Source organism: Lygodium microphyllum, chromosome 28 (genome assembly GCF_053477565.2).
Source record: "Lygodium microphyllum isolate KBCC chromosome 28, Lygodium_microphyllum_v1.1.10, whole genome shotgun sequence".
In the NCBI taxonomy this organism is placed as follows: domain Eukaryota; kingdom Viridiplantae; phylum Streptophyta; class Polypodiopsida; order Schizaeales; family Lygodiaceae; genus Lygodium; species Lygodium microphyllum.
The window spans coordinates 110,862,997-111,007,175 of record NC_141162.1 but is presented as its reverse complement, the minus strand read 5'-3'; the positions used below and the strand labels follow the sequence as shown (position 1 = coordinate 111,007,175).

Genomic DNA, 144,179 nt, shown 5'->3' with positions numbered 1-144,179 from the left:
CCTTACGTCTCGCATGATGATGAGGGCAACACTATCCTCATGGATTATCGCCCCGTACCGGTGATGGCATTAGGAAGAGGACGAGGTAAAGGCCTAGGAGGGCAAACGCATGATACAATCACCTATTGGACTTGTGGTCACCCAGGTCATGTCTCATCACGCTGCCCTGAAAGGGAGCAGCAAAATAGAGATAAGGCTGACCAAAGGTGTGCTGAGTGTGGAATTATCCATCTCTTCATCGATTGCCCAAAGCGAAAGCCGTCTTCTAGCTTAGCCAACGTGCTATCTGTCCCATTGGGGCTGTTTGGTGTCGAGAACCTCGATAGGGAGGCAACGCCTATCCCATTGTGGGTCATGACCCATGCTCAAACAAAGCAGGCCGGCATCTCTCTACTAGGACCTAGCAATCTCGATGCAGCCTTGATAGGGAAAAGGAGCCGTAGACGGAGGAGGAAGAGGTCGGAAGCTAAAATCGCACTTAAAACGGAGAGTGCTACAACTCTGCATATTGGAAAGGTCTCTGACACAGAGGCAGAGACGTCAGCCCCTAAGACGGCCGCAAAGGGAAATGCTAAGGTAGGGGAATACCCGCATCCGAAGCAACAGTTAGAGGCCATAGAAAGGGTGAAGGAATGGGTGAAGGAAGCCCAAGAGCATCTAAAAGACGCCGAGCCCATCATAGAGGACGAGATCGATGATCTCTCCAACATAAGTACGCCAATCTCACCTCCACAACCAAAGTCGAGAGAAGCAATTGCACCACAAGCAGTGCCGTTGAGGCCAAGCCTCGGTGCTACAGGGCCCATGGTTCAGTCACAGCCACTGGTCAGGATGATCTAGGTTAGGAGAGAGACGAACACCCAATGATCTCCTAACCACGCTGGTGACTACCCCTATAACACTTAGCCTGGGAGATCTGCTTAGGCAGCACCCCACCCTATGGCAAGATCTTAAGCAGTGGGTCGAAGGGTCACAAGAGCAGGTCATGGCAGACTCTCATGACCATGATACAGAGACGCAAATACCGAGTTTGACGCTGCACTCTATGCCTAAATCCTTGCACGTCAATGCCTTTTGGGAAGGTTCCAAGATGCATGCAATCTTACCGGTTTTAGCCCTAGGTGACACAACAAGAAAGGGAATAGTGGACACGAGGACTGGGGTTAGTGTGCTTAGCCACGCAGTGCTTTAGACTTGGGGAAACCCACCCGTTGAGACTGCTAGGTTTAATGTCACACTAGCAAATGGTATGAGAGTCAAGCCATTCGGGGTGCTTAAGAATTGGCCAGTGAAGATCGCAGGTGTCTAGTTCTCCTCACATACATCACCCAAGTAGGGATTAAACCCTCTGACCTAGACCGCGAAGCTCATTTGGAATACAATCCCAACTTCTATACTTGGCTCCTTTACAAGTAACCCCTACACCCCCATGCCGAAAGCCCTTAATCTTCTGACCCTAAATCCTAGGAAGGATTCTTCTCAAGCTGAAGGGGAGGAGGTAAGGTGAATCAAATCAGAATCAGTAAATCAAATCAAAGTCAGTGAAGCACATAGACATATATTATGGAAAATGGATGGGGTAGGAAAAGGGCAGGAAAATTTTAAAGTAATGGGCAAAAAGTCAAAGTCTAAAAAGGAGAATCTGCATTGGATCTTAAGGAATTCATTCAAAAGCATAGTGTTTTTCTTTTATCAGCAAATTATTATGCAGCAAGCACTAATGAAATTTATTGTTTATGACAGGAACAAAAGATGTCACAGCAAGACCGCGCCCACCGACTCCCGTTCACAGACAAGAAAAGAGAGCAATATTGCATCTACCTAGAAAACCGCGCCTTCGGCCAGCTTAAGTTTTGAACTATCCGCAACATAGAAGTTGTGGTGGCTAGGGAGAAAGCAACTAGGAGAGTGATCGAGCAATGTAACCTCAGCAAGTACCTTGAAAAATTCTCACAAGAGCCAGACCACCTAAAGTGTATAGAGTTCCTCAGATCATATGACCTAGACCAAGAATGCAGCACAGCGATGGTGGGTAGAGGAGAAAGTGCCAAGCAAGTGCAGGTCGGTCTAGACCCAACCTTGGTGGAGAAGGCATTGGGATTGGAGCCAAAGACGGAGAGAAAATAGAAGAGGAATGTCTATGCGATTCTGAAAATGAAAAACGAGGAGGTTCTCACCAATGACGGCATCAACATCCTAGACATCCCCGACACAGAAGCTAGGCTGCAAGCAAAGCTAGTACATGTCCTCTTCTCCAGCCAGCGCTACAACTCCCTGATGCATCGAATAAGCATGCATGTGCTGGAGAACATAGCGGCCCACACTCTAGACGAAGTTGATTGGAACATGTATGTACAAAAAACTATCGACCAGGTAGCCAAAGCATTGGCTTTAGGAAGTGTGCCAGCAAGTGGAGGGTCTCCAGCCTCCAAGGCTACATAGAGCAAGAAAGCTTCATCCAAGGCCTCTTACATCGGGTATGGAGGTGTCTTAATGGCACTTATCCGGGAGGCCATGAAGAAGACACAAGAGGCAGAAGAGGGGGAGGGGGAAACATCCGACAGATCACCTCCTCATCAACACCAGGAGAGGTCCAATGATAGGACTGAGACCAAGGAAGAAGGGGAGGAACAGAAAAGCAAAAAGCAGGTCAAGGAGATCGAGAAGAAGGCAGAGCAAAAGAAAAAGAGAAATGATGACGAGGGCCGCAGGAAAGAGAAAGAGGACTTAGAGAAGGCCAAGAGAGAGTCCCTTAGGAAGGCCAAGGAGAGGGAGAAGAAGAAAAAATAGGAAGAAGAAAAGGAAAAGGAGCAATTACAGAAGGCTAAGAAGGCATCAAAGTAGGAGGCAGAGGAGAGAAAAAGAAAGGAAAAGGAAGAAAAAGAGAAAAAGAAGGAAGAGCAAAGAAAAACAGAAGAGGAAAGGCGAAGAAAGGCTGATGAAGAAGAGGAAGAACTAAGAAGGAAGGAGGAAGAGGACCTGGCTAAAGCTACGCGCCGGTTCATTGAACAACAATGCAGAGCTGATGAACTAGGGAGTTTGAGCCCACATAGAGAGGAAAGGCCTAGGTCAAGCACATAGGTGCCAGAGATTGTGCCGCCTGCCATCATTGAGGGCAAGGGAAAGGGCCCAATCCACCCAATTCCTACCCTATTGGTGCCTCCCACCGAGCTGACCACCATCACTCCTAGCACCCCCACCAATACAGACGTGTCAAATCTTGTGGCGTGGATACAGTACTTCATTGACAAGGAGATAGCCCAAGGGATGAGCACTGAAACTACAGCTACAGGGCAAAAGCGACCGGCCACCCACAGACACAGAGTCTAGGCAAGATCCTAAACGACAAAAGGTGGAGGCCTCAACAACACCCATCCAAACAATGATGACACCGCAAGCTAATTACGATGAATACATCACCGAGCTACTCTCATAGTTAGAGAGAGCTAAGGAGGAATGAAAGGTAGTGGTGGCTGAGTTGGCAGCTGAGAAGGAATCAATAGCCACCTTCCATCTTGACAAAACGAGGATGATAGCCATGCAACAAAGGAAGATCGCAGATCTCAAGTAGGAGATAAAGGCTAAGGATGACAGAGAAGAGCACTGGAGGTAGCAGCTCGAGAATGAAACAGAGGAGCTAGTGAAGATGCAAAGAGAACATAAGCTCTTGATAATGCAATACCAGGAGCTCATTACAAAAACTGTTAAGGTTGAAGAACTCATGGCTGAGCTCAACACTAGGGATGAGAAAAGAAAGCAGGACATGGAAGAACAGCAAGAAGAGATTGAGTGCCTAACCGATCAGTTAAACTCTAAAAGAGAAGAACAGGAGAGGTTGATCAGGGAATTGGAGGACCAAGAGCAAAGGCTCATGATACTGACCCTGAAGCAAGGGTAGAGCATGGAGGAAATGAACAAGAAAGTAGAGGAGTGGGTGATGCATAATGAAAAGAGGGTGAAGACACTGGCACGGCGCCTTGCTCTGGGAGAAAAGGAAAAGATCATTGCAGAGAGCACGGTTGCCCAACAAAAAGCCTTCCTCAACACCATCATGGACACTACCCGCCTAGAGGAGGGAGAGTCATTGGAGGTGGCACAAAGGAAGCTCAGCATTGCACGCAGAGCCTTACATGCAGGACTGCAAATGCCACCCCAACCTACAGAGGTTAGGCTGAGCCTGGATGAGCAACGGAAATACCTATAGATGGCCGGCCTAACCCCCCAGGAAGTGGATGCCCTAGGATTTGAAGAAAGAGCACCATAGGAAAACCGACAAGGGGAGGAAGCCAAACTCGAAGTCGACATGAACAGATTCAGCGAAGATGTGATCCCACAACCCCCCTCGCCGCACTTTCAGGAACAACAACCACTTGAACCGCCCCTGGACAGACAAGCCACGCTCAAGGAACGGCGGAAAAAGTTGGTGGAAGAAGCCAGAAGGCGGCTGCAGGCCAAGCCAGACATGCGGCCATCCGCATCCCTCCCACCATGCCCCGATGACCTCCCAACACAATTCCACGCAGAGCTAGTGGTCTAGAACAGCAGGAAATCAAAAAGGACCCTTTCTCTTTCAGCTTCCTTATGCCTGACAGCCTGAGAAGGGTATTGCCAATCAAAGTAATGGAGGAGGCGATCGCACATGGCTGGACGACAAGGTAAAGATCCCCATTCTATGGGGCACGGAGGAAGCAAAATTTTGGCAAGACAAAGTGTACGAAGTGCCACACACTGTAAGGGGCTACAACTGCCAACCCCTCTGGAGAAGACGAATATGCAATATTAACATGCTCGCCTGGATGGCATTTTGCAACACCCTACCCTACAAGAGGAACGACCCCACATTCATGGTGTATCCCCGTAGGGTAGGCGTGGATTTTGTCGCCACCCTCCATGGGAGGCATGACTTCCCCATCATCTACAATTCCAATGCCACCTCCTTCGAGGATGCCCTACTTTTTGATTTAGGAAGCCTAACCGACTCCATGATGCGCTTTCTCATGGAATTCTCCTCCTGTCTCGATCCCGCTTTCATAACTACGTGTAATTACCTTAAGCTTCTTAGGCTCCTACTCAAGCAAGATCCGGCACCGCATGAAAATGACTTGCCTCCCCTCTTTTTTGATCCCAATGCTATTGATAGCTGCACTATGGCCCGCTTAATGATGAGAGTTAGCCTACTACCTTCCTTTTGCCTAGCTCTCCTAGAGGATATGAGTGACAGCCAATTCACTGGGTGTAATCACCCCTTCCTTTCCACCACCTCTCTCCATGTCTGCATGAACCTGAAAGGGTACATGCAAAGCCACCAATTTTTGCGCAAATCCATCCGCCCTCCTTCCCCCCCTCGTTCAGACGAAGAGGATTAGGCCTAGCTGTCATTTATTCCAAAAAAAAAAAAACTGATTGGTCAACATCACCCACTTGTAGAAGCACTTATCACCTCAAAAAGCACAATCATTGCACCTAGGGGTTCTTAAGTTAGGCGTGTCCAATGGCTTCGGTCGGCCGACTCCACTCCCAACCCCCTAGCCCTTTTTGCTCCCCCACTTCACGCTTAGGGCCCAACAAGGGTAGGACACACCCAGGGAGGTAACACTCACCTTGGGTTAGACCTATCACCCTAAGCCATTGGCACCGCATCCCCCTTGGCACAAATGGGGTCCTCAAGTGTGGGACATTACCCAGGCTAGACCCACCTCCCCATTCCACTAGCACGAGCACAACGCACCAACACGCTGAGGAAAGTACCCCCCTTAGGTCGAGCACCGCACCTTCTTCTTCAAGCACTCCAAAAGCGCCAAACCACCAACTTCGGAGGCCCTCGTCAACCCATGGCATCCAGTTAGCTACTCTGACAAACATCATTCTTAAGCTTCCACAAGCTCCTCAGTTTACATGTGGCCCTCACCCTTACACCAACCCAGCGCCGAAGTGCCATGGGACTGGCACCCGTCTAGGAGGGGGGTAATGTTAACCCCAAGTCGAGATGGCGAAAAAATGAAGGAAAAAGGAAAAGGAAGATAGAAAAAGAGCAAAGACATGCAGGCGGCCTCTAAAGATGAACCGAGGCAAAAAGCGCAACTTTAAATGAAAAGGCGCCTCAAAAAACTCGGAAAACTCTTGTAAAAGAGCACCAGGCTCCCTCCTGTGCCAATTGTAAAATATTAGATGGGAGTAGACTAGAGGCATAAGGCTAGAAGAGAGATATGGAAAAAGGACCTTGCCACAATGGCCGGTCATGTAAAAAAAGGGATGGGTGCCGATGGGATTTTAGGGTTTGTATATATAAAGTTCAAAAAGTGAATAAGAGCTCATTCTTTAGTGTGTGGCAACAAGAGTCTTCTTCTTCTTCTCTCCTTCTCATCTTCTTGCTTGTGTGTGCACTTGAGAGAGGGAGTGTGAGGGTGTGAGGGAGTGAGTGTGTGAGAGTGAGGGATCAAGAGGGTGAAGCTCTTCACCATCTCCTCTTCTCTTCTTCTCTTCTCTTCTCTCTTCTTGCACGCACGACTATGGAGGATGGAGCTTGGAGGTGGAGAAGGCTTGAGGATGCTTGAGCTTGCATCTAGGATCGTGGAGCTACTGGCGTGTGTGAGAGAGGAGGCAACTCATATCGGCACTAAGATAAGCTCACTACACTCGTAGGATCGATGGCACATCGGCTAGGTGAGAGATAGCCATTAGAGCTTGCTTGGAACGCTTGAAACAATGAGCGATCCGTGGGTCTTGGCGGTTGAGTGAAAGCTCCCACAATAGATCTCCCATTTTGTGGTGAAGGTTGTTTTAGATTGGTCGTCTTCTGCAATTTGGACTTGGTTATATCCACTGAATCCATCCAAGAGGGAATACAACTCATGGCCTGCCATTGTGTCCAACAGCTAGTCTGTAAAAGGGATAGGAAAATGATCCTCCTTCGTCTTTGAATTGAGCTTCCGGAAGTCGACACATATTCGACGTTTCTCGTTCTTCTTGGGTACAACCACAATGGGCGAAACCCATTCACTGTTAGCCACGAGATAAATGAACTCTACTTCAAGAAGTTTCAATAATTCAGCCTTCACCAGAGCAGAATAATTAGGATTCATACTCCTTTGTCTTTGCCTTACAGGTTTGGCATCGAGCTCTAGGTCAATGTGATGCTGGCATACTGTGGGATCAATCTCCTTTTAGTCTTTATATGACCAAGCAAACACGTCTAAATTCTCTTTGAGTAGGTCTCGCAGGACCACTAGTCCTTCTTCTGGAAGATTAAGACCCACTCTCAGGTGACGTTCAGTACCATCAGTATCCAAGAACGTTACTTGCCTTTCACCTTCCACTTCATGGATAAACGTCCCACGGATTGCTTCTGGATAAAGGTCTGACTCTTTCAAGAGAGTAGTGTCCTCGTTTGATGTTCCGCTAGAACCAGTGTCCTCCTTCTAAACAAATGACTCATTCGTTTGTTGAGGTTGTTGAAAGGGTATCAGAGCTTTGTTTGCTTCTGTGTGAGTGGTAATTTCTTCTAGACTTAGGTATTCATCTTCAAAAGATGAGTCCAAGAATGTCACATAACATGGACCTTCTAGAGGCCGAGGCTTTGATAGCTCGGGCTTCTATTGGCAAGGGGCATCATCATCGTCTTTTCTCTAGACTGAACAGTTTGGGTGACAGGAGCCACTGGTGAACTTAATTTTTATTCTTTTAATCCATTGCTTATATAGATTCTGTATACTTTGTGGTGCATTGGCCAATCCAAATGAAACCATGGTTATTCCATCCAGCCCTGAGATCTTCGGCCTCTGAGGTCTCTGTAGGGATATCAACATGATCATCCACTATCAGAGAAAATTCTTCATCTTAACTTTCATAACCCGTTTCATTTTCTTCCTCATCATTTTCATTATCTTCCTCTGGAGGCTCTGTCTTTGCTTCTGTAGAGGCTCTATAGGAGAAGAACAGATCTTCTGCCTCTGCATCTGCTTCTGCTTTTGTCACAGGATCTGACTCTGCTTCTACCTCTGGCTCTGGCTCTGGCTCTATGTCTGTTACTGTCTCTATGACTATCTCTGTATCTGCTCTGTCTCTGTTCTGTCTCTGCTCTGTATCTGTTCTGCCTCTGTACTGTCTATGCTCAGTCTCTATGACTATCATGTAATAGGGAGAACAGTACATCCATGCTTCTATTTCACTGTCAGAGGTGATTTCAGAAGTTAATTCTAGTTGAGGCAGGAGGTATTCTCCCATGGACAAGGATTTTGCTTTCCTTAGCAGTTGGCTTACAGTGCCCACTGTTAAGGACTGTGCCTCTGCTTTCTTAGGAAAGATCTGCTTAACAGCCTCTTCATCTCCTGATGTACCATCTGTTACCTCATTGGAGGAGTCAGTTATGACTTCGATGGATGTGGATCCATTTCCTTTTTGCGATCCATATAGCTTCAATACCACTTTGTTGGGTCCTCTACCTAGGGTCAGGGTTCCTTTGAACTAGTCCGTCCTAGCTCTTACTTCAAAAAGCCAAGGTCTTCCCAACAACAGAGGGTTTGAGGTCCCATAAGAATTTGGTTTGACCACCAAATATGTCAACCAATAGTCTCTTCTTACAAGGGTAGTTTTTACGTATGGGAGAATGCCCAAAGGTTTGATTCTGCTTTGGTCTGTCAATCTGATAAGCCACTGTGTAGGTTGAATTCCTTGCAACCCTACATCCTTCATTGTCACATCTATCATTATATTTACTGATGAGCCTCCATCAATCAATGCATCTAAAATAAAGCATCCTTCAATCCATACACTAATCTTTGGGGTTCCAGGATCTAGGAAGGCGTTAGCTACATCTACTTCCTTTACAGGCTCTGGGGCCTTATTGGTCTTGGTTGCTATTGAAGGAGCGATCCTTAGTCCACGTCTTCTTGTCAAGATGCTTTTGAATTTCTTTCGGCAGTTGGGAGATAGCATCAGTAACTGCCGAAATGTTAAGTTTGTTTTAAAAGTGTCTAGGTCTTTTACCAAGTCATAATCTTTGATAGGGTCCACAGGCTTCTCCAGCTAGCTGGGAAAAGGGGCTACACCTATTTTCATCTTTCCTTTTTCTTCTAATAATTGCAACATTGGCGCTTCTTCTGTTTCTGGAGGTGCTTTTGTATCATCTATCTCCTAGACCCTGGTCCTGTCTCTGGGACTGTCTATGTGACTCTCTGTGGCACTACAGTGCTCTGTACTGCACTGTTCTATTCTATACTGCTCTATCCCTCTGTTGGCAGGTTGAACTTCACAATCTTGATAGGAGAGTTATTTTCATTCTGAACAACTAGTTCCTTCTTCTTGGTGCACGTGACAGCGGCAACTTCCAACTCCACCAAATTGGAGGTAGGCTCTTGTACCTTCTGTTGGCTATCAATGCCATTGGCCTTTATAGGGGCTGGACTCAGATAGTCCTTTGCAGTGTGGCCTTCTCCTTTGTATCGGCTACATAAGGGCTTGTAATCCACAAATCGTCTAGGGTTTGGACAATTTGGGGAGATATGACCCTTTTCTCCAGACCTATAACATTCCACCTCTGATCTCTACCATCGCCAGGCTGTCGGCCTCTGTAACTTTGAGAGGGAAACCTCCTTGGACCAAAATTAGGACCAAATTCTCTAGGCTTTGGTCCAATATCATGTGTTATCATTTTGGATTCCAACAAGTTAAATCTTGCATATTCATCCTTCTGTCTTCGTTCATGCATCTCTTTCAGAGAGCTAATATCCTTTGTATGGTTCTTCCGCAAACAGCAGGAACAGAAGGCTCTAGGAATGGTTGGTTTTCGAGTACATTCAGTGGGCCAAATGTCCTGCTTGATGACACTTTCCGCACCATGTATTAGATCACATCACATCTCTTCCAGCTCTCACAAGAGTGGATATATTGGCGATATTCACCTTCAGCGTCTGTAGCTGCTTTGTAATCACATCCAGAAGCTCTTTCTTGATACTTGCAACTGAGTTGGATAAGTAATCCTTCAGATTTTCACCTCCTAAAGTGCTTGTAGTAGGGTTTTGGGAAGCTTCTGTAATTATTGCATACACTGGTTGGATCGATCCAAAAGGTCCTATGTTCTAGCTCTGATTCAGAGCTCATGTTGAGACTTGGGGTTGTTAATTCCAATTGGTAGGGTTCCACTGTTGTTGAGTCGCCATTGGAGGAACTGTTTGAGGCCACTGTTGTTGTGGTTGAACCATCATTTGAGGCACTGTCGTCTGTGTGACCACATTGGATTAGGTGCATTATATTGTGGCACTGTTTGCATCTGGGGATAGGGGTAGAGAACTGTCCTTGGGACTGCATTTGGTGGGTATACCATTCCTGGCATGGGAGGAGGTAAAGCTCCTCTTCCTGGAGTCATTAACAGCCTTGCTTCAACTTCGTCATACAATCTTGCACCTTCCACTGTAGCTTGCAGATTGATTGGTCTTCTCGATTCCACGAACTTGCAAACTTCTGGTTGTAGGCCTCTGAGAAACACTCATGTCTGGATACCTTCGTCCAAATGATGGTTAGTCCATCTCTTCAGGATGGATTCCATTCGCAAGACATAAGCTTCTACTCTTTCTCCACAAAACTGACTTAGGTTCATGAACTCCTCTCGCATCCGCTCTTCAAAACCTTCACGCATGAATTTAGTGAGAAAGGCCAACTTCAGGTCGTCCCATGTGCCAAAAGTTCCTGTTGCTTGTCTCTCATACCATTGAAACGCCGCGCCTTTGAAGGTGGCGGGGAATATTGCTAGCCAATGCTCAGGGGTTCTGGCATTGTTAGCCACACATGCTACCATAAATTCTGCTACATGAAGATCAGGGTCTTCATTGTACTCTCCTTTAAAAACTGGCAATGGAACTACATTTGTTGGCATGTTACATCAATATTTCCATGACGAATCTGACTAGGAAGGGGACCTTGTGTCACCATGGGGACTTCTGTAAAGAGTGCTTTTAGGGCGTCAAAGGAGGCTTTTGTTGCAAGCTCGTTCTCAGCTTTGAATTTTGCCTTCTCTCTTCTTACGTACCTCTGGACTCGTTCTAATGCTTGCCTCTTGATTGTGTCATTCATCAAGGGGTTGGCTCCAACCATTTGGTATGTACTCCAACAGGATAGTATCATAGAGGGCTTCAGTCTCTGGGGGATTCTCTGGCCAACATCTCCTCTACTTCCTTCTTTTCAACATCTCTGAATTCGGCTTTCAAACCACTATAGAGGGGGAGATATTCCGTTCTGAAAGTATCAAAACTCATTCTTCTTAGGATCATTGTTGTGCCATTATAATAGTGCCAGCTTCTGAGGGTTTCAACAGTGTATGTTGTCAAAAACACTCTGTCTACCAACTTCCAGTGGGTTGCTAATTGGACAAACAAAAGATTGTCAGTGCACCAAGCATCCCATGTATCTTGATATTGAGCATCCACGAACAAATTCCAACTCTTTTCCTTCTTATCTTCGTGAACCTCTACAGACCACAACTTCTGAAGCTTCTTTACAATCTCCCACTTGATGATGTCTGGAAACTTCTCAATGAATGCCAAATCTTCCATGGGTGGTCATTCTCTCTGTTTCTACTCTTCAGTTTGTTTCTAAACAATTTGCCACCAAGATGCAAGTTTCTGTTGCTTTAACAAGGAGAGGAAACAGTCCACCACATAGAGCATACGTCATGATGGTGATATGTTTCTGCCATTGTGGGATGAACTTCTTGTGGAAAGTGTATTTGATAATGAGAATCTCCAACTCTTCAGTGGAAGAAGGAACTTTGCAAACATCCATTGAATTCTCCTCTTCTTGACAATGCCATTTCCTTCATTTTCAGCCTCTTCTGATACTTGTTGATGGCAAGTTTCCCCAACTGTGCACCAAAAACATGGAGCCCCAAGAGGAACACCAAAAGGAAAAGGGGATTCTACTGCAAGAAAATCTATCTTGTAACATCAATAAGCTTTTATTTCATTATTTTGATCATCAAAACAAAGAAAACAACAAATCTTCACGCAGCATCATAGTAGATATCTCCCACGGATTTGATAGAATTAATCATAATGAACCCATCAATATAACAAAGGACATAGAATAATACACCATCTTTGAATGAAAATCAATCACATATTATTCATCTTCAATGTCTTCATAGTTCTCTCTCTCAATCTCTCATATACAGTTACACTGTTTTGATAGAATTGACTATCTCTGGCTCTCTCTCTCTCTATCTCTCAATAGTACATCATATCCTCACTACAATACTCTCATAATAACTCTCAATAATCCTTCTTAGTTCGTGGATGCACCTCCCAAGAGGTATGTTTGATATAAAGAGTCATCAGAACCACTACAGTGTCTCTTCATAGCTCACTACTGTCACTGTCACTTCGTTCTTCTCTTCAGTCTTCAGCAGCTGCTTCTTCCATTTGTTTTAGCTCTTTTGAACTTAGATCCATCATTTCCAAAAGTTAGAAAACTTTTCCAAAGTCACACATACTTTCTACAAAACACTTACAGAAGATCTACGGAACAATACAGTACATTACCAGAGCAGATACAAAACAGTTACAGAGCAGAGACAGAAGCTCTACAGAAGATTTATAGAAGGTTACAGAAGGTCATCAAAACCTCATAACTCATACTAAAACCATTCCAAAATATCAAAAATTATTCAATAAGCTTCCAAAAGATCTCAATCTTCATCAATCATCAATCCATACTTCATACAGAAGAAAATCAGAACAAAACAGAAGCTATACAAAAGGTATACAGAACCAATCAGAACCTATCAGAACATCACAGAGCTCCATATCTCTACTGAGAATCATCATGATCTTCCAAAACATAATCAATATCATCCAAAATACTCTCAAACACTTACATTATCAATCATACATCACTCTAAATCCATAAAAAATCAATCATTCAGTCCTCAAAAACAACAAAAATAGTTCAAAAATTCAGTCTTTTTCCACTCTCAACAATCCCACATGTATCTCTCTGGCATACTCATCTTGGGCATATGTCACTTAAGGAAATGAAAATGCTTAGTGCTTTGTAGTATCTTTCACCTTTTGACTACTTGCATTTTGAGTCGTGTGATCACTATTTATATGGCACAAGCACATTAGGAATTTGCATAAAAAGTCTAGCATTCCACGCATGGGTGAGCATTTGTCTCTTGTGTATTCAAATGTATGTGGATCCATGCTATGTTAGTCATTAGGGGGTGCGAAGTACTTTTGTTAAAATATTGAAGATGCATGCTAAGAAGGATCACTGATGAGCAAACATATAATCATAATAAGGCATAAGCAATGACAAAGAAGAACAATTAATATTATCCAAGCATAATGCAAGTACAATTGAATGATAATGATAGATCAGATGAGTATGGGGATGAGTGCCTTTCATAAGCTTACAATAGGTGGTATTGGTAGGTGAAAAAAGGTGGAAAGTGACCACGGTATTCACCAACTGTGGTTTTAATAAACTATGCATACATGACCTAGTCTTAGGCTTTATTTGCAATGTGTTTCTTTGCCTTATCGTTCCTTACAAAGAGGCTATGGTGGATGTGATTGCACATTTCTCAACAACTTTGTCACATTTATTGACGATTATTCACATAAGGTTTGGGCTTATCCCATAAAGCAGAAATCTAATGTCTTGGCTATCTTTCAGTGTTGGCTTGATCTCACATAGAATCAATCTGGTCATAGGCTAAAATGCGTAAGGATAGATAATGGGGGTGAGTACATCTCATGTGCCTTTGAGAAATTTTTTGGACAAGCGGGGTATTAAGCGTCAGTTGACCACCCATTACACCCCTCCTCAGAATGATATGGTTGAGTGCATGAATAGGACTATTTAGGAGAGAGTTTGCAATATGCTTAGCCAAGTAGGCTTACCACAACATTTTTGGACCGAGGTAGTCTCTATTGTTGTACACCTCATTAACAAGTCACCTTGCAATGGTATTGACTTCCAAGTTACAAAGGAGGTATGGACAGGAAAGCCTCCCCCATATACTCATTTGCATGTCTTTGGATGTGAGGCCTTTTGCCATGTGCCCAAGGACCAACGCAATATAAGATGGCTCTGAAAAGTGTGAAATGCAATGGGTAGTCTTATGTATGCCATGATAGCCACCTGTCCAATATTGCCTTTGTAGTTGGTGTTGTGGCATGTTATATTGCTACACTTGGCAAGAGGCATTGGGATGCCATTAAAGATATCACGAGGTACCTGAAAGGCACTGCCGATATATGCATTTGTCATGGTAGCCAGGATACATGAGTCATAGGGTACACTAACTCTAACTATGCAGGACATGCAGACAGTAGGAAGTCCACTTCTGGTTATGTGTTCACTTTTACTAGAGATGTTGTTTCATGGATGCCTAGGGTGCAGAAATGCATGGCCCTCTTCACTACATAGAGGCCAAGTACGTTGCAACCACTAAGGCTTGGAAGAAGGCCATTTGGTTAGGTCGTTTGGTTGCTAACCTTGGTATGACACATGCTATCCCTACACTGCATTCAAATTCTCTGAGTGCTATCCAATTAGCCAAGAATCCGGTCTTCCATGCAAAGATGAAACACATTGAGGTGAGGTATGACTTCGTTCGTGAGGCCATTGAGGATATGACTCTTAATCTTGTCAAGATCTTGACTGACTAGAAACATGGAGACTTGCTCATGAAAACTCTCTGAGTGGAACGTTTTGCCTTCCTTAGGAAGATGATGGGTGTAGGATGAGATGACGTCTTTCCTCATCCTATTATATCTATGTACACTTGTACTTTTTTCTTTTTTCCCTCCTCAATGAGGCAAATTCACCTTGAAGCGGGAGGTTGTTGGGGATAGAGACGCCTCTACCTAGCCACCCATGTATTACTACATTGAGAGTACTCACACCTGCACACTACAAACGGCGAGCACCTATCATTGTCACTTCATTCTTTATTCTTTTAGTGAGATTTGAATAAAGGGAAGGCCGGTCACACATTGTGCCAGTTGTTGGAGTTCCCACATTTGGAGACTCTCTCTCTCTCTCTCTCTCTCTCTCTCTCTCTCTCTCTCTCTCTCTCTCTCCTTCCACCATGGCTCTTGCTCTCACTCATGCTTCCACTTCAAGGCTCACCTCCCTTCAAGTCCAAATATCCAATTTTTTACATGGCGATGGAAATGCTTCTAGAGATAGAGGATGTATATGTATGGCAAAGGTGATTCTTATTATTGTAGATGTAGATCTATTGGTCAAGGTGACTCTATGCCTAAAGACAAAGGGAGGTTTTGTGGCTATGGACATGCTCCCATTCATAAAGAGATGGTGTTGGTGACTATTGTGAGTAGTTTGAACAACTTGAGGGAGAGTGATAAGTAGGGTAATGCATTTTGAGAGAGAGTGCTTTCATAAGTAGGGCAATGCATTTTGAGAGAGAGTGCTTTCATGAGTAGGGTAATGCATTTAGAGGTAGATGAAAAACCCAATATGGTCATTATACATGTAGATATAGCAGTGGTGGTTATGGATATAGAAGTAGATCATCCTCTAATGGATGTCTTTTCACTATGGAGCATGTACTTGACAACATGGCACATCCATCACATGATGATGATCAAGTTTTTGGAACTCAAGTGCTATGGAACCGTATGACAAATCAAGCAAATTGTTTTGATTCAAAGGTAAATATGAAAACTGATAAGTATGCAAATATAGAAGATGATACCATGCTCAATATTATGCATGATGGGAGTGTGCCATTGGTTACAAAAGATGGGATTGAGAATAAGGTTGGTGGTGCACTTCATATGCTCACTATTACAAAAACCTTGCATCAATTGGTTGAATGGTTGACCAAGCCCTATAAGCTTGTTTTAACAAGCTTGGATACTTCATAGAGGAGTTTCACGATGAAAGCCTTGGCAAGTTAATTGCTAGATATCATAAGAAAGGAATGCTCTTTGCATTGGATGTTGTAACCCCTATGGTCCAAATAAATATGTATATAGAGCAAGGACATGGTCAAGATAATGATATAGAGCTATGACATAGAACTAGTTGAATGGTTGACCAAGCCCTATAAGCTTGTTTTAACAAGTTTGGATACTTCATAGAGGAGTTTCATGATGGAAGCCTTGGCAAGTTGATTGCTAGAGGTCATAAGAAAGGAATGCTTTTTGCATTGGATGTTTTAACCACTATGTTCCAAATAAATATGTATATGGGGCAAGGACATGGTCAAGATAATGATATAGAGCCATGACATAGAACTGGTTGAATGGTTGACCAAGCCCTATAAGCTTGTATTAACAAGTTTGGATACTTCATAGAGGAGTTTCATGATGGAAGCCTTGGCAAGTTGATTGCTAGAGGTCATAAGAAAGGAATGCTTTTTGAATTGGATGTTGTAACCCCTATGGTCCAAAGAAATATGTATATGGAGCAAGGACATGGTCAAGATAATGATATAGAGCTATGACATAGAAAGATTGGATATGTCAATCGTAAACAGTGTCAAAAGCATTTTCATTGGCTATCCAAATGAGAAGAAGGGATGCAAATGTTATGATCTAGTGACAAGGGAATTTTACATGAGTAAATATGTAAAGTTTGGTGAATATGAGGTTTGATAGAGAACAAATCGTGATGATTATGTAGGTACATATGAAGACAATGAGGATTGCAATAATGGTGGAAAATATTCAGCAAAGAAGACTCATAAAGTAACATCTTGAAGGTGTGCTAAGTACTCATTGTCAAGTAAAAGCAATGGAAGTTTAAACCCATGGACAACAAGGTTGAGAGATGAGCAAAAAAGGGCTGAAATTGCAAATGCAAAGAAGACTATGGTGGATAGTTTAGAGGACAATTCATTAGATGATGAAGATGGTATACCACAAGTAACAAATCATGGAGTTAAGAATGTAGGGAAGTATACATTACCATAGGTAAGGTGGCAAAAACACCAAATAGTGCACCACAATTGAGGAGATTGGAAAGGATAAGACATCAAGTGAACATAATGACATATAGTGGAAATATATGTATGCATTATGTATATACAATATTTCGTGTGTAGCATATGGAACAATCTTGTTTTGAAGAGGAACTTATTAAGAATAAGGATTGGAGAGAATATGTAAATGTTGAAATGGCTACACTAGAGAAGGATCATAATTCAAATCCTATTAAGTTATCATCTAGAAAGAAAGCAATTGGATATATGTGGGTACTTAAAAGTCGTGTAAGGTTGATGGTTGACTTCACAAAGAGAGCTCGCTAAATCGAATTCATGATAGTTTGATAGAGCTCGCTTTTCACGCCAAACCATCCACTCTTTAGGTCGCTGAACCGGCTTCATTGCCTCTTTCTTAACTTTCACCTTCTTCTTTGGTGGTTCCTTATTGGCTTTACTTTCCATGGGCTTCAAAGGTCCCCCTTCCATGGCAGGATCCAAAACTTGCGTTCCTTTGTCGCCTTGTTTAGGGTTTCCGTCGACAGGCTTATCCTTGTCGGCCTCTCTACCCTTTTGACCTCTTGTAAGGACAGCTCGCAGATTAGAGGTTTCAGCATCATTAACGCGTACAGCCTCAATCAAACTAACCCCACTACCACTTGGTAGCTCCTCTACTGTAGTTTTTGGTCGTTGAAGTATTTGTTTAGGCCCGTCCTCTCGCTGGGAGTCATTTCCTTGGGCACGATGATTAACAGGCCCTGGTTGCCGACTTCCTCGCTGAAGGGAACTGATATTACTCCAGCAAGTAGCTGCTAAATGGCCGGATTTTCCACAGATGTCGCACTTAACATTTGGGCAATTCCTGGGATAGTGTTGCCCACCACACCATTTGCAACTAAACCTCGAAGGGGCACCCTCCTCTGGGTATCTACTTCCTATCAAATTTTGTTTTTTTTTAAGGAAGTTGACATCAACGGCTATTTGTCGATACTGCTCCGTAATCATGTCGGTATAATGCTTCATCATGTCCTTAACCTCGCCAAGAACATTGGAAGAACTCGACTCATAGCCTTGGTCATTACCATGTCGTTCCATCGGCCTAACAATTCGATTAGGCACTGGTTGTTGAGCCACTGGCATGGTATTAGAATTGACCGCCTGGCCTCCACCACTTGGAGCCATTTGACTGCCCGTAGACATCGACATGCTAGGGGGAGCTGGTAATAAAGGGACATTCTGCATCATGTTCCCTCTCCCATTAGGGGTAGCCATTGCTATCCCTTGGCCACTACTGCCATTGGGCATTGCCATATTATTTCCCAATACTAAACCCATATTCGAATTGCCTCGAGAGGCATAGGCTGCTTGTAGTCGGGATTCCACCTCTTGTGCTCGTGTAATGGCAGTATCTATATCCCCCAAGGGGACACTACTCAACTGTAATTGGATATTAAAGTCCAAACCATGTAGGAAATATTGCAATTGGGCAGCTGCGGGGATAGGAATAGAGGTGTCCAACTTACGGAAAACCTCTTTTATCTTCTTCGCATAAGCACGAATATCCTCGTGTGGTTCTTGGCGGGTCACGTTGAGTACACGCAATCAATATTGCCCACCCCTTTCAGGGGCAAACTCCCTTCGAAAAGCTCCATAAAATGCATCAACGTTCAATATGGTTCCGGCTTCTAAACCATGATACCATATAGCGGCTCTTCCTTTGAGAGTCATGTTGAAGAACATCATTAAATGTCCTTCTTCTTGGATGCGACAGTTAAACATCAGCTTTTGAAACTCCCTAATGTGGAGTTTCGCATCTTCCTCAACTAGCCCATTAAAAATGGGTAGCGGGTAATCTAGAGCCGGCAAATCCGTCGTTCCTACTGGAATTGCAATAGGCTGTGCCATGACGCGGATTGGATTTGTACTAAGAATAGGGGACGGTGGGGTTACACCTCCCGCAATTGATGTGGACTGGCTTATGGCAGGAAGGGGAGCACTAGAGCTTCCACCTTCTCCTAACTTGCTGCTTGTGGTCCTAAGACAACTAGATCCACTCCCTCGTAAGGGTTCAGCACCGCTACGCTTAGGGGAATATCTCCTAAAAATTTCAGCACGTCGCCTAGCTCTTTCGTCTCTCTCTTGCTTTTGGATTTCTGCTAGACGATGCTTATCAATAAATAACGGATCAATCTCACTATCCTTTGGCATAAACTGCTAGTTGGTCCCTAAACAACCAAGATTCGAGAACCGCCACTTTTAAGCGGCTCCCGGCAGACGCACCACTGATGGACCTAAAAACGGGCCGACACTGGCTCATGCACTAGCCGCGCCTCGTCACTACGCACAAGACAACCCCTCGGCCTCGCAGCCAGGAGCGTCTATCAAAATCTCTGCCTTCCTAAACATTGCGTTTGTAATACGTTGTAGTCTAACTGATCCTAACCCAATACTCCTCAGAGGGAGTCCCTTTCACATAGCCAAAAGGCTCGAATCACATACACATGGGGTTCCTCCTACGGCTGAATGCCATCAACCCTCTGCGACTCTCCTACACCTTGGGGATTGGCCCCTCAGTGCGTCGCTCAACATTTAGACATTTCGCACAAAAGTCGCTCAAGGTACCAAATAAGCGTGTCCAGGAATGTACCATTGTCCTTACTTCTCTTTCCCCTAGACCCCACGACTAGCCTACAACATGGGTACCTCACTGCCTCTCATCGTAGGTCATGTCCTCATAAACCAATTCCAATGCATGTCCAGGAGTTGATCACTGATACTTTTAAATCTTTTTCATGCTCCATGCATTTGGTGGATGCCTAGTGCTCCACCATTTAGCACAACAGTCTCATGCACAAGTGCAAAAACATTCTTTTAATGGTTTCCAACTACCGTTCGTGCTTCGTTGCATGGGCCTAGCACCGAGGTGATCCTCGTGCTACTAAGCTCTTAATTTTAATTATCATCCGTCCTAAATGCTATGCATAGAAATCAGCAACTTTCCCATCATTTCACACGGCATTTAGACATATTTCAACTCCTCTACCCTTTCCCCTTTAAAATAGTGCATCGTTGGATAGGTTTATAGGGTATTTTGACATCATTTTATGTGAAAAAACCGGAAAGAAACCACATTAGAACAAGAAAGTGGGGTTGAACTGAGGCAAATCCTCGTGCTTCAGTCCCCACAAACACTCACAAACATTGCTCTTATTTATCCTTATTTTTCGAAACCCAAAATGTATTTTTTCCCTATTTTTTAGGGTTTTTACACCATTTTCTTGCATTTTCCCTTATTTTCCTGCATTATTTAATTACTAAAAATTCAAAACAGGTTATGGGATGTGGCCCTTAGTTCCTTCTTGCAGAAAAATGAAAGTTTAGTTGATGTTCCTATTTACTTCCCCATTTTTATGCCAAAAACCCTCATTTTCCCTTGTTTTTTCATGTTTTACGTGTTTTAGCATATTATTTTGAACCATAAAATGCATATTTTTCTGATTTTTTTATTATGACTAGCAAGAACTCATAGAAAACAGTAACATGCACAGTTTTTATCCCACATGAACAACTTTTCATCCATCAAAAGCCATAAAAGCTCAAATTTCCTTTGAAAATTTTAAATTACCGCTTATTTGCGTGTTTCGAGTTTCATGTCCATGGCTGTAGATTTGGAAATCAGCAGCACTTCATGTCCAGCACAATCACCAATCACCATTTCCAGCCCGTGGAGCAATCCGATCCATGCCGGACAAGCCTCCACCATTCTTCCTTCTTCCCACATGAATCCCCCCTTAGAAGAGAGAGAGGGAGGAGAGAGAAAGACTGATTTTCTCTCTCCCTCTACCGGCCACCATTCTCTGCGCGGATTGAAGCGACGCGGAGCGTAGATCGATTGTTGAAGCCCTCTGCCTTTCGGATTCATGCCTTACTTGTCAACCAACATCATGATTGGGGGGGGGGGGGGGGGGGGGAGCGTTTTTTCCGCGCAGCTGTCGTCACGGCACTTCCTTCCCCCCCCACGAAAAATTTAGGGGGGTGGAGGGCCCAAAGGGCACCCTCCACTACTCACACCCTTTCAAATTTCAAATTTGGCCCCCTTTTTGGGCACCCCGGCCGGTTTCGGGCCAACTTCCGCGTACGAGCTCCAATTGACGTGCTGTAAATTTTTGGGCGTCCGTCTCGGCATTGCGGACAGGCCTGCAGCTCCCACATCCTATCCTGACTGACAGAAAAATTACTAAAAATCCGGAGGTGTCACTTGGGCGCCCGTCGACTGCTTATGCTTAAAATCATCCTAGATCGAGCCGCCGCCTTTGACATTGAATATTTTTCCCTTGATATCCATGATTTTTAGCTATTTTTAAGCACTTCCCATCACCTAAATTCCGCTCTCATTGAGTATTGCCTACATTCTTAAAGGGGCCACTAGAGTGAAGAAGTGGTACATGTTGTCCCCCATTGCATACGTGCAGGTAGATCTTGTAAAGTAGATGAGCATGAGTGTTCAAGTAGAACTTGCAAAGTAAACTAACACGAAAGGCATTATATACACAAATGCTTTCTAGCAAGTCCAGTTTTGTAGGTGGCCTCATTGAGTAAATTGGTTATACGATACGGCCCATAGTATTCGTGATTGAGCTTAGGTGGCATTTTCATAGGGAGAGAGATGTGTTTAAAGCTAACGAGGACTATCTCTCCCTTAGTGAAAAGGACATGTTTATGCTTCTTGTTGGCTTGCAAGGTCTTATTAATCAATCTCTTTTGATGGCTATGCATCTTGTATGTAAATGGTTCCTCAATCTAAGGCGAATAAGGTGACTTCTTTCATGTAGGAAGTTTGAAGTGCATGTAATTAGTGGCTTTTGGGATTGAAATTCATCAAAATGTCAACACATTTAAGTACAATGTGTTGTCCTTTTGAGCTACTCACACAGTTATGAAGGTTGTCATTGGTTTCTTCATTCACTCTCATTTGGGATAAAAGGAGGGAGAGAAGCACAATTTGATATTCTAAGGTCTTTATGAGTTATTTCAATGTATCATTTATGAATCCACTACCTCCATCTAATACGATGACCAAGGGCAGCCCATATAACTCAAAGGTATGAGGAAAGGAGAGCCATGCTAACTCGTTGGCAGTGAGTGGTGGTATGGTGTGGATGAAGTGTGCTTATTTTGAGAAATTATCCATCACCACAAAGATGATTGTGTATTGATGAGACTCAAATAGCTCAACTATGGAGTCCACGTTGATCATGTGCTGCGGGTGATATGGGATTGGAATTGGTTGAAGCAATCATGTTAGCTTAGTCCTTAGTGCTTGATTTTTGTAGTTGGCATATCGCGCATGTTTTGACATAGTCAATCACCTCCTTTTTCATTTTAGGTCAAAATCATTTCTCTCTTAAGTGCTTAGAGTCCTATTTTGTTCATTCTAGTCCCCCCAGTTTACCATGGTGAACTTCATGCAATATGATCTCTTCAATTTTGCATAATTGGAAATGTAGAGTTGTTTTAGCACATAAAGGATCCATGTTTCAACATTGTACATTCCATCTAGGCCTTGTATGATCCTACATTTTAATGAACATTGGCATCCCTTTGTTAGTTTCTTAAGGTTTCCTTTACAATTTCATGATAGTTATTGCTAGGTACATGACTTCGATCATATGTTATCTTGTTTATGGAACCTGGCTTATGTTTGATCTCAATATTAAATTCCACAAGAAAGTCTACACATCAAGTTTTCTTAACAAATATTTTGGGCTAGGAAGTATTTGAGTGATATAGATCCACAAAAACATGAATCCAAGGAATTCTCTAATTTTCATTGTAGTCTCAAGGGTTGGCCAACTCTTCATTGTCTCTACCTTCTTTGGGTATATCTTAACCCCTTCTTCTCCTGCTTTGTATCCAAAGAACTCCCACATCTTTATTGGAAATTCACATTTCTTGAAGTTTACATACATTTTGTGTTATCACGACTTCTCAAGGATAGGCGCTCTTTATGTTCTAATAGGGCCTTTATGTAAATTAATGAATAAATTGAAAGAAGCGACCATAAAGGAATGAAGGATGAGATGGAGAGATCAATAGCATTCTTCTTCTTTTTCTTCATTCTTCGTTCTTCATTTTTGGCTATCTATTTATTGTGACTATCTATCATTTTGATGATTTGGCTAGTGGGATAATAAGCAAACATGAGAAGATCTATCTCAATCTCCAAATCATAAAGTAGTAGTCTTAGCCATGTTTGCTCACAAGCTATTATGGCTATTCCATGATGTTATGCCTCTATACTTGATAATGCTATGGTAGGCTGCTTTTGCTACTTGAACTAATCATGGCTATCCCCAATGGGACAAGCATAACCATCATAGACCTTCTATCCAACCCAATCTACATCAATGTGTCCAAACAATGTAGGTGTAGGATCCTTTCCATGTTGAAGAACATATCCAGTGGTGGCCTTTACATACCTCATGGTCCTCTTAATTGCATCCAAGTGTATCTTGCATGGCTTCTAGATGGATCGACTTATCATCCCATCCACATAACTCATGGTCAAGTATATTTGACTTCCAATCACCTTTTGATACATTGTCACATCCTCAATGCAATTTCCATCATCCAAGAACTTTGTATTTTGATCCAATGGAGTATCCACTAGTTTGCAATCCATTATCCCATACTTTTCAAGCATCTCTAATTCACATTGCCTTTGCAAAAGCCATATACGTGGAGTTTTTTCCTCTTCAATGCCTAAGAAATACCTTAGCAATCCCAAATCTTTAATTTAAACTCATTTCATACTCCATCCTTCATAACAACAATCTCCTTGTCAATACTTATTGTAACGATAAGATCAATCACATAGATAACCATCATGAGCATTCCATCCTTTGTGCACTTGACATAAAGATAATAATCGATATTATTCTTGTCAAAACCCTATTGATTCTTTCACACCAAGCTCTTAGTGCTTGTTTCATCCTATACAAAGCCTTCTTCAATCTACACACATAATGTGGGTATTTCAAAATTATATAATGCGTCCGGTTTTATTGCACATGAATTTCCTCATCCAAGAAAGCATTGTTGACATCCATTTGTCACAATTTCCATCCCTATATGGCAACCAATGCTATCACTATTCTAATAATGGTCATGTTGCAACTAGACTAAAATGTTTCATTGTAGTCTAAACTATACATTTGTGCATAACTCTTAGCAACTAGTCTTGCTTTACATCATTCAAGTGAACCTCTTACAGCTTATTAAGCTTTCCCTAGGAGTACATAAGGAATTTAGAAAGATTCTACATACCGGTTATATCGTGGAACCTTTGGGAATTGCGCGAGTTGGTGATGACTGGTTTGAGCATGCTGAGAAGCATTGCCCAAGGGTTGCAGCCTATGTCGATGGGATATTAGTAGATTATGCCATTGTCGACACGGGATCATCTGTTAACATTATGAGTTCTGAACTGATGGAAAGGTTGGGCCTTGCGATTCAGAAAGATACCTCCACAATTCTCAGAATGGCAGATGATAGTTTGAGACAGCCGGAAGGCTGCATTACTAAGGTCCATGTCACTGTTGCAAATGTAGAATGCCTGTTGGACTTTAGGGTGATTCGTTTTGCAGGGCGGCCAAGTTACCAAGTATTACTCGGACGACCTTGGATCTTGCAAGCGGACTGCCAAGTAGATATACCCGCTGGTCGACTAATATTCGGCAGAGGTGCCCAGCGTGTGGTGGTTGATGCTTATCCTGAGTCCCCGCAGAGTGAGAGAGCTCCTCTATCTTCTACAGAATTGTAGACATTATTTTCTGGCAGTGAGACATCATCGAGTGATGAGTCCAAAGAGGGATCCACCACGGAGGACATCTATCAGATCACTTTGAATGAGCCGATAGAGGGTCAAGATCGTATAAGAGATGCAGATGTTATCGAGCTAGACCTTGGTACGCATGATGATTCGCGGCCAATTAAATTAGGTTCTATGCTCAGCTCAGCAGAAAGGGAGGACTATGTGGCCTTGATCCAGGAATTCCGTGATATCTTTGCCTGGAGTTATGATGAGTTGAGAGGCATTCCTCCTAGTCTTGCTGTTCATACAATTCCGTTGAAAGAGGGCAGTCGTCCTGTACGGCATAAAGTAAGGCGTATGCCTTTTGAACTGAGGGACGGGCTGTTTGAAGAGTTACAGAAGCTTCGAAAAGCGGGTTTGATTTTTCCTGTGCAACACACGGAATGGTGTTCACCGGTTGTGATTAGAAAGAAGAAGAATAATCAAATCCGATTATGTGTAGACTTTAGGGAGCTAAATAAGTAGACAGTTAAGGACTACTACCCGTTGCCATTTATTGACCAGATTTTGGATCAATTAGCGGGTAGGGAGATATATTCGTTTATGGATTGCTTTGCAGGATATAACCAAATGGCAATTGCAGAAGAGGATAAGTTGAAAACAACTTTCATCACTGTATTTGGTACTTTTGCGTACCATGTGATGGCCTTTGGTTTATGCAATGCGCCTGGTTCGTGGCAACGAACAGCAGATAAGACATTCGGTGACATATCCCCTGAGGAGTTGAAGGTGTTTATTGATGACTTAGGGGCTGCCACCGTGAGAGGAAGACAGTTGATCATTTTAAGAAAATGCTTTGAGCGCTGCAGACAATTTTGCATCGCCCTAAACCCACGGAAGTGTGTTTTTGGAGTACCTTATGGGCTATTGCTGGGTCATGTGGTCAGTTCGGTAGGAATTGCAACAGACCCCGAGAAGGTCAAAGTTATAGTTGCCATGGGTCCACCACGCACTCCGAAAGAAGTTCATAGCTTTCTGTCTTTGGTTGGTTACTACCGTAGATTCATCAACGCCTTAGCAGAAAGAACGTTGCCGCTTACAAATTTATTGTCCTTTAGCTGTTCGTTTGTATGGGGTGACCCTTGTAAGGTAGCATTCGAGGATGTGAAACAAGAGCTAGCAAGAGCGCCCGTTTTAAAAGCACCCAAAAGAGGTGAGGTGTTTTATATATTCTCAGCAGCCACTATGTATAGTATCAGCTGCTGTTTAGCCCAAATTTGGGAAGAGAAGTGGTACCACCCGATTGCTTTTGCTAGTCGGAAGCTAGGGGTATCCGAAATCAACTATACTTACATGGAGAAATTGTGTCTAGTGATGGTCTTTGGGACCAAGAAATTCAGGCATTACATTCTCTATGAGAAAGTCGTGCTTTATACGAAGGCAGAGGGACTTCGACTATTGATGAATAAGCTACAGCCGCCTGATCGTCTAGCAAAGTGGTTGATCACTTTGCAAGAATTTGATTATGAAATCAAGAGTAAGCCACCAAGGTTGCAAGGCATCGTGGAATGTCTTGTGGACTTTGGGGAGCCGAAAGAATCTGTGGCTGAAGGTAGTGACATGGAGTTGTTATTTAAGATAGATACGGCCTCTATTTCCTCCTGGTATGCTGCAATAACGCATTATTTATCAACGGGAGAGGCGGGATCCGAACTATCTAAAACTGAGAGAATGAAAATTAAGCAACAAGCGTTAAAGTTTGCTTTGATCGCAGGTACATTATATCGGCAAGGGGTTGATGACATCTATCGCCGGTGTGTGATGCCTGACGAGGTCCCATTTATTTTGGAAGAATGCCATGATTCTGCTTGCGGTGGCCATTTTGCTGGACGGCTTACAGCACAAAAGGCTTTAAGAGCAGGTTATTGGTGGCCTGCCATCTTCCAGGATGCGTTTGCGTATGTTAAGCGATGCGATATTTGCCAACGACATGATAGTCAAGAGAATAGGAAACGACCACTCACCCTATTATGGCGATACTTCCATTTGAGAAGTGGGGAATAGACTTTGTGGGTCCTATTACTCCGTCGTCGACTACGCAAAAAAGGTACATCATTGTCGCAACTGACTACTTCACGAAGTGGTCAGAAGCGCGTGCAACAAGGAAATATGATGCTAAAGAAACTGCTAGTTTCCTTTTAGAGCAGATAATATGCCGGTTTGGTCCGCTGAAAGAATTAGTGTCGGACCGCGGAACCCATTTCCTGAATAAGGTGATTAAAGGTTTGACAGAGATGTGGCAAATCAAGCATAACAAGACAACCCCATATAATCCGCAAGCTAATGGGCAAGTTGAGAGCACCAACAAGCAGCTTGTGGGCATCCTGTCCAAAATTGTGTCGGAAAAGAAACGGGATTGGGATAAAAAGTTATACGTGGCAGTGTGGGCTTATAATACGACTTTTAAACGAGCCACTGGCCATACCCCGTTCAAGTTAGTATATGGGGAGGAGTGTGTCTTGCCTTTAGAGATTGAGCTACCGACTATTCAGTTTGCCATCAATCATTCTTTGAGTGATGAAGATGCACTTTTTGAGCGCTTGACGACACTGGCACATTTAGATGAGCTTAAGTTGCAGAGCTTATTGCACCAAGAAGTGGCGAAGCGCCGAATGAAGCAGCTACACGACCTCAAAGCCAAGAAATACACCTTCACGAAAGGACAGCTTGTTCTATATTATGACGCACGACGAGAATTATTTCCAGGCAAGTTAGAGCCTAAATGGGATGGGCCCTATAGGATCGTTAGAATAGGAAAAAATAAATCCACAGTCTTGTTAGCTGACCTTGAGGGGATAGAATTTAAAAATAAGGTTAATCTTAATAAGATTAAACCTTATTACTTCTGATTGCACTAATGCTATGACTGCCTTGCAGGTCTAGGAGAGATCGATCAAACATCTGCAAGGAAATCGTGATAAAGGTTGATGGGTCGTCTGATCCCTTATTTAGAACACCCCTATTTAGAACATAGGTATCATCAGGGGAAGCTCATTTGGTGGAGCAAAGGATATAAGGTGACTGAGCAAGAAGGCGGGACATTTATTTGGGAGATCAAGGTCTTCTGCCATCATTGCCTACAAATTTTGACGAGCATCCCTGTTGAATTCAATGACGATGGAGGGATGGAACCTACAGTCCACCCGTTGAATATGCTGAATTTCGATTACCATAATTACGAGTAGAGTTCCGGATGGCGGGATATGTAAACCCTTTATGGACGTACACCTTGTACTTTGATGGGGCGTCTAGGGGTCCATGCAAAAAAGGAAGTGTAGGAGTTGTCATCCGAGACCCCCGACGACGCATTGTTATGACGTTAGCTGCTTATCTCGGGGCGAATTTTACCAATAATATGGCAGAATACAAAGCCCTGATTATGGGTTTGAATATTGCGAAGAAGGGTGGTATCTGCCAGTTGTTGGTGAAAGGGGACTCTCTGTTGGTTTTAAATCAACTCAATGGGACATACATGGTACGGAATCCCATCCTTTGTATGTACCATCATACTGCCATAGCCCTGCTAGACGAATTCGATAGAGTGTCTTTTCAGCTGATTCCATGGAATTGGAATCAGTTTGCCGATTCTTTGGCTAATCTTGCGTATGAAGAGGACCTCTTCTTTAATTGTGGCCCTTGTCCCGATATATCTATTGATGGTGAGACAAGACCTGGTCGTTTGTGGGGTATGCTTTCTGAACATGTCCTCTTTGGCAGACGATGGTTGATTTGGGTGATGCAGAGGGTAAGCGAGACTCATCTGCCTTTATTATCTGGGATGCATAGACTGATTAGACGACATGTGATGCGAACATCTCTTGCGATATACGCAGGAGGGATAGGTCATAATTTAATGCACCTAGTTTAGGGCTACGTGCCTTTGTTCCCCTGGGAATAGTATGCTTTGATGTCTATCATGGTTGTTTCCAGGTGGATGTTCTGCATAGTATTGTTTGATTTCATTAGGCCAAGAGGGCCGATTCAGATTTGTAACAAAGTCATGTCTGATTTCATTAGGCCAAGAAGGCCATTTCCCTGTCTAGTGCGGGTGCGTTTAATTGGGTTTTTGTTTTAAGTGTTGTGCTGGACAGGTTTCGTGTTCGTGAATGTTGGTGGAGCCTGGAGGAGCCTTTGCTACGATGGAAGCTTCATGTGGCCAATCCAGGTGATATTTCTCCTTTACGAGTACTTTTCTTTCCTGTTATATGTGTCTTTGTACTTGTCAAGGGGATACATTTTTGTTGGGGACCGGCAACCAAGGCATGACATCCCAGGTTGAGGCTAAGTATGTTTGAGGGAGGTCGGAGTAGTCATTGCCTCCTGCAAAGACATTGTTAGACATCGAAAGACCTGTGTTAGCAGGAAGTCCTAGTGGCACTGTTTTGCTAGCCTGCTAGAGGCAGCCGTTCTAGGAGTTCTTGTTAGTAGTGAGGCAGTTAGAGAAGCCTGCTAGAAGATCATAATGATGATGCCCAGAAACTCTGTACATCCTAAAAGTTGAATATAAATACGAAGGTGTGTAAAAAGGGGTTCTAACCCCTATCCCAAGAAAAAGAAAAGAAATGAAAACATCTAAGCAGTTGATCATTGCCTTGCGGAGGCCTGGTAGGTTCCTGGGGACGAATCAGACCTAGGGCCGATACCTTGTCTTCCTAGGGGTGGCTTCTTGCTGGAAAAAATAATATCAAAGCAAGGAAGGTTGGAGCGAAAATAAAAGTGAGCGTTAAAAAAGGATTAAGTGTCGCCTTGCGAGGGCTTGGTAGGTTCTTGGGTGCCGAGACAGGTCCTGAGGCCGATGCCCTGTTCTCCTTGGGTCACTACGCTTAGCTCCCTCCTTTTTACATGCCCAAGTATGTTCATCCAATAAAAACCCTAGAAGAAGAAATGTACTGAAAGAAAATATTTCTTGATCGGGCTATAGGAGTCCTCGCCTTGCAGGAGCTCCTAGTGGTGTTGTTTTTAGTTGGTAAGTAGTGCAGATTACCACTTAGGGCAACCTCTTTGATAGGTTTTTTTAGTTTGGCTGTGTTGGAGCAGCTGGTTCGTGATTCACTTCGGATCTTCTCTTAGATGATGCTAGGCCTATTCCTTGTGGATGTCATGCCTTGGTTCTGTCCTGGGATGGGGGAAGCATTGTGTTGAGTTTGATTATATATTTGCTTTGTATCAGTTTGATGCTTCTTTGGTTGTTTATGTGCAGATATGTTTGTGGATTCGACGGGCTGAGTCGCCCTATCCCGTGGTCGCCAATGAGAGCTGAATTTAGGTGATGGGAAGTGCTTAAAAATAGCTAAAAATCATGGATATCAAGGGAAAAATATTCAATGTCAAAGGCGGCGGCTCGATCTAGGACGATTTTAAGCATAACCAGTCGACGGGTGCCCAAGTGACACCTCCGGATTTTTAGTAATTTTTCTGTCAGTCAGGATAGAATGTGGGAGCTGCAGGCCTATCCGGGATGCCGAGGCGGACGCCCAGAAATTTACAGCACGTCACTCAGAGCTCGTACGCGGAAGTTGGCCCGAAACCGGCCGGGGTGCCCAAAAAGGGGGCCAAATTTGAAATTTGAAAGGGTGTGATTAGTGGAGGGTGCCCTTTGGGCCCTCCACCCCCCTAAATTTTTCGTGGGGGGGAAGGAAGTGCCGTGAAGACAGCCGCGCGGAAAAAACGCGCCCCCCCCCCCCAATCATGATGTTGGCTGACAAGTAAGGCATGAATCCGAAGGCAGAGGGCTTCAACAATCGATCTACGCTCCGCATCGCTTCAATCCGCGCAGAGAATGGTGGCCGGTAGAGGGAGAGAGAAAATCAGTCTTTCTCTCTCCTCCCTCTCTCTCTTCTAAGGGGGGATTCATGTGGGAAGAAGGAAGAATGGTGGAGGCTTGTCCGGCATGGATCGGATTGCTCCACGGACTGGAAATGGTGATTGGTGATTGTGCTGGACATGAAGTGCTGCTGATTTCCAAATCTACAGCCATGGACATGAAACCCGAAACACGCAAATAAGCGGTAATTTAAAATTTTCAAAGGAAATTTGAGCTTTTATGGCTTTTGATGGATGAAAAGTTGTTCATGTGGGATAAACTGTGCATGTTACTGTTTTCTATGAGTTCTTGCTGGTCATAATCAAAAAATCAGAAAAATATGCATTTTATGGTTCAAAATAATATGCTAAAACACATAAAACATGAAAAAGAAAGGGAAAATGAGGGTTTTTGGCATAAAAATGGGGAAGTAAATAGGAACATCAACTAAACTTTCATTTTTCTGCAAGAAGGAACTAAGGGCCACAGCCCATAACCTGTTTTGAATTTTCAGTAATTAAATAATACAGGAAAATAAGGGAAAATGCAAGAAAATGGTGGAAAAACCCTAAAAAATAGGGAAAAAATACATTTTGGGTTTCGAAAAATAAGGATAAATAAGAGCAATGTTTGTGAGTGTTTGTGGGGACTGAAGCATGAGGATTTGCCTCAGTTCAACCCCACTTTCTTGTTCTAGTGTGGTTTTTTTCCGGTTTTTTCACATAAAATGATGTCAAAATACCCTATAAACCTATCCAACGATGCACTATTTAAACGGGGAAGGGTAGAGGAGTTGAAATATGTCTAAATGCCGTGTGAAATGATGGGAAAGTTGCTGATTTCTATGCATAGCATTTAGGACAGATGATAATTAAAATTAAGAGCTTAGTAGCACGAGGATCACCTCGGTGCTAGGCCCATGCAACGAAGCACGAACGGTAGTTGGAAACCATTAAAAGAATGTTTTTGCACTTGTGCACGAGACTGTTGTGCTAAATGGTTGAGCACTAGGCATCCACCAAATGCATGGAGCATGAAAAAGATTTAAAAGTATCAGTGATCAACTCCTAGACATGCATTGCAATTGGTTTATGAGGACATGACCTACGATGAGAGGCAGTGAGGTACCCATGCTGTAGGCTAGTCGTGGGGTCTAGGGGAAAGAGAAGTAAGGACAATGGGACATTCCTGGACACGCTTATTTGGTACCTTGAGCGACTTTTGTGCGAAATGTCTAAATGTTGAGCGACGCACTGAGGGGCCAATCCCCAAGGTGTAGGAGAGTCGCAGAGGGTTGACGGCATTCAGCCGTAGGAGGAACCCCATGTGTATGTGATTCGAGCCTTTTGGCTATGTGAAAGGGACTCCCTCTGAGGAGTATTGGGTTAGGATCAGTTAGACTACAACGTATTACAAACGCAATGTTTAGGAAGGCAGAGATTTTGATAGATGCTCCTGGCCGCGAGGCCGAGGGGTTGTCTTGTGCGCAGTGACGAGGCCCGGCTAGTGCATGAGCCAGTGCCGGCCCGTTTTTAGGTCCATCACTCAAGCATTACAACTAGAAAGGGACAACTCAAATATTGATTAGAATGGAAAGGCTACCACTCAAATAAGAAACTTGGATAATTGAAAGCAAAAGTTTACAAATGTGGGAAAGCTCAAAGACAACTCCCAGTACATTAATTGTGGAACAAGGCAACACTTAGATTGTACGAAGATTATGAAGCACTATATCTATTTCCTTAGCTAGACTGTACTAGGTTAGAAAAGCTATGCAATAATTGACAAAATTGCCCATTAGCTTAAAAGGGGTTTCCAAGCTCTTTCAAGAATGGCTGAGTATGAGAAGTGTATATGTATCTCTCTTTTGTTCAATAAATCTTAGAGAATATCTCTTCATTTCTCATATTTTTTATTCTATTCCCTTTACGTGTAGAGTGCAAGTTGAGTTTAATCACACTCACATTGAGAGAGAGAGAGAGAGAGAGAGAGAGAGAGAGAGAGAGAGAGAGAGAGAGAGAGAGAGAGAGAGAGAGAGAGAGAGAGAGAGAGAGAGAGTGTGTGTGTGTGTGTGTGTGTGAGTGAGTGAGTGAGAGAGAGAGAGAGAGAGTGTGTGTGTGTGAGTGAGTGAGTGAGTGAGTGAGTGAGCGAGTGAGTGAGTTCAAAGGACGAGATGACCTTAGGACCATCTTGTGAGTTAAATCACTATGCAAAGGGGAGAGAGAAAATAACTCATTGAGAGCTACAAAGTCAAAGTCATGATCTCTTCTAAGAGTTGAAATACAAAAGCCATGACCTTTTGAAATAACACCCATGTGCACATTGCAACATGCACATTCAAAAGGAGAAGATAAGAAAAATGAATCATGGCACTCTATGCAAAAAAGTGAGGTGTACTGTTAAGAAATTTGCAAAAAATAGAAGAAAAAACCTCTAAATTCTTGAGAGGAGATGCCAAACTTAATAAATATTGAATATAAGTCCACATTAGTTTTCTTAGTGAAATGCAATTAGAGGCCTTGGCAACAAGTTCATGATGTCATGAATATGCTCCAACTCTTATGTAGATGCAAAGATATTTGAGTAATATAAACATAACTATACAAAATAGATGGTATCTATTAACAATGACATGATACAAAAGATGGGATTATTTCAAATAAAGGCTAATGTAGTTCAAGTACACTTATAAGTCATCTGAAATATAATACAAATATTGACAATGTTGCATTGATTAATCCACTAGTATGCTCAACTAGTATGATAATGACATACATAAGATCTAATTTCTCACTAAACTATAAGATATTATACATACTTATACCGTAATTGTCTCCAAAAATGGATTTGATCACAAGAAAAGTTCTCTTACTCTCAACTCATCAATAGTTTGAAGCTTAAAAAAGCATTATAAACAATAACATAGTCAACATATATCAAACAATATAGTTTGAAATGCACATTGCTATGCTTTACAATCCATTAACTTAAAAAGCCCACCACATAAGCACTTATAATGAATTATAATATGGTATCTTCAAAATGTTTCCTATTACATTAGAATGCATAATGGAAATTCAACTCATATGTTAAAAAATACATATTCATGTAAATAAATATATAAAAATTTAATATTAATTTAATTTTCAAAAACTAAATTTGATATTGAAATATTAGAATATAGTGAACAAGATTGTGTTTTATAGTTTTAATATCATACATATATTATTTTTTATTTATTTAAAATGAAATTTGATTTTTAAAATTAAATTGTAATTTGATTGAAAATACATACTTAAACCATAATTTAACACATTGCTTTGGATCTATATTCGATCACAATAGTGAAGTTTGATGTTCTATATGCTTGTAATTGATATAGCTAAAATGTACACATTAATAATTGCATGTATAATTTAAAGCATAATATAAAAATACATGCCAACATAAAAAGAAGAGCATAGAATTGCGTGTGAGCATTGTCCTTTGGGATCTTTTTTTCATCTCTAAAGTGGAGAGAGATCCTTGGAACACAAAAGGCAAAATATTACTAGAAGAGAAGATGCTACAATTTATTAATAAATGTTGAGAGTGGTAAACAAATGGTACCTTTAGTGCCCTAGGGGAAAAATTATGAAGGTTGTAGTGTCATTTGGACTAGAATTGCCATATTCCATATATATGAGAAGAGTTAAAAGTGGATAGACATGCCATCTTATTTTACATTTTTCAAAATCTCTCTCCATTCTCTTACAAAATGACAATTCTATTTGGGTTTATTTTTACTTTCAAGAATTTACAAATAAAGTCGTACTGACTTGTAGGGTTGTGACCTTAACAAATCTCCTTATCCTATGGTCCTAATAGTAGAGCCAATAAACCTATACATATTAAAGTTGAAGGTTTTTGTTATGGTCTCCTTGTTGGTTATGTGAAAGGGAATGTGTGGTTGACAATCTCTAATATTGCACCGATAGATGATCAATCATCCAAGTTCACTTCCAACAATAGACAATATATGAGCTATGGGAACAAGATTGGTTATAAATCATTGAGAAAGGTTTGTAGCAACCTTGCTTATTGGGACTTATTCCCGATGGCATCGATTAGATGCGTGTGTAAATATTTTCTAGTATTAATCTCAGTATGATTCACATTATTAATGTAAAAAAATATTTCATCGATAGTTCAGTGGAACCCGTAGTCATAATTCCAATAGTAGAGTGGAATTTGCATAAGCATGATCTAACATCTTGAAAATGTCATGGTTGTACCCATTGGGTGAACTGGGCCAAGGTTTCGATTCCTCCAAAAGTTCCATCATGAATTGTTACCATTGTCTATTAATTCAAAAAAAATATTACGTCGAGAATTCTATGAAATGTGTGGTCATAGTTCTTATAGTAGAGTGGAATTTGTGTAAGAACTATCTAATGTCTTGAGAGTGTCATGGTTGTAGCCATTGGGTCAACCAGGCCAAGGGTTCAATTCCGAGAAAAGTTCCATCATGAATTGTTACCATCATGTATGGTTAAGGTCCACCCAAGTCTAAAGCGACAAATACCCATAATCTCAATGATCTGAGCTTAGAGCAAAGGGAGGACAATTATGATTATGATTGAGTGAAGCCTCTCACACACACACACACACACACACACACACACACACACACATATATAATTATTAAAAAAAAGATACCTAAACATGAAATAAATAAATAAAATAAAAAAATTTAATGCCCCCAACTCCGCAGAGCATGGTTTTGCGCTCAAATCGCCACAGAGCGTGAACGACGATCTTTATTTATTGATTTATTTTCCCTCTTGTTTTTGTGGGTTGCCCACAGAGATAGTTTCTGTCAGGATTGCGCTGATGGGTTGTCCACGGCGGCTTCCGTGCAGCTTGGGAGACCGAATTGGCGCCCTCTCTTCTGCTCCCTGAGGCGAATTGGGATTCGGCATTGCACACGATTTCTTCCCCTGTAATCGCAAAAATGTCCGCCCCCGCCCATCATCCGGCAGACTCGAATCGGTTATTTTGTGAGGATTTGCACATACCTTGAGGTAACCCATTTTTGCTAACAACATTGCCAATTGCAATTTCAAGTATAAGGCTGGCTCTCAATCTGTATACTGTTGTAAAAAAATAAAACGCTCAATAGCAGAGCAACACACTGCCCATAATAACATTGATAATTACAACTTCAAGGAAACATCTCATTCTATCTGACAGAGTTGCAAGTACGGAAAGGTTAGCATAGGCTCCCAGTCTCACAAACATGACCGTCCTTATACAGTTACAAGCTCCACAGGGGAGCAACATATTGTCACAAGTTGACGCCTCTCTGCCGATGCCATTGACTCTCTCTGTTCGGTCTCTTCATCTCGTTGGCTGGAAGTCCTCTGCACAAGTTCCATCTGAAAATTTGAAAGGCCGTAATTGTGCTCAGTTACATTGCGCCAGCATCCATGACTGTTTACACACAGACACAACGCAGATCAGTTGCACTCTTACCCACCTGCACATAACCTTGAAGATGAATGCTGTGATTGGATTTCTTCTGTGGGAGTGAATTCTGTCCACCCAAAAATGGGCATTATCAAGGCACAAAGTCTTGTTGACTGTTAGGTCTGAAACTGCGAAAAACAACCGAATTTTCTTCATCCGGGGTATGCTGCTTGAACTTGGGCTCGCTGATTGAATGTCTCACATACATGTGGGCCATGTGAACGGATCAGGGTGTAGACTGGAGCAAGTGTTTCTGTTGAACACTGACTACAAGTTACTAATGCATCACTAGTTGATGGATCTAAACTTTGGCTTTGATGTCATCATGGAGCAAGCACGAACTGAAGAGAAAAGGAAGGCACCCAGTCTGGGCTGGCATGGTAGTCTTCTTGCTTCTCTTGCCAATGAATACATAGGTGCATAAGTGCATGATGATGTGATAAAGTGTGGATCAAGAGATGTTGGGGCATCCCATCTAATGCAATGGGTATAGGTGGGAAAAAGAATGTAGTGGCTGATGCATTGTCTCGTAAACCCCAGATTTCAGCTGCTAATCTTGTGTATCACATTGAGTTCCCCATGAAGAATTAGTGTGTTGTTGATTGGGATTTGGGTAATGTATATGGTCAGCTTTGTAATGGCAAGAGGCATGAGCATTGTTTGTTTAGAGATGGTTATAATGCATAGATGGCTATGTGTGACAAAGGGGTTGAGGCCAAAAGATGATGACTGAGAGTCATACTCCTCCCTTTGTAGGGCATCGAGGTACAGATGCTACAGCCTATAGTTAAGGCAATGGAGCACTTTTTCTATTGGCCTGCTTTGAGGCATGATGTTGTGGTTTGTTAGGACATGCATAATATGTCAAAAGGTTAAGTATAATAGACTGAAGATATTGGGTTTATTGCAGTTACCTTTCTAGAATATCTATAGGGAATGATGGGATATGGACTATGATTTGCAGGTTTAATAAGTAGGCCCATTTCATTTTGGTGAGGAAGAAAATAAAGGTTGATCATATATCATGGTTAATTATGCAACACTTATTTTCATGGCATGCTAAAGTTAATCATTAATGATCGAAATCTTCGGATGACTAATTTGTTTTGAAAGGGACTATTTGAGAACATGGATACCATGCTGAAATTTTCTTTATGTTTTTTCTTCCGCAAACAGATGTTTAGTCTAAAGAAGCTAGTTTCACAGTGTCAGATATTTTGAGGTGCTATACATCAAATCACAAGACACAATGGGAGCAATACTTGCCTTTGGTTGAGTTTGCATATAATAATATAGTGTATAGTTCCATAGGTAAGGCGTCATTTAAAGTTGTGGAAGGTGACAAGAAAGTTCCTTTTATTTTCCACAATATGGATAAGATCTTTGAGGCCGATCACTATGTGGAGAATATGGATGTAGTCAATGAAATGTTAAGTATGTACTTCAAAGATCATAGAAAAAACAAAAGAGGGCAGCTGACTACCATAGATGTGCTTCATAGTTTGCAGAAGGTGACTATGTATTGTTGCGTTTTGAAAAGGCAAGGCTGAAAAAGATGAAAGGTAGAGAGAGATTATATCCCAACTTGAGTACTTCCAGGTGTTAGAGAAGATTAGTGATGTTGCTTACAGGCTGAAATCGCCTCCACATTGGTGGATTAATAATGCCTTTGATATGAGCTTGTTGAGATATTTTCATGGTGATGTGCCACAGGATGTATCTGCTAAATTCAGCTTGAGGTTGGGGAGTCGTGTAGATGTTGACATATAAGAAGAGAGAGATTAGAGATAAAGTTTCTAGGAGATACTTGGTGAAATTTTAGAATTATCTACCAATAGATGCCAAATGGATGGAAGATGATGACTTGGTAGACCATCCTCAATTGTTGCAGGCTGCAGCTTTACCTTGACGATTTATTTATTTGTTTATTATTTTTTTGGTTGTTGGTTGATGGATTGCTTGTTTAGAAAATATGGATTGTGGTCGATTAAGTATCTGACCCGACTAACAAAAAAGATGGTCAGCAAGACCTTCATAAAACAAATAAGATATCACTACCATTATTGGGTGTTGATGACAAAGGAAGGGGCTAAGGGTGGGTGAAGCAAATATGGTGCGTATGTGGAGAGGCAAAAAAGATGGGCGGAAGTAAGCTAGACAAGCCAAGCAAGCAAAGGGAGAGAGCCTTAAAGAATTGCCATAGAATGTCCATGAATATGGTGGATCTAGAGTCGACCACTCAGAAGACCAGAAAGGGGTAAATGTGCACATATGCTTGTTTATAAGAATAGAATGCTATGTACGGGGTAACGTAAGGGAAATGCAATGATGACATGCTTAAGCAAAGTGCAATGAAAATGTTGCCATTGAACAATGCCTCACAGAGGAATCATTCACTTGTTGAATGTCCTTTTGCAATCACATCATCCTGATGGTGCGGATGAGAATACAAGAGTACAAAATATTGAATGTTTGAATCAAAGACTGGAAAACCATATGCTCATAGTACCGAAGGAAGAAAGCTGTCCCCTCTCAAATTGGAAGGGAAAGTTGGAGGCTTGCACCCTCTCCGTGTCAAGCTAAAGAAGTAGGGGGCGGTGTACCCAAGTTGATGTCAGGTAGAATATAGTGCAACATCGATTGATTGACCACTTTGGTCAATATGTCTGTATAGTTGTTGGATGATGGTACAAACTCTAGGCGTATACCCCTAGCTCAACTTGCTCTCTGGTGAAGTGGAAGTGGAGTTCCATATGTTGTGTCCATGGCGTGATGATTGGATTGCCCGCAAGGGCAATGGCACTCTGGTTGTCATAGTAGACAACGGTAGGAGAGTTGCATGGGAAATAAAGTGCTCCCAATAGACTCCTTAGGGAGATGGCCTTAGTGATACCATCAAACAATGCCCAATACTTAGTCTCGGCTGTGGAAGTTGCTACCATCTCTTGTATATGGCTTGAGTAAGAAATGGGAGTTGTGCCAAAGGTAAAGAGGTAGTTGCCATGGGAATGCTGTGTGTTGGAGTCTCTTGCCCCATCTGAATGAGTGTAGCCATGCCAACATAGACCAAAATCATATGTGAAATCATAAGCATACATACACCGAACACATCTCAAAATACAGATAAGTAATTTAATGTGACATGCAAGATGTAGTGAAATACTGAGTGATCAGACTGACTGGCTAGCTAGATCTGGCCTAGTATGAATCAACTAGAGAAGTTTCCCTACTACAGATCTATAGGCGCGCTCATTAAAAGGTCATTCTATGGTATCTTTAGACAAGTGGACTGTGGGATCAAGTGGTATGGCTATAAGCCATGTCTGATCGGAGCAATACTATTCCTCTAGCTTAAGAGCATACTTCTACTGAGACAAAAATACAACCCTCAAAACAAATTACCTCCATTTTCAATTGAGCTAGCTAGATCTGGCCTAGTATGAATCAACTAGAGAATCAACTAGAGAAATTTTCCTACTATAGATCTATAGATTTGCTCATCAAAAGGTTGTTCTATGGTATCTTTAGAGAAGTGGATTGTGGGATCAAGTGGTATGGCTATAAGCCATGTCTGGTCGGAGCAATACTATTCCTTTAGCTTAAGAGCATACTTCTATTGAGACACAAAAATACAACCCTCAAAACAAATTACCTCCATTCCCAACAAACCAATGTCTGTCATTTCAAAAATAGCACAAAGCTTGGCCTTAGTTTCTACAATGGCAGCAAAATTTGGAGCCAGTAATAAACAAAACATCTACATAAAGCAGGATATAGTTGACCCCCTCTGAAGTGGTACGTACATACAAGTTTGGGTCATAAGGGATAAAATGGTGCCCTTGAGTTCGAAGGAACTCATCCATTCTCTGGAACCAAGACTGCAGTGCTTGTTTCACTCCATAAAGAGATTTTTGCAAAAGGCGAAAGACCTTATCTTTTTGGTTAGTAGAAGAAAACCTAGGTGGCTGCTCCACATAGACTTCCTTCTCCAAAAGATAACCGTTCAGAAAGGCACTTTTGATATCCATCTGATAGATCAACCAACCACGGAGAGTGGCTAGTGCAATCAACAAACGGAATGATATCAATTGCATAGTAGGAGCAAATGCCTCTTCATAGTCAATACCTTACTTCTATCAAAACCCTTACACTACAAGGCGAGCCTTGTATTTATCTAAAGTTCCATCAGCTTTTGGCTTAGTTTGAAAAATCCACTTCGTCCCGATTACTTTCTTGTGGCTAGGATGGTCCACCAAGGTCCAAGTTTCATTTCGGTCAATACTCTCTAGCTACTTTTTCATAGCCTCTTGCCATTGGGGGTGCCAAAGAGCCTCTTGCTAACTATCTGGTTTAGAATACACGATATAATCACCTTTAAATAATGATGCAAATGAAGCCTAAGGTGCAAGCGGAGCAGATCTTCTAGGGCCCTCCAAAGTGGAATCTGGTGGAAGGATCCTTGAATTCTGCATGGTTTGCTAGTACTAGTGAGGTAATAAGTCCTGGGAGTTGAAGAATCTGTAGGTGGATTAGGAGCGGGAAGAAGTCCTAGTTCAATAGGCACTTTTGCTGATGGTATAGGATGAGGAATCGGTTTGAGTCTAGTGCAGAAGACTGCACTATATCCCCTTGTCAAATACTATCTCTCTCCTAATGATCACCATGTTTGTTTGAGGATCGAACAAATGGTTGACTTTCGCTTTGAGGGAGTGATCTACGAAGATCAAGAGATTAGCTTGGGGAGTGAGCATTCCTATGTGGTCATTAGGAGTGTATGTGTAGGCATGATACTCTAAGACTCTAAAGTGGGAGTCTGGACACTAGAAGCCAATTGCTTAAAAAGGCCTCGTAATGGGTCCGCTTAGGGATAACCATAGTCGGATATCGGTTGAGGATGTATACTAAGGTGTTAATAGCCTTGACCCATAGACGATCAAGGAGCTCTGTTGCTAGTAGCATAGAGCAGGCCATGTTCATGATTGTCTCGTTCCTATTCTCTATGACTCCATTTTGTGAGGGGGAGTTAGTAGAGGTGAGTTGGTGGGAGATGCCATGTTCCTGCAGAAACTTGGAGAACTCATGGGAGGTAAACTTGCCACCCCTATCACATCTCATCCAACCAACACGATGTCTAAGTTGCTTATGAACTATCAACACCCAAGCAGAAAAATACATGAAAGCATCTGACTTATACTTGAGAAAGTACACCCACATGTATCTAGAGAAATTGTCCGCAATAATAAAGAAATAAAGTGTGCCATTCAAGGCGGTAGTGGACATTGGTCCACAAAGGTTAACGTGAATCAGTCTCATAGGAGTCTCAGCTCTATGAGTGGACTATTGTGGAAATGGGTTATTGAAACCAGCCTTCCTCCTCGGATAGGGTGGTAGATAACCTGATTAAGCATTGACTACAACAATTAACAAAATCACAAAACTGAAATGCACACTTTACCATATAATCTTGGACATTGGACACCCTGTTGGCCCTACGCACATTTCGGTATTTATTTAACTTGAAGAAGAAGTTGATGTACAATGGGATTCTCCCAATTCCTTTCGGTATTCCAACTTCTCTTGTTGTCCAAAATGACCAGCAAGTCTTCAATCTGATTTGTCCCTTGATTTTAGCACTCAATTGGCCTTCACTTGCTTTGATGGAGATGGAAAATGCCCCAAATTCATTGATTTGCTGGTTTCTCCACTTGAATTTGACTAAAAATAGCTTCAGCCCTGCTGAATCCAAGTCTTGGAGCTTTCAATTTTTGGCATGCTTCTCGAGGTTGTTGCTAAACCCTAATTTTTACTGTAGATTAGGGTTTACAGTAGAGAAATCTGAAATTTCTTAACCTCTGGTGATCTCAATGCTGTAATCTTTAGAGCAAGGTTATAGAAAGGATGGGAGATGAGAGAGAATGCTGAGGAGAGAGAAAATTCAAACCTTCTTCGCAAAGAACTGAAGAAAATGTCATTTATTGTTGTTGCACTGGCTCAATAGCTTGTAGATGCAAAGAGCTGAAGAAAATCAGTCATTTACTGTTGCTGCCCTGTCTCAATAGCTAGTGGATGCTGTCACCTATTGTTGATTGATCTTCTCTTGCCCCTGGCTATCTCAGAAGGTCCTTCAATGGCTGCAAATGAGACCAGCAACATCTCCTCTCTCTCTCTCTCTCTCTCTCTTGTAGACTGAGTCCACTCAAATGCCTCTCTCCAGTCTCTAAAGAGGTTTTTCAATCTTGCATCGGCATTTTTGACAAGTGGCAGCCTTTCTAAATGGTTTGTCCAGTATTACTATAATTTAATATTAAATTTCAGTCTTTAAATCTTGAAATTAATCTAATAATTATTTCGGTGCCTTGAAAAATAATCTGGCTGGCCAATGATTAAATTGGCTAGGTAACTTCCATTCTCGAGTATCTCTGTGCCATCTTTGACTATCAGATTAGTGTAAAGTACCATTAAATGTCACTTTTCTAGTGTTACCAATTGACACTTATGAACCAAATGAATGACCTAGGCCAACTAGCACTAGATACCACAAGTACATGCGTGGCATAACTTACAACAACTTTTGCCTTTGATATCCCGTGATTTCCTCAGGTCCTGGACTTGTAAATTTACTTTAATCCTAGTTATACCTCATATGTGCAACATTTACTTAACCATGTGATTAAACATTAATCCACATGTTAAGTTTGGTTTCCAAAATACATGTCCTCATGACAATCCTTCCCCTTATTAAAATCCTTGCAATTGTTGTCGATTGCACCGCCAAATGCATCTAAAGCAAAATAGTGGATTGGAATTTCCGCAAGGCATCATAGTTAACACAACATTGTGCACTGTCGCTCAACCATTCCATATACCCAACACACGTTGAAAATTACCAGCCAATCATAGTATATCATAAGACTCACAAAGAATCTTATTAAAAAAAAACATTGCAAGATTGTCATGTGACATGTCTATTTCTCATGAGCTCAACTCATTTGGCAAAAGCAATTCCCGAGCATACATTTGAGTTCTCATCTGTATTTGTGTTCATTCATTCATTCTTTCTCTTGTCTTGTGTTTCAACAGTTTATTTCAGCATGTTGTTTATGCTTCCATTGTTGCCCCACTTTTGACACTGCCCTGTCTCAATAGCTTGTAGATGCTGTCACTGCCGTTGATTGGTCTTCTCTTGCCCCTAGCTACCTTAGAAGGTCCTCCAATGGCTGCAAATTAGAGGAGTAGCATCTCCTTCCTCTCTCTTGCAGGCTGAATACACAAAAAATGCCTCTCCAGAGCCTCTAAAGATGTGCATTTTTGACAAGTGATAACCTTTCCAAATGGTTTTTCTAGCATTATCTATAAATAAATATTAATTTTCAGTCTTTAAATGCTGAAAATTAATCTAAGAATTATTTCGGTGTCCTAAAAAATAATTCGACTGGCCAATAATTAAATTAGCTAGGCAACTTTCATTCTCAAGTGTCTCTGCACTATCTTTGTCCATCAGATTGGCGTTGTGTACCATTAAACGCCACTTCTCTAGTGTCACCAACTGACACTTATGGCCAAATGAATGACCTAGGCCAACAACTGGCACTAGATACCACCAAGTACTTGTGTGGCATAACTTATGCCTTTGACATCCCGTGATTTCCTTGGGTTCTAGGCTCATAAATTTACTCTAACCCTGGTTACACCTCGCATGTGCAACATTTACTTAACCATGTGATTGTCTACTACCCCCAATTTTGCGTTTTCATTAGCAAAACCTACGTTTATGAATTTAATGCTGCGGGAGCTTGCGTTTTGACATTTTGCATGTGCCTTTTCAGTTTTCTCATTTCTTGCAGGCTAGCAATAGTGCTTTCAGGCTGCCCTTGCTGATTTTAATTGATTTTTCCATGTCTAATCTGATTTTTCCTTATGCATCAATCATTTTTGTGATTAGCTTCTTTCTTCACTACGTGAACTCCATTTAGTGTAGTCTTTGCTATGCTTTGGTTGCACACAGACACACCCTCTCTCTCTCTCTCTTCTCTTTCTAGATGGCCCCTCTATGTTCTATTGATGACAAACTTCACGGCCGTGATTACTTAACATGGAGTGCTGTTATGAAAGCTTGGTTTGTCTAGAAGTGCTTGTGGTACGTTATTTTTGGAGCTATTGAGGATCCTTAGCACCCCACTCCTCTTCTAGTTGATTTTGACAAGGACAACTATGAGAAAGTTGCGCTTACAACGGATTTCGATGATGCTCGTTCATATTCTACTCTTCTCTATTGTATCTCTAAAGAAGTTCTATTGGCGTCACCTCTTGCAAGATAGCTTTAGCAATCTAGGCAAAGTTTTAGATGTTGTATGAGACTCCCTTGACTATGCATGTAGCTACCCTCTATGGACAGCTTTAGCAGATGAAGTTTGAGCCAAAGGATACTGCCTAGTCATTCTTGCTCCGTCTTACACAAGTACATGATCAACTTTGTCACATGCAGTTGGCTCTTCTAGAGGCTCATCTTGTGGGGATTGTGCTCTACAAGCTCCCCCTAGAGTTTGATGGCGTAGCCAATGCTTTGCGGGCCCAAATGTCATTGATGCCAATAAGCTTTACACTTATGTTCTCGATGCTACTTGAGCATGAGACATCTTTGTGTGGTTTTATAGGGGAGGCTTCCATCTCTGTATGGTGGCTCTAACAAGGCATTTGTCGATTTAGAGAGGGGCGACAATAAGAAAAATTCAAAGGCCCAGTGCTATTACAATGGTAAGAAGGAACACTTGTGCAAGGATTGCAAAGAGTTAGCGGCTTCGAGAAAGGAGGAGGAGAAGAAGCAATAGTACGTGGATTCCTCTGCTACTGAGTCATCCTCCTTTGACTCTATCTCAAATCCAGTGGCCAAGGCCAAGGCACGGAAGGGATCATCTTCTTTAGATCAAGGGAAGAGCTTGGGTGGCCCTCCTTCTACTACTTACTAGTGCAGTTGATGCGGTCATCACTTATGACTGTCCCATGCCACAAAGGTAGTGTGAGAGGGTGGTGAGGTGGGGTTGGTGAGCCTCATTTATACAAGTATATAGATGCATAGGTTCTAGAGAGGGACTTCCTTGAAGCATCGCCCAAAGTCTGGTAGGTTTTGACATCTTGGGGCTAGGATTGACTTCCAGGTTTATGATGGGCTATTACTTGATAGAGAGCGGGATTGGCTCCTAGTTCGAGCTCACAGTAGGGGACACTTTGACGGTCTTGGCCAAAGGTGAGGAATCCATGTTCGTGTATGCTCAAAGGCATTTTTGACAAGGTGGTCATGTATGGTACTATGAGGCATTGTTGAGAGACACAGATAGGTACTGTGCTTATTTTCTATTTTTAGGTTTTGGTCGTTAGAGATTGTCACCTCTTGGACATGCATTTCTTGTCATTTGTGTGTGCTAGTATGTCAGTACAGTTTGCAGGTGTACCATGTCAGTAGGCACTCCTGCCACATGGCAACGTAGAGCTGATCACCACGTTAGTTGTCTAGTCGGACGATTTTATGGAGTCGGACTGTATAGTTGGCTGCATTAAATGCAGCCGACAGCATATTTTTCCTATTTTTTGGTAGGCTATCTATTGCCTGTCTTCAGCACACACTTTCATAGTTTCTGATCTTAGGTTTCCAGATTGCTGATTGTGGAGATCTTTGAGGTGGAGACATACGCAGACATACACTCTGCGCCCATGTACATATCTACTTCCTTATACAACATTCTTTGTTGGAATTTTCTGTGTTTCATTGTCTCTCTCTCTCGCTCTCTTCTCTCTTTGTTCACTCTTTGTCTTGGTCATATACTTCCGCATTGTTGCACTTTGACATGGTATCAGAGCATTGAAGGACTGATGTGGACCTACCTGAAGAGGAGATTTCAGCGTGACACAAGGCTGTGTTTTTAGTATTCAAGGGCGAGCAAGAGGGCTGTGCATTAGAATAAGGCTGAGGCGAGCATGGGCGTGCGAGAAAGGAGCAGAGTTGCTGAAGCTGCTGCTGATTTTTGCTGTTTGAGAAGGAAGAAGGCTGTGTTTTGGGCCTTAAGTGTAGATTTTACCTTTTCATCGCCCTCGGTGGGTGAAGGAGCGGGATAAGCAGCGAAAAGCCCTAGCAAGTTGCATACATGCAGTCAGAGGGGGCTGTTTCTTGTGTTTTGTGCAGACATTGCAGGTGAAGATGTCTTTTGAGGTCGAGATAGAGTTTCAGGCGATCATGGACCGGAAGGTGCCCGTGTTATCAGCTCTTCCATCATATCAAAAGCTTGATGGTGAGAACTACCGCATATGGTGGGTTATGATGCTTGCCATTTTGGAGTCTTCTGATTTGGCAGAGCTTGTTATGGAGGCTATCGATCATCCTTCTTCTCAAGACGAGTCCTGACTTTCTTCAAGTGATAAGTTGGGTTTGGCAAAGGCTCAGGCACATTGGGACAAACTAAATGCTTGCATTCGCTCCTTTTTATTTCTCTCATGCACTACAACTGTGATCTCTTATATAGAGCATTTGATAGTGGCCTGGGTGATATGGTTGCAGCTTGATCAGGTGTATAATCGCATGATCGTCATGAAATGAGTTTCTTTGGAAGTATAGATGAGGACCACGATTGTCAATAAGTCATTTTCTATGTAGGAGCATATTAACAAGTTGAGGCAGCTTCAGATGCAGGTATACAATATAGGGATGGTGATCACTTTTAAAAACATGGTGATAACTCTTCTTTCACAGTTACTGCCTTGCTTTAGTTGTTTTTATTCTACCTTGATTGCCTCAATGTGGTCAGAGACTCTTTGTTGGGAGGAGTTGGTTTCTATGGTCTTGGACCATGAGGAGTAGTTGTTAAGGGACCAATGCTTCTAAATCGGAGGCATTGGTTGGTCAGTCCTCTCAGAAGAAGGGGAAGGATCAAAAGAAAAGGAGGAGGGGTCTAAGGGACAGCGTGCTGGATATTGTGGTGAGCCAGCAGCCTTGTGTATCTTGCATCCGTGGGAAGCAAACTCGTGATGCTATTTCCAGTAAGACTTTGAAGCAGCCTTCATCACCCTTGGAGCTTGTTTCTACTGATCTTTGTGGACTAATGAGAACAGAGTCCCTTAGAGGGAGCTTGTATTTCATGCTAATTGTGGATGATTACAGTAGGATGACATGGGCTTATTTTTTGAAGCTGAAGTTGGAGGCTCTCTCCAACTTTACGGATTGGTTGCTATTTGAGGAGAACCGATCGGGGCGGAAACTAAAGACCTTACGATCGGATAAGAGCGGAGAATTTGTTTCTAATGACTTGCTTGTTTTTGTGCACATTGTAGTATCCACCAAGAGTTTGCCCAGTGCAAACACCTTAGGAGAATGGCATATTGGAGCAGAAGAATCGCAATGTGATTGAGATAGCCCATACTATGATCGATAGACACCTCATTGCCTATGGGCTGAGGCTATGGCCACTATAGTCCACATTCTTAATCGATCCCCTACTTCCGTTGTTGTTGGTGTGACCCCTTATGAGGCGTAATTTGGGTCTAAGCTAGATGTTTCTTATTTTAGTGTTTTTGGATGTGACGCGTGTGTTCACATTTCGAAAACACAGCATGACAAATTTGAAACAATTTCCAAAAGACAAGTGTTTGTGGGCTATAGCTCGTAGTCTCAAGGCTACCAATTTTATGATCCCGTTAAGCAAGATGTCTATACAAGCTGTGATGTTCGGTTCGTGGAAGTTCCAGCCTCAGAAGGGGGTGAGGAACACCCCGTTCTTGGAGATCTTGGTGATAGCTGGGCGCTAGCAAGACTGTCTCTTTGGAGCCTGTGCCTCTTGAGGATTCTTCTTCGGATGAGGAGCTTAGCTCTCAGCCACTGGACTCATTGATTGAGCTTCAATAGTTGGTGGACCTTCTAGAGACTTCAAGAGATGGAGAGCATCGAGGAGTGATTTGGCCTCCTCCTCATTGAGCTCGTGATACTCTTCATGATGTAGGGATTGAGGGAGTCCCTGAGGAGCGGCAGTTGTAGGATGGCCTGCGGCGTTCTTGGAGTAACCAAACACACCACACCAAGCTTGTGTACACTAATTATTGTTTGTTGACTCGTGCCATGCAGGATTGGGAGCCCACCTCAGTGAAGGAGGCTTTACAGCATGATCATTGGCGGCAAGCGATGGAGCAGGAGCTAGAGTCAATTGAGAGGAAGGGCATTTGGCACCTTGTGCCTAAGCCTTCTCATAAGAAGATCATTGGAGTTAAATGGGTCTTCAAGACCAAGTACCGCAGTGATGACACATTGGAGAAGTACAAGGTCCGTCTTGTTGCTAAAGGTTTTGCACAATGCCTAGGTATTGGTTTTCATGATACCTTTGCCCCTACAACTCGGATGGCTACTATTCGTGTAGTTCTTGCCTTGGCTAGCCAGAGGAGATGGCCGGTCTTTCAGTTGGATGTGAAGTGTGCCTTCTTGAATGGGGAGTTGGAGGAGGAGATCTATTTTGAGCAGCCTCTAGGCTTTGGTTCTTCTGATGGTAAGGTGTATAGGTTGAGGAAGGCTCTCTATGGCCTTAAGCAGGCTCCCTGTACTTGGAATGAGAAGGTTGACTCGTTCATCCAAGAGAGATTGGGGTATTGGCATTCCAAGGCCGACCCCTAGCTTGATGTTACACCTTAGGTGGAGGTCGTGTGTTGTCCTTTATGTGGACGACTTGACTGTGACAAGTGACCATGCCTAGATGATCGAGCAGATGAAGGTAGCACTTTATGAGAAGTTTGAGATGATGGATATAGGTCTTCTTCATTTCTTTCTAGGTCATGAGATCTATCAGACTCCAAGGGGGATCTTTATTTCCCAGCAACGGTATGTGCAGGAGCTCTTGACTACGCGCGAGACGGAGGGATGCAAGTCTATTATGACTCTTATGGATCCGAACTGGAAGGCTACAACTCATTCCTATTCTCCTTTGGCGGATGCTACCCATTATAGGCAGTTGGTTGGCTCCTTGATCTGGCTTCTCAATACTTGTGTTGACTTATGTTATGCTATAGGTGTGCTGGCTGAGTTCATGAGTGAACCCAAGATGGTGCATTGGTAGGCTGCTCAAAGGATTTTGAAGTTCCTTCAGGGGATCCTTGATCTTGGGATCTATTATCTAGCAGGTACAGGTGATGCAGACTTGGTACTTCTAGGATGGAGTGATTCAGATTGGGCTGGTGATGTGGATCATTAGAGGTCCACGATTGGTTATTTCTTTTCCTTGGGTGTCGATGTTGTTTCTTGGAGCAGCAAAAAGCAACCCACAGTTGCCCTATCTTCGACTGAGGTGGAGCATCGGGCGGCGTCTTCTACCATGTGTGAGACAGTGTGGCTTTGTAGGCTCTTGGAGGAGCTTTGCTACCCATCGCAGACAGATCCTATTGTTCTTTAGTGCGACAATGAGCGTTGCATTGCCTTGGCCCGAAACCTTGTATTCCATGCTCGGACGAAGCACATTGAGATCCAATACCATTTCATTTGGGAGAAGATTCTGGATAAGACTAGTGCCTTGGTCTATTGCAAGCTAGAGGACAATCTTGTAGACTTGTTTATGAAGGCGCTTCCTCAAGCTTTACTTCAACAACACTCCAGATCCCTTAGCCTTCTGCCTTGTCCAAGATCTGAGAGGGGGTGTTGGAGATTGTCACCTTTTGGACAAGCATTTCCTGTCATTTGTGTGTGCTGGTATGTTAGTACGGTTTGCAGATGTGCCACATCAGTAGGCAGGAGTGCCATGTGGGAGCGCAGAGCTGATCGCCACGTCAGCTGGTCCAATCAGACAGTACAGTCAGCTGCATTAAATGCAGCTAACAGCATATTTTTCCTATTTGTTGGCAGGCTATTTATTGCTTGTCTTCAGCACACACTATTACAGTTTCTGATCTCAGGTTTCCAGATTGCTAATCGTGGAGACTGCCATGGGGGTTCACATAGTGTGAGATCTTTGAGGTGGAGACATGCAAACATACACTCTGCACCTGTGTACATATCTGCTTCCTTATACAGCTTTCTTCATTGCAGATTTTGTGTGTTCCACTCTCTCTCTCTCGTTCTCTTCTATCTTTGTTCACTCTCTGTCTAGGTCATACGCTTCCGCACTGCTTCACTCTGACATTGGTATGATTGACATGGACATCAGGTTCTCCTTGAGGCACCTTGGTGGTGGCTTGATCACCCACTGCTCGAATATCCATGCTCCCATTTTGGTGGTCTTTGTTGTATGGGCTATGATGAGTCATTATCATTGTATCATTGTATTGTATTAGTTCACCCATGATCGGAGAGAGGGTGTTAGCAATCTAGTTAGCTCATGTGTGAGTTTGGGCATGAGGTTCAGTGGGTGAGGCATTCTAGATATTTTGGGTATTTTTTATATGCCATTTTGATGCTGATGATTTATGCATTTATTTTTAGCCAACTAGCAGAAAATGCTTGCCAACTTGATGCATTTATTGCATTATTTTTGTCCTATTTATTTGGCTCCCTCCTCCACAGTCTAGTCATTCATCACTTGCAGATTCCAGGGCAGGCCTTGTTGGAGAGAGGGAGCCAGTGCCATTGCCCATGTAGCTAGTGGCTCATTGTTGTATGCGATTGTCTCGTGTTTGGTATATGGATTCCATTTCTTGAGCATGTTTTTGAGTTCTCTTTTGCTATGTTCTTGTGCTTTCTCTTTTCTCTCTCATCTGTCTTGTGTTCAGTTGTCCATGTCAGCATTTTTCTATGCTTCCATTGCTGCATCCATGACGCAATCTTATAGGATGAATTGGTTTAGATTGGTTTCGATTGGACTCTTATAGGATGAAGTAATCCTATGCCGTCTCTTGATGTTCTACTACCAAATATGTTCTCTCATGGATTTAATGTAGTTTCTTGGAGCAGTAAGAAGCAGTCTACCATTGCTCTTTTATTGACAGGGGTAGACTCATGAGGTGGTATGGCTTTGGTGCATGGTTGTGGAGATTGGATCCCCTCTGGCGTCACAAAGCCTCTATCACATTGTTCCATGCTTCATCACATGCATCTCCTTGGCCTTCAGCCTCTCCTAGGATATGAAAGGGGGTGTTAGCATTCCATATATTCAATACTTGAGACATGGCAAGAATCTAGGAAAAACTCCTAAATATCATGTTTCCCAATATGGTGTGAGACAACAAATGAAGACGTAATTGGCCCTTGCTGGGACTGGAATGACTCTACAGGAGGCGAGATGACTCCACCTGGAGTGGAAAGAGCTCCCTTTGCATTCTGAATGTTCTGGAGTACAAAGAGCTCCCTCTAGACTCTGAATGTCTCCTTGGGAGTGAGAACCCATGGTAAGTGTTGAATATGCACTACGCACTACGTAGATTGACTTCTCCGATTTGGCTTGCAATATGATGCTATTGCATGTCATAGCGCATGATTTCATTGTCTTTAGGCTGGGGCTAATAAAAAATACTGTTGTCATCTTGTTATTTAAGTGCAGACATTCCAGGTGGTGTTGATAATCTGGTTCTTATTTTCAGAGAAAAGAAAATTGTATTAATAGATGCCTCGGAAATAAACATCTGGAGGTAAAATTTTGGTTCATTTTATCAAGTAGCAAGGTCTGATTTGAGTAGTAGCTACAATAGCTGTAACTTAGGCAGTATATTCCACAGACCATAAGAGAGAATTTTAGTGTGTCAAAAGTAGGCCACTTGACTGAAAACTGTTTACTAGTATAGACTTTTTAATTGTTTTTTTGTTGGCGGTTTGTTGTTTGGCTCCTGTCCACTTGATCATATGACGATTGCATGATCTACAGGACTGCCTGTAATTGTTATTTGTAAATCAATTATTGAGTGGTCCTTCATGAGTTTGCTCTGCATCACTTACCTTCTATTGTGCTTATGCTGTCTACAATGTCTACTTGAACATTAGAGCTTCCTGTGTGTTTTTCAGCCATTGGCTGATGGTAGGTGAGTTGATCCTTCATGCTACACTCTGTTGCCTGCCTATGCTTTCTGTTGTTTGGTCAATAAATGCTAGACTGTCCAGTTAATCATATGACCAATCCATCACCTATAAGACTGTCCTGTAATTGCCTATTTGTTTACCGACCACTGAGTGGTCTGTGGTGAGTTGGGTCTGCAATGTGCATGCATATTTTCTATTACCTGTCTGCTTTCTGCAATGTCTACTAGACCATTAGAGCTACCTGCATGTTTCATGACTATTGGCCTTTGTTAAGTGAATTGACTGTCCATGCTTACATTTTATAGCCCGTCTTCTTCTGTTGTTTGGCTTCTCCGCAGTTGATCGATATAGGCCAGTAACTACCAGAATATCCACTTGATCCATGACCTGCAACTTACAAGACACTTCCATAGCTGCCTACTTTGAGTGGTCCCTGGTGAGTTCGATCTGCATGCTTATCCTGTATCAACTGTATGCTTTCTGCAATGTCTAGACCTAGAGCTGCCTGCATGTTTCTGGACTACCGGCTGATGTTAGTTGAGTTGATCCTTCATGCCAAAAGTCTGCTGCCTGTCTATGCTACCTTTTCTTTGGCTTCTGTCTGTTTGATGAAATTGGCCAATAATGACTGGACTTTGCAGTAACTAGCTGCTCGTTTATCTATAGACAACTGTGCTAGGAGAAAAGTGGGTTTTGTAGTATGTTAAGAAAAATCATGTGTTTGTATTGTGTTGTGTAAGAGGAATCATGTGCTGTATTGTGTTGCATAACAGTTTGGAATCTGATTATTGGTGTCTTTCCTTTAAGTGCCTCGTGAGTTGATTTTGTCCTTGTCCAACATACAGGTTGCTGAAGATTTTCTGGTGAAACATGAGGAAGCTTGTTGATAGATCTCTGTGCCAGCCAGTAAACATAGCAGCAGATAGTGCCATATTTACTGGTTGGTTTGAAGATGAAAGTGGGTACTTTAGTGATGCCTCATTGTATGATGCTGATGATAGCAGTGAAGACGATCTGTTTCAAGTTGCCAACAACTTTAGGAAAACAAAAATCTCCACTGACTGCAAATCTAAATTGTCGGAGGAGAGTTCACTGCCTATCAATCATTTGGATTTGACTGTAGGAGCTACGGCCATAACCACCGGCCGCAAAAGAATAGTAAAGGCAGCACACAAGTATGGAAACAAGGATAAGGTTTTTTCTCAACCTTCTGCTGATATGGAGGAACGTGGAGCTGCTCAGGGTGACCATAAGAATGTTCAGAAGAGGAAAGCAAATAATGTTGCTGCAGCCGAAAAAAGTAGTCACCAGACAGTTAAAATGAGGCACCCAAGAAAGGTTAAGTTTATGGAGGAGGATTCAACTGACAGTGATGCAGAAGCAATGCACTTGGCTAACACCCATATAACTGATGAACAGATAAGAAAGAGACCAAAGGAGGCTGCTAAAAGCATGGCACAATTTTTGACCACTAAAGTCTCAAAGATTAAGGTCAAGAGGAATGGTCTTACGGGGGCCCATCCTTTAAAGCATACAACTCTGGAAGCCGAGGACACAGGATCAGCAAGCTCTCATGACAACAAAGTGGAGGTGAATGCTCAGGGTAAACTTGTGACAGCTGTTTGTGTTTCAGAGGATGTAAAGCCTAAGAAAAAGACAACAGCCAAAGTGGTTCTACAGCATGGCATTAGAAAGAACACACAGGAACAAAGAGAGTTGAAGTTAAGGAAGTTAAAGCTTACAGATACTGTTGAGTGTGAAGATGAAGAAAACGCCACTTTACAAACCAAAGCCTTTCAAAAGAAACAAGGACATGGTGCAGGGGGGGATAACATGCCTAATGCATTAGTACAAAGGAAAGGGAAGCTTCGGGGCCAAGGTGGACTGAAACGTCTGGATGCAGCTGGGACAAACTTAGTTGCTTCTCAGGCAAAAACACTGAAGGTAGAAGCCACAAGAAGAGCTGAATCTGCTGTGGCAGATGATGGAACCAGTCTTCCAGCCAAGCATCTCTTGGAGAGTGCAAAACAGGAGACCACTGTGCAAAACGTAAGCAAAGTTGATAATGGTTTGAGAGGAGAGAGAATATCAGGGTTCAGCCAAGAAGGAAGATCTACAAGGAGATTGTCAGATAAGGACAAAGAAGAAAATGGTCCAGTTCATGGAGATGTCTGTGCAAGTCTGGAGTCAGTGCACAGTGCAGTCAAGAACCAGCAAGCTGTCCTTGAGAAAGATCTTGACAATGGTGCTGCTGGCGAGGAAGTGTCTAGTAGTGTCACGGAAGGTGGCGAAGGGAATAAAGTAGGAAAAGGGGATGAAGCTAGCATAGTTGAACCAACTGCCATAGATGTTGGGTGGGTTTTGTGTGATGATTGTCATAAATGGCGTTGCATTCCGGCTGACTTGGCAGATGAAATTGAAGCCACTAACTGTCGATGGTAAGGAATCGGACCTTGAATTTGCTGTCACTTTTTGAATATGTCGCAGGTTAAAATATTGCCACCAAGAACACCTTGATTGCTTTATAGGATCAGCACTATGTTTTTGAGGCTATAGTCATTGCTAGATAACAATGCATTTTGCCTGATTGCTGTGATTTGTTCACATATACTTTTTGGAGACTATAGAGCACTGCCTACACAATTATGCCTTTGACTTGCATGTCCTGTTTTACAGCACAATGTCACAGATTTTAGAAGGTTTCACAAGAGTTTATTAGGCTTTTGTTGATTTAGAACTGTTGGCTTGCATGCATATGATATAATGAGTTATTATAAATTCACACGTTGTTTTATGGAACGTTTTTTAATTCGAAAATACTATGTAACAGAGATGAATGTCTCAAGGCGAGATATTTTAATCAAAAATATGTTGTTAGGTGTAATAATTGGTTTTTACATTTTCATCCATTGACAAAGGAAACTATTTTCATGGTTGACCGTTGTGTACATTGAAATGGAAGACCCTGATAATTTCTTAGGAAGAGCTACGGGCTCCATGCCACTCAAGCTTAGAAAAAGTGAGGGTCTTGGACAGCACATTAGAAGTGTCAGCAAACAAATTGTTGCAATATATCACAATATCTTCTCTACTGCTGCTTGTTGACTTAATCTTTTAAACATGAACAAAATTATGCAAGTTGATTCTTCGTTCTTACTCTGTTTTCCTCAAATCAGGTTCAATCAAAACTTGAAAGTAAGGATGTATGGGTAGATGATGGCAATGATTCTGCTTAAGCTGTTTTATCATATCTAGTTTTTACAAAAAATGATAATTTTGTCACTGTTGTTGGTTCGGAAACTCTTTAAAAGAAAGCTACATTTGTATAGGTCTTGCAAAGAAAATCCAAATAAAAAGTTTGCAGATTGCAGCATACCTCAAGAAAAATCCAATGCTGAGATTAATGCAGAGCTGAATATATCGGAGGTGTCTTTCTGTGAAGAGGATGATGAGAAAGATGTGTCAGTAGATTCAAAGCAGTCAACTGGTCTACAAATTCAAGGTATGTGGTTTGGATGAATTATAAACTGTTAATGCAACTTGGGGCATGTGGACAAGCTCAGAAACAGTTTTGTGATGTGAACAGGCCAGCCACAAGCTGCATGGACCTTGATCAAGCACAATATATTCCAACATCGGCTGAGAAAAGCACAAACCATTGATGAGGCATGTCTTGATGGAGATTTATAAGTTCTGTGCTTGTTAATGAAGGAAAATTTTCTTTAACCTTCATGTGAAATATAGATGTAAAACTTGTGTTGGTAAAAATTTGGCCATTTTTTATGGCTTTCTTGTCCCTCGAAAATTTTATGAACTTATGAATATCTGGAATCAAATAGAAAACCCCAAAGTTTTACTTAATCTTCCATGGTTGAACCTTCTTGTGAAATGTAGCTTTAAAACTTCTTGTGTTAAAATTTGGCCAGCTTGCTAGGCTTTGCTGTTCCTTTACACATTTATGAACTTACGAATATCTGCACTGAAACAGAAAATCTGGAAATTTTATTTAATCTTCCATGGTTCAAACGAGAGTACAAAGTAAAGTGAAATTTGTTAAAGATAGAACTGCAGTTTAAAACTCAAATAGAACACTTTCATTAAAAAGAAATGTGTGAATGATTGGATTACTAAAGCTCAGAGTACAAGCACTACTAGCTTAATGGGAGTGAAGTTCTCTGGTACTCAGGCAAGTACAATGATGTCTTGCTTAGGATGGATGATATACAACTTTGTGTCTTTGCAAGATTGGTTTGCTCCGAACCTGTAAAGGCTCCTGATTTCAGGGAATGTGTGTAGCTGGGAATAGCGGTTACTCTTAGTGGTTCCAAGCTGGACAGTTTCCTAATCTGCATGTCACTATATAGGATATCCTAAACCCTATCCCTAATATCGGAATTGCTGCAGGAATTTTGTCAGAGGGTTGTTTGCTAAACCCTAACCCTTGCCAATGAATTAGCTGTGTAACAAGACGTCGGATCTAATCCTGACAGGTGACAGATAGATGGATAAAGTCTAGCCCTGAGTGGCCGTATAGTATGTAGATGATACTCTAAAGTGGAAAGGTGGATGGTAGACTTAGCGTGAAAATGTAGAAGCCATGCCCTTATGTTGCAGGATGCTGACTGCTGTTTTAGGACTTAGTTTGGTCATCCAAGCATAGCATCAGGTGGATTTAGCGGACTTGTGAAGATATGCTAGGGTTTCCACTGAGGAAACACAGCATGTATGACCAAGACTGAAACACAAAGACTAAGACATAGACAAGTAAAACTCAAACCCTAAATGCAAAATGAAAAACTCAAAACTCAAACATAGAGAGAAGAAACTCTGAAGTGAATAAATGCGGTAAATAAATGTAAGAGTGTATAGAATGCCCAAGGGCAAAGCAATGCAGTGCCGGAGAGTGATGTCCACCGGAGACATATCCCAAGTGCTATGACTAATTGGAGTGTTAGAGAGATGAAGACACCAAATGGTGATCACCAAAGTGTCAAGGAACTGAGATGACAATTGTGGATGATACCTGATGATGAAGGTGGCAGTAGAAAGCTACAAATGCAGTAGTAGAAGGGTTGCCTGAAGGAAGAGGGCCAAATGCAAGCAGTAGAAGATCTCCGAAGGTGAGGGAGATCATTGCCAATTGTTGCTTGGTGGAGGAGTGTCCAAACACAAGTTGGAGGAGACAGATTGTGTGCTTGCAATGGCAAAAGAGTCCAAACGCAGCAGGGAGGAGGGTGGCAAATAGTGGGTGACAGCCAGGGAGGAAGGCTCTAGGCATTGCAAGGGCTGATGGAGTAGTGGCAGCAGTCACGAAGGATAGACCGCCACGTGGGTAAAGGCTGATGGCTGAAATCTACCTTGAAAGAATAAGATTGAATGGTGGGCAGCTTGTCTATTTATAGATATTGAAGGGTGCCCCAAAAATTAGGCTTTTGGGGGACCATTGAAACTCTCTCAAACCGCACACTAAATTTGCATTTTTCATTCATTGAATGTGTTTTGGGGTTGTTTAAAGATGCTAATCAGTTATAAAGTGTGTTTTAGCTTAATACCCCCTCTTAGGCCCAAAACAAAGCTTAAAAGGGAAGGCCAACAATGTTTACCTTGAGGCATCCCACCCCAAAGTAGCCAAGGCATCAGACAAAGGGTGCACGTCGGGTGCCTAGTGGCCTATCAAGACTATGGAGGCGATTGTATCTTTCCAAAGGAGACCAAGTAGTCACCCCAGAGAGGACAGAGCATCGGACAAAGGGTGCACGTTAGTTGCCCAGTGACCTACCAAGTCCTACAAAGGCAGATGGAACCGCATTGTACTTTTTTTTAAATGTGGGGTGGAAAGTTAATTTTAGGGGTAGTGGCTGATTAAGTAACAACGACCCAAAACATGGGAATATGGATGGTATGCCCAACATATCACAAAATAGTACGAGCATATCCAACCACTCAAGAATGTTGATGACGAGGGAAAGGTCATGAAGTATTATGGGAAGAAGGATGGTGGTGTAATCCGTTAATGGAAACAGCTTAGGATCCATCCTATGGTGCTCTACAAAATGGGATGCATAGTATGCTACATGTTGAAGAATTCTCATGTAGAAGGTGCCACTTGGATAATGTCCCTTGTGTGGAAATTGTTCACTAGCCCAAGTGCCCTAGTATAAAGATGATGAAATCATGCAATCATAGGGGAAGGCACAATAGGGAGGGAAGGTTGATGTTGAAGATAAGTGCTGAAACTTGTAGAATACCAAGAAGGGTAGGAACCCCCTCTTAACCTGGATGTAGATGCCAAAGAAGAAAGAGGAACCTAAGGATGTCGATCTTCGTGTGATGTTGAGAACCGTGTAGATGAAAATGAAGCATCTCTACTGGAAGAGCAAGGATAGAAGACACTGCCATGATAGCATCAAGAGAGATGCTGCATGATCTGCCGCAGAAGGGGATCTTTTATGCTGGTAGAAGAGCAAAACTCCAAGTAGATTGAACCATGAAAGGAATGACGCGCATCTTGTCTCCAGCTCAGGAAGGACTGGCGCAAGCCTGTATGTTAGCCCTACACTAAAATACAAAACCCTGCAAAAGAGATCAAAATCTATAAGCACAGAGGTGAGTAGTGAGATGCTCCAAAAAACAAAATTGAAAATAAAAGAAAGTAAAGCTAAGTGCAAAGCAATGAGTGTGTAAGTATGCAGTGGAAGTCTAAAAAGGAAAAAGGTTAAGTGTGTGGCCACTAGCGCATATGGCAAGGTGGGGAAGTGGTCCTAGATCGTGCAGTGGATGCCCTAGGAATGGATGCGTAAAGTGCAATAGGTGAGCCACTAGCAAACCTATCAACCAGTCCTTTAGGAGTAGTGAAGGAGATAGGATGCTGAGATTGTCCACGTGTCACATATCTAGTAGCCGTTGGGGTAGATGGAGCAGATAGGGTAGCAGCAGGAGACATAGCCCCATTAAACTGGCTAGCCGGAGTGGAGGTAGTTGTAGCAGTTTGCTGTGGTTTTCTAGGAGGAAGACCCTGGGCCTTGGTATGATACTCTCGTCCACATGGCCCAACCTCTGATAGTGTGTGCAAAACCTATTTTTCTTAGGTATTTGTTGCAAAAGGGGTTGTCTTTCTTTGGTTCTGTTGAAGGAAGGGGGTGTCACCCTTGTTTTGGCTTGCCTTTTCATCTTGCAAGTTCTTGCCACTGTTGATTTTCCCTTCTGAAGAAGAGGCAACTAATCCTTGCCCCTTGGAATGGATGTGTTTGGAGGACTTCTTGTGGATTTGATAGTGTAGCCTCACATAATGCAAGAACTGGCACTCAAAACTTGTAGAAGGTTGGTAATCTAGGTAGTGAGATAATGTACAGGATAAAATGGAAGTATTTATCAGGCAACTTGTTCATGAAGAACATGACTTGATTGTCGTCTGACTTTGAGGAGCTAGTAGTGGCAAACTCAACGAGTAATTGCCGATATTCGGCCAACTTGACTTTTAGATAATCCCCTTAAGAGAAAATTCTTGAAGCTTAAAATCGAGATTGATACATTGAGTGCGATCTTGAGTAGCATAGTGGTCAATGAGATGACTCCAATGCTTAAATATGAGGGGAAAATGCCGTAATTAAGAGTGGAACTCAGGAAGCAACCCTTGCATTAACTCAACATTGGCGGTGTCATTGCGGGCTCTCCATTGACGGATGTGATTAGGGTGAGCTAATTGAGGGTCTGTCGACATAGACTCGATACCAACGATGAGGTTCCAAAGTCCATGAGATTCAAGCACTTGTTGTAGAAAGTTCTACCAAGTGGTGAAATTTAACCCGTTAAAATGAGACTTATTTGTGTAAGGCATTCTTGGTTGTTGCACTAAGAGTGGTAGTGCTAGGAGATAGAGAAGGTGTGTAATGAGGGTAGGGTGGATAGGGGGGATAAGATGGGGGAGTGGAGTACGCTTGGGAAGCAATCCCAGAGTGCCCACCATGCATACGAGAAGTGTGCATGGTGGATCCAAATGTGGGCAAGGGCGGATTGGATATGGGCATGGTAACTGCATGTAGAGCCTAAGGTGGAGGAATAGGGACACGAGTAGAGGATGGAAATGCCTGTGGAGGAGTGATCCAAGGGATGTGCAACGGCAGTCCATAAGCATAGATTAATATCCTTGCATTTGAAAAGTCATGTGGGGGGTTTGTGAGTGTCTAGGGGTAGTGAGGGGGATGCCCATCACAGGCGTCCTAGAGTGAAAGGATATGGCAAAGTGGGGATAGGTGGAAGGTTCAATGTTAAAGGGTGGCATTTCCCCTAACAATGCACCAAGAGGTGGAGTGAATGGAGGGTAGGTAGATGGTGGAATGGGGAAAGAGAAAGTGTTAGGAGTGGAGATGGAAGATCCAACCCCTAGTGCCCTTTAAGCGGAAGTGGAGTGTAATCTAAGATTTTGGAATTAAGACGTGGGTAGATTCGAATGTGGAGAAGATAGTGGTGGGATGGGAGGAAGTTGAGAAGTGTGGTTGACTTGCTCAAATGAAACAAATAGTAGAGATGTACTTAATGAAGGGAATTTACTTCAAGAGCCTCCTCTAAGTTAAAATATGGAAATTAGGATGAATACATGAGGGTAACAAGGTAGAACCTCATGCACAACATGTGCAATGCGCTATTAGAAGACAGATGGGAGTGTATATGTAATACATCATAGAACAAAGCAAAGTGTAGGGTGGATGGACAAAGAGGCTCTTCATTCTTTTTTGAGAGAGAGAGAGAGAGAGAGAGAGAGAGAGAGAGAGAGAGAGAGAGAGATTAACATCTACATAAGGCCAATGTGGCCTATGAGACAAAATCCAGATTACATCCATGTCTAATGTCATCTCATCAGTAAGGTAAAGATAACATTACAAGTAAGTGGGCGGCCTATGAAACAATACTGAAAATAACTATACGATGGAGCTATACTAGGGTTGAACCATGTGCAGTGTTGTTCCATCGATAGAAAAGAAAAGGAAAGGAAAGGAGAACCAGATCTGATTTAGCCATGTACAAAAGTGTGGTGGAGACTATGGGTTGTAGCTGGTCTTAAGATCTGCACACGATCTCAACTACGATGCGGTCCCTAGCTGCTTCACTGATGTGCCTGGTGGTGAGTCTACGGTGTCTCGTGATAATGGCTCTAATCCTATTGTGGTATGGTCTCCTCGGATGTGGCCGTGGTAGACGAGGTCGTCGTGCTCGACGAAGGGAAATGGCTCTATCCAATGTGACTTCACAGTGTGGCCTGTAAGGTTTCTAGCGGGGTGGCTCTGTCTCTGCAAGGCTGTATCATCTGCATACAGTAATATCGGTATTAGCACCCCTACCAGGTTGGCTCCAGCTCCTCCTCCTTGGTCTATGTAATCAGACACTTCATCTATGTATAGACCAAACAATGTGGATGAAAGTCGACATCCTTGTTTCACTCCTATGGTACTGTCAATCCTCTCTGATAGCCCCCCAGGTGCTCGTACATGACCTGTCATTGCCTCATATAATGCGTAGACACCCCATCGTATACCCTCTGGTACTCCAATGTCCTGCAATCTTTGCATGATGCGTGCACGAGGCACTGTATCAAAAGCTTTGCGAAAGTCTACAAAGCAACAATAGATCCTCTTGTCTTGGGCTCGACTCTCCTCAATAATGGTTCTAAGTGTGAGAATATGGTCTTGCGTGGTATATCCTCGTCTGAAACCTGCCTGTCCTTGTGCTCTCTTGCCTTGCATTTCAGCCCACTCACTGAGTTCATGCTCCAATATAGATCCATATATCTTGGCCAAAGAATGACCGATCATAATAGTCCTATAGTTGCTAGGAATCAGGGGATCACCACTTTTAAATAGTGGAATTATAGTATTGTTTGACCAACTCATAGGGAAACCTTCACATACTTCTCTATTGAACATATGTGCTAATATGGGTGCTAATATGTCACCAGCATGTGAGAAATGTTCTGCTACTAGTCCATCCTCATCGTGTGCCCTCCCATCTTGTAATCTATAGATTGCATCCCTAACCATTTTCCATGTGAAGAAAGACCACTGTGTTGGCCTACAAGCTTGTAGGGGCTGCATAGCTGGCTGTCCTGGCAGGTCATACAACTGTCTCCCATAGTCAAGACAAGCATCTGTTGATGTAATCTGTATGGGGGGCTGTCTTTCATGAGACATCTTCCATGCGCTCTTGCTGTCCTGCCCCAAAAATAGCTGATATATCTTTGCTTCTGCTTTTGTTAGGTCGTCTCGTTTCTTCTTCCACACAAGGCGTTTGAAGAATGCCTTTGCTTGGTGATGTGTTTGAGTGCCTAGCTTCACTTCCCTCTGTAAGCGAGCTTGGGTGACTCTACACTCATCATCATACCAGCTATTTTGGGGAGCAGTAGATCGTGTGGGTCTACATCGGGGCAAGGTGTGTGCGAATGCATACATGGCTGATCCATGTATGGCCTCTGCTAAATCCCTTGTACATTCTTCCAACGATCTACTCAAGTCCAATGTATGTAAACTGGTCTACAGAGAATCACTATAGATGTGTGAGGTGTCTTCTGTAAAGTAGTATTTGGGATGTTTAGGGAGGCATGGTGTTTTATGTTTCATATGTACACAAGAGAGCATGAGTGTCAGAATAGCATGATATGCTGCTATGCCAATTGGCCTCTTAGATATCTTGAAATTTTGGATGTTTGGTATCAATGCTGGCGAGCCCACCAGGTAGTCCACAGTACTTGCCTCTCCTTTGTGATTCCAACATGTCAAATTGTCAGATCCTGGCCATTGTGACAGACCATTAAAGATGGCTAGTCCATATGCACTTCCCAAAGTCAATAGGTGTGTCCCATAGGTACTCACTTCTTTATCCTGGGCTCTCTTGCGTAGGCCTATTTCATCTATGTCAATCTCTTTGAACATGGCACTGTCATGCATATAAAAGTCACTCTGTCCGTCTCCAGTGCATGCATTGAAATCTCCTACTATTAATATGTCCCCAATGCTAGCATATCTCATGATATCCTCATAGAGTACATCAAAGGGAGATCCATCTCATGTGGCATAGGTAGAATTTGCAGGAGGAAAGTAGCATATTGCGATGAATATATCCCGTGGTCTTCTTGCATGTATCCTAATCCATAAATATTGTGCATCATCATCTCTTTTCATTACTTGCACTATCCCTTTGAGGTCTTCCCGGTATAGTATGGCCACACCTCCAGAACCCCTAGTGCTTCTTGGTTTTGTAGCTGCTGGACGAAATGCACTCTCCCACCTGTGTCCCTGCACGTGTGGTAGTCGGCTACCTTTACATTGGTGTGTTTCTGTGTACATTGCTATATCTATGTTTCGGAAGCTATCTTCAAAGTAACCAGCATCCAAGCGTAGGGCTCCATTACAATTCCATATTGACATCCGAAGTGTCTCATAGGTCTTGTACTGTCATGGTCCTTTTGTCACAGAGAGAGAGAGAGAGAGAGAGAGAGAGAGAGAGAGAGAGAGAGAGAGAGAGGCTCGGTAGTTTGGGAGGAGAGAGGGAGAGAGGGGGGGGGGAGGGATGCTCTTGGAATTGCATACTCATCTTGGAAGTTGGGATAGAGAAAGAGAGAGTGAGAGAGACTTGAACTTGTGATAATAAACATAAAGCTTAGGAGTTGGATGATATTGTGTGGTCTAGTCTTCATAGGCCAAAAATAGCCTATTTTTTGGTACGAAATGGTACTGATACGTACCATACGGTACGATACGAACCATACGGAATGAACTAGTCTATACGTAGTACGGATGCAACTATGCCTTCACTTTCAATATGATAGTCACCATGCCAAGAGTTGGGATTACTAGAATTAAAGTTCACGGTAATAAAAAATCTTGGTGAAGTTTAATCAAATCATTAAGTTTATTTCTCATTTTGGTGACATAGGCGATGACCATTTGAATGTTCCACAAAAATGTCTTTGCATAGTCCAACCCGAGGTTCTAGCAAATCCTTGGGCAACAATCTTAGCTTTGAGCTTGTCGAGGGTCCTACATAACTTTTTGACCTTTGAAGACCATCTTGGTTAGGTTTAGGAAATGAGTGAAAGTTGAGAATCATTGATGAGCGTTTGAACCACAGTGGTACTTAGAAGGAAGGCTACTGAGTAGACTCACTAGCCTATAGCTCCTCCTACTCATATGCATCTTGATACTCGGACTCACTCTCGTCTCTCATCAACCCCTCTAGCTCTAGTATATTCACAATTGGCAATGTTGGTGGTGGGGTTGGTGGTGAGGATGGGGATTAATAACCTCTACAAACATGGAAACAAAGGTGATAATGTGGTTGGGAAGGTGGGGATTATTCAAAGAAAGGAGCCGTCCCTCGGAAACACCAATTGGATTGGAAGACTATGTCCTTGTGGACAATAATTTAACATAGTTTGGATAGTAGAGCAAATAACTTGTGCCATTTGGTAAGTTGGCTATAGCCAACAAAGACAATCTCTTCTTTGATTCATATTCCATCTCAATGTATCCATCAATTTGCATGGGGTCTCTCATACATGCGACCTTTGTGTTTGGGTATCCTTCCATCATATTTACTACAATAATTTGACTTCATTTTGTGCTAGTATTGAAAAAAGGTAAATCATGCATACCATGATTGCAAGTGTGCATAACACATCCAATAGAGCCATAGAAGCGGGAAACTCCCCGAAATGCTTGTTGGAGGTGCCAGTTTAACACATATCATGGGCTTAGACAATGTGTTTATTAGCCTTAGTTTGTCGGCATCAGAAAGAGGCAGCTGGGTGGCCCCTTTTTGGGTTTCTCTAGTTGTTTCGTGCCTTGCCGCTAGGTTTTTAGGGTTTCTTCACTTGTCTCATGTGTTACCTTGAGGCTTCTATATACATCCTACTCCTTTTTAGTTGTACTCCATCATCTTGCATCCTTTGAGAGAGGGAGATTGGAGGCACTAGGGCTGGTTATCATTGTGCCTGTGCCCTAGTGGTATTGTAAGTTGTACTACACATCTCGTGCTTCATCTTATGTTCTCCATCGCCTGTTCATCCCGAGTTTCTCGTGTTCATGTGCTCTTTCTTTTTGTTGGTGCTCATGATTTCTCTTTCACTCTCTGATCATCTGCACATTCTCACATGGTGTGAGGTGACCAGTGTTGCTAATTTGGTGGTTTTATGTGCTGTTACTGACAGTTTCAGGTCTGAAACCTCTGGTTTTTCTATTGCTAGACACTTCTAAGCTGTGTTTCAGCTTCCTACCCTTCGTACTTCGTTTGTGATCTCTCTTCCTGCTGAGCAAACTGTTTTTGGTGTTAGGCAACCTATTTTCTTAGTCTCTAGAGCTGTTTTCCCTGTGTTTTTTGTCTGCTGCTGCTTTGTTGTTTGGGGCTGTAACTGCTTCTCCCAGGCTTGGTTTGCTGTTTGCTATTTTGGAGATTCCCTACATCTTTCCATTTGGTGGGTGCTTGTTGTAGAGAGGGATTGTAAGAAAAAGAAGGGAAAGTGCTTCCTTTGTGGCAAGCAGTATCTCTGAAAGGATTCTGAGAAGCTAGTATCTTTTTGAAAGAAGGAGAAGAAGGGCAAGGGCGGCTCAATCTCTTCATCATCCTTGAACTCCAACGCATATTCTGGTTATGTGGCTAAGGCTATATAGAGTGAGGAATCCATTTTCTAGCCATAGTGATCCATCATCCCTCACAAGTTCCCTAGCTAGAGGGGTTGAGAGAAGGTGGTTGGGGCTTGTCGGACTCACTGATTTCTTGATGTGGTGGACCATGAGGGGTCTTGCTACATGCATCAGTCTAGCAACTCAAAATCCTGGAGTCGGTGTGGTCTAAGTTCATGATGGGAGGTTTGGACAGCGAGCAATGGCCATTTCTAGTGTGCTCTCACATGGAAGGATACTTTGATGGTGTGCTGAAGGAGAGGAATCCATGGTCATGATGTGCTTCTGCAAAGCATTACTGATAGGCATTGATATTCAACTACTTCCACTTTCTGTGATCAGGAATCCAGTATGATTGACATTGACATCAGTGTCTTTCCAAGGCATCTTGGTGGTGGCTTGATCACCCACTGCTTGGGACCTGGGTGTCCATGGTCTTAGGTGACCGTCATTGTTTGTATGTATTTGATGTTATAGCTTTTGGTAGATCACTGATGTGGTCTGGGACATGGTGGTGGTCCTGATCATCCATATTGAGAGAGGATGTTAGTTTTGTACATATCTTGGGCTTAGGCATTGTGTTTAGACTTCAGTTGGGCTCTGGATGAGGTAGTTGGGTGGCCCATTTTAGGCTTTCTTTAGCTATCTCTTGTTTGATCCCAAGGCTTTTAGGGTTTCTTCATTTATGTTGTGTCTTGCTTGAAGCTTCTATATATGCTCCACTCCATTCTCAGTTGTTGTATTGCATCATCTTGCATCTTTGGAGAGAGGGAGGTCATTATTGTGTTGGTGCCCTATTGGTATTGCATTGCACAACTCGTGCTCATCTTATGGATTCCATTGCCCACTCATTCTGAATTTCTTGTGTCCATGTCTTCTTTCTTTCTACCAATGTTCATGCTCTCTCTTTCACATTTTTGATCATTTGATAGGAGGTGCCCAAAACTCTAAAACAACTCTAGAAAATCTGGAAATCTGTTTCCCTTGTCCAAAACAGCACGATGTGGCGTTTCCCCTTGGATCCGAAATGTTTCCCTTGATGTTTCTGTCATTTCAGATTTGGAATGCCAAGTGGAAAATTTATGGAAATGAACATGGGTTTAGGCCATGATAGGCCTATATCTTGCTATCCTTTCAAGACACCCATACTCTTTTACTTTTCCTCCCTTAGATGTGCCTTGTCCCTTTCCCTCTTTGCACATTTCCCCCCTTTTGCATCCTCTCTTCCGCCCATTGATGACGCAGTGTTTCCATTTCCCTCTTCTAAATAATTTCCATTTCTGTTTCATTTTTGTTCCATTTCAATTTTGGAGTTCTCCTCAATTATGAATAGAGTACTGTCTATGTTGCAATCCCTGCGTGCACAACAAAATAATTTCTTGCAGACTGGTTGTCAAAAGTGATTCTGATGAGAACTTAATGTAGATGGAGGTCCAAACAAGCTCAATGAGTTTAATTTGGTCTAGTTTCTTCTAATTGTGAGTTTACTGTACAAGTCATCAACCACCAGAAGGTAATGAGCTATTTGTCTAGCCTGCAGTTGGACTTTTGAAGATCCACACCTATTAGGATGTTGAATTTCTATTTCCAGTTGTTTGATGTTTTTAGCACACTGAACTAGATGGTAGACCTTGAAATATCCAAGGATAGGAACCTGATTCTGTGATTCCTCATTACTGTCAACATCTCCTCTTGCTGCATTTGTCAAATTTGTGTCTGACTATCCTGTGGGATGTTTGTGGCTTCTCCACATGTTGCGTGCACAATGGTATGTTTGCATGGCTGTCTAGAGAGTTCAGTTCATGGCTCTTTAGTCTATTGTTGTGTTGAATTATGGAACAATAAAAATTTTATAGTTCAGTCCATGGTGTTGTCATGTGTGTGTCAGAATATAGTCTGTTCAATGCATTGCATCAGTCACATGATTCACGGCAGCACTCTTTTTCACATTTCTCTCAAATCAATGGGTGGCTTTGATTGCGTTTGCTTGATCAGACAAGGTTCCATTCAACTGCATGCTAGTTATTAGTTGCCCTAGCTAGCAAAGTAGAAGACACTTATCATCTCTAAGTTCAGTTAGTTAAGATTCAAGCTTAGGTGAGTAGTAGTTTAGTCCAACTGGGAATCAGTTCATGCTGTACATTAATTTAAAACAATTTTAAGAATACTATCTTGTTGGGGGAAGAGAGAGATTTGAGGGGAAGAATATTTGGCAATTGGAACTTGATGGTGTTGTCTTTTCCTTAGCTTGGGTTGTTTTATGGTGTGTATTTTTATGTGTGATGAGAGGCTGTGCCTAGCTGAGATTTGTGCTGTAAATCATTATGGTGAATGCATTTTTTCTAGTAAGTTTTATAGCTGACTTACTTTTTGCAGATATGTTGACCGTGCTTTCTCATTGTAATTGTTCTAGTGGACTTATGATTTTGCAGATCATGGTGTGTGGGTGTGTGCCACCAGAGGACGGTGGCGTAGGTTGTGGGGATGATTGTTTAAACCGCATGCTCAGCATAGAGTGCATTCCACAGACATGTCCCTGCGGTGAGGCGTGCTCTAATCAACAGGTAGAGATAGGTGGTTCATCACTATTACTGCAGTCTGCTGGTTTAGTGTATAGTATGGAAGCAGAACTCACCATCTCATTCTCCCCACAGTTTCAGAGGAGGTCATATGCAAAAGTGGGTTGGTTTCGATGTGGAAAGAAGGGCTTTGGCTTGCAGATTCTAGAAGATGTCTCGAAAGGAACCTTCATTATTGAATATGTTGGAGAGGTGAGAATTTTTGAGAATATCTAGGTGCACTACCTTCATATGCTAAGATTGCACTTGGATGCTAACTTTGTGCTTACATGTTTGAGACTAGCTTGGTACATATTCTGGATATGCTGGTACCACTTGGGTGTTGACTTTTTGCTTACATGCTTTGAGTTTTTTTTTTTTGGGTTTGTAGTTGTTGCATATGAAGCTTTTGGATGCAGACTTTGTGCTTACATGCTTTTGAGTTCTTTAATGTTTAAGTGCTTGATATGGTTGCATATGAAGCTTTTGGATGCAGACTTTGTGCTTACGTGCTTTGAGTTCTTTAATGTTTAGGTGCTTGATATGGCTGCATATGAAGCTCGGCAAAGGGAGTATGCTCTGAAGGGTCAGAAACATTTCTATTTCATGACACTGAGCAGCAATGAGGTATTAGATTTCTGGATCTGTAACTGCATGTTATCTGGATATGTAACCAGAATAAAGCTGCATGTAGCGTGGATATTTAACAAGCAATAAGGCTAAGTCCCTCAGCATTGTAGATGTTGTTTGGATATCACATCAAAAGGGTTCAGTGAAAGAACTTCTACTGTAGTTTCCTGAGAGCAAGAAAAGTTTCCCCTTGTCTCAAGAAGGCACTGACTTTTGCAGGTAATCGATGCTTGTGTCAAAGGAAATTTGGGACGGTTCATTAATCATAGTTGTGAACCTAACTGTAAAACTGAGAAGGTGATGACATGCAATCTGTTCTTGACTTTATAATTGTCTGTAGGTGAGGCTAGAATCTGTTCTAACTTTGCTTGACTTTGCACGTACTCTTTTGCTTTATTTGGTTTGTTACAGTGGATGATAAATGGTGAAGTTTGTATTGGACTCTTTGCTATCAGAGATCTTAAGAAGGTATCCTGCCCTCCCTTTTTCTTTACCTTACAGATCATGTTATGGATGCATCAATGATTTCTTTTTGCTTGGGACCATTTATCTTCAAATTATCAATATAATGACTATGACTGCACACGCTAATGCAAAGCTTATGTACCCGAAGCCTGGAGATGTGTTTAGATTCTTTTGGGACTTGAATAGTACTACAGTAATTCACCATGTTCCTTAGTAAGGGCAGCTTCTGAATGAGAGAAAGTTACATGAAAGATTCTTCACATCTTCTACTGCTCGTTATCAAAAGGCTCACTTTTTGGAAATCTTAGTGCATCACCATCTCTTTCCCTCCTCTAAGAACATAGGTTGCATATTACCGACTTGCATGATTGATTAGCTTAATGTGTCAAATGGGAAACTAGGCTTAGTATCAAGAATCATCTGCTTTATGTCTTTAAGCTTTCGCTACTTGCACTTTAGTAGATTTGATACACCATTTTTTATATTCTTCTGATACTGACCGTCAATTGCCTTGTTAAGACCAAGTTCATAGGTTGCCATATAATGTGGGCCATATGCACTATTTGTTCTTTTCAAACCTCTCACAATAGTGATTGGTGCCCTTGGGGAAATAATTCCACACGTACTCTGGGCTGCCCTACTGCTCAGAGCTTGCTTCTCTCTCTTTGTTTACCATACACACACTGTGTTTCTCCTCACAAACCCTACTATCTCTCTGGTCTCTTTGTCATTTTTGCATGGTATTAGAGCCTTCTTTTGTCAGTCATTTTTTTGACATGGTATCAGAGCTAGAGGCGCTCAGTGAGCCACGAAGATCCTCTGCATTAGAGAAGGCAAAGACAGGATGCGGATTCGGCATCATCCACTAATTTTTCCCTTCATTTTCGCTGCATCACTAGGAGATATCATTGCTTGGAGGATTGCGTTTCGCTTTCTTCACTGTGTAGATTCCCATAGGTGCTGTCACTTGATTCAAACAGGATAGTGCAATTATCTTTTGAGCTTCAGCTCCACTGTATTAGCTTTTTTGCTCATAGCATGATTCCGTGTTTCTCTGACTGTTAGTGAACAAAGAAGTAGGCTCCGTGACAGATACATCCAGATCAGCTAGCAAGCGTCTAAGCCATACACATTCAATTGTGGTAGTGAAAGCTGCCTTGTATTCAGCTTCACATGACGATGTGGCAACAGCGGATTGGTTCTTGCTAAACCAAGATATGCTAGATGAGCCTAGAAAGAAACAATTGCCACTAGTAGAGTGACATGAATCATAATCACCAGCCCAATCAGAATCACTGTAAGCATATAAGTGTAGTGGTTTTCCCTTGGTATAAAGCAATCCAAGAGATCTATTACCCTGCAAGTAACGGAAAAGATGCTTGACAGCTTACCAATGTGACATGTGTGGCTGATGCATATATCTGCTCAGGGCTGAAAATGCAAATTGTATGTCCGGCCTAGTGTTGCATAGGTAGATAAGGCATCCAACTGCTAGAGCATATGTGTGTATATCAAACAAATCATTGTCATCATGCAATGATAGCTTCAGTCCAGGTTCCATTGGTGTACAGACTGGCTTGCAATCCTGTAAGCTAAACCTCTCAAGGAGTTTACCAATGTATCTTGACTGTGATATACTGTTACCTCTAGCATCATGTATGAATTGAATGCCAAAGTAATAATGCAAAGACCCGAAGTTTGACATCTCAAAAGTTTGCTGCAAATTTTGTTTAAATGCTGAAATCTGATTAGCATGTGTCCTTGTAAGTAAAAGGTCATCAACATATAGACAAATGATCAGCAAGGATCTCCCCTCTTTAAATACATAAAGAGTAGACTCTGATGAGCTGTTTATAAACCCTTGGCTTAGTAAGAAGGCATTAATCTTTGCGTACCAAGCTCCAAGAGCTTGTTTCAAGCCATATAAAGCCTTTTTTAGCTTGCAAACCAAGTGTTGGGCTGCTGTACATATGCTTCTTCATGAAGTTCTCCATGTAAAAATGCAGTCTTTATATCTAACTGATGCACAGTCCATCCATAATGGGTAGCCAAAGCAACCATAGACCTGATGGTAGTCATGCGGGAGGTAGGAGCAAATGCCTCCTCATAGTCAATGCCTTTCTTTTGTGCATAGCCATTGGCTACTAGCTTGACTTTATATTTGTCAATGGATTCATTTGTATTTGTTTTCAGCTTGTACACCCATTTTGTTCCAATGGCTTTCTTCCCAATAGGCAAATATGCTAAATCCCATGTTTGATTCCTAATGATGAAATCAAACTCAGCTTGCATTGTTGCCATCCAATGCACACTATGTTGTGCATCCTCAAAACATTCAGGCTCCTCATCATCAAATGTATTTGCTGCCATAACAAACTCCATGGTATGTGCAATATCATGCATACGAGCTTGCCGTCTAGTACGACCAGCCATGAGAGCATCCAAATGACTATCTTTCATAGTCTGTAAATACCATCTAGGTAGTGTCTTGCCTCCTGACCATACACAAGCTCTTATTGAATTTCAGATTCAGCACTTGCTGAATAATCAGATCAGCCATTGGCTGATTTTTTGCATTTTCCAATGGAGTAGCTGGCTGCACATTAAGTTTACTTGCTGTGAAACTCTAGCTGAATCACCAAATGAAATGGGCGGCAGCCCTTCGAATACATCACTAGTGGCCTGATATGTGTCAAAACCAGCAAGGGATGATTCTGATTTTTCATTGAAAAGTACATCCCTACTGACAAATACCTTTTTAGAGATAGGATCATATAGTTTGTATTCTTTGCTCTCACTGCTATACCCCACAAAAATGCATTTGACAGCCTTGTTATCCAATTTGTTTCTAAGTACCTTGGGAATGTGTGCATTTGCAAGACACCCAAAAGTACAAAAGTACCCAACAGAAGGTTTCCGACTGTTCCAAGCTCCAAAAGGCGTGATATTCTTTAATGCTTTGGTGGGGCATCTGTTCAAAACATGGCAAACACACATAACGGCTTCCATCCAAAAACTATGGCAAGCTCTTTGCTTTCAGCATACATCTGGCTATCTCCATGAGTGACCAATTTTTCCTCTCTGCAACCCCATTCTGTTGTGGAGTATAAGCAGTAGTGAACTGATGAACAATGCCTTTTTGCTTGTAAAAAGAATTCAGCATAGAGGACATATATCCCCCCCCGGTCCGAACTTAGAGTCTTTACCCTACAGCCAGATTGGTTCTCAACAAGTGCTACAAAAGCCAAAAAACCAACAGAAGTAAACAAATCTTTGCGAGATGTGATGTGCCTAGAAGCACCATTGTCAAACAACCATGTGCTTGCATCCTCAGTAGAGCTAAATACTTTGTCAACCCAAGAAGAGTGATAACTGCATGTATAAAAAGAATAGTCTCTGTGTGCAACAAAGGACGCTGACTTAGTAGTAGTGGAAGGAGCATCAGAAACAGACATCCTTGACTCCTTTTTCTTCTCCTTGGCTATGTACTTTCTATATTGAGTGATGTAGTGGCTTGGCTTCTTGCAATAATGGCATTTGTCCTTTTTGGCTTGTGTGCCTCCTTGTTTCTTATTACCCTGCGAGGTGCCTGAATTTCCAGAGCTCTGCGGAGCTTTCTTTGCTTGGTTTCCCTTGCCCTTTTGTTGTGCCATACAAGTTTGCTTAGAGGCTATAACATCCACACCACTGTTTCTTCTTGTTTGCTTCTCCTCTAAGAGCAAACTGACCAACTAAAGAAAAGTAAGTGGCTATGGGGCAATCCTCATGGTGAGGTTCAAGGTCATATGAAAGACCAAGTACGAGGGCAGCAATGAATTCAATGTTGTAGATATCAACTGTGCATCTGAGTAATACTCATCGACATTCATAAGTTGCTCACGCAAGTCGTGAATTTTGTTTAGTGATCCTGCATAGAATCACCCTCATCCATCTTTAGTGTCTCAAGCTCTTTCTTTAAGAAAGAGATGCGGGTCTCATTCTTACCAGCAAATATCTGCTCAGCCAGGATCCTCGTAAAGAAGTTGCAGACTGAATGTGAGGGATAATAGACTGTTGAACTGCCAATGCAAATTATTTGTAATGCACGCAGTTCAAGGTGCATTCAATGCTCAGCAACAGTGCAGAAGCAAAATCCCTAAAATTTCTTGCCCCAATATGCTTAAAAACAGTCTATTTCAGACTGCAACTGCTCTGCATATACCAATATCTTCACAAAACCCAAAAGCTCCAAAAGTCTTGACTTATTTGCTAAGAAATTTTTGCATCAGTTGTGTCCCAGACACGTATCCAGACTGTTGTGCCTATTGGGCAAAAGCCCTTTTTCTAGAGATGAATCTGGAGTAAAAAGTAATTTATACTTAATTTAAAAAAAAACCTTGTAGAGAAACCAATGGCGGGAGCAACTAGTCTCCGTCGAGTTGGCGGATTGGAAAAGGGCTGGTGGCGGACAGGCAGTGTTGGGCACAGGAGTGCAGGTAGGCGACTGTCGAAGACAAGTGGGTGCAGGCTGGCGGCGCTAGCCACTGGTGGTCGGGCAGATGCGGGCAACAGAGGGCCTAAGCAGGCGACGTAGGGGTAGCGTTGCTGGAGTCTAGGCAGGGGCGGCACTGTTGGAGCCAGACCACGGGTGGCACAAAGACCAGGGGCGTAGGGAGACAGACTGGCGGCGTTGTTGGCGCTGTGTGTCTTGGCTGGCGGTTTGGGCAGCGTTCAGACTGATGTTGAGATTGATATTGTGCTGCCTGGCAGGATAGACTGGCTGGTGGCTTTGCTGGAGATGGTGGAGCTGTTGACAATAGCAAAGAAGTTGGAGATGATGGCTCTTGGACCAGCTAAGCTGAGGTTGAGCTCTGATACCAAATGTGAGAGATGGAGAAGTTTGAAGCTCAGTTGAGAGTGGAGTAGACAGTGTGGAGAGTAAAGCACGACACCCAATGCAATAGACTGCAAGTGTAAGCTAAAAGTACAAGGTATAAGTGTTTGAAAATGTTTAACGTAGGCACATAAAATAGAGAGAATAAATTTGGGGGAAAAGACCTCTTGTATGGAGAGTAAAAGGTATCCCAGTGTCCTACTGATCACCGACACTCCTCTGTGAGCGTAGGCATGAGTGAAACCCAACAAGTTGTGGGTATATTTTATGAAGGAAAAGAGTGATGTATTTGAGCACTTCAAAAATTTCAAGGCTATCGTTGAAATAGAAACATGCTTGAAAGTTAAGTGTTTGAGGTTAGATGGAGGGGGAGAGTAGCTAAAAAATGAGTTGAGTAACTTCTTGAGGTTTCATGGGATAAAGAGAAAATTTACTTGCAGATATAACCCATAGTAAAATGGGGTTGCAGAAAGGAAAATTAGGCATATTGTAGAAGTTGCACGGGTATTGATGATTGGAAAGAATATGCTAAAATGTTTTTGGTCTAAGTTGCGAAAGAAGCTTGATCCAAAGGTTGAAAAATGTATTTTATTGGATACTCTTTAGAGCAGAAAGGGTATTGTTGTTATAATCTTGTCATAAGTGATTTTAGAGTGAGCAGGGATGCTATTTTTGATGAGATGAGCAATTGATATGCATCTAGTGGTGATGCATTTGATGATGATATTTATATACAGAAAGAAAAGCAAGAATCATAGAGTCTTAGTGTACTAGAAACATCATCTGGTACTACATCTACAGTTAGCCCTTAGTTTGGGAGAGTAAGGAGTAATCCCGCATCTTTAGGTGCATCTAGTAGTGTTGCAGGTAAAGACAAAGAGAAGAAGAAAGTGTCAGATGATAATAATGCATCTACTAGTCATTTGGGGTTTGATGGAGATTCTAGTGGTTTAGAGAGTTTGGATAATGAGCTTGGTATTCCTTTAGTTAGGACACAAGGTGTATAGAGAGCACATGGTAATGTAAAGGCTCCACTAAGTGATCTAGTGGTATGTAGGTTTAGCAAGGTAAGATACCCTATTAAAGATTTGGTTTTGAAGGTTATGTAACTCGCCATTATACTTATATGGTAAAGGTGGCTAAGGATGTTGAGCTCACTTACTTTGAGGATGTTGTTGGTCATGCTCATTGGGATGCAGCAATGGATGAGGAGATGGCTGCATTAAAAGCCAATAAGACTTGAGATCTAGTACCATTGGCTAAGGGCAAGAAAGCTATTGATTGTAAGTGGATTTATAAAATTAAGCATAATGCATATGGTTCTTCTAGTAGGTATAAGACTAGGCTAGTTACAAAAGGCTATGCTTAAACATATGTCATAGATTATGAAAAGACATTTAGTTTAGTTATTAGGATGACAATTGTTAGATGTGTGATTGCTTTGGCAGTAGCCAAAGGTTGAAATTTGTAGCAAATGGATGCAAATAATGCATTCTTGCATGGTGAATTGTAAGAAGAGGTGTATATGGAGCAGCCAATAGGTTATGAAGATTTAGAGCATCCCCTATATGTGTACAGGTTAAAGAAAGCACTCTATGGACTGAATCAAGTACCTAGAGTATGGTCTGACAAGATCAAAGAGTATCTTGTCAATATTGGCTTTTATGTTTCTTATGTTGATCACTCACTTTATGTGAGAAAGGGAGATGCAGGCTTGGTCATCATAGTCATCTATGTGGATGATTTGATTATTACAGGTGATAATGACAATGGGATTGCTGAAGTCAAGGACCTTTTAAAGAAGTTTGAGATTAAGAATTTGGGTGCGTTGAGGTACTTTCTTGGTATTGACGTGATTACATGTGATGATAGTATATGGCTGTCCCAAAGGCAATATGGCTTGGATATGTTCGAGTATGGTGTGACAACGTATAAGCCTCTTTCAGTGCCATTGGAGCAAAATGTGAAGTTGAGTACTAATGTTGGGGATGAGATATAAGAACCTACTATGTTTAGAAGGATAGTAGGGAGTTTGATTTACATGACTATCACAAGGCCAAACTTGAGTTATGTTGTTGGTATTGTTAGTCAGTTTATGCAAATGCTTATAAAGCCTCATTTGGATGCAGCTAGGCGCATATTGAGGTATGCGAAGTTCACTTTGCATTATGGATCTTTTTATGAGGTAGGTAAGGATATACAAGTGTTTGCATACATAGATGCAGATCGGGTTGGTAGCGTATCTAACATAAGATCTATCAGCGGATTTATGTTTTTCCTTGGTAAAGCAACAATTATGTGGAGCTGCAAAAAGCAACCTATAGTTGCTTTATTGAGTACAGAGGCCGAGTATAGAGGTGCAACTATGGTAACATGTGAGGTGGTATGGTTGCAAAAGTTATTGGGTGTTTTGGATGTGTGGGAAGATGGTCCAGTTGTTATCCATTGTGATAACATAAGCAGTATACAGTTAGCTAGGAACCTAGTGTTCCATGCTAAGACAAAACATAGAGGTGCATTACTACTTTGTGAAAGAGAAGATACTTATAGGAGAGGTTGACTTGGTGTATGTTAGCACACAAGATTAGATAGTTGACATTTTCACATAGGCATTGGGTGCAAAGAAGCTTTGAAAATTTCAAAGCTTACTTGGAGTTGTAGAGATATAATTGAGCTTGAGGGGGAGTGTTGAGATGGCAAGCTCAACACGTGTGGACATTGATGATGGATCACCTAGTTAGATGGGTTTACACGTCTATACTTAGCACATTGGTGGTCATTATGATTTTCATATGGCCATTGACTTATCACTTATTATATTTAGTTTGTTGCACCTACCTACAGCTGGCATACTTAAAGGACCAGTTGATTAGTATAGTGAGTTATGTACTGTTTGACTTAGTATGCAACTTTCCTTTATGTTGTGTCTCATCTATACTTAGTGTACATTGTATTGTGTGTGAAAAAAGAGAAGGAACTAGCAAGAAAACGTTTTGGCCTTCATCTATTCTCTTGTGTTTTCGAGTGAGCTTCCTTGTGTGTATGGTGTAGTAGCTCAAGCAAGTCCCCCATCCTGTGATTCATGACAAAATTGCCTCCCATTTTTCAAAGAAAAGAAAATCTTATCAATAACACCTTGGAGAAAATCCTTGTGAGATAATATACAAAAAAAGACATTTTAAAGAGTAGTGAAGTATATAGAAAATACAATGGTTGTGTGAACAACCAATTTGGTGGGTTATAATGCTAGACCATCTCAGGGGTGGCTTTCCTAGAGTAACCAATCATGTAATCTTGGACGGATTGCCAATAACTGTTATTTGTATGGAGTCCTTAAGGGTGTGGATTTGGGGGTCGGGGAGGGAAGGGGCGATCTCCAATCAATCTACAGGCCAAGGATGACACATTCAAGGTTGGTGCTATGTCCTTGAGGGTGAGCTGTGTACCAAGGGCGGAAGGCACCAACAAAAGGTGTGTAGGGGGGCTTCACTAGAGTCCCTTGGTGAAGGTGGTGGATTGGGTGCAATCTTGTGAGACGACTTGCTGCTTTTGCTTGTTATGCTGAAGTTCCTTAGGGTAGTGTGTATGTACCCTTATTGCATTGGTTTTGATGCATGGGAAGAGGGGATAAAAAATGAAGGGTAGAGGGAGGTAGCTTGAGGATGGAAGTGGAAGAAGGCTGCGAGGATGGAGGAGGTTGAAGAATCTGCCATTAGGGTAGGCAAGAAGAAGAGGAAGGTGGAGCACTGGACCTAGCTTGGGCGGAAGGAAGCAAAGACTAGCGATGATGCTACAATTGAATAGTGGCAAGGCAAGGGTGAATGTAGCTAGGACAAATGGTTGGTTGGAGTAGAGGAGGACCAGGGGGGGGGGGGGAGGGGGTTTTAAGGTTAGAGGAGCTGTGGCTGGTATATGTGCAAAAGATGGGTGGCGAGGTAGGGCTGGATGAGATAATATTGGTGGGATTAAAGGATGTCCTTGCATTGACAATTGACATTACTTGTAGTAATGGTTGGAAGGTGGCAAAAGTACAATATGATGGTGGGGGCTGGGAATGGGGCATTGAGGGGTGGGGTAGTGCATGTAAACTAGAGAGGCCTGTTAAAATTCCACACTGAAAGTCTCAATGTCTCATAGGGCTATGCACCATCATGTGGACCCACACTTGGTGATAACCACCCACCCGTCTTGATACACCTCAAATTTTCTTCTTTATGGGCCTCAAGCACTGGGGAGAATGTGCTCTTTCTTATGTGCAACTTGAGCCAGAGTGAAGTGCTCATCCAAATATATATTTTCCCCTTTCATGGCCTCCACATTGACAAGAAAGTGGATCAAGACCTTCATTGCAACCTCATGCCATGCATCCATGAAATGATAGTTGACAAGTAATTTGCAAGGATTTTCTCTCCAAGTGATTTTGCATCTTCTTGTGGAGTGCCTTTCTTGTCTCACTTCAACATGCACCAGTAAACTATTCACTCTTACGGTTTGCCTCCTCCTCAAGAGTGACATTCATCACCTCTAGCTTTGATATAGGTGTCATTTTTTGATTTCTAACCACATTAATCCCTTGCATGATTTCCTGAACTTTTACTTGCGTTTGTTTTGCTATTTCACCCCATGAGTATAATTCTTTCTCAATATGCAGATGAATCTCTCTTATTTCATCATGTACCATTGGGGTAAGCTCCTCCTCTTGCACATACAACTCCATATTTTTTTGCACTCTTTCAGTGCCTCTTGGAGTTGTGCAATTACATGACTCTTAGGCATGTCTTTCTTCATTGTTTCCAATTGTCTGTTGCATTCCACAAGTTGTTCTCTCAGCTCTACAATGACCACGTTCCATGAAAGAAAATGGTAGACAACAGCAGCAAGCAATTGTCATGAAATAGAGGTGGAAAGTGGTGTGCAGCAGTTGGACTATACAAAACAGCATGTTTCATGCAGAAAGAAAGTGAGAAGTTAAAAGTCTTTAGCGTTGGTGCCTATTAATCCCATCTTGACCTTCCCTACAAGGGGGACAAATTAGAAATGTTTGTAATTAGGAACAGCTGTAGGGAAGGGGAATTGGAACATCCCATAAATTGGGAACATGATGCCCATCCCGATCTGTTTTGGAATTGCATTTCTCCATTCCAAGTTCCCATTATCCTTGTTGTTATATCCTTGGACATCCGGATGGGCGCTAGTAGCATTGGTGGCACTTTGGGATTAGGGCAGCCGAGCTCTAATGCTGAAGTGCCCTTAGTGCATTCACACTAAGTCACTTCATGACCATAGTGACCAATGCTACTAGCGCCCATCCGAATGTCCAAGGATATAACAATAACACTTGTTCTCCATGTCATGATTCTCTTAAAAGCAAGATTTAATGATTGCATCTATGCAATATTTTCTCATATATCAACACTTTTAGTCATAGGTAGGCAGCATTATCACCATATTTGCAATCTTCACGTGTTGGAACAATCATATGGACTCTCTCTAAAGTTGGTGGAATAACTGCTGTACTAAATCCCTCAACCAAAACTCCATTGGATGTCTTATAAGGCTCAAGAAACACAATGTTTCCCCAAGTGTCAGGTACAATAATCCCTTGTACGATACTTTTTTGCACTTTTTTGCAAAGACAGTAGGATTCCCAAGCTTCCAAAATTGCATAAAAGATCCACATTGTATGCAGGGGCTGATATGGTTGTTTTTCTTCCAGCAGCTTTGCACATTAGGATCCTCCTAACCAACCCTCCATCTAGTCCTTTGGTAAGCATGCTCTCTTGAAATATGCCTCATTCCAAACAAAGGTATTTCATGGTGAGATCTGTTACTATATCCACCTCTAGGTTTGGCATAGAAAAGTTGTGGTCTTTTCATTTTTGAGAAGCTGTGATTTCTCTTTGTGGAATTGTTTGAATTAGCAAGTTTTCAACTTGCTTCGATGGTCATCTTTGATTGCCCAGGCAACAAACAACTTTGATAGCACCACAATTAATGGAAAATGTAACTAGAAACCGATGTATTCGTTAAAAATCTTGCTTCAAAATTTGATTTATACTTTAGAAGCGAGAGAAGATACTATCTCATAGTATATTCTAGACAACAAACATGAGAACGACGTGCTAACTTGAAAGGTTGGACCCCTTCAGGAAAGATTATTTCCATCTAGATAAATACAGATCAGGCTGGCCTAGCAACATGATAGCAAAAACAATGAAAGATGTAGACTTTCTTCTTTTGCAAGGTGTGTTGCTGCCCATTATCTACCTAGATCCCAACAAGCGGTGACATGTCACAGGCGGTCCACATGTCACAATTGGGAAACAAAAATGGAAATGGAAATTAAAATGACAAATTTTGAGAAGGGGAAAACAGGCCGGACCATCAATAGAGGGGAAAGGATAAGGAAGTTGGTTTTTGAACCTTGATAGTTAAATGACACATTCGCTTATCAGAGTCACGTGCTTGTATACATATCCATTTGACATTAGATGATTTTAGTTGGAAAGTTGCATGCAAGTTGTATGCTTACATGTTTAATTTATTTGCATATTGTCATACATGACTTTTTTTTTATTGAGATAAATATCATATTAATGTTTGCCATGCCAATGTCTTGTCCTAGGTGGTCTATGTTATGAGGATATGTATTTTTGAAACCTCACTTAACATGTGGATTAATTTTTCATCACATGGTTAAGAAAATGCTACATATGTGAGGTATGACTGGGCTAGAGTAAATTCACGAGCTCGAGACTCAAGGAAATCACGGAATTTCAAAGGTCAAAAGTTGTTATAAGTTATGCCACACGGGTACTTGGTGGTATTTGGTGCCAATTGTTGGCCTAGGTCATTCGTTTGGCCATAAGTGTCAGTTGGTGACACTAGAGAAGTGGCATTTAATCGTGTACTTAATGCCAATCTGATAGTCAAAGATGGCACAGAGACACTTGGGAATGGAAGTTGCCTAGCCAATTTAATTATTGGCTAGTCGGATTATTTTTTTGGGCACCAAAATAATTATTAGATTAATTTTTAGTATTTAAAGATTGAAAATTGATATTTAATTATGGATAATGTTGAAAAAACCATTTGGGAAGGTTGCCACCTGTAAAAAAATGCCCATTCAAGACTGAAAAACATATTTATGGACTGGAGAGAGGCATTTTTAGTGTATTCAGTCTGTAAGAGAGAGAGAGGAGATGTTGGTGGTCTAATTTGCAGCCATTGGAGGACCTTTTGAGGTAGCCAAGGATAGGAGAAGACCAATCAACAACATGTGATAGCATCTATAGGTGGTTGAGACAGGGCAACAATAGTAAATGATTGATTTTTTGCAGTTCTTTGTATCTACAAGTTGTTGAGATAGGGCAGCAGTAGTGAATGACAGTTTTTCTTTAGTTCTTTGTGAAGAAAGTTTGAATTTTCTCTCTCCTCACCATTCTCTCTCATCTCCTAGTCTTTTTATAGCCTTGCTCCGAAGATTACGGCATTAAGATCACCAGAGGCTGAGAAATTTCAAATTTCTCTGTTGTAAATCCTAATTTGCAGATCAGAAATTAGGGTTTAGCCGTAGCCTCGGGAAGCATGCCAAAAATTGGAAGCTCCAAGACTTGGATTCAACTGTTTTTAGTCAAATTCAAGTGGAGGGACCAACAAATCAATGAATTTGGGCATTTTCCATCTCCATCAAAGTGGGTGAAGGCCGATTGATTGCCTGAATCAAGGGGCAAATTAGATCGAAAACTTGTTGGTCATTTTGGATAGCAAGGGGAGTTGGAATATCGAAAAGGATTGGGGGATTCCCATTGTACATCAACTTCTTCTTCAATTAAGTGAAATAAATACCGAAAGGGGCGCCAGTTTTGGGGCCAACAAGGTGTCCATTGTCCAATAATGTAAGTTAATTTGCATTTCTCAGTTTTGTAATAAATGTTACTGCTGTAACTAAGTTGTAATTAGGGAATTACCACCCATCCACGGAAGGAAGGTTGGTTTCAGTCCATCCTTGGCATGCCAATGCCTTGTCCTAGGTGGCCTATTGTTTATGCAGTTATACACGTTTTGATGCATATATGTGGCATCCTATCATTGCCTAAATATGTAATGTAGTTATATCAGACACATTACCTAGTTATGTTCAGCTATTTGATTGACACTTCATTGTATATATCTGTTTGTCTGTCCAGTTTTGTTAGTTGAATGCCAGTGTGTGTTCCTGCATTCAGTGTTCCTTTAGTCTGAGGTTGTTCTCTTAGCTTGCCAAATTGTAACCTGATAAGCAATCACAATTTGTCATGTTCATGCTATTAAATCCAAGATTTCCTTCATCCTTAGGTCATTCTCTTTTATTTTTCTAGGTTGTAACCTCATCAGCTGTCATGTTCAGGCTATGAAATTAAGTTTACCTTTGGTCTAGGTTGTTGTCTTTACACTTCTAGGCTGTAATCTCACACACAGTCACATCTTGTCACATTTGGGTTACTAACTTCTTTTATGTGTGCACTTCAGGGTGAAGAAATCACTTTTGACTACAACTATGTACGGGTCTGTGGTGCAGCAGCAAAGAAGTGTCTCTGTGGTTCCACTGAATGCAGAGGGTATATTGGAGGTGAACCAGTGACACCACGCTCAATAGTAGAGAGTGACTCTGATGAGGATGACCCAGAGCCGGTAATGATAGAGGGAAGTTCCCAGGGAGAGGATGAAACTCAACCTGAGAATAGGAAGCCATTGGTAGACAGATCTCTGGGAAAAAGTGATCTGAGCATTCCTGGCATGCCTGGGGTGAAAAGAAAGTGGATGTTTGGTGAAAGTAGTGAGAAGCATGGAGTTAGTTCCAAGCGGGTTAAAACAAATGCAAATTTAAGAAAGCTAGATATCACTAGTGCAAGAAGATTGACAGTTGAAACAGCAGGAGGTCGCTTTGATGGAGGTACTTAGGCATCTTTTTCTTTAAAGCACTTGTTTGTGTTCACAGGAATAAGGGAATCACTCATTTAGTGTACATTGCAACCTTATTGGGTCCCAAAAAAACCTTTTTAGGTGTGCTTATCACTATGCATTTATCTTGATACAGTTGAAGAGAAGCTAAATGAGATGTTGGATGAAAATGGTGGCTTATGCAAGCGGCAGGTATGCTATTTATTATTTTATTATGAAAATGAGTTCTTGCTCAGTAATATTTCTAAGTGCTGAGCGGTTGTGTTTGTGCTTCAGTACACTCCCAAGGATTTAGCAACACGGTATTTGAAGCTTCTGCTAGTGACAGCTGCATCTGGTGATGCAGTCAATGGGGAGGCATCTAGAAGGTGCTACATCATTCTGTGTTTCTATATGCAGTGCATATATCTAACGTGCTTGTTTTGCCTAAAGCAATGCCTTTGCGCATGCTGGATGGACTTTATTCCTTTTACACAATGTTATTATATACACCTGTATGCATGGTCTTGTCAGAAGCTTACTTATATCCTCTGGGTTGATGAATTTTCAGCACAAGGGATTTATCAATAGTATTGGATGCATTGCTGAAAACTCTCTCGAGGGGCATTCTCACAGAGATTGTCAATAAGAATGGTAAATTTCTTTCCTATTGGACTCCAGGAGTTTTTTATCCGCTAGTTGTTGAAGTCAGTGTGTTTGAGCAATGGGAACCTGCAATGAACTTACTGCTATTTTGATATCTTCAGGTCTACATATACTTCATAACATGATAAAGCAGTTCAGAAGAAATTTTCAAAAGACTCCTATAATCCGTAAGCTTATGAAGGTAAAGGGCAGGGCCTGCTCATTAAAGGTTGGTTTGTTTTCTAGTGCTGACGGATACTTTCATGGTGAAATGGTGGTATAATGTAGTCGACTAATATGGAAATTCCCATGTACACTGTTATGTGATTTTTAATGACAATGTTTGGGCATGCGATATATGATTTCTACTACTATATAGCAGGTGCTTGAGTTTCTGGCGGCCAAGAATATACTGACGCTGGAGCAGATAAATGCAGCACCCCATCATGACGAGGCTGAAAGGTTGGTGAACATATTTAGGCTTTCAGGTAATTATCGTGATAAGTTGGCAAGGCTTCACATTACTGAGTACTTGTTTTTGGTTTGCAGTGTGAGGGAGACGATTTATCAACTTTGTAAGCATAATGATTCAGAGGTAATAGAGACAAACGACTGGTTAATTTACTGGACACTGGGCAACATGTTTGTGATGATATTACATTGCTTAATTATCTGTCATAAATTTGATGTGGATTTTACAAGTTTGAATAATCTTTCTAAGATAACATCTGTTCTTGGCCCAGCTATACAACAACACTTTATTTGATGGGCTCTGCAGACACTACATAACTTGAGAACTTCTGCTTGAATATCCTAATGCGGCCAATTATCATTGTACTACCCATTGCTGGTTCAGTCACGTGATAAAATGTCAGGGTTTAATGTGCACAACATCACAACTAAAGTCTATATCAGAGTGAGTGCAATGTTGGAAACATTGAACACTTGATATTTGAATCAAGCCAGTAGTCTTATTACCATCACAAAGTTGTAGTAGCGATGCCACAGGTTTTTCTGTATATTTCCATAGAGAAAATATGAAACATTCCATACATTTCCATCTGGCAAATGCAGACAAGGATGGAATCATGATTGTATTGGAGGACAGTTTTAGGTTGAGGAAGATCTCACTTTGGCACATAGGAATTTGAGAATAGGCAATTGGTTGGGAGTTGCATGCTTGAGATGTGGTGTGGTAGGTGATGGTGCACAAAACTTGTAAGCAAACCATCCACTAATCACAACTAGTAAGCATGTGTTTTGTAAGCCAGCCACTCTTGGGATGATGGATATCTAAGCAAATTGCATATGAGCACTAAGAAAGTTTTGAATAGTTGACATAGAGGGAGAATGGTGAGTGAATTAAAGGAAAATAGATGGGCAAAGTGGAAAGTAACAGAATGTTCATGACACATAAACTCATAAGAAGAGAAAGCAACAATTTCTGCAACACATACCTAGGTGAACCCCCACAAACTAGTCTAACTTGATAGTCCATGTTTGCAAGATTCCTTCTATTCAAGAGTTTGAGCTCTTACTTGCTCTATGAGCCCGAGATTCATGACATTTTTTTAATCATGAGGATGAGCCATGCATTGTGGATAAATTAGAGGCACTTTCCAGCAGACATTTTCTAGAGCATTCTCTCCTTTTGGGAGTTTTGGAAGCTTATGGGGAGTCTCATAGGGTAGCATTATTTCACAGCTAGTCTTCAGCATAGGACACTTCCTAATGTTGAGCAAAATGGGAGACCATTGTATGTGTCGCCAGAATGCGAAATGAACTTAATTATTTAATTAAACTTTATGAGGATTTTTAATTAAGATGAACTTTAATTCTAGTATCCCTAGCTCTTGGCATGGTGACCATTGCACTAGCAATGAAGGATTTGACAATGGGCATATAGTAAACAAGTGTACATGCTATGTGGTGCAAGAGCAATGCAAAAGTAATAAGGCGCAATGTGAGCCATACATTGTGGATAAATTAGAGGCACTTTCCAATAGACATTTTTTAGAGCATTGTCTTCTTTTGGGAGTTTTGAAAGCTTATGGGGAGTCTCATAGAGTAATATTATTTCACAACTAGTTTTCAGCATAGAACGCTTGCTAATGTTGAGCAAAATGGGAGACCATTGTATGTGTCGCCAGAATGCAAAATGAAATTAATGATTTAATTAAACTTTATGAGGATTTTTAATTAAGATGAACTTTAATTCTAGTACCCCTAGCTCTTGGTATGGTGACCATTGCACCACTTATTTCACAGCTAGTTTTCAACATAGAACACTTCCTACTGTTGAGCAAAATGAGAGACCATTGTATGTGTCGCCAGAATGTAAAATGAATTTAATGATTTAATTAAACTTGAGGATTTTTAATTAAGATGAACTTTAATTCTAGTATCCCTAGCTCTTGGCATGGTGACCATTGCACCAGCAATGAAGGATTTGACAGCAAGCATATAGTGGATAAGTGTACATGCTATGTGGTGCAAGAGCAATGCAAAAGTAATAAGGCGCAATGTGAACATGCCCCGCCTTACATATGTCTGCAAGCCACTCGAACCACCCCTCCTCGATGATGGAGGGTGTTGAATGACCATACCCTTGCTACCACCTACTTGAACTCCTTGTCCATGAGCATGCTAACTACGAGTGTCACAAGTATCTGCTGCTATAAGCTCTCTATTGAGCTCTGCAAAAATCATCTCCTCCTCCTTGTCCATATTCTTATGTATACTCGGAAGAGTGTCACCCGTCAACTTGAATGTATCAACATTCACCTACACAATTCAGTGATGCATGTAAGATTGATCATTGTAAATGCTAAAGTCTAAATTGTAAAGTATAAACTTTTAAGTTCAAAGTTTAAAAGTTAAAACAACAAATTTTAAATGTTATGGTTAAGTGTTTAAACTTTATCTGCTTCGGACTACCCATGCTCATCATAGCTCTCATCATGCCTAAGTATGGAAATAGACTAGCCGCTCTAACTATCATGTGCTAAGCTGATTGTGAATCTTTGTGTGAATGAGAGAATAGACACTCCAGTTTCTCTCACATGTATGCGAAGAGTAATCCTGGGCAAGGACCCTCATGGCTAAGGGCTGAAGGATCTCCAATGCGTATCCAAAGTTTTGCCACCAAAATAAAGGCTTCACAAGTGACTCTTTCCTTCAACAAGTGGGAGAAGCAAAAGCCACATGCCCTCTTTGATCTGCATAGCATTCTAGCTCCTCTAGCAGTGCATTGTAGTCATCCATAGGGACTACACGAGTCAAATAAGCAAGCTGGTTCGAATGGCATGACCGCTGGTGACTTGTAGGCCGGATGTATCGATGTGGCAAAACCATGGATGGGCTTATGCAGCCACGCCCATCTCCTGTCTGCTATCTCTAAAACATGTGCATGCAGTGTCTTTGTGATCACTGTACAAGAACATGTCTCTACCAATGCCGCTCTAAAGAAATGAACGAGAAGGTCTATGGTGGATTCCTCGCAATCACTCATACGTAAGACCCTATAAAAGGGAGTCACAACAATGACAACGGTACGGACTTTTTGCCAAAACTGCTCATTAAGGCAGAAGCGTTGCATGGCTTTGGCCTCCTCTGTCTCATGCTCATCCCACTCATTTCATAGAGTGGACACCACTGTCTGGTGCAAGGCAACGGACCACACCTCATAAAGGCGCTCCAAGCTCCAACAATAACCACATGTAAGCAAAGCGAGTTGAAGAAGGCTTTCAAGATTCAAGAATGAAGAGAGATGGAGCCCGGGGATTGGGGACCTTGCGGCCCTGGGGGAAAGAGAGAATCGAGATAGATCATAGATACTAGAGAGAAATTAATTATTAGAATAGGGAGATAGATAGTTATGCATAAATCAAATTTCAATTATGAATCATTCAATCATGATATTATCATAATGAAAGAAAGTGAAATAAATTTAAAAGAAAAATTGCAATGTATATCTCAATGATAGCTTGTCGAATGTGGCGGTAGATGAATGCGCCCGTCGTTTTCCTCCCCCTCTTGCTGGTATCTACGGTCCACAAAAAGTAAGTGCCGAGTGGACATGAGACGAGTATGTTGATGATGCCCCCATTTCTTACGATCACTCCATCAGTCGGTGAGAATGGAGTAACCATATTTTATCCATGTGACCCAAATAGGATCAAGGGCTCTATCAATCCTCATTCTCTTCATTAATCTTTTTCGTCCTCATGTCATTGTATGTAACATTGGTCCATCCTTCACATGGATCCACATTGGCAATGGCTTTTACCATCTTCTTCCATTGCTTGTGCTTTAGGACATTGAATGCAAGATTGCACTCAATCACCATGCGTGCAATTTCAATGTCCGCAAGTCGTTGCCTTTCTCTAAGAAAGAAAACCGATCCAGGCATATGACCGAGAGCTTGAGAGAGAGAGGATTGTCTCTCTGGCACCGCATGAGGCTCCACTCTTTGTCTTTTACCGGAGCCGAATATGGACGTGGAGCCCCCACCACCAATGGTAGAGGCCTCTTCCGCATTGGTTGAAGATACGCCCACATTTGATGCTTCCTTGTTAGTAGGCATAGGAGTTAGTGCTAATAAGCCACTTCCTCCTCTTGTGGATCCCCCTCTCATCTTGGTGAGAATCTCCTTCGCGATGTTTTGAGGGATCTCCTTGCATGGAGCAACTTGCCCCCTTGTCTTGGAAAGATGTTGGAGAAGCAGAGTCGCACCACTTGTATAGCGCTTCCCGCAATACTTGCATGTCCAATGGTGGGAGTTTGACTTCGTTGTGTTTCTCTCCACATGGATCACATGCAAATTGAAAACCTCGTGCTTCTCACGAGTCATGGTGCCAATGACGGATAAAGAGGTCACAGAGAGAGAGAGAGAGAGAGAGAGAGAGAGAGAGAGAGAGAGAGAGAGATGTTTGAGTCTTGACTCTTGAAACTTGAGTCTTGAAAGTTGAAAGGGAGGGGGACTCGAGAGGCCCAAGGGTTGGGAACTTGGGGTAAAGTTGAAAGAGCAAGAGTGAGAGAGAGGGGATGGAAGATGAGAATGGCAAATGCTTTGATAAGGTGCGGGATAGAGGGGATGGGAGATGTGATTTGAGAATGGCAAATGCTTCGAAAGGGTGTGGGAAAGAGGGGATGGGAGGTGAGATTCAAGAATGACAAATCACAAGTCCATTCAAGAATCAAGATCCAAGAGAGGAAGATGAGAATCAGAGAATGGTAAGTGCTTGCTGAATTGGTGTGGAAGTATGGAGGAGAGAAGCACCTTTTGTAGATGAGAGAAGGGTCAAAGTTCAAATAGTCAAAGAGAGAGGGGTCAACGGTCAAAGAGAGGGCTGCAAGCTGGAAGGAATCTGAAGAGAGCAGGGGGGAGTGCATGGCTGGACAAGGGGGTGGGATGAGGTATCCAAGGCTTCGGACCCCCCTAAAAGTGCAATTGTGTAGGAAACTCGGGAAATGTGGGACATGGGGGCGCAGGAAATGCGGGACACAGGATCGAGGACGCATAGGCTAGGTGGCCTAAATAGGCCTGTTTTAACATCGTACTGTACGGTACTGTACGGATGGTACCATACGTCATACGGAGGCAACTATGGAATTTAGTTACATTTAAAGTTTCGCCCAATAAGTAGCTCTCTTACGGCACTTGAGTTATAAAGCAAGCCTCAAGCTTAAGCTTGGTCTAGTGAGCAAATCACTTAGGATTAATGACTAAGTCATTAATTAGCCCTTCATGAAAAATGAGATCTGATTAAGTAGTAGCTGATTACTCATTTGGAAAACTTATCTTGGCCATTTGGCCTCCTCTCTCATTTTGAGCAGCCCAAGTTTGCAGGCAGCCATTCTTCTCTTATTTACTGCAGAAATTGCAGTTTTCAGGCAGGGAATATGAGCTGACGGTATGGATGGAGTGTGGACAGCAACTAATCTTCTCCTAGGATGGGGATTTCATTGGGCAGCCTTCTAGCTCCATATACAACAAGGTATGCTGCTGTTTTTGAGCTAAATATAAAAAAGGTAGGTTATTATAGCATTACGGTTTGAGATCCTCTCTTTTCCTTTAAGATCTCAAGCCTAATGCACTTTTTGGGCAATTTTGTCGCCAAGAAAGCGATGTTCTCATAGTTTCATTGCGAAGAATCCCTCTATTTGTGAGAGGAACAATGTGGGATTGCATGGCAACTATGGAAGATAGTTGTCTAAGCAAATGCTCCACAAAATTGGGTTCAAATATTGGCTGTAATTTTTAGGATTTGGCAGGCTGAAGCATTCATCTGCATTTCGAACACTCTACAATTGGTTGGAGCTTGGAGGCCAATATTGAAGGCAACAAAGTCATTTGCACCCATGGATCAGTTGTGTCGTGAGAAATTGCTGAAGCCTGAAATACAACCATTTGCAACCAATTTTGAGCATACATCAGTAATCTAAAGAAATAGCTAAAGGGGTGCCAACCTTTGGGGCCAACATGTGTCGTGTGGTATAGGAGCACTCTAGCTTCGGTTGTATGTGAATTTTTCGCTTCCAAAAGTTGGTTCCATAAAAATCTTCATGAAGTTTAATTAACTCATTAAGTTCATTTCGCATTCTGGTGACAATATGAGAGGGATTACAAGGACATTTGGTGTGTATGAGGAGGTTGCTATATTCCATCTTATATACTTTTGATTCTGGCACCTTCTTCCCTTTTTGGGATTTCCAAATGGTGTGGCACCATGGATTGCCAAACTGGCTTTTTTGTTAGCCTTGTATTGTTATCTTGCCTAGAGGAAAAAAGTGTAAAAACTTAAATTTGTAGTTTACATTACAAGATAGATGAAATTTGAGCTTGTGCAATTTGCATACTTAGTGGTGATGAGTTTATGTGGTGGCTTCCTTTTTAAATGAACAGGTTCAACGAATTGCACGGCGTTTCAGGGAAAAGTACCATTTGAATTCTGGTCAGAAAACATTCAGAAAGCAAAAAGCATTTCTTTCTTCAGCTTCAGACCAACATAACTCCAGATTGATGGCCAAGCAGAACCAGTTCCAAGATTCTGGATTCACAGGTAATTGTTTTTTTTTTTCAATCTATAATCATGTTATGTAAGTTTGTTAACCAGGCAAAAGCTTCCTCCAGGTGATACCATGCATAAAGGCCACTCACAAACACAAGGTAATGACTTGCCGAGGAAGCAGAAAAGACCAAGCAGGTGGGATCAACCCTCACAAGAGGTGTTGGATACTACATTGGCTGGTGGTCTGCCTCAGAGCTTTTGGCCTTTTAATGCAAGCAATCTTTTGGGGGGAAAGAGTCAGCAGGACCCTCCTGATAACGCACCAAGGTTTACAGAAAATGCATCAACAGATCAGTTACGGGATATGCATCCTGAGCCTCCAACATTTCCTGCATATGAATCACAGAAGCCTCCTGCTACTGCATACACAGAAAAACACATGGCTGATATTGTACCCGGTCTACCAGTAGGGCCATTTTTGACTGCTTCACCTATGAGCTTTGTTCCCCAGCAGGTGAATGTATGTGTGGGTATACCTGTTACACAGTTCTCTTCTGCTCATCCTGGTGGGGCAGACTCTGCATACTTCCCTCAACAGCATGGTCCTTGCAATCATACGAATGAGGGTCAACATTTAGTAAATTCCACACCAAATGGCCTCCAAGAGAAGAAGGCAAGTAAAGAGGGTTCATTACATGACCAGGCTAGTGAAGGGCCTGATGTAATGTATGGTATTTCCCCATCTCAGTTTTTCCAGCAGATGCACAATGTTTTTGGGTCAGTTTTTCATCCTTGGCAGCTGCAAGCCCTTATGGCCCCACATTCTTGGGGCCCATTTCTTTCAGGAGATGCAAGATTTGATGACTCCAAGTGGACCCTACATTCGGATGCAGTACCATGGCAAGCCAAGCGGTATGAGAAGGGAGATGCAAGATTTGATGACTCCAAGTCGACTATACATTCGGATGCAGTACCATGGCAAGCCAAGCGTTACGAGAAGGGAGATGCAAGATATGAGGATTCTAAGTCCACCCTACATCCAGAGGTAGTACCATGGCCATCCAAGCGGTATGTTTCTAATAAAAGTGCGGCAGAAGAGCTAAACGATGTGATGGATTATGAGCTTGAGCCTGAGCCACCTGTTCCAGGCTTGTCCCCTCCTCATTCACAGCATCCTGTAAGACATGTTGCACGTCAGTACAGTGGAAATGAACATCATGCAGGCAGAAGCTGTACACATCCTCAACAAGAGGGTTTCTCATCAGGGAGAAACACTCTGCACCCTCAGCAAAACAACTTTTCAGGTAGAGGCATTACGCACCCTCAGCAAGACAACTCTTCAGCAGGTAGAGGCATTACACACCCTCAGCAAGACAACTCTTCAGCAGGGAGAAGCAGTATGTATCCTCAGAAAGACAGCTTTTCTGAAGGGAGAAGCAGTATGCACCCTCAGCAAGAAATTACCCCAGCATGGAGAGAAGGGAAGTGGGATTCTTCTAGATGGTCCAAGTTTCCTGGTCGGAAACCACAAAGATACTTTGACAACAAGAGAGATTTTGGGTATCCACGAAGATTCAACCATCATAGATTCCAAGGGCAGAGGTTCTCACGACCTCATGTTTACCGTGAAGATGCATTCCACAGGTGCCCGCCAAATGAGAATGTTGTGGTTGCAGATGTTGGGCGGACGCCTCACACTTTTCATGAAGATGAAACTTTTGAAGAGGCTTCTCCTTGCATGCCTTTAGAAAAACCTTGGGGATTTGACCAGGATGATTACTACAAAGAAGGCCCTGAAGATTTCTCTCTCCCTCCTGGGGACTTTTCTGTTGTGAAAGATTCAGATGTGTCCAAGCATACTGGACAAAGTTGATGATTGATAGAGACTATTTAAGGGTTTGGAACAACAGGAGCTTGCTAAGCTCACTTGCTTTGTTTGCCGGAAATCAACTGCTTGTAGAATCAATGCTCTTTCATGAGCAGCAGTAATGCTGCAGTAACTATTCAGACCGATGGAAAGCAGCTGGAAAGATGCTGCTTTACCAGGCATCAGCATTTTTTAGCAAGATGTATTTTATGTTGTTGAAGCAGTAGACCAGGCCACTCTAAAAGAAGTATGTTCTCGTGCTCTTTTTATGCCCTGAGCTTTAGCTCTCCTATATACTTGGTATTGTATCACATCCAAATGCTGCTCCACTTTATGGTGCAGGTTCTGTTGTAATCCTCAAATTTATCAAGTCATAAGGCACATACTTTTGTGGCCATGACAAGAGCAACGACTTCCATGGATGAGGTGGAGTGGCTGTGGATGCACTGGTGTTTGCTGATAGCAAGGATGCTTGTGGTTTATAATCTCATAGCTTTGTAGTGACGATGCTTGGTGATTTCACCAACTTTTTCGTAAATCAGGCAGGCAAGAAATTTAGCCCAAAGGGAGGCCCACCAACTTTACAATATTATGATAAATTCTTCTGGCATTCTTCAATTTGCTACTGACTTCTTCGCCCTGGAAGCTGTATTAATGATCACTTTTTACTTCTTCCCCTCGTCTTACTCCTTTACATGACTTACTGTTCTTTAATGTTATTTGTTTTCTCCACTCATTCAGGTTTTGGTCTTCTCTCTCTATTATTTCCTAAAAACACGTAAGTATTTTGTACTGAGGTTCAATGCTGGAAAGAGTGGAGTTCTCCTCTCGTGAGATTTGGCATAGGTTTAAGTGGCAGTAACTTTTCCATTTAACTCCACTGAGGGTAACACTCTCGTACGCTTTGCACATGAGGTTTTCAAGATCAGCCATATTAGAAGCAAAATGTTGAACTGCAGTAAATCAACAGCCAGAGTATGTGCATTTGAAGTTTAAAGTTGAGCAAAGAGATGAATGCCAGCACAGACTGCCATTATCCACAACATTCTAAAATCCTGCATGTGTGATTGCCATGCCAAGGCTTGGGGGTTCCTCTACTTCAATCCATGGGACCTTTAAAATTGTAGCACCTTAAATTGTATCCATTTTTGGGTCATGGTTTCTACCATGTGGACTTTCCCACTGGGCAACTGTTGGCCAATTTTGGGGCCCCATGGTCTCACTTTGCTTCTTGCAGGTCTTCCAAGTACTTGCTTTGCTTGTTTTAGTGAAGAACATATTTCTAAAAAACATATTTAGTCCCTCATATCTAGTCCCCAAGTACTGAACATGAAATAACATCCCTTAGAATGAGGAGGGTTATAGGATAACACAAGAATAAGCACTGCACTCACATCATACACAATCATATCCCATAGCGTGTGCATTCACACATGCATGTGCAGGTGTACACAATATCTCATTTGCTCTATCCCATAGTTTTAGTCTTCTTGGAGTAAGGAAATTTGTGTTGAACTTTACACAACAATTGCACTAAAATAATTACGAGTGATTTGCGAGTCATCTAGATTGGGCAAAGTGTCACAAACCCTTTGTAGAATCAAAATATTCAAGCCCCATACTCAAAACTCTTATAACCACCTAATAAACATCTAGATCTCGCACCTTGCACAAAATGAAACCCTTTCCCATGAAAGAAAAATGCACAATTCAATGCTCGCCTGGCCCATTGCATCTTTGACCCTTGCAATGCTTTTTATAACTGTATTGAAAACCCCATGGGAGAAAGCCTATCACCATGAGGTACGAGAGTTAAAAATGATGAAACCTTGATCACAATTAAGAAAAAGAGTCGTAAAAGCTTTCTTGTTGGGGATTTTACAATGGCTAGGATTTTCTTGACAATAAGCATTGAATAGTCATTAGCTATAAAATGAGACCCTATCATAATATACAACAAATGAATATGTTTGCGTGCATGTGTGTGAGCACATCCACCTTGGATCTTCTTGCACAAAAATGCCCAACGCCAAAGAGGACTAGGTAGTGTAGCATGTTAAGCACATTTTGTAGAGCTTTTGAAGGCATGTAAGAATAAAGTCTAAAAATTAATTGATGAAAAGTGTTAGAAGTATTATTGCAAAGTGTTCATATATGCAATCAAAGGTGACAACATGAAAAACATAAACATTACACAAACATTTAATAGAATTGGCTTGTCCACACAAGATGTTAACCATAAGCTTCATCTCTTGTCATACTCATTGGAATGGTCCCAACATAAAAGGTAGTACACTACACAAGCATGCAAGAAACACACAACATTTCAAATATATATTCAAAATGCCCAACACCATGCAATCAAATGTAACAGTAAAAAGTAACTTTATAACCAAAGAAAACTGTGATAAGCAAACTTATGGGCCACACCATGTCAGTATGAGAGTAATGTCTAATCTCAACAATCATAAAAGATGTTACATTTTCTTGCCACAACACACTCCATGGTAGAGCTTATCGATGAGCAAGTTGTGGAGGATGGACATCGACAGATGGAGTCAGGCCAAAAGTATTGGGCTTATGCATGGCACATATTGTTCATTGTGAGACACTATAGAGAGGTGAGAGTTTTAAAGTCATGATATGGTCATGTTGGATACTATTTAGGTATCACACTTGTTGCTGGCTCTGTTCACAATGAGTGAAATTACTAAAATGAGTATTTTATACTTTAAATGCAGGTACATGTGATATGTATTCTAAATGCATTCACATGTTGCTTACAATGGAATCATCCCTCTAGAGTTCACAAAAGTTGACATTATGCAAATGAGTGGGTGCGAGATACAGCGGGATTCCCACTCAGAGGTCAGTATGAGATCTAATGTTGTTAAAATACTACATAGATGTTTGGTAGACATTTAGTATATTCCTAATTTATTATATGAATACCACATATTGTAGGAGGTATGTAGCATGGAATGGCTTTTTGATGCACGTTCTTGTAAATGTACACAAAAGAAGATGACACCATTTTAGATTGTAATGCGGGATATGGTGACCTTGCATTAGTAGCGCTAAATTCTAATAGACAAATTGCATGTTTGTATCACTTTGCCGAAGATGGAAGATATCTAAGAGCAAAGGCAACATGTTTACATAAAGTTGTGCAATATTTAACTGTAATGTAGTGCTTTTTTTCATCATACCAATGCATGGGTGCTCACCCTTTCACGTAGGCATGTATAACTACCTCCCATAACCTGAAAATTAATCGTGTTCGATATGAATGGGGTGCTTCTACATAGGGAGCCAAAGAAGAAGGGTTCGACTGGTGAAGCCATGGAAGTAAGCAGGTATTGGGTGATTTTGCAGCCCCCAGGGCGACTCACAAGGTTTTTGAAGGAAATATATACATTGTTTAACATAGCCATTTGGAGCTCTATGAAGGAAGACAACTTATGTGAGCTACTCCTATTGGTTAGAAGTGAATGTGTGAAGTTGTTAAAGAAAGCACCAACCTTTTTTATTTCAATATGGACAAGGTAAGTGTACAACAACTCCCACAACCACTTCTTGCAGAAGGAGTTACACAAAGTCCCTTTTTCTGAAATGTTTTGATGACATTGATTGGCCACACTTCAGCCCAACAATGACACTATTTGTGGATGATAGAATGTAGGAGTTGCAGATGAACCCACCCAATGCCTTTATATGTTCATTCCCATTTGAGAGAAACCCCATGAACATAGTTCTCCTAGAGCACATGCTTTCCTACTTGACTGAGCTAGCGTGCTTACATGGTTCAGTCCTAGACTTTGTTAGGGATTACCAATTCCACCCTCTAGCAATGAAACTTGATTGATATTTAATGTACATGATGAATATGTACTTTCAGAATTATTTGATTGTGTTTATTTACAAGTATACTGAAATAAGGATGAGAGGGAACAGGAGAAAGATAGAGGAATGTGCAAGTGAAGGAGATTGTGTATAGGCATTCGCTCAATTATAGTACTACAAGATGTGTAAATAAAGCACGTGCAAAATATCTAGCAAAGGGTGGAGTGTAGATACATGTACGCATGTGAATGTATATGTGCACAGTGGATTGCGTAACAATGAGATAATATTGTTATCTCAATATTAACTATTCGAAAAATGTGAAAAACAATAGATGTTGCACGTTATTGTAGTAAGTGTAACAAACTATTTGATATTGTATCCTCTTATAGTAAGTCCACACAATAATGCTCAATTGAAAGTAGCAAAAACATGTGTGATGTAGTTTCGCTTATCTGTGCACAATGGAAGTGATATATCATGATATAATATCAAATCATGCACATAAAAATGAGAGGTACGTGAATGTATATATGCATGTAGGAGTAACAATGTGATATTCTTTTCGTCCTGATATTAGCAACTAAAAGTGTCTAGGACAATGGATCTCATGCAAACCTTTGACCCTTGCAAAAACAAGAGGGTTGTGAAAAAATAGATGGACGATCCTTGCAAAAATGAGAGAGAGAGAGAGAGAGAGAGAGAGAGAGAGAGAGAGAGAGAGAGAGAGAGAGAGAGAGAGAGAGAGAGAGAGAGAGAGAGAGAGAGAGAGAGAGAGAGAGAGAGAGAGAGATGGGGAGGAGGAAAAATAGAGAGAGAATTGGTGGAAGATGGGGGAAAGAGAGAGAGAGATTGAGAGAGATCTATACTTGAGGTAGTTAACATGGGGGGAGAAACATGGGAGGGGATGGTGGTGGTGAAAGTGGTGAAGGTGGTAGTGACAACGGCGATGAAGGCGGGGATAGAGGTGGTGGAGGTGATAGTGGTGGTAGTAGGGGACAGTAGTTGTGCTTGATATATGCCCAAGAGAAGAGGAGGAATAAGTGGACTATGTGGAACAAGAAATAGAGGTTTCCCAAAAAAGCTCGCTCAAAAAGTTTACTTCTTGCACGTACTCCCTTGCAACTTACCTTAATTATATGAAAAGTCTATTAACTCAACTTGCAGGGATTGACTTAAAAATGGAAGAAGACATATGCATTGGAGACTTGCTCAAGAGTCTTCCTCCAAAATTTGGTAATGTCTCCACCATATTAATTGATATGCCAAATCCAAAGCTAGTAGACATCAAAGCATCACTCCTTGAGGAAGAGAAGAAGCTCAAAGGTAAAGAGAAAGCAAGCACTTTAAAGGAAGAACATGTTCTCCATGTCAATAATAAGTACAAAGGGAAGAAAGACATTGTCAGTGACTTCCCAAAAGAACAGGACACATTGAAAATTTTTGTCATGCCAGGAAAAGATCACAGAAGGCCTACCTAGGAACTGCCAAAGAAGAAGAAGTCCATGAATAAGAAGAAGAAGACACTCAAGAGCAGGATAAGCCTCATCATTCTTTCTATTCCCACTATTCGTACCAACTGTTTAAAGCCTTGTATGTACTTGCATTAATGCTCCAATCATAATCTTTTTGTAACCCTCATGTAACATGTGCACTATAGCCTCTGCACACTTAATGAGGCCTTCTGATAGCCTCTAGCTTTATATGGTTGGTTTTTCCATGTCTACACTTAGCAAGGTTCTACTCATGATAGCCTTTGTATACTCAATGCTTTTTATGGCTGTGATTGAGGAGGGGTGTTGAGAAATATGCAATCACACTTCTATGATAGCCTCTTTGTATGGAGCAATAGGGCAAGGGACATGGAATATCCTAGGAGAAGTTTCCTTTATCCTATAGGCACATTGAGGATAGTGGTACCATCTTGCAACTATAAAAGATTATACTTGACAATCATTTGAATGAGAATGCTATTGTACTTTGTACTTTTAATCTTGTATCTCTCTTCTCAAGATTTTGTTTATGAGTTTAAGCTTATCTATCTTGGGATGACCTAATTCACTTGAGTAACAATCAGTCAGTCTAGTCTCAATAATCATGCTTCTTGTCATTGCCTTCCACCTTCCATAGCTAAACCTTGCTCAAGGGTATGTGTTTCATAACAACATGCTCAGTGTGAATCTAGATTCTAGGCATATAGTTCTTTAATCTTCAATGTAAAAAGGGTTTTTTGTCCAAATAAATCCAAAATGAAGCAATTTAGGTTTCTATAGGTGTGAAAAAAGTTTAGAATTATCTAGCTTAGTGAAGCCAAGTATGAATCTGGTTCATTTGATTGAGACTATTAAGCCCTTGAAAAAGAGGCTTTAAAGGAAGGATATAATCTAAACAAGAGTTAAGAATTAATGCATTGACATATTTTTGTGGGGACAATGATATTTATTCATAGTAGTCCAATCAATTTAAAACATACTCAAACATCAACTTGATGATTTCTAGCTTCAAGGCTTAACCAAAATAACAAGGAATTTTTAATTCTCAAACTTCTTTCTATCAATATTCATTGTGGAAGGCCAATTGCTATGCCCAAACCTTAAGACTAGTTGCACAAAACTTTCATACCTAGTGTGAAACCTTGTCCTAGATATCTTCCATAGTATGTGGATTTCGATCTAAGGGTATGCAACTAAAGCATTCAGCTCCATGTAGTCTATCCAAGAATTCATTTGCTAGAGCATTGTTGTTGATGGTGATTGTATTGTGCATTTTATAGTCTATGCATAGCCTCAATACCTTGTTCCTTTTTTTTTTTCACAATAATAACAATAGGGATCCAAAAGGTGACTTACTTGGGTAGATAAAGTCTTATGGTTCTAGCTTATAATATTGTTTCTTCAGTCCATCAAAATTGTGTGATTCATGTAATTTGGTCCTTTTTTGATGGTTAGTTATCTTGTGATTAGCTTGATCTTGTGATTCATGTCTCTTTTGGGTGATACCCTTTTGGTAGGGCCAATGCTATCTACCAAAAAATTGGAGTCTTTTACGTGGGACACTAACTCTATCTCCTTGCATGTTGAAGTCTACATCATTTTCCCAATGCTTGTTATCATGTACTTGTTGACTAAATGTAAGCCTAGTATGACCTCTCCATGGTATATGAGGTTGGGGTTTATCTCCTCCATATGCACTTGTAGCTACCACTTAATTCTTTGATGCACCCATAGAAGAAAGTATTTCATCGCAATCAACACCATGCTCCTACTGAAAACGCTTTACGACCAATTTAGGGTAGTTATCTTGACTACAAGAGAAAGTGCTTCATCACAATCAACACCATGCTCTTATTGAAAACTCTTTACAACCAATCTAGCCTTATATCCTAGCTTAGGGTGGTGAGGGGTATTCTTCAACTTATACACCCACTTGTATAGCGATGTATGTTTCCCATTAGGTACGGAAACAAAATCCCATGTAATAATGAATCAAAATCACACTTCATAGCTCTCTCCCAAGAATGAGAATCACCTTTGCACATAGCCTCCTCATAGATAAGTGGCTTAGCAAAGGCTGCCACCATGACATGATCCATAGAGGGTGCATAATGATCAAGAGGATGGAAAGCTCTAGTAGAACACCTCAAAATTGGCTATGGGGTCTATAAGGTATGTTTTCTCTATTTAACATCATGATCCTGCACCTGTGGATCTTGGGCCACTACATCATCAATAGCTACAACATGATATAGGATATCTCATTCGGGCTAGTTGTACTGTGATATGAGGTTCCTCTTGAAAGATCACCCTATATATCTCAATCACCTATTCTAGTCTCATATGGATCTTATCCTCAGGGAGGATAATATCATGGATGTAGATAACCTTCCAAGCTTGTGGATCCCAAAGATGATAGCCTACCTCACCTAGATCCCTATATCTAAGAAAGATACATTTGATAGACTTTGGATCCAACTTATTGTACTTGTCTTTAGGAATATGGCAAAAAGCCTCACATCCAAAGACTCACAAGTGTACATATGAGGGAGACTTCCTAGACCATATCTCCTCTGCAATTTTGCTACCAAGAATAGTGGATTGAGATTTATTAATAAGATGCATGGCAATAGTAAAAGTCTCAACCCAAAAGTAATGTGGTAAGTCTACCTGACTTAAGCATACTACAAAATCATTCTTCAAAATTCATGTTCATGTGCTCAACCATGCCATTTTAGGATGGGGTATATGGGGCAATCAATTGATACTTACCCCTCTCATTACATAGTTTCTTAAAGACATACTCACCCCCATTATCAGACTATAGGCATTTCACTTTGTACCTCAACTAGTTCTCAAACCATGGTGAGAAAGCGTTGAAACAGATATAAAACATCCGATTTCTACTTAATGGGATATACCCACACCTTATATGAAAAACCATCTATGAACTTAACAAAATACTTCACACTATCCAAGGACTAACATGGCATGGAGCCACAAACATCTAAATGCACAAGAGCCAAAGACTCATCCACATGCAAACTTCTTATGCAAATGATAAGTCGACTTGCCATAAAGACAATGATTGCATGAGTCAAAACAAGAATAGTCCAAGGGCGGGAGATACTACAAACGGGTTAAGAATTTCATTCCTTTCAAAGACATGTGTCCAAGGTGATGATGCCATAAATATACATGCAGAAGAAGGGTCACGACCAATACATGGACAACCGACACAAAAATATGCAAAGGGTAGGGGCATCTCTAACAAAATCCAAATGATCATGGGTGATCTTCTATGAAGATTCACCAAAGGATACATGGTACCTGGCATCATCCAACTGTCCAGTTAAAATAAGGCTTTTCATTAAAGCTGGGATATGGCATACATCATGAAGCACAAAGTAAGCACCAATACCAAACTATAGTCTAACATCACCTCTGCCAATGATATCCAATGCAGTATCATCTCCCAGTCTAACTGAATCCATACCACTATGGTAGCTATGAAACCAATGGCAATCTAGGGTGATATGAAAGGAAGCGTCCAAATTAAGAGTCAGTACTGAGGGTAAGCAAACATTGCATTAATCAACTAAGGAGCAACGAGAGGTGAAGCTACAAGAATATAATAATCAAAATTGTACTTCAATGCATTTATCTTCTCTATGTTTGCATCGGACTTGAGCACTCACGAGATTGAGATTTTTCCCTATTGGGATGTGAGTCTCTACCACAATTGTTATTGACATTTCTACCTCTAATAGCCAATGCATGAGAAGTGTAGGCTACATCAATGTTCTTTCTATTTACTTCTTTTGTTAGTGGAACACTCTCTACATCACTACATTTAAAACCACCCTTAGGGAGGTGAGCACTCATAGAAGTACAAATAGTATCCCATGACTCACATAGTGCGATAAGCAAGAACAAAGACTTGATATTATCCTCAAAATTGTTGTCATGTGAAACAAGCTAGCTAAAAATAGAATAGAACTCATTCAAATGAGTAGATATAGGCATGCCTTCCTTCATGCAAAGGTCCACAAGCTTCTTCAACTAGTATAATTGAGAAGAAAGACTCTACTTGTCATAAAGGTCACAAATATTTTTCCATAATACATAAGCACCACCCTTAGTGTCAATGTCATTGAAATACATGTGTTTTGACAATGACAAAATAATAGTGGACTTACATAACTCATCAAGTTCTACCCAATCCTCAGCATCATAAAACTTAGGCTTTATGCCCTCTAACTTCAATAACTTAACCTCTCTCTTCTACACCAAGACTTTGCATATCTTGATCTTCCAATCTTGGACGTTATTGCCATCAAGATTTTCAATGATGAAAATAGCACTATGGACTGATACATGAGAACCTATCATAATGACTGTAAGCATCTAAAAATGACAAGAGTATGGGATACTGTAAATATAGCAAAACAATCCCAAAATTGATTCAAGGGCAAGGGATGGGAACAAATGAGAGAATAGCTACCCACAAACTACAATAAAAAAAGAGTGCTAAAATAAACTGTATGCTCTCCAAAAGAATGCCGAAAATAGTAATTATAGCATTGCTATAATAAATACAACAATGATGTCAATAAAATTGTGGAAAAATAGATAAGAAACTAAGCTCTCACTACTAGGGTTATTTAGGTAGCAACCAAGACATAAAGAATACAATTATCAATGAATGATCATAGACCACCAGTACTAAAGACTATCATGAACTCAAAAGCATTAGTAAACCATGCATCACATAAGCATATACATCATACATATAGAAGATCTCAGGAGAAATTGTAAAGATTTACCAAATCCACAACTGATAAAGAAAAGAGAAATGATGCTCAATACATAACAAATATGCATGTATACATCATTGGCAAATCATTGAAATAGATAAGTGCTAATGTCCAAAACATACATAATCAAATCAATCCACAAGCAAAAGTAACTACATCCAATAGTATATAAGAGAGCATAAACATGAATCAAGAGTGCCATTGTCTCAAAGAACCAATCTTTGCCAACTAACTTACAAGTGTCAATCCAGAATGCAAAGTGAGTAAGAAAAGCTTAAGAGATATACATCAAAGCATCTAGGAAGCCCTAGCACGTCAAAAGATACATCCAACAGCATAAGTATCCAATGAATCTCCAATACTCATAAGTGAGTAATCATTGAAGCTCAAAGCAACTGAGCAAGAACCAAGTCAATCAAATTTAGCTCAAATCCAAGTGCCAAAGTATGTCATATCCCTGTGCATACATGAATGCTAGATATCATCATATACATTGTATACCAGAAAGACTAGTAGGTACAATATGCATAAACCTTCTTAGTAAAAAGCTTGCTATCCACACTATTATAGAAGTAAATACTCTATCAAAATTTAGCTCAAATCCAAGTGCCAAAGTATGTCATATCCCTGTGCATACATGAATGCTAGATATCATCATATACATTGTATACTAGAAAGACTAGTAGGTACAATATGCATAAACCTTCTTAGTAAAAAGCTTGCTATCCACACTATTATAGAAGTAAATACTCTATCAAAATTGAGCCAAGAAAGCTTAAATGTGTCCCAAAGTACTTTAATACCTTCTCCAAGCATCTATCAACAATATATGAGTATATGAGCACCTACAAAGGCATAAATGAGCTCCAAACACTAAACGAAAACTATCCCGGACATGTATATATTAAGTCTACTATATATAATAGCAATGATAGAGATCGGGGAGATCCAGAATGATTCCCAAGAGTAAATACCAGTAATAGAGAAGTTGCCAATGAATGCCAAGTGTTAAAGAGATTAAACAAGAGCTATAGGAGACTATAGACAACTAATAACTTTCTTTTCTTTAGGGAATAGCACCAAATCCCAAGTTTGATTTACATCTAATACAACCATTTCTTCATCCATGGATTTCTTCCAATGCATGTGACCAATAGCTTCCTCAAAACGAGTGGGCTCAATAGATTCTATAACATTTACCATATACACATAATGGTGAGCAACATAACCCTTGTATGTCAATGTGAATATATGATGAGCAACATAACCATCATATGTCAATTTTTCCAGAGGATCTTATTATCATTGACTTGTGTACTTTTGGAGTATTCTATGATCCCTTTTACATCACCTTGGTTTTTCTTACACTAGGTGTATGAATAACTAGGAATATCAAACTCCTCATGCATATTCTAATATGAGCAAGTAGACTCACTATTTATATGTGAATAGCATATAGAGAGACTTGACACACCAAGTGGCTCACCCACTTTTTCTTTTTCCTTTTGTGATACATTTTCTTTATTCCATAAACATAATCTAAAATTGGCTTTCTTACATAAATTTGATTTCTATTCTCTCAAACCGTCTTCTTTTATGAAATTTCTTCTATGCTCTTCTTACCTGAGTCCTAGAGCAACTTTTGGTCATATACAATAAATTGTTGAGAAACATGGATCTAGAGCTATGCTAGCTATAGGGGATGGAGGTTATAAACATAAAACATGATTGAGATAAAGAATTATAACTCAAGTGAATTAGGTTCCAAGATAGGCTTATATAGCTTTTGGATAGTATTATTGTACCTCGTTGTGCTTATGGGATTCAATCATCTCTTCCTAGAGCATACATCATATGTCTATCTTCCATGCAAAGCCACTTATGGGCGTACATATCAGGCATCATTTGCTATTATCAACACCCCCCCTCAAATGATGAGTTCCTACACCTAATGGAATTTGCCCACCCTACATGTGGACATGGACCAAGAGACTAGCTCTTTGGCAACCTTAGTCATGTCAAGCTTGAAACTTTACATTTTTAGTAGGGTTTGCGACATCCACTATGGGAAGAAGATCCACTAAGGGAAAACATGATTCGTGATGGAAATTTTTGCAAAACATTTTGTTTGTAGCAGCAGAAGGTATCTTCTTGTTCATGCCTCTTTGGCATTCTTTCTTCTTTGTCTTCATGCTCTTTTTGGCCTTCTAGGTCTTCGATTAGAGCTTTGTCTAAGGGGGAGGTTGTAGAAGACCTTCATATTCACCTGTAACTAATTCCATGAAGTAGGAATTATAAAAAACCAAGGGATTGCTAGTCCATGCCCCTTTAAAGCCAAATCTGTCTTTGTGGGCACGTCCCAAGGTGTGCGCCCCTGACAAAACAACGATCTCCTTGTCACCCAGGCCAATGTGGCCAAAAACGTCTCGTAAGGTGTTGAGCACCTTTAGTTGCATTTTCCACTTCTTGAGGGTTTGACTTCACATAACAATGATTAAAAGTGCACCCATTGTGCATATCCACTTTGTGGTCATCCCTCAAGTGTGCCACTAGAGTGGGTATGTCACCAGTGAATGAACACTCGAAACCAACATAAGGACAATTGTAAGATCTAAAAGTGCACTGAGCCTCATGTTTTTGTTTACTATAGGAAGGAAAGACTTTGGTACAGCCAAGACTATGATATCTGTAGGGAAGCTCAAGTGACTCTAAAACCTTTTCCAATGCAAGACACCTAATATTCTCGAGTTCATATCTGCAAGTTGGGCATTGATTGTGAACGCACACCTTGCAATTGGAGCAGAGTGTATGTCCATTTGGACACTGATGAATAGGAGGATACATTGAGTTTGTGAAAATTGGGCACTTCAAAGCTCATGGACATTGCTAGCAGGTGAGATGCTAGCTTTAACACGAGCTGATGCTGTTGTCTTCGGCACAGAAACACATCCCCCATCTGAGAGTGACAAATTGGTAATGCTTGAACTAATCTCATCTTCTTGCACTGTAGACTCTAGAACTTCCATATATATAGTATTTGGAGCCATTCTTTCTTGTATAGATAATTTTTTTTTGCCCAAATGTTTGCTTTATGCTTACTTCACTTGCTAATCATTCGAAGTAGCCTTATGGTTAATTTCCTATACAACTAGCGAATGCACATATTTGCAATATGGACAAGTAGAAGCACACTTAGATTGAAGAAAGACCCCTATTCCCTGAAAAACTTGGGAAGAATTGGCATCTGCAAATCCACCATGGTCGGATTCATCTTCTAGCGGGTGCACAAAAGGAGGCCAATCGTCTTGAGAGACTCTACAGATCACAATGCCGGATATGGCGGTAACCCTAGATAATAATGATGGTGGGGAGGAAGAAGAAGAGCATCATCTCTCCCTTCTCTCTTTTCTATCTCTGCCAGAGACAGCAGTAGACCCCCTATTTGAGGGATAAGAAAAGCCTCAACTTTTGAAGATAAGAAAAACCTTTGCTTACTGGACCAAGCTATCCCCCTTGCTTAGCACCTCCAATGCGACTCATAAACACAATCTTGAGTGACACAGAATGATAATACTATATATCTAAAATGAGTGTCAACTACATGCTTATATAGCTTTTGGATAGTACTACTGTACCTCACTGTGCTTATGGGATTCTGTCATCTCTTCCTAGAACATACATCGTATGTCTATCTTCCATACAAAGCCACTTATGGGCATACATATCATACATCATTTACTATTCTCAACATAAATACCTTGATAATGGCTTGGCTAAAGGTCTAATCTAGCATCTATGACTTTCTTGTTTTGGTTTCTTTCTCAATGAAGGTCATCAATGCAGATCTCTTTCAAGAGTACATTGTTGATTCTAAAGTGGTGTAAGATTCAAAGTGCTTGCCATGGTTTGATAAATACTTTCATCTCAGATATCCTTGGTGAAAGCTTTGGTATAGCCTTGGGAATGGGTCTCTTGATTAATCAAAATGAGCTTCCTAGAGCATACTGTCAAGATTGTGGGAGAGAAGGAAGGAGTCTCACTTGAAGCTTTCTTGCTTGCACAATGGGGGAATACACACAAGGGTGGAGGCTGAAAACAGTTTTCCTCTTCTTAGTTGTGTAAGCCAAAAAGAGCTCAAGTACAAAGAATTAGAAGAACCCTATATATGGGTCTCAAACCAAACTCAACTAACTAAGGTGGCATAATAACTGAGCCACGAACTAGAGTAGATAAGGATAGCTCTCATGTAGTTATTATTCATGGGCGGTGTACCAACCGCGTCTGCAACTGACAAGTTGGTGACATAAATACACAACGGTCACCCTGGCGTATCACGAGTGGAGCTTGATATCTCAACACTCCCCCTCGAGCTCAATCCTAATTCCTGCACACCAAGCAGGTCTCTGAACTTGCGCAGCTTCTCTGCACCCAATGCCTTCGTGAATATGTCAGCTACCTGATCCTCTGTGCTGACATAAACTAGATCAATAAGACCTAGTAAAACCCTCTCTCGCACATAGTGATAATGCACCTCAATGTGCTTTGTTCTAGCATGATAGACTGGGTTATTTGCCAAGTGTATACTACTCATGTTGTCACACTAAATGACAACTAGCCCATCTGTAGACTGATGCATATCATAAAGTAGCTTATGCAACCAAGCTACCTCACATGCAGCCATTGCTGCACCCCTGTACTCAGCCTCTGTGCTCGACAAGGCAACTGTAGGCTGTTTCTTGCTGCTCCAAGTGACTGCAGCACTCCCAAAAGAGAACACATATCCACTGGTAGATCGTCTATCAGAAATACTACCAGGCCAATCAACATCAGTGTATCCATGCAACTGTATCTGAACCCCAGTCTCATAAAATAGTCCATACTGCAATGTGGACTTCACATACTTGAGTATGCGTCTAGCCGCATCCAAATGTGGCTTCCTTGGAGCCTGCATAAACTGACTTACCAATCCAACAGCATAGCTCAAATCTGGCCTGGTGATAGTCATATAAATCAAACTTCCTACTATGCGTCTGTACATAGTAGGGTCTTCTAGAAGCTCACCTGCATCTGTGCTCGCTTCACATTCTGCTCCAAAGGAACTGAAATAGGCTTACAGCCTGTCATCCCATATTTGGATAGCATGTCCAATCCATACTGCCTCTGCAAGAGCTGTATCCCACTTGGTGATCTAATCACCTCAATGCCCAAGAAATAACGCAGCTCTCCAAAATCCTTCATCTCAAACTTCTGCTTCAATAGCATTTTCACATGAAGGATATCTTCATCACTGTCACCTGTCATAATCAAATCATCAACATAAATGACAAATAGCATAATACCTATCTCTGTTTTTCTCACATAAAGCGAGAAATTTGCCTTGGAAATCTGAAAGCCAATAGTGACAAGATACTGTCCTATCTTGTCAGACCATGCTCTAGGTGCTTGCTTCAAGCCATACAAGGCTTTCTTCAACCTGCAAACAAACTCAGGATGAACAGCATGCACATAACCTGGTGGCTGCTCCATATAGACCTCTTCTTGCAAATCACCATGCAAGAAAGCATTCTTTACATCCATCTGATGTAAAGACCATCCCTTTGATGCAGCCATAGCAATGACTGCTCTCACGGTTGCCATCCTTGCAACTGGATTGAATGTTTCTTCATAGTCAATGCCATATGTTTGTGCATACCCCTTGACTACTAATCTTGCCTTGTATCTGTTCACAGAACCATCTGCATTGTGCTTCACCTTATAAACCCACTTACAGCCAATTGCATTTTTACCTTTAGGCAAAGGTACCAATTCCCATGTAGCATTTGCTTCCAAGGCATCCATTTCTTCATCCATGGCTTTCTCCCATTTTTCTTTTCCCATGGCTTGCTCAAAAGAAGTGGGTTCTGGTTCTTGTATCACTTTGACCATATATGCATAGTGAATGGCTGTAAATCCATCATATTTCAGCCTATGTACAGGATACCTAGCTCTCGTAGACCTGCGCAAAGTAGGTTCACTCCCAGGTGCTCTCAAAACATCCCTGGTCTTCCTTACTCCAGGTGTAACAATAGAAGGAATACCCAACTCATCATCAATGCTCTGTTCTGAGCCACTGGATTCACCATCCACATAAGAGTGACCTGCATTCACATCAAACATGGGCTGATCAACCTTCTCTTTTCCTTTTCGTGATACCTGCATACCACTATCTGCATTACTTTGAGAAGATTCTCATGATCTCAATCTGCCTGTCCATGGCGAAGAATGTGAACCACTGCTAGAGGACGCTCTAGGTCCACTAATATTTTGTGACTGCTGCTATGAATTCTCTGCAGCATTACCATTTTGTGCATCTACATCATCAATCACATTTACTAGTTTATACCAGCTACTCATCTCATAAAAAAAACATCTTTGCTCACTGTAAACTTACGAGTAGAAGGGTTATAACATCTATACCCTTTTTGCTGCAGAGAGTAACCAATAAAGATGCACTTCTCAGCTTTTGGATCCAACTTGGATCTCAACTCATCTAGCACATATACATAGGCAATGCAACAAAAAATTTTCAAATGAGAAATATCTGGTTTCCTACCAGTATACCTCTCCTCTAGAGTCATTCCATGTATTGCTGCAGTGGGAGTCCTGTTCATTATGTAGACTGCTGTAGCAACTGCTTCAGCCCAATAAAAATCTAGCAAGTCTTTTTCATTGAGCATGGCACGAGATACCTCTCCAATATGCATGTTTTTCCTTTCTGCAATTCCATTTTGTTGTGGGGTATGACTGCATGAATATTGCTACTTTATGCCATGCTCCTGCATGAACCTTGCAAACTCATTTGAGAGGTACTCTCCCCCTCCATCTGACCTTAGGCATTTTATTTGCAGGCCTGTTTCTTTTTCAACCATAGCTTTAAGAGTTTTGAAATGCCCAAAAACTTCACTTTTCTTTTTCATAAAATACACCCAAACTTTTCTGCTATCGTCATCAATAAAAGTGACAAAATAATGACAGCCTCTAAGAGATGCAGCTTTAGTAGTCCACACATCAGAGTGGATTAATTCCAATGGCTTCTCTCTCTTGAACATGTTTAGGAAATGGTTTCCTTGCCTGTTCTCCAAACTGACAGGCTTCACATACCTTATGCATTTCTGCAACCTTGAATTTAGGCAAACCTGCAACAATATTTTGGGCATGTATTGATTTATGTCGCTGTACATTAACATGACCAATGCGTTTATGCCAGATATCAATATCTGCAACTACACCGGTCCCATGTGCAAACATTGCTACACTCAATTCAGGCATGTCTGCATCCAACGTAAACATTCTGCCCTTATTCTTTCCTTTTGCTATCAAGTGACCTTTATTTTTGATATCCTCAACAAAGCATCCATGAGGATTAAATCTGGCCTGCAAGCCCTGCTCAACCATTTGACCAACATAAATCAGATTCTTGGTGATATTCGGGACATGAAATACATCGGACATGTATTTCTTTTTCCCATCCTGCATAGACAAATGAATTTTTCCAATCTGCACAATAGGATGTGCAGTATCATCACCAGTCTCCACAAATCCTAGTTTTTCCATTTTCCTTGCATCCTCCATCCATTCTGCATGACCTGTCATGTGGTTTGATGCACCTGAGTCAACATACCATACATCATTGCTTTCTTCTACACTTGTCACAGAATTGTTCATGTGCTGCACCATAAACAAATGCTCATTTCTGTCATCACCCTGTCTACTAGAAGATGCATAATTCCCTTGTTGCAGTTTTCCATTCATGATGTCATTCTGCTTTTTATAGCAATCTTTAGCCATATGACCCATTTTACCACAGTAGTAGCATTCAACATTACTGTTTACATTTTGGCCTCTTTGCCATCCACCACGACCTCTTTGGCTCCCCCTGCCTCTAGAGTTACCACGTCCTCCTCCATAGGACTGGTTTTCTTGAGTTTGCTGCATATTCTGATTTCTGCCACGGCCTCCAAATCGGCCTCCTCTACCTCTGCCTCTACCTCTTTCATCATTTGAGTAGAAGACAGCTTCTTTTGAAGTTCCTCGTGAAGAAGATGCACCACCATTTCTCTGCTCCTCAGAAATTAGAAGAGCAATCAACTCCTCAAAATCAGGAAATCTTTCACGGACGGAAATGGATGTTCGGAACTGTGCATAATCCTTTCCTAGACCATTCAAGGTCACTGAGACTAAATCATCATCTTCCACTGGCGACCTAATGGAAGCAAGTGCATCTGCAATCTTCTTCACCTTCATGTGGTAGTCATTGATGCTCATACCTTCTCTTTGCACATTGTGCAACTCTTGCTTGAGCTGCATTTTCTTGGCTTGCGTATTTGTGCGATACATTTTTGACAAAGTATCCCATGCCTCCTTTGGCGTACTTGCATCTTGAATATGCACAATCAGAGTTTGAAATGCTGATAGACAGCCAGTACATAACTTTCCTAGCTCTCTCATGCCATGCTTTAAATGCCTGCATTTGCTGTTGATTGGGAACATTAGGAAGAACTGGTTCTTCTTCATTTCCTGCAACAAATTCCCAATATTCTTTTCCCATAAGGAAATTCGTCATTCTAAACTTCCATGCTTGGAAGTTGTTCTTGTCAAGCTTTTTAGTTACAATCTGTGAAAGAGAATCAGACGCCATTACAGAATACTACAAAAAATTCTGTCACTGCAAAAAAACATAGCTTCACCCTCACAAGGGCAAATCTGCAAAACTGGCGAAAGTGGTATTTGACCACATAGTCACTTCCTAGTGACGATTTTGTATCAACAGGCAACAGGGATGATTCTGTAACTCCCAATGTCTCTGCGCACAAGCATACGATGCAAATTCTATAGTAACTTTTCACTGACCTGTAGAACAGTGGCTGCACAGCATAAAACTGGGCCTTTTCTTGAGTGCGTGTAGAAAACTTCCGCCTCCAAAACAGGCCCCGAAATGGCCTCAAATAAGAAAAATAGGGTCGCCGAGGGCTAAAGCCATATCCCGCAGCATATACTGCCCTCTTGCTTCACCGTGAAGGGCATCTCAACCTGAGACAATGCACTCTTGCAATTTTCGGCTGTGCTACTTGCAGAGATCTGCTCCCAAAACAGAAAATGAAAGCAACACTGCTCCTCTTACCAGAACACCGCGAGCTTGGCTTGCTTTCTTGAGCTCCTTACCACGAACAAGGCTCTCATACCATGTCAAGATTGTGGGAGAGAAGGAAGGAGTCTCACTTGAAGCTTTCTTGCTTGCACAATGGGGGAATACACACAAGGGTGGAGGCTGAAAATAGTTTTCCTCTTCTTAGTTGTGTAAGCCAAAAAGAACTCAAGTACAAAGAATTAGAAGAACCCTATATATGGGTCTCAAACCAAACTCAACTAACTAAGGTGGCATACTAACTGAGCCACAAACTAGAGTAGATAATGATAGCTATCATGTAGCTATTATTCATGGGCGGTATACCAACCGCATCTGCAACTGACAAGTCGGTGACATAAATACACAACGGTCACCCTGGCGTATCACGAGTGGAGCTCGATATCTCAACATATACATCATATGTCTATCTTCCATACAAAGCCACTTATGGGCATACATATCAGACATCATTTACTATTCTCAACATAAATACCTTGATAATGGCTTGGCTAAAGGTCTAATCTAGCATCTATGACTTTCTTGTTTTGGTTTCTTTCTCAATGAAGGTCATCAATGCAGATCTCTTTCAAGAGTACATTGTTGATTCTAAAGTGGTGTAAGATTGAAATTGCTTGCCATGGTTTGATAAATCCTTTCATCTCAGATATCCTTGGTGAAAGCTTTGGTATAGCCTTGGGAGTGGGTCTCTTGATTAATCAAAAGGAGTTATTACCATAAGTAGCCTCTACAAAGTGTTTTATAAAAAGATCATGTAGCAGTATAAGGCTTTCCTAGTGGCAAAGTCTAATAAACTAGGCTTGCTTGTTTTCTTTGAGACATTTCCTAGTGGCATCAAGTACAATAAACTAGGTTTGCTTGTTTTCTCTGAGACACACATACTCTGAATGATTATGCATGCCTAGCATCACTCATAAGGTTTTTTACCTTGCAAACTTGTTAAGACCATTGTAAAAGCTATAGGGTTATGCCAATTTAATACTTGTCCAATTTCTTGGTTATCAATGGGATTTTGCCTAATTTTGATTCCCTACTATGTATTCCATGAGAGGGTTTGAGCAATCTGCATGCCTACTTGTGCACTCTTTAGATGCTATCTATCTCCACTCACATGATGGCCAACTACTATTTATTATTATTGTTGAGCTCTAAAAGTTTTTGTCCCATGGCTTCAAGGCTCATGGTTGAAACATCAATGTCAACAACTTATTAGAATCTACCGATGGTGGGACAGACATTATCCAAGGCTCCACCCAAAGTCTCAGCTCTCTCTATTGTACTTTTGGCATGGTCTTGATAGTCCCTTGGTTGACTAGTTGAATGACTCGATTGGTCAATTCATAGAAATGGGAATTTTCTATATTGAGGGATTGGCTAGGACTAAGTTCTTGACTACTAGTGGGAGTCCAAAGGTCACATCTGCTTTGCAAGCGCATGCAACTACATTGTGGATTCAAGCCCTAGGTTTCCTATTGTTGGATCAACCTTTTGTGATTCTATTGTTTTTGTTAATTGTTGCTCTATCATGTTTTTAAGTGGTGTCTCAAATATCCCAAAAAGTAAAGGTCCCTTGATTGAGAGTTTAACTTATATTCTAATAGGTTCTATGCACAATGCATAAATATGATTTTCTTTTTTCAATCATCAACAATTTAATTTGTAGCCCTTACAATGATTCATTTATAATTTAGTCATTCGCAAGCTTAAGTTTCAATTGCTTGAGTGGGTTTCTAGTTGAGTTATCTCTTTTTTGTTGTTTCCCCCTTTTAATTGTTCTATTTTGTGTAGCTACTCTTCTTGTTTATGTGCATGCATTCCCATTTTCATTGTTGGTTGTCTTTTGTTTGATATTCTTGATTTGTTTGATATTCTTGGCTAAATGAGTTTGTGCATATTTGTGGATTGTGTGCCTATTGTGTGGACGAGGAAATGTGCAAGTGAAACCAGTGCATGAATGGATGCTAACCCAAGTGCAATAGATGATGTATAAGACTATCATATGGTACAAGAGCATGCTCTAAGCCAAGTGTGTAGGTGTGTCATCATGCACTAGGATAGTACACTTGATTCATACACACGGTTACTAATAGTCTACTATACATACACTAGGATGCAATGTGTGGTGGTTAACTATGCCCATGCATGATAGATGTGCACAAAAATGTTGTGCAAGATTTGTGGAAGGTGGTTATGTGATGGGTTGGCATACACATGCATGTCTGTATCATGCACTTGTGTACTATGAGAGGTAGTGCATGCATATATGTGCACTATGCACCAAAGAAGATTAGTATATGACTATGTGCATCAAAAAACATGCAAATATGGGTTGATGAATACCCTAGGTTGGTCTAAGGTGGAGTGTGCTTGAGAGTCTATGACTAGGTGTGATGCACCATGCACATGCACTGTGTGCTATTCTACGTGCAGATGTGGACCATGCACTATGTACTGTGCACTGAGGTTATAAGTTAGTGCACAATGTATGCACTAGGTGCGTTAGGAGCATGGTGCACTAGGATGCCATGAGGTGAGTGTGGATGAGTGATGGAGCAAGTGTGTGCAACACTAGGTGGGCTAGGTGCATGGTGTTTCCTTGTGCATGTTGCATCATACACCATGCACTATGTACTGCATTATGCATAAAGCTGTGCAACAGTGCATGGGGATGGTGCAAGTGTAGGACATGTGAGACAAGTTGATTGTTTGGCTAATGCAAGGGCTAGTGCTAGTGTGCCAAGTTCATGCATATTGTGTACCATGTACGTGTGCATTTTGCCATTGGTCGGTGCACTAGAGGTGGTGTGCAAGGTTGGGGATAAGGTGCTAAATGGCTATAGTACAAGGTGCACCATGTATTGTTTGTCATGCACTAGGCAGACCTAATGTTGATGCTTAATAATAGAGAGGTCTAGTGCAAGATGAACATCTTGAGTGCTTTAGGTAGGTATACAAGAGGTGAAGCAAAGGTAGGCTCCCAAGTGCATATATACACTAGCATGTGGGCATGCTTGGTACGACCATCTCTACCATCTACAACAATTAGATTCATGAAATCCAAGAGGAGTACTTATTGGATGAGCATGCTGATGTGTTAATGAAAAAATTACAACAAGGTGATATTGAAGGAGTTCCAAATTTTAAGTTGCATAATAGTCCCTTATGGTTCAAGGGTTGAGCCTACTTGACATCTCTAATCAACATTAGATAGAAAATTCTTCAAGAGATGCATTCATCTCCAATGGCAAGGCATGCTCAATATTCAGCTAAACAAGTGGTGAATCACTTTATAGGAGTTTTCAAGTTGCACCATATGCCTATGAAGATTGTTTTTGATAGGGATTCAAAGTTTATGGGCAACTTTTGGAAGAGCTTATTGAACACTATGGGTATTGTTTTAACTCCTAGCACCACCTACCATCCTCAAATGGATATCAAATGGAGAGAGTTAATCGATGATTAGAGGTATGCTTGAGACACTTTTTCCATGACATGCAATCATTGTGGGGCCAATGGCTTTATCTTATTGAGTTTTGCTACAATAACACCTATCATGTGAGCATTGGGATGTCACCTTTTGAGGCTCTTTAGGGTTACAAGGTGTAAGTACCCTCCACTTTGTTCCATGATGACATTAATCCTCAAGATAGTGAAGAACTTGAGCATATGGAATGCAAGGAGAACATTCACAAGGCATAAGAGACCATGAAGTCATATGTGGATGAAAGGAGAAGACATGTGGAGTTTGAAGTGGCTAATTGGGTATTTTTGAAGCTACCAAAATCTCTTGTGTCTCTCAAAGGAGGTGACAACAAATTGGTGCATAAATTTTACAAACAAATATCAAGTGATCCAAAGAGTTGGAGATCTCACTTGTACACTCCAATTACCCTAGTTTGTTACCATCTCATGTTGTCGCTAGTAGTCTGTTGAACTGACACATCCCCACATCATTCTTTTAAGCTCAATGACACAAGTTGCCACATCTGCTCAAATAAATTGAACCCTTCCCTAATCTCCACATAAGTGTGCAATCGGCAACAGCCTTGATGGCATCACAGGCAATGAGAGGGTGAGTGAGAGCAGTGACGACCCAAGTAGTAGCCTTGACAAAGCTATATAAGCCTTGGTTAAAGGATTAATTAGCTAGCCATCTTATTTATTTGCAAGATTGTGCCATCTTACTAATATGTTGTGGGAGACAGAGATAGAGATAGAGAGAGGGGTAGGGAGGAAGAGAAGAGTAAAAGAAAAAGGATAGAAGAAGAAAGAGAAGAGTAGAAAAATGAGGAAGAAGAAGGATAGAAGAAAGAGGGTAGAAGGAAGTAAAGGAGAGAAGAATAAGAGGATAGAGTAGTAAAGAGAGTGAAGAGGAGAGTTGCAAAGGAAAGAGGGTTGAGATTATTAGTCCAAGAATCACTACCTTCGATAGAGCTCTATTCGTCTTAATTATAGCATCTACGAATGTCTCCTTCATCTCCATCTTGAATTAAGGCTCCTAATCATACCCTTCAAGACCGAAGAAGCTTGGAAGGCCAACATACGAGGACTCTCTATCTGGGATGGCTCCAAAGATATAATACTTTGGAGCATGGAGCATGAGAGTTGCAAATGGAGCCATGAGTGTGGACAACACACCATCTCTCGCAACACAACCCCAGGTTCCTTTCATTGGTATATTGAAAGTTCTTCCAAATTTTAAATGGAAATTTTATAATTAGAAAATTGAGCAATTTAAAATTTTGACGAGTAAGGAATGTTTGAATGGAATAGGAAATATTAAATTTGAAAGGAAGGACAATTGCATGGCATCAAAATACATCTAATAGACTCATACTTTTTAGTTGTGTGTAAACAAAGTGCATCAAATAGATTAATATTAAATTCAAAAAAGTCAATTAGGAAATCTATGACAAAATTTTTTGTAATAAATAGGGACTATGTAATTGCATCAAAAATATTTTTGACTTATGAACCATATAGTTATATGAGAAAGTGACTAAGGTAGTTAAACAAAGTCCATTAAATTGGTTATTCATTTAAACTAATTAAATGGATGGTACTTTTTATAGAGAAAATGACGCTTATGATTAGTTGAGTTAGAATTATAAATTTATGTACTTAGCCTTTAAGTTAAGATGAAATTATTAAATTACATACTAGTCAAGATGAAATTGTTAAATGGCATTCTTAGTCATTAGAAAACATAGATAATTAGAATAAAAGTCATAAAAGACTATAGTGCAAAGCTTAGCTAAATAAGCAAAATGTAAAAGCCTAAGTAATCCTCTTTGAAAAAATTAGAAGCTTAAAATTTATTAGGGAAAATACTGCCTGATTAGCTTACGTAGCTTTTAAATAAGCTCACTTGAGAGGACTCTAAGGCTGTCAATTTAGCTTTCAAAGGCTAAGACAAGCCGTAGCTATACCCAATACATAGAAGCCTAGTAAAATAACCAAGTATCATACTAAAAGGACAAATCAACTAACCTTCAACAAGGGGTTAAATAAACTAATAATGCTCAAGGAGTAGTAAAAAAAAGAGAATTATTTGAGGGATCAAGGGAACCTAAGAAATTCCAAGAAGGAGACAAACCAACTTGGAAAGAATTGCTTTCAGCTTAATTCCTACTCTGATTGCCTTCCTCTTTGTGTAGAAATATTGTTTGAAAAGAATTGCTTGTAATTGCAATAGTGCATATAAGTTTGCTTGATGCACTTAGGAGATTTGATTGTACTAGTTGGAACCCTAATGTAAGAAGTTTACAATAGGATAAAAGTAATCGCGCTAGACCCCCCAAGGCTAGCTGTAGAACCCTTCACCTAGGGGGATTAGTTTATTCTTACCTCAAAGCGTTCGAACTGGCCCCAATAGTGAGAGGTCGCTTTGTAGGGAACCCTTAGGCAAGAGGAGCTGAGGGTGCCAAGGGGGATTTGGCTAGTAAACCCTTAGACTCCTAGGAACTGCCCAAACCCCTACGTGACTCAGGATGGACTTCCTAAGGGCCTTGTTACTAGTCATTAGGGGAAAAATCTTGGTAAGATAAAGGCCTTTGGGTCATCCTTCCATATGGATGGAAGGTGGGAACTTGTATAAAACTTTTTAATAAATAAAGAAATTGTATTCCAAAGGATTGTTTTCCTTGTTTGTGTGTTGTGACTTAAGTTACATGAACACAACTGTGACTTAAAAGGCTAATTGAATAAGTTGATTTTATTTGTGCAACATAAATACGTTAAGTAATTAGTTAAGCAAAGTTACCCAACCAAGGAAAGTGGGAGGGTGAGATTTTAACGAATTCGCCGTAAGGCAAGGTGGTCTCAATAAACTAAGAACTTCTCCATAGTTTGATATATTATAGTATAGGTAACATTGACCACGTAAAATCAATGAATACCTTGACTCCATGTCATTTTAGGGGAATAGAGAGAGACTTTTCCCTATAGAGAGAGGGGTCGACGTACCCATACCCCTCTTGTTTCTCACTCTCCTTGAACCAAGTGCGACATGAGTCGGCTTTGATTCCAGTGATTTGGCACTCAAGAGAGCCTAGGCAACAAACCTCATGTTATTCGAAAGAGTACCAAGTGGTGTCACCTAGGAAAATATCTCGATGGACCACTAAATCATGTCGTTGAGGATGTCTGAGTCGAGCACGTCATAACACACAATGAAAGTTAAAAAACAATGATAACTCATTTATATTTAAATTGCTTTAGCAAACCATGAATAATAAAAAAATTAATTTCTTTAAGACGAATTTAACTAAAAGTAGCAACACTTTTGATGATAATGATACAAACAAGAACAACAAAAAGAATGCTATGACATTGATGTTAACATCAAATGATTATGTCCAAACAATACTCTCCATCGATTAATGTAGTAAGAAATAAAAATTTTATAAGTTTCATGTTTAGGTAGTTAAATTTTTCAAAAAAAGTAAATATTTAATCTTTTTAGGTTAACAAAGTAAAAAAAACCCCTTAATATTATCATTGAAGCAAGATGAGAAATTATAAATCAAGAAATTGAAAATATAGTTAAGCTTTGCACATTATGGAGTACACTTGGAAGTCTACAGGTCACATGCCCTACATACAACACTTTTAAAAGAGTGAGAGATGAACACTCTACCTTAGGTACTCTCATTCAAATATTTGGAATTAGATAAAAACTGAGAACTATTTTAAGAGCTCCAAATAGCATTATTGAGCAATCTTTTGATCAATTTTTATGCACTTTTGAAAATTGAGATTTTGTAAAAAATAAATTTCCACTTGAAACTTGCTTCAAATCTTTTATTCTATTATCTTATAATGTTGGTGAAGTCCCATCCAATTTTTGGTATCATATGCACATGCTATTTCAAATTTATTGAAATAGGACGTGAGCCTCGAATTGATGCAAAAACATACAAAGAGTTTTGGAGCAAGCACTCAACATGAAATTTGACCACCTGAGGTCAAGGGGAAGTTAAAGCCTTGAATCAAGTGGCCATTTCAAGTGCATAAGTCAATAAAATGTAAGTCAAGTACTTAAAGAATGCATTGTACCTCTAAATTTCAATGATTATATAAGGGATGGGTAATAATGAAGTAAATTTCACCCCACAAGTCTTTGTAAAACCTTTGAAAACCTAAACCTTTTAGATTTCTAGGGTTAACTATAAAAGGGCACAAGGTGATATTGTAACTCAATTTTGTCTCATCTACTAAATTTGATATTGATTTAGCACCGACCTCTTAGGGTGTGTACCAAGACTATTTTCCCATACTTTTCTTTTAGTTTGTTGCCATGGCTAACTTGTGCATTGGTTAATGGAAGATTGATCTATAACACGGCCATGATTGAACACTTTTTTTACATTTCTTTCTTTCATTAGGAATAGTTCAATTAGATTTATGGTTAGATTAGGGCTCTTTTGCATTACTTATCAAAAGGTGACTCACCACCTTCCTCTTTATATCACTTGCTTACTTCTCATGTTGATTCTATTCCTCTTTTATCTTTTACCCCTCTATTAACCCTCACATTCCTATCTTTACGATATGTCCCTTGATTGTAGATCTCACCTGTCTCCTACCCTTCTAGGTCTCCCTCCAATTGAATTCCCTATTCCTTCTACATTTTCTACAGAATCCCTTTACCCCTTTTTATCATATTTTCCTCTTGTTCATGCATCTTTTTCTCTTTAATAATTATCTAGTTTCTATGATTTATCTATTTCACCTAATCATTGTTCCCCCTTATTCCCCTTCCTTAGCTAGAAGAGTATATTAATCTCCCTCCACATATGGTTCACGGGTCTGTAGAAGTAGCAATCAATTTTAGTTCTTGATACACTTAGATTTGATAATGATATTCTCCATAGATGGTAATGGATCTTATAGGATTCCTTAATTGGGCTAGTTTTTAATTTGCCTATCATTTCTAGTCTTGTGATACCCCCATGAACTATTCAAATTCTTATCTTTAGTTTGCTCAAGTGTAGGCATAATCAAAGGATATGTCCATGTAGTTGGCAGCCCATTTTTATTGATGCTTAGCTTTTATGCACCAGCAGAGTCACATATCAATACTTACAAGTCAATTTCACCATTGATTATCAATCCTAATGAGGATGTGTCTCTTGCTTAAAAGTATGCGTTTTATTACTTCTCACAAGCATTTGCCACCCACTTTATCATTTTGCTAGAGAGGATGTGCTTTATATAAGTCCTCTAAAACTCATCCTTTCTTATATTGATGAGAAGAGAACTAGGGAGAGATTGAAGTTAAACATCAAGTTTAAGAAGAAGCATTTACATCCTAGCAAGCATAATTTAATATAGTTTTTATTTTTGGGGGTTTTCCCATTTAGACTATTGTGCCTCTCTTGTCTATGTATATCTGTTTCTTTGTGTCTATATGGAAGTGTTCTTTGTTATACGAGTATGTGTTATCCTCTTCAAATGTATGGATATTCTAGAGGATCATGGAAGTTGAAGATTTAGTTTTCTACTATTGACTTGGTTTTGATGGTTCAAGTTGTAGAGAAGATCTATTTGTTCTATTGAAGTTGAATGTCTATAATAGCAAGAAACTCTTATATCATTTACAAGTTTGTGGTGCAATATCCATTTAATTGTTATTGGTAGATAACTCTATTTTCCTTTCATTTTATTATTAGATCCAAAAGTTATTTTGAAGATATGGTTGGGGTCATGTCTTTAATAGCATGTCCTTTTATGTTTAATGAAGTTAGGATGAAAGGACAACTAGCTTGAAGAGTTTTATATTCTACCTCTTGCCAAGGTCACGAGGATGATCCCTAGCTAAGTATATGAATACATTGAGTGGTAAAATGATTATATTTTTGGCTATTCTTTATTGTTTTTTCAAGATTTATTTCTTGTTTGGTGCATGTTTATGTGGGTTTTGACTCTTGTATATGATCTTTTTGTGAGTGGTTTGGATTGAATATCTATTCTAGCTCATTGAGGTTTTTGTTTGATTTGCTATGTTTTACTAGGTAATTGTTTGGTTTTGATATTCTATGTTTGTCTCTATTGAGCATTGTTTTCCTTTTGTCTGAGGCTTTATGATTGTGAATGAATGGGTCAAGATATAAATAAAGGTCCTTTGGATGGTTTTGGATCGATTTTGGTATGGGTCTTGTTTAGACTATGTGGCTTTTTGTTGAGTTCTATTGATCTTCTATAGCTTTTGTGGGCTTCTATATGCTTTAATAGCCTTCTATATGTGCATATATATATATATATATTGATGGGTTCATTCGTTGAAAACGTTTTTCTTCTTTAGAAAGAGGGGAATAAAATCTCTTCTTATCTAGTTCAAGTAAAGAAAGTAGTAGCTAAAGATTGGAGTTGAAGACTTGGAGTGACAATGATGTCAATAGTTCACTGTGAAGAGACACTATAGTGGTCTTGGTGCCTCTTCATATCAGACATGCCCTTTGGTGGGTAGATCCATAACCAAGAGAGGATTATTGATCAATATTCCATTATATCTTTATATGAGAGCATGTGAGAGAGTGATTGAGAGAAAGAGATAGTCATTTTTGGTGATCAACCTATAAACATTGTTGAAGATATGATTTGAATACTATGTGACCATTTAATACCATATAATCTTATGGATGAGTTCTTCCTTGTCATTCATTGAAATGAAGAATATAATGTGCTTTCTTGAATCTACTACCATAAGAGATATATTCTATGATGCTATGTGAAGTTTTGTTCTTGTTTTCCTTGTTTGGTCCTATAAGAAGATGAATAAGTTTCTTGTTGGTGTTAAAAGATAGATTTTCTTGTAGTTGTTTCCCTATATTCTTGGTGTTGTCTCAAGAGCTTGAGACTAATGTATCTTGCTCCTAGTAGTGGAACCAAAATGTCACATTCTACTAGCTTGACATTAAGACCATTGAACACATCCTGATTCCTTTAAGGATTTCAATTTATAAAGTACACAACTATCTCTCACATAACCTACTTACACACCAATGGATCTAACAACTAGATATAATGATCAATACTCACAACATTGTACTCATTTTATTGACCATGCACATCCTCAATCCACATGTAAAATCCTTTTCTCTTGATCTTGCTTCCCTTATTTCCCATGATGAATGAGAGGAGATGCTAGCAATGAGCTTGAGGAGATGAATAGAAGAAGAAATATTAAGGAGAAGAAAAGAATAAGAAAGCTTCACAAACTGTGTCCCCCACTTACCTCCTATTTCATGCATCTAGACCTTAGTCTTAATCCAAAATTGGCTATTACTAGTTCTAACCCCATGGTGCTACTTGTCCAATAGAAATTTGCACATGATAGAGCCTAGCTCTCATTCCTATTAAATTTTACAAAAATTCATTTTCCAAACATTATGGGCATTTTTCTATTGCTAGTTTATAGAGTGCATCAATGATCATATTTGCACTTATAATCAACTAGATGTGGAGGTAAACATGTGGGACTATGAGGTCATTCTCCAATCCTAGGCTGTTAGTGGTAGTAGTCACACTGGTCTAATTCATTCATGCTAGATTTTTTTCAGCCATGATGGATTGGATGGGAACATCAACATCCTTCATGGTGGATGGGTCATGTAAGTAGTGCTTTGGAGGTTAGTAGCATTTGATATGATAGCCATTAAAGTGATCAATACTTTGCTCCATCTAAGGTTTCCAACCCTATGTTTCCTATCCTACTAATGACACAATCACAATAAGGTCCCTTGCCTCAAAGTTTAATTTTTTATTTATAGTCTTTATTTGAGTACGATAGTAGTAGGTGACCTTGCTCAAAGGATTGCTACTTAATGTAATTATAAAATTGAGCCTTTTGTTGGGATTTCTTAGCAAAATAGGGTATCAATTGCTAGTGATTACATTTTGGTAAGACATTCAAGTTCTGTAAGGTGTTCTGTCCAAGCTTTAGTATCTTCCCAATGTGCTTGCACTGTGATGTAGAGACTAAGGATAAGTTACTTGACTAACATAGCCACATCGGTCCCATAATTCAACCTAAAGGGTGTTTGGACCATGGCACTCTTATAAGCTATATGATAAGGCTAGGGCGTAGTCATGAGTTTATGATCCCAATTTGATTGGGAAGTTGAGATGACCTTTATTATGACACTCACAAGGAGCTTATTCATTGCCTCTACTTGGCCATTGAAGCTCTCTATATAACACCAAGAAAATGGAAAGATAACTATAAGAAAATGTATATTGTAGCATCAACAAGAAATTTTTAAATCTCTTCATAGCACCAAATAAAGGAAACAATGGGAACAACAATAACTTCTTTGCATAGCATCATAGACAATCTCCCACGGATTTATCTTCAAATAGGGTAGTAAGAGCCATACTTGTGATGCAAGATAGGAACATGGATAGGGACATGTTCAATGATGTAATCTAATAAATGAGTTTTTTGTTTACAAAGAGTTTCAATGGAATAGCCAAATCATGAGGTGAGCTGCTCCCATAAGAATTTTGTTATGGACATAGCATTACTCTTTCTTGTGGCCCTTGCTTTTGCCCATTTAGTCATGCGATCTGCTATGATAATGTAGCATGGTTTGGAGTACTAAGGTAGTAAGGCCAATGGATCCCATGGAGTCTATTAAAAACTTAAAGAATTGATGGATGATTACAAAAGGGAGAGTTCCATTGCATCCTTCGTGATTGAAAGCTTGGTTCATTGATACTCATTAGACTATTTGATAAAATGGGCTATGTCTTTGAAAAGAATAGCTACCACAACTAGGAGTTTGGAATCTTTCTTATTGTGACATTTGCATTAAAGTGTCCTCTTACAATCTTCCCATGTGATTCTTGAAAGAAATCTTGATTTCATACTCACATATGCATCTTTAAAGAAGGCTGTCTTACCCAAGTCAATATAGTTGATTGATAAATCATTTGATAGGGTTGGGTCTTGATCAAGAAATAGGTAAGTCACACCTTTTCAATAGTTTTCTATGGCAGGTTACTTTCTAAGATATGAATGATACCATTTTCCCAATGGGGTGAAAGGTTTTCCTTAAAAAGTTAGATTTCTTGCTAAATGTGGAACAAATGAGCATAGATGAGATTATCGTCAACCTAGATTACTTCCTCACCCATTGGTGATACAAGACATATGGTTTTCCCTTTGCATACGACCATCAAGTAGAAGTAGAAGAGCCATCTAATGATGTGGCATGTAGCACAATACTTTTCTACCAAATAGAGGAGTGCCCTAGTGGTCTACAAAAAATGTGAATGGGATAGCTAATAAGGCAGTGGTGAAACTTCTTAACAATATACACCATTGCTAATCCTTCACGTTATATTATTGAGTACTTAAAGTCTACTCTAATGAGCTATCTATTCATAAAGCTAATAGGGAAGTCCATATTATGCTCACCAAGTTAACATAACATGGCTCGAATTGTGATTTTGGAAGCATCAATATGCACATTAAAGGTTATCACATCCAATACAAGGCTTGTAAGATCGGTGAGGTCATTAGAGCCTTCTTCAACACTTTTTATGAAACTTGACATTCATTGGTCTATTCCTAGATAAGCAATAGCTTATAGAGGGGTTACAATATTGCAATGACATTTCTAGATGCTACATGACCCAAAATCATGTCATGTTTTACCCAAAATTGGTAGTTCAATGAGATGTCCTTAAAATAGTGCATATGAGATGTTGGAAAGTGGTTGATGCATTAGTGAATCTAAATATCATGACAATATAGGCAAATGCTCTTCATTCAATAGTGAAGGTGTTCTTAGGCGAATCAACTCGGTGACATCTAATTATGGCCCAAAAACCCATCCAAGAAGCTATAAGATTCCTTGCATGTAATCATAGGATCCATGTATGGTAGTGGATAATGGTGTTATTTCATCATAGCATCCATGCTTGAATCATATTATTTTTCTTGAGGACCACAAAAATGGGTGATACCAAATATGTATGCTCAATCTTGTAGATGAATCCTTCCTTTTTATAACTTTTCCAGCTCTTCTCAAACATGATGCATGTAGCAAGGATCCATGGGGTAGGGTTGTTGTTTGGTTTCAAAGGGATTATGTATGTCAGCATTTGGGGCGGTCTGCCCTTGAGTATGAGTAGTTCTAGGAACAAACATCATGATATTTATTGAGTAGATCAATAAGATATTCTTCATCTGCTATATTGAGATCCTCCATGACATAAACTAGTTTTGGGGGTTCCCATGGTTCAGCATGATTTAGCTCTTTCACCTTCAACATGGCTTGTTGGTCTACCCTTTGCTCTTTGCATTAACTAGAATAATGATGCGATCTCCTTTTTTGTACCTTGCAAATTGTTTGGGGAGATTTTGTGACATTTTCTTACTCTTGGTTTCTCACTAATAATCCAATGCAACATTTTTAAGGTGCTTGTGGCTGTGATGGATTGAGAGTTTTTCCTTAGCCTTACGAGACTTGGTGGATGGAGGTATTTCATGATCTGAGTAATCACTCCCATCCATCTTTGAGTTAGTATTTTCTATCAATAGAGCATCAAGGCTATATCATTTTCATTTTTTACCACGAGCATCTCAGAGATGGAAATCAATTTTGCAAGCTAATATCCCATTCATTCATAATCTAGTACCTTCAAGTGCTCTAGCCATTCCAACTCTGATTGAATTTTGATTATGCCTACATAAAAAAGTAAGCCTACTTGAGATATTAGATTTTAGTGCTTTCTGGATCTCAGAAAATATCTTACATCTATAGCCCTCACTAGAAGCTAGACTTGGCAAAGGCCACTCAAAGCTTGAAAAATCTGGCAAAGGAAGGAGGTTTATTGATCCCCATTCATAAGTTCTTGAGCCAATGGTAGTCATGTTTCTATAGCAAATTGAAGGTAATCTCTTATTCTTTGAGGAATTGCTTAACATCCCCAATTGGTAATGGATACCTCCATTAATTCTTGGCATAATGCAAGAGTAGGGTGTAGATATCAAGGAAGAAAGTGAACTCAAGGAGGAATAATTTATGGATGATGAAAGAAAAGATAACAGAGAGACCAACTTTGTTCTAATGGTAGAATAATAGAGAAAATCTTGGTAGATCCCAAGCCCTTGTAAATCAAGCCTATTCATAAGGATAGGATAGCCCTTGGTAGAGGTTTGTAGCACTAATTTAGGGGACATTATAAAGAGAGGTGTTGAGACACAATCTAATTGAGGCTGATTCCTTGAACAATGTATTCGTGTGCTCCCCACTAGAATAGGTATTTGTAGTTTTCTTAATACTTTGGTTCCTCCAAGAATGATAATTCTAGTGTGGCAAGTATGTGCATCCAATCTTGCTTGTCCCTAGAGGCACAATACATATTTCTAGTGATAGGTTTTTTAACATGAAGCAATTAGTATCTCCATGTAGCATGCTAGAGATTGTGTCAATATTGACTAGAAAAGTTCTTTAAGTCTACTCATAGTATGTCCTTATTGTTCCCCAAGAAAACTAGATTGTTACCCAATCCTCAATAAGTCATGCATTGCACATCCAAGCATCCCATTCATAATAGTAAGTTAATAAAAAATTGTACTTCAAAAATTTTGACTAGAGAATCTTTCAACACACCTTATATGTAGACTTTGTGTTGGGTGGTTAAAGGCACCTATGACTAGCTACCTACATTTACTTATTGTCTGCACATATGTATACCACAGGTGATTTGCCATGTGTCACTATAACTTTATTCTTTATTCTTTCTATGACAATGTAATAAGAGAAGGTAGGTCACACCTTGTGATTGTTAGAGTTCCCACACATTGTCTTGTGCTCTCTTGCTTTAACCTCCATAGCTCTTACCTCCTTTTTCTTTTGCTTCAGCTCTCACTCTAGCTCCACCTTTTTCAACTAGTATCAAAGTGGGTATTTGAGGAGCTTCATCAACATTTATTTTAGCTTGAAAGAGATCTTCATTCATAGCTTTCATGGCAACCACTCATTGAGGTATGCATCAATCTTGTTACTTCTCCGATCAACTCCATCTTTTCCAATATTGATCAAGACCTTTCTATCGACCTTTTAAGCCTTGCTAACTGGTCTTGATCTCAGCCATCATAGCAAACAACCAAAAGCCATTAGCATGATTTGTGCCTTCTAATCTACTTCCCTACCATTTTTCATATCTTTCATCTCATGCTATTCAGACCTGCTATTCACTTTATGTAGAATAAACCTACTATGCAAGCCTATTGTTCACTCTATGTAGGACAAACTTATTGTTTGTTGTGTGCAGGATAAACATGCCACTTTCTATGTGTAAGATAGATATGTTGTTCATTGCGTTGTGTGGAAAAACAAACCTACTATTCAAACTTATTGTTTACTTTGTGTAGGACAAACTTGTTACTCACTATGTGCAAGACAAATCTATTGTTCACTATGTTACTGATAGACCTTCTCCTCACTATGTTAAGGATGGACATTGTTGTTCATTTTGTTCACTACTATTCAAGATAGACCTATTGTTCACTACTTTTCAAGATAGACCTACTGTATATTGCCTAGATAGCAAGTATTTGATTGGTTTAATGCTCTATTGATGCTTATGGGACAAGTTTATTATGTGTGGATGATGTATTGATGCTTAGAAAAGGACTTTGAATATATTAGAGCTTAAATAGCTCCGTTGTTGAGGTTCTTTGTTGTTATATCCTATGGATAGCAAGGTTACAAATTGAAGGCTTATGTATTTAAGGGTTCCTTACAATTATACCATACGGATATCAAGGTTACATATTAACTCAAAGGTTTGTGGTCCCATATCTTATTAGTCAGTAGTAGGTGGTGCAAAGTATTTTGTTACATTCATGGATGATTACTCACATAAGATTTAGGCCTATCCCATGAAGCAAAATTTAGAAGTTTTGCCTACATTTTAGTGTTTTCTTGCTATGGTTGAGAACCAATCTAGGCATAGACTGAAATACCTGATGAATTCGTCTATAAGACATTTGAGTAGTTTTGTGATGAGAAGGGTACTAAGCATTAGTTGACCACCTGTCCCTTATGCCCCACCCCATAATGGTGTTATAGAGCACATGAATAGAACTATTCATGAAAGAGCACATAGGAGGCTTATCTCAACATTTTTGGGCTGAAGTAATTACTCATGTAGTTTATTTAACTAATAGATCCCCATGCACTACTCTTGGTTGTAGAGTTACAAAAGAGGTATGGTTTGGTAAAACTCCCTCATATGCATACTTGCAAGTCCTTGGATATGAGGTTTTTTGCCATATTCCCAAATACAAATGCAACAAGTTATTTCCAAAGTCTGTCAAATGCATATTTTTGAGATATGGTGATGCAAGTAAGGTGGGCTATGCACATAGGTGATAATCACTCTTGGAAAAGGGCCATGCAAACTGAGTTTGATTCACTGTAGAAAAATCATATGCGAGGCTTACTTTCCTTGCCATATGGTAAATATGCATTGCCATGAAATCGGGTGTATAAGTTAAAGAGTACCCTTGCTCACCCTAAGCAAGCATACATGGCCCATTTGGTTGCAAAGGTTTTTAAACATGAAAAGGGAGTTGACTTTTGATGAGATATTCTCCCTTGTGGTCAAGATGATTACCCTATGCTTGGTTTTGGCCTTAGTTGCATAATTACATCTAGAGCTTTATTAAATAAATATAAAAATAACTTTCTTACATGGGGACCTATATGAGGACATTTATATACAGCCACCTTAGGGTTTTCTGACAAAGGGAAGGGAACATCTAGTGTGCAAGTTGAAAAAGAGTCTCTATATGGATATAAGCAAGAACCTAGGGAATGGTACCACAAGTTTGATGCTTTTATGTATTCGCAAGGTTATTCCCACCAGGGCCCTCATTGTAGGGAAATTTGCAAATAGAAAGCTCTTTAACTCAAGAGATAATCAATGCCCAAGTATTTGGATCTAGAATAGAGATAAAAATTTGCTCCAAATATTTGTAGCAATGCAATTCAAGAGATCCCATAATAGGTCAAGGTATAGGGATTGCAACAAAATCACAAAGGTCACAGTTGTTAAGGAGGCACTGCATGTGGCATGACCATAGAGGGTAGTTTTTCCCATGGAGGATTGGAACCTGCTCAAGAGATGCCGTCAATGCCAATCAAGGCCTAGAAGCCTCGAAAGAATATAACGAAAAAGAGTAATAAGATGGTGGTCACTTTGAATGATCCTGAACCACACAATCCCCCATAACATATATGCTGACCATAGATGTCCTTCAATAAAGTACCTACAAGAAAGCAAAAGAAGATGTTGCCACTAGAATAAAGGCAACCACCAAGAGGTGTCCTTGGGATAATTGGGGTTTGTCGAGCCATGGTACATAAGAAAATTGATTGAGGCAAGGTAGATGAGGAGTATCTGATGCTAAAGGAAACACATAATTCCAAATTGTAGAGAAAGAGAGTAGTAAAGGTAGAGGAAAATAGGTATTTAGCCTATAATTGTAGCCAATCCAAAGGCTATAAATATACTACAAGTGCTCAAAAACTGTGTACATGTAATAAATGCAAATATGCCCTATTGCTGGTGTGAAAAAGAGGCCAGCTAGCACCGAAAAGAAGTTGCCATGTGGTCAATAAAGACGAGCCAATATGAGAACACAACATATAATGAAATATATCCACTTGTAAATAGGTCGCCTAATAGAGAACATGTGCTACCAAGCCTGCAAATGTGATGTCCAGGAAGACTAATGACCTATCTACATAAAACACAGAGACACAAGGGTAGTCTACACAAAAATGTTGGTGATATAGGGCCTATTTTTGTAGCACATGTGCTAAGGATGCCTGTAGAAAACAAGGTCTATTTTGGTGTTTCCCAACAAATAGAATGGCTACCCTACCTATTTGATGCTGCATGGGTGTAGAAACAGTGCCATCCAGCTTGGTAGAGGCCACCCAAGAGCAAAACACAAATTTTTCTTGATACACATAGCCTTTAAAAAAAGGATTGAAAATAGGCCATTGTGCCTATTTGACTCCAAGCACAATGTCTATAGTGCATGGGGATGACACTTGGCAAGTTTTTTTGTAGATAGCATGCTCCTCTTTTGAGATCTCCATCTCCCATGCATGGCTCTCATAGCATGTGAGAGTGCACAAGAGAAAGAGTAAAGTGAACATGGAGAGAAGAAGGAGACAAAGAGATGGTAGGAGAGAGAATGGACAATATGATCGCAATGGTCGAAGATACAAGGCTACAACAAAATCAGCCCCAACACATAGCTCTACCTGTCAATATGGATGCCATACGGTAGCAAGGGGATGAGAGAATAAGGAGGGATGGTTGATCATGAAGGATCAATAATGGATAATGAAAGTGGAAGAGCAAGTTGCCTATACATAGCTGAATAAGTGAGAAAACCCTAAATATGGTCAAACCCCTTTAAAATAGCCAAAAAGTGCACAAAAAGAAATGCATTAATGTGCCCTCCATTTAAAGTGTCTAAAATACAAAATGACAGACAAAGACAATGTCTTGAGATGCCCACACGAGACACACGCGACGACTAATAATACATTCAAGAGACATTATGAAACAAGTAGTCTTGCTATTGTAGTCACAATAACAACAAAGCCCAACAACAAAGAAGGCAAAATTTGAAAACTTGATGTTGTAACTATGCATGCTTTGCAAGATGTGGAACATGAGATGAAGCAGTTTAATGGGCAAAATGTATCAACCTATCTAGGAGTATATACATATAAGATGATTTTTCATAGGGTTCCTTAGTATGCATGGCGCTAGTATTTTTCCCATCTTGTTGTGCATGCATCAACATATATATGAGCATATATAGATAATATGATTTTTCATGGGGTTCCTTAGTATGCATTGTGCCAATGTTTTTTCCATCTTGTTGTGCATGCATTATAAGAAAGATTGGCTGAATTGTATTGAAGGGATGTTGATTTGATTGCCTTTAAGAAGGCTCTTAGAGAGGAGTTCTTTCTCAAAGACACATGATTAGTTACATGGAAAATGTTTATAGATTGGGTGGCAAAACCTAACAAGGGTCTTGTTGCTACAATCTTGTTATGTGAATTTGAAAGGTACTATGCTTAGTTGGATGTGGATGACTAGTAGTCATTGGAAAGTTAGAAGGTTGAGTTATTCTTGAAAATTGTTGACCCGATGTTGTAGGAGAAATTGACTAATCGGCTAGAAGACGAAACCTCAAAACATGACTAAAATTTGAGTGGACACATGTCACTGATGTTGTAAATATTGTGAAGTGAGAAAGGATGAGACAAAGGTTGAGAACATGGCCTATGCTTATATTTTCTATGAAAATTATTGAAATTGTAACAAATGCATCTCTATCTATGGTTGGTTGGACATCCCATTATGCCTACTAGTTCAACCCAAAAAGGAGATGTTATGGATGAATTGGTGAAAAGCTTGTGTAACCTACACTCGAATATGCCATACCTTCACTCAAAGGTTGTAGAATTGGATGAAGGGTTTAAGAGATGATATTATGGTGTGATAGCTTGTAGCATGAAAAGAAAGAGTGCATGGATTAATGTGATGTAGAAGTAAAGAACTTGGTAATTTGGAAAGATGGAAAAATTTATGCAACTAAAACAAGGTCGCCTCTTGAGCCAAACTTTAGCAAAGGTGGTATATAGAAGTGATTGAAAGAATTGGCAATAAGAAATGTGTTTGCAATTGTACACGCTATCACACAAGGATTAGAACTTGTGAAATCATATGGTTCTTTGTATGCATACAAAGCTGTTGCAACATTTGCAATATGGTCATGTGCTTTGGCTTGTGTAGAGAAGGAAAAGATAGCTAGAGCTAAATTGACAAATGCTAGCTAAGGTGTATGGGGTAAAACTAGATGGGATGCTCCCATTGATTCATTTACTACCTATGAATATTTGGTCAATGTGCATAATATAGATGCTATTGTCAAGGAAAAGAGAAGAAGGGATGAGGATGTAGGTCCTTCCACTATACGTCCTTGAAAGTGCATGACACAAAAGCAAGATGGAGCAATGGAAGGTTGTTAAAAAAGCTAGTTTGGAACATGTAATGGAAGATGTTTTATATGAAAAGAAGTAAGAGAGACAAAAGGGAGGCAAGTAGCCTTGTTACAAGTTGTAGTTCTGATATAAATACAACGATTGACATAAAGAAAGTGCTTGAGGTATACATTCTTGGAAGCAAGGTTTTGGCAAGGTTCTTGTTATCACTAAGTGTGAATTCCATGACGAAACAATAGATATCATTAAGTGCAAAAGATATTTGTAGGAGGACCTACTCAAGCACTATTGCAGGTTGAAGAAGACAATAGATATCATTAAGTAGAAAAGGTAGTTTGTAGGAGAACCTACTCAAGCACTATTGCAGGTTGAAGAAGACATGGGTTCATAGGGTATTCACTTGGAATCTATTGATGATTTTATTACTTCCATAAAGTAGTCTGATGTTGAAAATGGGCTATATAAGGGTGGAAGGAATGATGTTACTGCTGACAATGTTATGGTGGCCAAAAGTACACATAAGGGAGTTGTGCAGTAGTAGGTTTATGAGGAAGTGGATGCTCACTTTATTCTCATACACACTAGGGAAGAGCTTTAGCTCACTACTCTTGTACACATTGGACAAGAGCTACAACTAGACTATTGTGAGCAAGAGATGCCACGTATTGTTCTCTTAGACCATAGGTTCGAAATTAATGTAATGGCATGTAGTCTATATGAGAATGGTGGATGGCTAGTAGATGTGGATCTTAGTTGGCATATATAGGCCTCAAACAACTCATTAAGGGAGCTCTATGGTGCATGCCTGAGTGTTCTAGTGACTATTGTTAAGACTTCAAGATCTTTTATCTTTAGTATGTGTGTAACCAACATTCTGTCACCTATCATATGTCTAGCTCTATCAACAAGTAAGGGACATTAAATAAGTCAGAAACTTTAGGTTGTGTGTGAATGGTCTGTAAGACCTTTAGTATGTTGTATTCACTTCAATTATGTGTTATGGAATAATGAAGGAAATGAGATGACAACACATTCCTCCTCTCTGTTGCTCCAACCCTTCTCTCTGTCTCTCAACATGGTATTAGAGCCATGAATGGGCTCTGAGGTGGATAGGATTTTGGAAGAATACTTGAAGATTGAAGGCCAAGGGTTCTTGTGAATAGCAAGCTGCCTGCCATTGTTGTTTTACAAGGATCTTCTTATTTTATGTTGATTGTCGACAACTACAGTATGAAGATGTGGGTGTACTTCCTTTGTGATAAGGCTCAAGATTTTGGTAAGTTTAAAGAATGGCTAAAACTTGTTGAGAATGAAACAGGGAAAAGTGTGAAGAAATTTAGAACAGATGGTGGTGGTGAGTTCAACTCAAAGGAGTTTGAAGGCTTTTGCAAGAGCAAAGGGATCAAGCGTAAATTGACGACGCCTCACACACCTCAGCAGAACGGTGTTGTGGAACACAGAAATCGCACCATTTGGAGATGGCAAGATGCATGCTAAAGGGAAAGGGATTGCCTACCATTTTTGGGCTGAAGCTGTTAATACTGCAGTCTACATTCTAAATCGGAGCTACACAAAGGCTCTCAAGGGAAAAACACCTCATGAGGCTTTCACTAGTAAGAAACCATCTGTCTCACATTTTAGAATTTTTGGATGTGAATGTTATGCACATGTTCCAGATGAGAAGAGAAACAAGTTAAAACCAAAAAGTAGAAAATGCATCTTCTTGGGTTATAGTGATGAGCAAAAGGCCTACAAATTATATGACCAAGAGGTGTCAAGAATCGCGTGGTGGAGGGACTTGCTCAAGATGCTGCGCCGAACACACATAGAATGCATAAGGAGAAGCTCACTCAAGAGACAAGAAGAGAGATGGAGGACAAAACGTTTTCTTGCTAATTTCTTCTTCTTCTTCACTACACTTTACAATGTACACAAAGTATAGGTAAGATACAACATAAAGGAAAGTGGCCTACTAAGTCAAACAATGCATAACCGACTACACTAGTCGACTGCCGCTATAACTATGTCAGCTGTAAATAGGTGTAACAACCTGAATATAATAAGTAATGAGTCAGTGGCCATGTGTGAGTCATAATGACCACCGATGTGCTAAGTGTAGATGTGTGGACCCATCTAACCAGGCGGTCCATCATCAATGTCCGCATGTGTTGAGCTTGTCATCTCAACAAGAGGCAAAGAAGATCATCGCGAGCCGTGATGTGGTGTTCAAGGAGGATGCGCATACAGTGGAGGAGGAGAAGGCAAGTTCTTCCACTTTATCATCAAGGGAAGAATTAGTCCACTATGAACCTGTCTCGAGAGCTATCCCTATCCTTAAGGAGGAGGAAGCATCATCTTTAGATGATGAGGAAAATGTTCACCAACCTGACATCACCCCACCAAAAAAGCCATTGCTGCGCTGGGTGAAGCAGCTCTATGACCACAATAATCCTATGCCTGCATTTGTTGAGGAGAAGATAGACGGACTTAGGAGGTCTCAGAGAATAGAGGAGAAAAGGAGGGCTTCTCCTCACATAGTCAATATGGCCTTGATGGTTGAGATTATGGGAGAAGTAAAGGAGCCAACTGAATTAGAAGAAGCACTTGCAGGTCCATCATGGAAGGCTACTATGCAAGTGGAGTATGACAACATAATGAAGAATGACACTTGGGAGCTAGTGGATCGACCAGCAAAGCGGAAGGTTATTGGCACCAAGTGGATCTGGAAGGTAAAGTACAAGGCTGATGGTATCTTAGAAAAGTACAAAGCTAGATTGGTTGCCCAAGGATTTTCACAAGTTGAAGGGTTTGATTTTCAAGAGTCATTTGCCCCAACTGCCAGAATGACCACTATTCACATGGTACTTGCAGTGGATGCCCACAAGAAGTGGCCAATGTACCAAATGGATGTTAAGTCAACGTTCTTAAATGGTGACCTCAAGGAGGAGGTGTACGTGGCTCAGCCGCCAGGGTTTGAGGCCCCCCATTTTGAGAACAAAGTGTGTAAGCTGAAGAAGGCATTGTATGGGCTGAAACAAGCCCCCAGAGCATGGTACTAGCAGATAGATAAGTTCTTTTCAAACCTAAACTTCAAAAGATGTGCCTCAGATGCTAACTTGTATGTTTACAAGGATGGTAAAAAGTCTATAGTGATTGTCCTATATGCGGACGACCTTCTTATTACAGGTGACTATGAAGATATGATCAACCAAACTCGAAAGGCTTTGAGTTCTGAGTCTGAAATGACAGACTTGGGCTTACTGCACTATTGTTTGGGGATTGAAGTCTGGCAAGAGCTAGGAAAGATCTTCATCTCTTAGAAGAAGTATGCATGGGAGATCTTGAAGGCATTTGGCATGATCGAGTGCAAGGAGATAACTACACCTATGGAGGTGAATGCAAAGTTATCCGTCAAGGATACATCAACACTAGCAGACATTGGGAGGTATAGGAGGTTGGTCGGTAGTCTGATCTACTTGCGTAACACCAGACCAGATATTAGTTTTTCTATTGGTGTTTTGAGCAGGTTCTCAAACAAACCTTTTGAGAGTCATTGGAAGGCTGGGATGCGGGTACTCAGATACTTGAAGGAAACTCTTGACTATGGTATCACATACAGTTTCAAAAATTCTCTTGTGGGGAACTGTGACTCAGATTGGGCAGGAGACATTGATTCTAGGAAGTCAGTTTCTGGTTATTGTTTCTCTTTGGGTTCAGGAATTTTCTCTTGGATTAGTAAGAAGCAGCCAACAGTGGCATTGTCTTCTACCGAAGCAGAGTACAAGGCAGCTTGTTTTGCTGCATGTGAAGCTGTATGGTTGAGAAGGATTCTATGGCATATGGGAGTGCAAGATGAAGAACCAACTATGCTGAGATGTGACAATCAGAGTTGCATTGCCATTGCCAAAAATCCAGTGTTTCATGCATGCACCAAACATATAGAGATCCAGTATCACTATGTGCATGATTTGATGGAGGATGAGATAGTGGAACTAGTCTACTGTCCAATAGAGGAGAATGGAGCAGATATCTTCACCAAAGCACTTACGAAGGATCTGCTTCAAGCTCATCTTCAGAGACTCGGCATTGGGCCGAGGAGATAGTTCACCTATGGGTGGACATTGAGGGGGGGTGTTAGATATGATCAATGCCCCACCCTCATTAGGTGCCACCAATGATCCATGGTGCTCAAAGTTGTAAGGCCCCCATTATGAGGAGAAACCAAATGTTAGCCCACATTGGTTGAGTCCTGACTTGTATATCAGATGAGGTCTATGTGAGCGGATGGCAAAAAGGTGGCCGTTGTGGGTATAATCTTTGGGTTAGATGGAGTGGTTAAGCTGGTAGCAACTCGAGGCGCATTTCATCGAGTTGCGGGGTAAGGGAGTTAAAAGGGGTGGCTGGGGGGTCCTAGGAGGCCAGCGGCCCCCCTAGAGGGGGTCCGGGGGCAGCGCCCCCGGCCTGATGGTAAAAGGAATATTCCTAGAATATTCCCTGGCCAACTAGTGGAGGCTCATATGTAGGTCGGTTAGGCCGACCTAACAGCCTTCGCGGGCTATAAAAGCTAAACCCCTTCACAACCATCGATCATTCATCTTTCACCTAATCAGAGTTGTTGTTCCAGCTAGCCTTAAGCTCTTCACCTATCTTCTGTCTAGATCGCCGTCTAAGCTTCACACAGTGGAAGTGCACGGGTGGACAAAGCCATCTTTGTATCAGTTGTTTGGAGCTAAAGAATTTACTGATTCCCCTCTTATCTATTGTGTACTCTCTATCTCTTTCTCAGATTCTGTTCACTGCACCATGTAATATTTTACAAGATGGGTATTAATTGGGGGGGAAAGCGATGTGATAAGGAGCCCCTTAGCTCAATTGGTCGGCCAGATTAACCGTCGCCATGAGACCTTATTAAGGGGGAAAGAAGGGATAGTGGGGGGTTTTGGAGGTGGCACACGTGTGCCCCTCCTCCTCATCGTCATTTTCATTTCACTCTCATCCTTATTGATGTCCTCGATATCATCGCCAATTGCAGCTCCGTCATCATGCTCGTCACTTCACTATAGCTCTCCCTCTGTCCGCCAGCTGGCGGCATGGATAGGGGGTGTTAAAAACACTTTCCTTTAATTTGGGTTATACATCATGCTACTTGAATCCCATAGGCACAGAGGGGAAGACTGTCACCTATCCTATTCTATATAACATTGTACTTGGATGTCACTTTCATAGATCATGAATGCAATGTCATTGTCATTTTGTTCTTCAACTTAGTATGCTTGATTTCCTTGTGTTTGTACTTGTAGTCGAGTCTTAATTCTTGTAATGTCTAAGTGCACATGAATCTAATGTTGGTGTATGAGCCACCATAACTGTTATGCTCTAGATCCATGTTTTTCACAGGAAGATTATAACCCAAAGATCCTATAAAAAATAGTACTCCTCCTTTAAATTATAATAGCTCTTTACTAATGCAGTTTATTAGTTTAAATGTTTATAATGAATTTTGGGATATACTTTCAAATCTTGTAGAGAATGATATTCTTAAATTGGAGAAGCACTTATTAACAAAATATAGAGATGAGTTGTTGCAAAAACTACAGGATTGTCAACAGAAGAATCATTCATTAGAGAAAAGAATCAAACCATACCAAAGAAAACAAACTAGTCTAAGCCTTTGAAATCAACAAAGATCTCTCAAGAATATTGAGCATCTCAAATGACGAGGAGGTGGTTGCAGTAAAAGAATCCAAGCAGCAAGATATATCTTTTTACTTAAGAAATATTGAATATAACTTTGCTTCTAATAATATTTGAGTTATGATGTTGATCTTTTTTAAGTCTCTTCTTCAACCAAATTTAAGTAAGAGAGATGCTTCAAAGGAATTTGAGTTTTATTATCATCTCTTGTCCTTAGCAATGCCAAAGGATATTCTTGAGAAAAGAAGTTCAAAAAAGTAAAGAGACAGTGCTTGGATTCTTTTATTAGGCATCATGCTTTGGATTTTGAGCTGGTGTAGAAGACTTTGGATAGTATTGGTATTAGTTGGGATACTACACACAAAATTTTTAGCTTAAATATGAAACAAGGACAGATACAAAATTGTTTACTTCCAAGACTATCTGTGGTGAAGACTATTAGACAAAGAGTCAATGACAAGGTGATGGAAGTGAGCCTTTCATATCAAGATCAACTTCAAGAGCAAGAAAAAGAGATTGGTTATAACAAATTTAATAACATTTTCCTCAATCTGCCAACCTTGCAATATTTGATTATCAAATTCTATGATTTGTCTTTAGAAGAGGCTCAAGGAGTAGCTAGGTTTGCGATTAAACTTGATGAAAGTGAGATTTTAAAGTGTACAAAATTAGAGAGGGTCTCCATTACTTTGATGAATAGCGCACTTTCATCAAGTCATTGCAATGATTCAATATCATTTAGTATTTAATCTAAACACAATATCTTGTGGTTAGGGGCATTTGAAGTAAACACAACGGATTTTGATATATTGTATTGGGTTTTCCATCAAACTTTAATACTCGATGTAATTAAGAGCTAATAAACAAGAGAAGAGCTATTTGTGGAGGGATTTGGAAACTCTAAACTTGAATGGCACTTAGCTGGTGACTTAAAGACACTCAAATGCATGTATAATGTGTCTAAAGGAGAAAACTCTAGATATTCTTGTCTATATTGCATGTCTTTAGCTCCACAGCTGAGCTCAAGCAACTGGAGTAAAGCCCCCTCTAGGCATATCAAAGATCCACAATTCAAGTCAATTTTAGATATTCTTTTGGCCAATGCTCATATACGTACACTTTACGCACTCTGCAAAAAAAAAATGAAAAGACTATGTATCTTTACATAGTGTTTTCTTGGAAGCTAAAACCCTTATCAGCTAGATAATATGCTATAACAAAGCTCGAGTAAGTTGTAACATGCATGCCTATTGACTGTCTGGGCACATTTTTACGGGTCCATCGAGTGACGCTACCTAGGACTCTCGTGGAATGTTACGGGGTTTGTCGTCTAGAGTTTCGTGAGTCCGCCTCGCAAGGAACGTTCGCGGTTGACGAACCCACTAGGATCAACTTGAAATTTGGGTCCCTAATGATCAAGGTCTCCTGACAACAATCTAGCATCGAGTCTTGGATATTTTATAACAAAGCTCGAGTAAGTTGTAACATGCATGCCTATTGACTGTCTAGGCACATTTTTACCGGTCCATCGAGTGACGCTACCTAGGACTCTCGTGGAATGTTATGGGGTTTGTTGTCTAGAGTTTCGTGAGTCCGCCTCGCAAGGAATGTTCGCGCCTGACGAACCCACTGGGATTGACTTGAAATTTGGGTCCCTAATGATCAAGGTCTCTTGACAACAATCTAGCATCGGATCTTGGATATTCTACTTTACGTAGAGATACCCAAACCAAAGCAGATCCGTGCTGCACTTGGTTCAAAGAGAATGGGAAATGAGAGGGATGTGCCGTTCAACCTCTCTTCCCGTAGGGCATAGTCCCATTCCAGTCCCCTAAAATGGCATGAATCGGGGTTCTATCCTAACACTTACTAAGGGTTGGTCATCGGTAAAACCTGCGAAAAGTAACCCAGTTCTTTGGGACCACCCGACCGTAGGGTGGCGGACCCGTCCGGGGTTCCGCCCACCTGCTTCCCTCAGTAGGCATTCTTTAGTTATCTAATTAGGTCCTACCACATTTACATGTGACATATAAAATCAGCTTCCTTAGTTAAGCCTTTTAGGGAACATTATTCATTTGCATAATTTATAGCACAGACACGAAAACAAAGCAAGCAGTCCTTTTGAAAACAAGTTCAAACAAGTTCCTTATCTTATCTTCAAGTTAATCTTTGTCTCCTGCCCATACAATAGAAATTATATGTCCCTTTTTCCCTGCAGAAATAGTTGGCCCAAATCACATGGAACCACAAATTCCATCCTTTATCTAGAATACGATCTTCCAATGCCACAGATGTTGGGGCTGCGGGGATCCTCAACTTCGTTCCAGACTTGGCAAGGGGTGTCCAAAGCTCCACCTGACCCACAAGCTACCTAGGAGTGAAACATCATTCCCGTGGTTGGCCTTTTCACTGTCAAGATTGTGGGAGAGAAGGAAGGAGTCTCGCTTGAAGCTTTCTTGCTTGCACAATGGGGGAAGACACACAAGGGTGGAGGCTGAAAACAATTTTTCTCTTCTTAGTTGTGTAAGCCAAAAGAACTCAAGTACAAAGAAATAGAAGAACCCTAGATATGGGTCTCAAACCAAACTCAACTAACTAAGGTGGCATACTAACTGAGCCACGAACTAGAGTAGATAAGGATAGCTATCATGTAGCTATTATTCAGGGGCGGTGTACCAACCGCATCTGCAACTGATAAGTCGGTGACATAAATACACAACGGTCACCCTCGCGTATCACGAGTGGAGCTCGATATCTCAACACTCCCCCTCGAGCTCAATCCCAATTCCTGCACACCAAGCAGGTCTGTGAACTTGCGCAGCTTCTCTGCGCCCAATGCCTTCGTGAATATGTCAGCTACCTGATCCTCTGTGCTGACATAAACTAGATCAATAAGACCTAGTAAAACCCTCTCTCACATATAGTGATAATGCACCTCAATGTGCTTTGTTCTAGCATGATAGACTGGGTTATTTGCCAAGTGTATACTACTCATGTTGTCACAATAAATGACAACTGGCCCATCTGTAGACTGATGCATATCATAAAGTAGCTTATGTAACCAAGCTACCTCACATGCAACCATTGCTGCACCCCTGTACTCAGCCTCTATGCTCGACAAGGCAACTATAGGCTGTTTCTTGCTGCTCCAAGTGACTGCAGCACTCCCAAAAGAGAACACATATCCACTGGTAGATCGTCTATCAGAAATACTACCAGCCCAATCAGCATCAGTGTATCCATGCAACTGTATCTGAACCCCAGTCTCATAAAATAGTCCATACTGCAATGTGGACTTCACATACCTGAGTATGCGTCTAGCCGCATCCAAATGTGGTTTCCTTGGAGCCTGCATAAACTGACTTACCAATCCAACATCATAGCTCAAATCTGGCCTGGTAATAGTCATATAAATCAAACTTTCTACTATGCGTCTGTACATAGTAGGGTCTTCTAGAAGCTCACCTGCAGCTGTGCTCAGCTTCACATTCTGCTCCAAAGGAACTGAAATAGGCTTACAGCCTGTCATCCCATATTTGGACAGCATGTCCAATCCATACTGCCTCTGGAAGAGCTGTATCCCACTTGGTGATCTAATCACCTCAATGCCCAAGAAATAACGCAGCTCTCCCAAATCCTTCATCTCAAACTTTTGCTTCAATAGCACTTTCACATGAAGAATATCTTCATCACTGTCACCTGTCATAATCAAATCATCAACATAAATGACAAGTAGCATAATATCTTTCTCTGTTTTTCTCACATAAAGTGAGAAATTTGCCTTGGAAATCTGAAAGCCAATAGTGACAAGATACTGTCCTATCTTGTCAGACCATGCTCTAGGTGCTTGCTTCAAGCCATACAAGGCTTTCTTCAACCTGCAAACAAACTCAGGATGAACAACATGCACATAACCTGGTGGCTACTCCATATAGACCTCTTCTTGCAAATCACCATGCAAGAAGGCATTCTTTACATCCATCTGATGTAAAGACCATCCCTTTGATGCAGCCATAGCAATGACTGCTCTTACGGTTGCCATCCTTGCAACCGGACTGAATGTTTCTTCATAGTCAATGCCATATGTTTGTGCATACCCCTTGACTACTAATCTTGCCTTGTATCTCTTCACAGAACCATCTGCATTGTGCTTCACCTTATAAACCCACTTACAGCCAATTGCATTTTTACCTTTAGGCAAAGGTACCAATTCCCATGTAGCATTTGCTTCCAAGGCATCCATTTCTTTATCCATGGCTTTCTCCCATTTTTCTTTTCCCATGGCTTCCTCAAAAGAAGTGGGTTCTGGTTCCTGTATCACTTTAACCATATATGCATAGTGAATGGCTGTAAATCCATCATATTTCAGCCTATCCACAGGATACCTAGCTCTCGTAGACCTGCGCAAAGTAGGTTCACTCCCAGGTGCTCTCAAAACATCCCTGGTCTTCCTTACTCCAGGTGTAACAATAGAAGGAATACCCAACTCATCATCAATGCTCTGTTCTGAGCCACTGGATTCACCATCCATATAAGAGTGACCTGCATTCACATCAAACATGGGCTGATCAACCTTCTCTTTTCCTTTTCGTGATACCTACATACCACTATCTGCATTAGTTTGAGAAGATTCTCCTGATCTCAATCTGCGTGTCCATGGCGAAGAATGTGAACCACTACTATAGGACGCTCCAGGTCCACTAATATTTTGTGACTGCTGCTGTGAATTTTGTGCAGCATTACCATTTTGTGCATCTACATCATCAATCACATTTACTGGTTTATACCAGCTACTCATCTCATCAAAAACAACATCTCTGCTCACTGTAAACTTACGAGTAGAAGGGTTATAGCATCTATACCCTTTTTGTTGCAGAGAGTAACCAATAAAGATGCACTTCTCAACTTTTGGATCCAACTTGGATCTCAACTCATCTGGCACATGTACATAGGCAATGCAACAAAAAATTTTCAAATGAGAAATATCTGGTTTCCTACCAGTATACCTCTCCTCTGGAGTTATTCCATGTATTGCTGCAGTGGGAGTCCTATTCATTATGTAGACTGCTGTAGCAACTGCTTCAGCCCAATAAAAATCTGGCAAGTCTTTTTCATTGAGCATGGCACGAGATACCTCTCCAATATGCCTGTTTTTCCTTTCTGCAATTCCATTTTGTTGTGGGGTATGACTGCATGAATATTGCTGCTTTATGCCATGCTCCTGCAGGAACCTTGCAAACTCATTTGAGAGGTACTCTCCCCCTCCATCTGACCTTAGGCATTTTATCTGCAGGCCTGTTTCTTTTTCAACCATCGCTTTAAGAGTTTTGAAATGCCCAAAAACTTCACTTTTCTTTTTCATAAAATACACCCAAACTTTTCTGCTATAGTCATCAATAAAACTGACAAAATAATGACAGTCTCCAAGAGATGCAGCTTTAGTTGTCCACACATCAGAGTGGATTAATTCCAATGGCTTCTTACTCTCTTGAACATGTCTAGGAAATGGTTTCCTTGCCTGTTTTCCAAACTGACAGGCTTCACATACCTTATGCATTTCTGTAACCTTGAATTTCGGCAAACTTGCAACAATATTTTAGGCCTGCATTGATTTAAGTCGTTGTACATTAACATGACCAATGCGTTTATGCCAGATATCAATATCTGCAACTACACCGGTCCCATGTGCAAACATTGCTGCACTTAATTTAGACATGTCTGCATCCAATGTAAACATTGTGCCCTTCTTCTTTCCTTTTGCTATCAAGCGACCTTTATTTTTCATATTCTCAACAAAGCATCCATGAGGATTAAATCTCACCTGCAAGCCCTGCTCAACCATTTGACC

The 144,179-nt window shown here is 40.8% G+C and overlaps 1 protein-coding gene and 1 pseudogene across 3 annotated transcripts; one reads left to right on the top strand and one right to left on the bottom strand.

Moving 5' to 3' along the window:
* Nucleotides 1-35,390: 35,390 nt before the first annotated feature.
* Nucleotides 35,391-93,480, top strand: LOC148011871 (uncharacterized). Of its 3 annotated transcripts, none has more exons than XR_015689251.1 (19): nt 35,391-35,687; nt 52,945-54,537; nt 55,429-55,601; nt 55,686-55,765; nt 68,202-68,333; nt 68,424-68,540; nt 68,862-68,954; nt 69,177-69,254; nt 69,369-69,425; nt 82,807-83,230; nt 83,375-83,430; nt 83,515-83,606; nt 83,789-83,871; nt 83,985-84,064; nt 84,245-84,324; nt 84,412-84,457; nt 90,770-90,926; nt 90,998-92,989; nt 93,085-93,480. XR_015689251.1 is itself a non-coding variant. In XM_087669868.1 (19 exons), the coding sequence occupies exons 3-19, from the start codon at nt 52,970-52,972 to the stop codon at nt 92,746-92,748; spliced, it is 5,067 nt and encodes a 1,688-aa protein (XP_087525994.1). In that variant the 5' UTR covers nt 35,391-35,687; nt 52,438-52,535; nt 52,945-52,969; the 3' UTR covers nt 92,749-93,480. The 3 variants fall into 3 exon arrangements, 2 of the variants coding, with proteins under 2 accessions (XP_087525994.1, XP_087525993.1); XM_087669868.1 differs by adding an exon at nt 52,438-52,535 and having other exon boundaries at nt 90,998-93,480; XM_087669867.1 differs by having other exon boundaries at nt 90,998-93,480.
* An 11,812-nt stretch (nt 93,481-105,292) lies between these two features.
* Nucleotides 105,293-105,942, bottom strand: LOC148011870 (E3 ubiquitin-protein ligase SINAT2 pseudogene; annotated as a pseudogene).
* Nucleotides 105,943-144,179: the final 38,237 nt, after the last annotated feature.

Excerpts from the sequence above, each read along its gene's own strand:
- LOC148011871 (XM_087669867.1), top strand. The coding sequence starts at position 52,970 with ATGAGGAAGCTTGTTGATAGATCTCTGTGCCAGCCAGTAAACATAGCA. Across the intron at positions 54,538-55,428 it reads GAAGCCACTAACTGTCGATG|GTCTTGCAAAGAAAATCCAA; the intron begins GTAAGGAATCGG and ends ACATTTGTATAG. Across the intron at positions 84,325-84,411 it reads CATCATGACGAGGCTGAAAG|TGTGAGGGAGACGATTTATC; the intron begins GTTGGTGAACAT and ends TTTGGTTTGCAG.